This window comes from Diabrotica undecimpunctata, chromosome 4 (genome assembly GCF_040954645.1).
Source record: "Diabrotica undecimpunctata isolate CICGRU chromosome 4, icDiaUnde3, whole genome shotgun sequence".
Lineage (NCBI taxonomy): Eukaryota > Metazoa > Arthropoda > Insecta > Coleoptera > Chrysomelidae > Diabrotica > Diabrotica undecimpunctata.
In genome coordinates this window covers 101,836,153-101,980,331 of record NC_092806.1, presented here as the reverse complement: position 1 = coordinate 101,980,331, position 144,179 = coordinate 101,836,153, and the positions used below count along the sequence as shown (strand labels likewise).

The following is a 144,179-nucleotide window of genomic DNA, read 5'->3' as shown; positions in this document are numbered from 1 at the left end:
GGCCGGAGTATACCGAATACCATGCACATGTGGAATGGTATATGTGGGAACCACAAAAAGACACACCAACACCAGGATAAATGAACATAAAAGCCATTGTCGTTTAGGACATATCGACAAATCTGCCGTTGCCGAACACGCTTTGGGAAGCGGAGAACATCGAATACTATTTGAAGAAACACAGATGCTGGACAAAACTTCACAGTACTACCCACGGTTATATCGGGAAGCGGTGGAAATATACAAGCACCCAAACAATTTCAATAGGATAGAAGAAGGACTAAAAATCAACAAAACATGGATACCAGTATTAAAATCCACAAACGCCCTTCCCGCCAAACACGGAGATAGAAAAGCTACTATAAACAACGACACGCCCCCTCAAGCCGAAACCAGTGGAGGGGAGGCGAGTGGGAATTATAAATATTGCCTCCGTAGTACAACGCGTCGTCAGTTTCTGCTTACAAGCGAAGCATCAACATCTCCAGAAGATGCCAACCCCTAGTGTTGGCGAAACGTCGAGAACAAATCTCAACAGAAGACAACGGCCCAACAGCCCGAATAAACAGTTTAATAAGTTAGACGATGGCCGTGAAAGCCTAACGCAAAGTATGAACATGATGATAACTACTCAATATTACACCTACTACAAAAATTTGATGTACACAATGGTTTTTGCATATATGTTTTTCACACTTATTACATCTAAGTGATTGTTTATTTTCATTACGTGGGTAAATATAACATCTCCCACGTTTAGTAGCTCTTTGCCTTGCCTGGTTTTGGTCATCTAACGAGATGTGGCCAACTCGACGAAAAAGTCCTCTCAATTCTCTGGGAATATTTACCCTAACAGCACGCCGAACTAAGTGATTGTGTATTAGCTGTTTACCTAAATCAATCAAGAATTTTTGCCGTGTTAACCCAGATTCTGGATAAGCAGCGTTATATAAAACGTGTCCATTGACACCAGCAACATCCAGGATCCCAAACCAAATAGCTTGTGGCCATCTTCTAGTACGCCGTCCTACTTTGTAGTTGACACCAGTTTGATCCAGTACATCTAACCCAACTTTGGTAATGTTGTAAAAGTCTATAATATCCGGTAGTTTCTTAGCTGTTTCCAATAATTTGTTGTTATGATCGAGATCGGACACTAGACAATCGGATCGGTTGTTTTTCGGTACATAGGACACCAGGGTCACGTCTTTAGTAAATCCAAAAATAGATGAATAAACCGGACGTTGATTATTTGGTAAAAACTCCGTTGGCAAATTCCTTTTATTTTTCCTCATAGTACCAACGTAAGTAAGTTTACAGCGGCGTAGCTCTTCAACAAATTCTAGTGAAGAAAACCAGTTGTCACCAGTTACATTGCGATTGGAATTTACTATTGGTGCAGTGAGCGAAAGAACATTTAGTGTTGGTATGGATAGCTTTTTTGGATTAGGTATTGCATCTTGTTTTCCAGTATAAACAAAGGCATTGATTAGATAATGAGTACGGGCGTTACACAGGAACATTATTTTGAGTCCGTATTTTTCAGGCTTACTCTTTATATACATTCTAAATTTACATTTTCCACGGAAACCGACGAGCATTTCATTCACTGTTACGTATTCTCTACACGAATAATTAGTTTGACAGTTATTTACAAAATGGTGAAATATTTTAGAACTTGCTGCGAGCTTGTCTCCATTTACAATACGCTGGTCTCTAGTTTGCGGATCGTCAAATCTCAAAGATGTCAGTAAAAAACTAAACTTTTTTGCTGTCATTACGGAATGGAATATATCACGACCAGTACCATCAGTTGCAAAGAGGGAATTTATATTTTCATTGTTTGATTTGAACACGCCTGATAAATATAGAAGACCAAAAAATGCTAACATTTTAATTTTGTCAGCGTGGTTTATTGTACTGCATCCTAAAGCGTTATCTCCATAATTTGTTTGCAAACTGGTTATTTTTTCGTTGGTTCTCTCAATAATCTGGTCAATTATTTTATCATCAACTAACATTTGGAATGCTTCAGCAGGAGTCATAGGTTTGTTTATTCGTGCTGGTCCAGCAAGTCCTGGTACATGTGACACGACATTTGTTGCACAAGTTCGGCTCGACGCAGGAGCTTGTTTTGACCATTTTTTTTTCTATTTCTCCCTTAATAGTAACTTTGCTGTTCGTTATCAGTACTGTAATCCTCACTACTCGATTTGGTACCTAAGATTTGACCGTTATTATTCCCAATGTCACTTTGATCACCAGCTTCAGAGTCAGTATCATGCTCACTAACAATTGTCTCTGTATCAGATATGTCGAACTCGCTGTCACCAATCTGTTCAGCTATGTCTTTTAATTCCCGTTTTGTTAAGGGTATCGTTCTGACACATAAATTAGCCATAATTATTTAAAACTAAATCACTGACAATTGGCCTTTTTAAGGTATGGCGGGGTCAATTTTGACCCTATCGACGTCTACACTCAACAAAGTACAAAGTGAACTGCAGTGACTACGTTCAAGTAATGTACTTAACGCTACAGAGGAATAGCTGGATGGTGGCGTTGCTAGGTGTTCTCCTTCTTTTGGAATTTTAATAACTATTTTTTTGGGGTCTAAAATGACCCCGCCATGCCAGTTAGGGGTTAAGTCTGTCTTCGAAAAAAAAAAAAAAAAAGAAAACGGTAAAACTTTGTTCCTGTCATCACGCTGGTCCTAATCTCCTACATCACATGGCGATCCTGCCACTCCATAACCACAATTAATAGTAGTGGCCAAAAGAACTGTAAACAGAAATAAAATATTTAAATAAAGGATCAGGAAGCCACAATCCCATACTCCTAAAAATACGCATATGAAAAGAGCACCCAACAACAAGAAAACAAATTGGGTAATTTCCAAAAGATTAGTAAGCGAGTAGTTCCAAGAGTAAGTTCCAAGATCTAGAGAAAAAAAATGTTTATTAAAAATGTGAAATAAGTTCTAAGAAACAGTACCACTAAAGAGGAGTACACAATACATACGGGAAGGTTTAGATATATCAACCAGAAAAAATCTAAGAAAAATTATAAGGAAAATAAATAAAGCCAAAAAGAGAGCCAGAAAAACAAGAGATCAGGACAATAAAAACAGTAAAAATCGACTAAATTGACAAGTCAAACAGGCACTAATGAAACAAAGGAACAAAAAATGAGACGAATATGTAACGAAAAATAATCTAAAGGCTGTAAATAATATTAAGGACTGATAGAAAACCTATCCCACCACTATATGAAAAAAAACAACATCCTCTACTCCGTATTAAACAGGGAGAGGATATAAGGTGGACTTTTGAGAAAGAGGGCACACTTAACTATCAATAACAAGAAAACACTGACTTTATCATGAAAGTCGAAGGACCATAAGTAGAAATGTCCTAAAGTCACAAGGAATTATTTAATTCTACAACCCCAAGACATAAGTGAGCTCATAAGAAAAAGATCACCAAGAAAAGTTTGTGGACTGCTCATGGTGACTGTTGTAGTCCCCTAAGTATATTGACTAGTGAGGATGTGTGTGAATGACTTGAGCTTGTCAGGATATAGCTGGTGGTTTGTAGGTGTTAGTAATGGTGATGCTTCCAATTTTTACAACAACATTGTGAATTTTATTATTAGTACACGTGAAAACAAGGACGGCGTTTTCTATGTTTTGTTTAACGTACGTTGCTGTCACTTATGATTGATGGTACGTAGCACCCGGTAGTTCGAAGCCAAGATTTTTTTCCTTTTTAGCGGTTGTTCTTTCGTTTTTCAGTGTGTTTCTTTGGAGCGAGAAGGTCAATGTCGTTATTTTTTGATAAGTACTGGCTTTGATACCGCCAGCATTTTGATAAGTAATGGCTCTTTGAATAGCATATGCTTTCTATATTTAAGTGACAAACTCAAATTATAGGTCCGAGTATTCTAGTCGTTGGGTCCTGAGAAGAAGCCATTTGTATTATATTACACACACAATGCAGAAGTAAGTGAGAGATATGGACTTCACGAAATATTACGGAAACACAATTTATGATGATCACTAAGAAGGAGTAGCAGCTTGGACGAATCAGGGTGAACGAATAGAAAATTAAGTCACAATTCATTGAAATTTAAATTTACATTGTAAGATTTGATTTCCACTTTAAAAATCGTTTTCAAAACGACTATTTAAACATTTTGTCGAAAGTGCATAACCGCCAAAGTTAAGATTGTGTCTTCTCAAAAAATTAAAGGTTTATGTGTTGATAAGCGTTCGTGTATTGTGTTTGTGTATTGCATGTGTATTGTGTATTTGTTGAAGATTATGTATCTCGGTGTTTCTCAGTTCGCTATTGTTGGTTTATTCTTGTTGTGGACTTCTTCTTTTAGGATCAGCAACCGAAGCCTGCTACATTTTTTTGAGAGTTTAATACACTTTTTCTTTATTGTTTAAAATAAGTGCTGTTTCTGTGATTTTTTCCTTTTTCATGTCGACAATAAAGACAGTACAATGAAAAAACGCATCAGTAGACATAAAAAAAATAGACACGAAACAGAAAAAACAAAGAAACAGCATTTATCCTACTAAATGAAGAAAAAGGTGTAGCAAACCCATTACTAAAAGAAGAAGTTGACAACAAAGATATACCAACAATAGCGTTCTAAGAAACCCTGAGACACATCATTTTTAATTATACACAATACACATGCAACACACAAACACAATACAAGAACGCTCACCCAAACACAAATATTTAACTATTACTATTGACGTGGTGCCCACATGACCCCCGACTAAATTCAAATTACGCCCATTTTTTATTTTTATTGATATAGGTTTGTGACTCCAGCTATCTTTGAGTTACAGTAATATCGATGGTTTAACTTATTCCTAAGTTCTTCAGTAGTGTGATATTGAGTTTTTAACCATCTAAAGTTTGAAAGGGATGATTTTGGCGCCATGTCAGTATTTGTGAAAATTTTACGAAAATGGTAGGTCCATCCAAAACAGTATACTATGGTGATAAAAACTATGTACAATCTCTGTTAGTATGGTATGATGATGTAGAAATTGAGGTTAGCGATATGGAAGAATCATATGGCCATTTAAATAATATTGACAGTGACTTCTATATTAGAAGATGATAGTGAAGGAGATAGTGGTGACTTCTCTGACAAATCCGATTTTAAAAGTAATGAAATTATGGCAAAAATAAATTTAAGTGTTTGCCAAAACCTTTTGGACATAGAACGAGAATAGATAAAATTAAACATAATTTCGCGTTTACCAAGACTTTGTGGTGATATCATGCAGTTGGGCAAAAGGTGTCTAATTAATATTAACGCTCTTGTTGAAATTCTTATACTTACTAATCAAAAGTTATCTAACTTAAAGGATTTTTAAGCATATTATACTACAGCTCTGTTATTAGTGCGATATCAAACAACATACGACATGCAAAATTTGTGAAGTTGCTCGTCAAACAACTCGACATTTAAATAAAAGAAATATCAACCAAGGACTTCCAAGTAAATTACCAATGAACATAAGTAGAATACTGAGAAAACCGATGATTAATGAAAACGTGCGTCCTGATGAGACCGATGCACGTGTACGAGTCATTCGTCTCGTACACGTGCAAATATGCGGTTTAGTTTAAGAGTCTGTTTTGTTTATTTCCATCTTCAAAAGTAGTTGTGTATTTTAAAATATTATACTGGAAAGAAAAACAGAGACTGTAAATTCTGACAGCAGTGATGGGATCTAAGAAGAGAAAAAGAAGTAGTGGAAGGTTATGTGATGTTATGAAGCAATTGAGGTTACGTTTATACGAAATAGGGCCAGATTGTAAGTGCTCCTGGTACAAATGCTTTCAACAGATTGGACTTTAGGAAAGAAATACCATTATTAAGCAATTTAATAGAATGTTGAGCAGAGACAAGCAGAACAGTTATTTGGCTGGTTTTGTATCCACGACTTAAATAAAAAACTGCAAACCACGAAAAAATGAAAGTAATGCCAAGTTTCGCGATAAAGCATATTTTTAAAAAGTAAGAAATCAGCGTCCGGTTGATAACCATAGTAACTATATTGAAGTGCCAGTTTGCATGAGAGCTTTTGTTTCATTACATGGCATTACTAGACGTCATCTACAAATGATTCAGGAGTCTCTAAAGGAAACTGGTAAGGTACCTACAAATATGAGGGGTAAATATAAACATGTACATTGTGCAAAGCAATCGATCTCATTTGCTGCTGTAAAAGATTACATTAACTCCTTTAAGGGCGGACAGAGAAAAAAATCTACAGTGTTGTACTTACCAGACAGTCTAACAATAAGAAAAATGTATATGTATAACATAAGGCTTTATCTCTTCCAGATATTTTATATGAGTTTTATCGCAAAATTTTTACTTACTTTACTTTACTTACTTTAATAATAACTATCGCAACATTAAATTTGAATATTCACGCAGCGATACCTGCAGTAGTTGCGATAAATATACTGCTGAGAAAACAGCACTATTGGAAAATGAAAATGATACAAAAATTCTTCAAGAACTAAGAAAGAAGGAAATAGAAAATGAATTGTTTTTGGGAAAGGCCAAAGTGTTTTATAATTGAAAAAAAGAAGCAAGAAAAATAAGTGTGAAGAGTAAAGAGTTCGAATCAATAGTGGTGGATTTCCAAAAAAACCTTCCTATACCAAACATTACAACCAACAACTTGTATTATAGAAGACAACTTACCTTATATTCTTTTAATATTCACGTGCTGTCTACTGGCGATTCCTACTTTTATTGTCACCCCGAAAATATCGCAGCTAAGGGATCAGAGGAACTTAATTTCGTTTTTGCATAATTTTATATTTTTGCAGTTAGACTCCAGTGTAAGGAATTTACTTATATTCTGCGACTCTTGTAGAGGTCAAAATAAAAACGATAACCTTATTAAATTTATTTATTACGTAGTTATTTCCACAAGACGACTTGACAAAATTAAAGTGATTTTTCCAATAACAAGTCATTCATATTTGAAGTGTGACAGGAATATGGGACTCATTAACCAGCGGATCAAAGCTGAAGTTGTTGAAGATTGGTAAGACGAATTTAAGGGAGCACGAACAAAACCTAGCCCATTTAAAGGCATAGAAGTAGATCGGTCCCTAATTCGCCAATGGACTGAGTTTCTTTCATACAGTTTTAAAACAAAATGCCCATTTGCTATCAGACCTATTCAAGAAATAGTTTGTAAAGCCATTCATCCCCAATATATTTTATTTAGAACAAGCTACAATGGACCTTTCAAAACCTATGTGATTCGTACCAACACTATTCTACCAACTGATGGTATGGCAGGAACCCAAGAATTTTTTTTAGCCAACAGAAGTTATACATGTAATAAATTCTTATTTATGCCCACTTTTCTTCATTATTTTGTCTTTTAGATTTGTTGCCAATTAATTTGGAAAAGTGAAAGGACTTACAACACCTTAAAGAGTTTTGTGGTAATGCTGCCAAACATTTTTTCGGTAGCCTCGCTCACAACACAACGAAATAAAGAACAAGAGTTAGTCTTGTAAAGAAAAAATAGGTGCAAAAAAATGTACTAAAAAAATACTATAAAAAAGACAATTATTGCCATGTTTAATACTAGTTACATAATGTTATTTTTGACTTGCATTGTTTTGGTTATTGCTTTAATGACATAAACCGTTTTTGTCATTCTTTTTTGTGTATTTTGAATCAAATCATCAAAATTAAAAACAAATGAAAAAACATAACAGTCTAAGAATATTTTTATCGTTTTCGCCGATAACTTATAATACCCATTGAAAAACAGTTTCACTTAAAATTTATACACACACACACACACACGCAGTGATCAACCCTGCCCCTAGGAACATGTGTATACCAATGTAGGAATGGGATCCACATGTCCGAAGATCAAACCGGTCACACCTCACTAGTCGAAGTGGTACCTATCTGACCCCCAGGCTTTTCCACCACCCCTCCTCATCGTGTGACTTACGTGAGGAGGCTTATGATCTGAAATTTACTTAAGATGCCCTGGGTAATAGGACATCCTCGGTTTTTAGTGAATGTGGTTATGCCACCTAACTGTAGGGGTAGCCACATCTAGGCTTTTCTCCCTATTTACTTTACTGACTCAATTGATTTTACTCTAGCTTTACGTCGGGACTTGAGTCCCTAAAAAAAAGAAAAAGGAGCATGTGTTCCGACCATAGAGCCATCAGCCTGAGCTGATGACTCTATGTCCGGAAAAGAGTGTGTGCTCGGTCACTCAGCCGCCGATTTGGCAAAATAAATTTTGTTCTCCTCGCCGGCTGAGCACCCGAGAGGGGTCCGGCCACCAAGCCCATGCATGCCGCACATGACCTCAGTGCTCGGATTTCGCGAGTAGATCTTTCATTTCGATCTGCCTTAAGGGCCTAGTCCGCGGAGCGGTATATAGAAGGCCTGGCGGGCCCCTTCTATATTTGCTATATAAGGTAAATTTACGTTAAACGGTTTAATGAAAAGTATGAATGTATCAATATGAATTTACGTTATTTAATCAGAAAACACTTTTTTTTTTTTGTTTTTTTTTTTGTTTTTTTTTTTGTGTTTTTTTTTTTTTGTGGACTTCCTTGTGGCGTCGGGACTATAAAATGCCTGGGCAACAATTCTTTCCTTTTTTCCTTAATCCTATTTGTGTGCGTGTATTGGGGTGTGCATTCCCAAGTGTATAATGCTCTCACACACCCCGGTGTATATTGGACTTATAATTACCTAAAAACCTAAAAACCTAAAAACCTAAAAAAGAAAAGCGTACCCTCTCGCCAGAGTTTTTTTTTTGGTGTGTTTTCTGATTGACTGCATTTCTTTGTTCGTTCTTCTTGCAACTATCTCATTCTTTATTTATTCGTTCGGGTTCTCCCTATATCGAGCTATCTGTTGTTTTGGTCTTTTGTGTACCGTCCTTGTGTTTTCATTGTAGTTAGTCAGCTCTCTTAACATTCTGCTGGGGTGGTTTCTTAGTCCGTTAAAAATTTCATATGCTCTCTCGTCTAGCGTGCGTAGGATTCTTGTTTGTCCTGAGTCTCTATATACATATCTCAAGGGTACGTACCTTGGTATCTTAAGGGCATCTCTGACTATTTGATTTTGAGTAGTCTGTATCTTTTTCCTGTTTGTTTTACAGGTGTGTCCCCACGCAGCGGATGCATATGTTAGGACTGGCAGGATAATACTATTCGCAACCCTGATTTTGGTTTTAAATCGTAGTTTACTTTTCCTTCCAATAAGTGTTGAGAGCTGACTTTTCAACGCTTTGGCTTTGCGTATTTGCTGATTGATGTGCTCAGTGAACGTTAGCTTCTTATCTAGATGTACCCCTAGGTATTTAGCCTGGTTGGTCCAGTCTACTGGGGTGTTTTCGATTGTAATTTCGCGATTTGGTACACTTCTTCTGTGACTAAACATTACAGCCTGTGTTTTATCTGGATTTAGGGCTATTTTCCATTTTATGCACCATCTTTGGAATCTGTTTAGTGCTCTTTGCAGATGATTAGCTGCATGATCCGGGTTTCTCCAGCTAACAGCTATTGCTGTGTCGTCAGCGTAAAGACTCAATAGAGAGCCTGGCTCTTTTGGCGTGTCGGCCGTATAGATGGTGTACAGGTACGGCGACAGCACCGCTCCCTGAGGCACACCCGCCTCCAGGGTCCCGACTTCGGATAGGGTTGCCCCTATTCGAACTCTGAACCTTCTGTTGGCAAGATATGACGCAAGGAGGCATGTCATCGCCTCACTGTAACCAAATTCATTCATTTTATAGATGAGTCCATGGTGCCAGACTCTGTCGAAGGCTTTGCTGACGTCCAAAAAAGCTGTAGCTGTGTACATTTTTTCATTAAATCCTTTGGTGATGAATTCTGTAAGTCGTAGTACCTGTAATTCACAGGAGTGTTCGCTTCTGAACCCGAATTGAGCCTCTGGTATGGTTCCTAGCATTTGTGATTCTTCATTGAGTCTTTTTAGTATAACTCTTTCCGCTATCTTGCTTATAGATGATAATAAGCTGATAGGTCTGTAATTTTGCGGAAATGTGCCGTTTTTACCAGGTTTTGCAATCATTATTACGTGTGCCTCTTTCCACCTATCTGGGAAATATCGTAGTTTTAGCATGTTGTTTATTATGTTAGTGATATAAACAATAGCTTTTGTTGGTAGATTTTTCAGCGCCCTATTTGTGATGTTGTCGGGTCCTGGGGCTTTTTTGGCATTTGTCATTTTTATAAGTTCCTTTATTTCTTCGGGAGATGTATGTGTAATACCTATTCTGCCCTTTTTCCTTCTAAGTCTTCTCGCTGTTCTTTCTACCTCTTCTTCAAAGTCTATGTCATCGTCGGGGTCTTCGTTGTTTCTACACGCCCTTTCTAGTTCGTCCTTCATGACTTCGGCTTTGTCGATTTCCGTATGGACAATCCCGTTTACTCCGTGTAGGGGAGGTATGGGTTTCTTGTCCTTTCGAAGGATTTTAGATAACTTCCAGAAGGCGGATTTGTTAGGATTTAGCTCATCGATATAGGAGTCCCAGCTTTCATTTCTATGATTTTGAAGTTGTTTTTTCACTTCCCTGTCTAGCTCATTTGCAATCCTTTTGTCTTCTACCATTCTTGTGCGGTAGGCTCTTCTTCTTTTCCGGTTTTTCTCTTTGATTAGGTTTTGAAGTTCTATACTTATATCCCTGAATCTTCCTTTTTGTCTTGTGATTGTTTCGGTTTTGGAGCTGGCATCGATAGCATTGTTTATTGCTTGTTCTAGTTTTATTACACTGTCTTCTAGTTCTGTAATATTATTAATTGTTGGGATGTTACCGATGTTCTCGCTCACAATTCTTCTAAAGTTTGGCCAACTTGTTTTCTTTCTGTTGTGGGGCTGCAAATAGTTCAATTCTGTTGCGCCCAGGGTCAGGACGATTAGGTTATGTGTCGAATCGCCTTCATTTAGAGAGTGTATCTCGTATTGTTGACCCACGTTGTGTAGGATTGCAATGTCGAGATACGTAGGGAGTTCTCCGTGGAAACATGTCGGTTCTGTTGGTCCGATGACATATGTGTTCGGTCTGTTCTCGAGATGGTTGCAGAGATATCTTCCGTTTCGGTTGGTCGTCCTGTCAAACCAATTGGGAGATCTAGCATTTAGGTCTCCAATAATTATAGTTGGCTCTTCTGAGTTCAGTATTAGGCTCAAATCTTCGTTGAAAATCGGATCATGTGGTCTAACGTAAGCTGACACTATTTTTAGTGTTTCGTTGTTGGCCTTAAGTCGAATAATTGTGGCTTCCATTGTCACCAGTCCGTCTGGTGTTGGGATGTGCTCGTGTTCGAGTCCCCTTTTGACTAATATAGCTGTTCCTCCTGATAATGCTCTATGATCCGTTCTATAGATATCGTAGCCTGGAAATTTTGTTTTTTTCCTTTCCACTAGTTTGGTTTCTTGAAGAGCTACGATATCGAGCTCTAATCTGTTTATTATTTCATCCAGAAGGTTGATCTTTTTGAATATTCCGCCGGAATTCCATGACCCAATGCGTAGATCTTCGTTTTGGTTTGCTAACATTTTCGGACGGCTTCTCCAAATGCAGTCATCATTTTTGTTGCTTTGTCCATCATGGACATCATTTCCATCATTTTGTTATTATACTCTGTATGGAAGTTTGCGATGAGGGTAGCTGCGTCCTGTACCGACACTTCTTGTGGTTGTGCTGGAGATTCTGAGGTGGTTTCAGAGGATTTTTTCGCTGCCTGTGCGTAGCTGACTCCTTTGTTGATTGGAGCGCTGTTTATGGGTCTTCCTACCGGTCTTGTTGGGGCAGGTGTTTTCTTTTTGGGGGCCTTAGAGCATCCTCTATAATTTGCTGTGTGCGCTTCACCACAGTTTGCACATTTGGGGTCGGTTTCCCGGCTTTTCTCACAGTCGTTACTGATGTGGTTTTCTCCGCATTTTACACATCTGGATCCGCAATGGCAAGCCTTTGAGCTGTGATAGAACCCTTGACAGTTATAACACTGTAGGGTGTCTTTTGTGATTTTGAATTCATCCTCCACATAGATTCGCATGTAGCATATATCAGATATTTTTTTAATTTTTGCAACGTCTTCCTCTTTGAGGGTGACGATGAAATGTGGCAGTACTTTTTTATCAGCTTTTTTGGAGATCATATTGATCACCCTTGTTGCTTCTATTCCTTTATTGTATAGTTCGTCTTTAATTGCTACTGTGCTAGTAGTAGCAGATAGCCCTTTTATAATGACTCTTTTTAGTTTATCGCTATCTATGGGATATGCGATGAATTCTATTTTTGGACTGTGTTCTTCTAGGATGTGTACCATTCCTAGGTAATCTTTTCTGGTTTTTGTGTTAATAACAATCGATCTGCCTGATCGTGCAAACTTATTGACTGATATTATGCCTTGGTTGGCTGCTCTCTGCAGGATTTTTTGGTGTTCTCCTACAGTTTTTAGGATTATCGCCGGTGGTTTCGGCTCTTTTACTATAGGCTCCTCGCTTGTTTGCGGTGAGTCTTTTGGTACGTCGTTTTCTTTTTCAACTTGGCTATTTTTGCTCAAGTTATTTTGGGCAGTTTTCTTTTTCTGGCTTCTTTCATGAGCCTCTTTCGCAGCCTTGTTAAATTCGATTTCTTTCCGCTGATTTATTATCTGCGTCTGCTTTTCGGCGACGCTTATTTTTGTTTTCACACTACTGTCTGATTTCTCAGTAGTGGTGCCTGTCTTTTTTCCTTTTTTGTTTTGGACTTGTGTCCAACCTGCAGGTTCTTTGGTTGTTATGATTCTTTCCGGCTCTTTAGGCTTGCCTTTGCTACCGGATGGCTTTACGGGGGGAGGTGAACCGATTCCTAGTTCCACTAGCTTTACAACGTCATTATCGAGGGAGGCTTTCCACGGGTCGATTTCCATTATTGACTCTTCTTTCTCCTTGGCTGCTGTTAATGCCATTATATGTTGTACAAGTTTTTGTATCTCCTTGTCCTTTTCTTTGTTTTCGTTTCTCAGCTCAGTCATCTGAGCGAGAAGGTTTTGGATTTGTTTATTTGCCTTTTCCTCGCGGATACGGCTTTCTTCTTTAAGGGATTTGATCTGTTCCGTCAGTACATTGACCGACCTTAAAAGCTCATTGGCTTTTTCCCTTTCCGCCATCTCTCTGGCCTTTTTCTTTACTTCTTCGTCTTCCGAAGAGTCTTCTTTGGGCCTTAGCCTTTTCATTTTCTTGCCGATTTCGGGCTCGGCTTCATTTTTGGAGACGTTGTCCACGGCGGGTTGTGTCTCTACTACAGTTGGGGGTGGGGCTTCGCGCGATTCTGCAGCTGGGCTCGGCTCTTCGTCGATGGCGTCCATCGTATTGATATCGTCATCGGTGTCGATTTCGCTTTTTTCTTCCTCCGACTCGGGCAGATAGGAGTCATCGTCAGATATTACGATTTCTATGTCGTCGATCGCGGGATTAGTCGATTTAATAAATTTATTATATAGCTCGATCGAGCTGTCAACAGAGGGGTTTGATGATTCGGCTAAATCATTCTCTTCTTCTTCTTGTGTTGTCACCTGCGTGACAACACTTTCTGGGGGGGGAATATCACTCATATTGCCGTAAGGCAGTGAACAAATAGTTCATAAGATATAAGAAAATTCTACTTAGACGACTCTGTTTTTTTTCCACCGACTGACCGCTGTCAGTACGGCTTACTGGGTGCCGTCCCAGGTACCTCGCGGTAGTTCACTCCCTGTATTCACAGTGAGGGATCCTCTTCCTGTTTCTCACACCTCAGGAGCAGGGGCCGTTTCTGTCCGACCTTGTCAAATGTCAAGGCCTTACAGTGTCATCCCTGACGACACACTGAGGTGATCCCGAATTCTTCGCAAACGCGAAGCTATTATAGCCTCCGCGAGGAGCCTATAAAAACAGCTCCTCGACGGTTTAACTAGTAACAACCTCGCATCCGCTTTTCGCTAATATGTAGAACAAGTGCCTATGCCACACTCGGTGTCTTACCCACCGGGAGCTGAAAAGCTCCGTTGACAATAGGTCAGTCGCCCCCACCTAAGCACGCTTCTCTCTCACGTCCGTACTGTCCGGCTGCTCGAGTCGAACTGTTAAAATTTATAGTGGACCATTTTAAAATTAGTTTTTGAACTTTAAAATTACCTTTTATACAAAATTAAATAAAATTAACCTTCATCGCTTTTGCCGTCTAGTCTTTATTACCTTACAGATATCAAAATTTCTTATTTCTTAAAATATACTATCGTTCGGTAATTTTCAGTACTCCCAAGAGAAACAACATCCAACGACTGAAATTTTTCGTAATAAACGCATTTGTGTAACGTTTGTCGCAAACACAAAATAAACATATTACCGTCTTTTAGTCTCTAATCAAGCGTCTCTCAAAGGAATCCTTCTATACAGAACATCTTATCAACAATAGAATCAACAGAAAACACAATTGCTAGGCAAGGCGGCTCACAATGATCGTTGAATGGATGTTGTTTATACAATTCAGGCCGTAGTGAATAAATGTAGTGGGAGATAGGAAAGAACAATACCGGTATTATGAAGGAACATGGGCGCCGCTGTTCGCTAGTTCCTAAATTGCTTCCACATTTCAAGTTGGCAAGCAGACGAAGAAAATATATCTTTCTGTCTGCGTCATTTACAAAAATCCAAAAATTTAAATTATTTAATTATCCATTTATAACTTTTTCGTTATTCAAATAACCTTTTATAGAATTTAGTTGCCAAATTATGAAAAATATCATTTTATTCATTTTAGTAAAATACCTTAATAAATAAATTGTTAGATTTTCTTTTGTATCTTTGCGACATAGGAAATTTTAAAATTCAGTGTTCAATGTCGTAATTTAATAGCAGCGTATTAGGTTATTAAGACAAATGTTTAGGTTATATTTATAGGTCAAAGAATATCTGCAATAAGTGGATCAGCTTTTATACTAGTTTAAACCCATCGAGTTAGAATCTATGGAGAGGGCATCACGTGATTAAAACCGTCCTCACTTCGACCATATTGTTAAGATTGTTTTGATACTTTTGACAGATCGTATATGTTTGTTTACGTTTGTTGTTTTTCGAATATTTTTAGTTTTATAATACTTATAGAAACTGTAATAATATATTGTGATAGTGCATAATAACGGTTTCTTGTTCTCAACGTATTTGCGGTAGCAGAAGCAATGTTAATAAAAAATCTGCATGAATAACGTCCTACAGGTTAGTATACAAATATGTAAACAAAGTAATGGCCCGTACTTCAGAGAATAAATAATTAATAGCATTTGACTGTATTAATTTATCTTTATGTATAATATGTCGTGTTTTTAGTTTTTTCCGCGGGATAAATAAATCATAGTTTATTAAAAATGTATTGCACTTTTTTAGATTATGATTAAATCTTCTGAATAACTAGTCATATTTTTTAGTAGTTTTAATATTATTGAGTCCGGCCATGATTCCACCACCATATTGGTATCATCGTTAGCCACGAATACCTACGCCGTTTTTAATACACATGTTAATATTCTCATAGCTTCTCTATAGATTCTAACTCGATGTTTAACTCTCATCATTTTGTCTTAACTCTTCAACATTGTTGACTTCCTACGGCTATTAATTTTTCATAATATGCGATACATACAGAGCTAAAATACTTCTATTTTCTTTACATTGTCCTTTTTTAGTGTCCATCATTTTATACTGTAGTACACCAATGACAAAATATTGTATCATATAAGCCGTATTTTCAGTACTAAATTGAATCACTTATTTGAGAAACCCCATAAGTCATAATTTTACATCGTTTTTTCACTAAAATGAACTTTTAAACTGCAAATACACATTTTTGTAAAGAAACGCCTTCAGTCAGTGTATTCGTAACCTATTTACAGCGGTGTGATTTGCCGATGTATTAGAGAAACACCATAAGTCCATGATTAAAGGCGTCTGTCCTATGCACCGCGCATGTCGTCGATACGGATAATGCAATAATGCCAATAATTTGCATTCAAGTTTAATCTTGTTTTGTGAATACAAGTAGATAAATAAATGTGTAGTGTAAATAGAAAAAACGTTCCTGCAGTTCCTTCTCCATCCTCCAAAGATTGCAAAGTTCATAATTTGTTAATTTTCTACTAAAAAGTTTTCATTGAAAACAAGTTTTTGTTGACTGATCAAATTAAATTTGTTAATACCTATGTACTTAATTTTTAGGTGCAGGAGAAAGTGCTTTTCATTGATAAGTAACGATGAAAAAATTCAGATTTTCCAACGATTTAGGGACCTGACTACAAAAAATGAGCAAGATTGTTACTTACAAAGCCTAATTTCCGCAACTGAAGTTAAGCAACGACGTAGAAGAAAAGGATTTGGTGAGTCTTCAAAACCTAATAGAAGTGGTAGCTATGTATACTCCATATCAACACCTAATAGAAAAATTACCGTTTGTAAATTAGCCTTCTGTTTTATCCACGGAGTAACAATTGATCGAGTGAGGCGACTTGTATTAAATACAATAGAAGAAATTTTCTTCTAAGTACAGGAAAATCACCATTCGACAAACGAGGAAAAAATACCCCAGGCAATGCAATTTCTGGTAATATTACAGATGCTATTCGTGAACATATTAAATCATATTGTAACGATACGATCGTTAATAGTCTAACACTTCGAACGTTAGCAAAATCTTTCAAATAATGAAACCGAATCCCTACATAGCTACTAATTCGCCGCCGTAAAAGTAGGCAATTTATAATACAATTTTATATATCGATTTAAAATAGAATCGATTTCCTTGTCATTAAAGGGACAACGAATACTGGCCAGTGGCCATGTTCATTTTCGAACAGAACTTCAAGAAGGAATGAGTTAAATTATCACGGCAGGCAGGACTTAGGAGATGGAATAATTTTTAAGTTATTTATGGGTTTTTGGAAATGTGAAATTTGAGTTTGAAGAAGTATTTAGTTTATGTATCGTGTTATTTAGAAAGTTACGTTGTTTTATGGGAAAATCACTCCGAGGTTCTGGTAAGTACTTTCAATACACGTACATCTTCCATTTAAACTTGCCAGTTTTCAATCATTTAAATCTTCTCACCTTATTAGACCTATCCAAAAATCATTCTTATTTTTTATATACATATATAAGTAAATTCCAGTATGTAAATATTAAATATTTCAGTCAAGGTCACTTAATGACCAATATATTCCAGTTTTTGTCATGTGAACAAAAACTATAAGTATATGAAGTCAGAATAAAAAGTTTTTTTTTCTGTTATTTTATAGCCTGCCGTCTCCAATCATTGAACCTATCTTGGTATTTCTTTTGGGAGAAGAATATTTTTATTTTTGGATTTGGGAAGAATTTATGTTGGGAAGAACTTGTCTATTTGTCTAGAATAGCTTGATTTTCTGGTTGGTCTACCGTCCGTGGCAGATAAAAAGAACATAGGCTAATCCATCCTAAAGCCCATCCACTACCTAGACCCTGGACAGCGGATTAGGGAACTGCCTTTCCAGCAAAAGGGTTACTAAGGACATTTACTTGCTAGTTAAAGCTGTTAATAATTCAAATTTAAATTTTTTTATATTACATATTATATCCTCGGATACTTAGGCCTTCAGCCTAAGTGGGCTACGAAACAGATTTGTGCACAATTCCTGGTTAGTACCCTCAACTATTTGAATCCTCTCAATTGCTTTAATTTTGTTATTCCTTATTTACTTTAAATTTATCTATTTATTAATATTTTATATTACACTCAATAGGTTGTCAGGATATATTATCCAATTTTATGGTAGTTTGTATATACCCTCCTATATCAAATTGATGTATGTATTGTTCTAGTGTCTTAACTGACTAGGCTCAGATTTTTAAAAACTGCCCTTTTTATAACTTGTATAAGCATTTAATTATTTTTTTAATATTTTAATTACTATTTACTCCAAGTGAGTTATCCTAAACAGTAATCCCAGATCATTTTATCTCATTGTTAGAGAACTGAGTAAACCAAATTTTGTATATAATTATATTTTGGGTCATATTTTTGGGTAACTGTTTTTTTTTTGTAAATATATATTTTGGGGATATATTTTAATAATTGGTTAGTGTATATAAGTATAAGGGTTGGGATAGTACCTACATAAGATTGGAATAAAGTGTATAAAGCATTTCTGATTTTTATTTGTTTCCTACCATCTTTTATTGTTCAGTTAATATATAACTACATATACCCCAAACTGGTGTGATATTTAAAATTCACCCTGGCGCCCATCTCAAGATCATCTTAGGATCGATCTAACTACCTTAGGTTACTACAGGTAAGCAAACGTGCCAACCTCCTCTCTGAGCACTACTCTCATTCTCTTGAGCTAAGCCTATTCCATTGTAGTACTTCAAGTAAATTTTATATTTTCTTTTGTATTGGTTACATTCCCTTTATTTAACCTTATTAAAATAATAATTAATTAATTTTAAATTTTATTCAACCATAAATCTTACATAATTTCTAATATTGGCTTCACCATCTCTGGCTTTTCCCTTTTAATGTGCAATAATTAGCTCTCCTTTTTTTATCGGTAACAATATCCCACAAAGTTAGCTCATTATACTATCAAGGAAAAGTAATATTTAAATGAGAATCTAGATATAACCCTTATGTACAAAATGTTTACCAAAAAATTTCCAAAATATGTCACTGTTAAGTATTCATATTACAGAAAAGTTTTTAAAGAAGACTTTGAATTATCATTTGGAAGACCTTAGGTAGACATATGTTGTGTGTGTGAGGGGCTTGCAATGAAAATAAATAGTACGCATCTAAACGATAATGCAAAGAGAGTTGCAGCCGCCGAGAAAATGGTTCATCTACGTCGAGCTAAGAAATTTTCAACTCAAATGAAATTGATTAAAGAAATGGACGAGTCCAACGAGGAAATTGGGGTTATTTCTATGGATTTTATGCAGAATCTTTAATTGCCACAAATTCCGGTGCAAGAAGTTTTCTATCTTCGCCAGGTAACAGTGAACGTTTTTTGTATTCACAATAATAAAACAGGAAAAGCGACGTTTTTCTTGTATCATGAGGGTAACGGTACGAAGAGGCCGAATGAAGTTTGCTCATTTCTCATGAGATATTTTAAAGAAAACATGCCGTTAGTGAAATATCTTCATGTTTTTTCTGACGGGTGTGGGACGCAAAATAAAAACCACACTGTGTTAAGGTTTTTTTCCGCTTTAATTTCGCTAGAAAAATTTAAGACTATTCACCATTATTTTCCTTTTAGGGGTCATTCCCTCCTACCCTGTGATAGGGATTTTGAGGTGATTAAAAAAAAATTAGAAAAGTAGACCGTATATACACCATCGAAGAATATGGACAACTGATAAAAACTTCATGTAGAAATAACCGCTTTAGTGTGGTATTGGTCAATGCTAAAGACGTAATTGATTACAAAAGTTGGTGGCCAAAGTACTACAAAAAAAACATGTTATCTGCGGAATCCAGTGGCAAAAACATTTCAAGGAATCAGAAGGTTCTTCTAAAAATAAGCCAATTCATGCATTTTCACCACTCCTACGAGAACGCAAACTTGGTTGTAGCACACCCTTTTATTAACGGATTAACCAATCACACCTTCAGGCTTAACAGTAATAAAAAAAATACACTAATATTGCCTGAAGCATTGGCATATCCCAGTGGAAACATTCGGATCAATTATAAGAAGATTGTTGATATAAAAAAACTACAAAGTTATATACCGGATGTAGAAAATATAAAGGATTATTATAATGAATAGTTCAACTGGCCCACAACCACCAATAATATACGCGAAGAAGAAGATGAATGATCACACATTTCGTTTTTTTTTTTAATTGTAATAATATTTTTGTACTTTTTAATATAAACTACAGTGCTATGTGTATTTTTTTTTTATTTATATTCCTTATAAAGTTTAGTTTTAGGTGACGCTGAACAATTTATTTGAGAAACCCCATAAGTCAACCAACTTTGAGTTTAATAGAGCTTATTCTCAATCTTTTTTTCAAAAAATATTGGATAGAAAACGTCAGCAATCAGTATATAAATGGAATAAGGTCAGAATTTAACATGTAGAAATCTTCGTGTTTTCCTCACACAGTTTTTTTTTGTTTTTCCGAAAGTTTTAGTTTTGGGACTTATGGGGTTTCTCAAATAAGTGAATCAATTATAATCTCGACTACAAAATAATTATTGGTTTTCATATTAACACACTTACTCACTACTTTTTCAATTCGGATGTGTATTTAAGAGTACTATCAACTTTGTCATTAAAAACAGTACCCACGGAAATAATTTTAGTTTCTCACTCTTTTATTTATTTGTTTATGTAGAAGTATGTAGGTATATATTTTCGAGATTTAGGTCACAAATAATATTAACCTTGCAGGGTTAATGTGAGGAGTATTAGTCCGCTTGTTGAATTTTTTGTCGATTTCTGACGATTATTTACGATCTTGGCCGTGGCGTGCTCGCTAGCTTCAGCCAAGAACGCTTCAGTTGCGTATATTAAATTGCGGAGCGTAAATGAGGGGTGTAAAATCAAAAGCGGCAATCTCCACTTTTTCTTGTTTTGAGTTAGGGACGCCGTCTGTTGCGTTTTTTTATTACCTGTTAGGAAAAACTATTTGTAAGAACCAAAAGCGGTCTTATCTTTATACAAATCGCAGTGAAAAATTCGTGTTGGGATCAAAAGTGGCAATCTCCATAGCTGAGTACCTACCAAACACGACAATCTCCGCTTCGGCCAATAAGAACCACGTAGCGCTCGCACGTGATCAACACATAGTTAGATTTGCCGTAATATCGTGTTCGTGATATTATAGTTTGTTTTAGTTTTGGGAGACGTTACATTGTTTTTGTGCTTTGCCTAAACTATATTGTGTCTAAGAAATTAGTTTTACATACAAAAAAAGTATTAATTTTTTATCATGGAAGTTAATGCATCTCCTGTCACACCAACAAAGGCACGGAAGCGGGTAAGACAACCTGAAAAATGGAAGAAAAATGTTGCAAAACGTCTAAGGTGAGTACTTTTGTGAATGTTATGATTCCATTTAAAACCGGTTGTAAATTTTGTTTTTTTTTTCATTTTTCTTAAAAATTTGTTAAGTTTTGAACCCACTTCAGTACATATGTTCATAACTATTTTTTGTTGTAGATATTCTGCGAAGAATATGCCAGAATACCCAACATGTGGGTACAATTCAAAAACATATAAGTGCTGCTTGCTGAAAATGAACGATATACAGAAATTTCATAGCCTATTCTATGAGACCAAAGATAAAGCGACTCAAGATGCCCGAAATACTACACTGTGAATCGTACTGTCCGGCGTCGGCCGAAAAATGAAAAGCATTCTCCAAGAAGCACCAGGTAAAATCTTTCATTAGCAATTTTTTATACAAGGAGAAAATTCCAGTGTGCCAATCAGCTTTTTTGAACGTGCTAGGAATAACAAAACATAGGCTTTTCTACTTGACAAAACGATTTACTGAAACAGGCCAAATACCGATTGAACGCAGAGGTGGTGATCGAAAATCTGCGAAATATCAGGACAAGCTGGAAGGGGTGCAAAAGTTTATAAACCAATTAAAATGTACTGAATCCCATTATTGCTGTTCAGTAACGAAAAGAATGTACCTTCCATCTGAACTCAGCGTCTCTAAATTGTATTCAATGTACACTGCTCAGACAATTCCATCTGAGACTGTAAAGAGATCGTATTTTCGCTATATATTTAACAAAAAATACAATTTGAGCTTTAAAACCCCAAGAGCAGACGTTTGTTCAAAGTGTTTAGAGCTAAGTGAACGCATTAAATACGAGAAAAATGAGCAATCTAAAATTAAACTCATGACTGAAAAACGGCTCTACAAACTTCGAGCCAAAGCATTTTTCCAATTTCTTCAAGAAAACAGAGAAGATCTAGTTACTTTGTCGTTTGACTGTCAAAAAAATTTGGTCCTCTCCAAAGTTCCTGATCAGAGTGCTTATTATTCAAGGCAGCTTTATTTTTATAACTTTACTGTTGTTGAAGGTTCTTCAAAGTCTCCACTTTTAAGGAAAATGTATTTTCATACTGTTGGACTGAGGACATGTTTGGCAAAGGATCAAATGAAATTGAAAAGAATTTACGAAAAAGAGAAGTAATAACGGCACCTGACGAATACAAGGAAATTATTTCCGAATCTTCTACTATCGTTGATATGAAGCAAAGCTGTGTTTACGATTGGAAGGCTGCTATTCAGGAGGTTCCTTAACTAGTGGGAGCATGGGGTTTTCAATTTAAGAACTGTAAAAGGTACATTTTAAAACGATGTAGGACAGGAAATGATTTAATACGAGGTGAACTTCATTACAAAAATGATTTTGGAACTTTTGTCAGTATTGCACGAAAAGGAAAACAGATTGGCATGATCAATCCAGAAAACGTTATCTCCGATGCTCACAAAGTAAATAATTTAAAACTGCGTGATGTGCGAAATCTTTTGACCAAACATTTTGGTTTAGACTGAACCCAACTTGATCAGCTTAACTATTATAAAGAGCTTTTTCAACGTTATGAACAAGAAGGAAACGAGAACCTGGAGAATCCTGTTTCAGAGTTAGAGTCTGTCGAACCTGTGAATATATACCTGAACTTCCGGATATTTTAGTTTAAGTGATATGCATATAAATTACTTTTACATATTGTATTATTTTTCAATATCAAAATATATTTTTATTATCTAACTCGCACAATGACGTTTTATTAGTTTCAAAACTGGCAATATCCTTATAGATCATTTTCATATCCGTCAATCTCCAAGCATTGCAAACAAAAACGGCAATCTCCAAACTAAAATATTAAAAAAAAAGGAAAATAAATAATTTTTTAAGCGCCTATTTGTGTACATCCGACCACAAACCAAATTTTATATGATTCATCATCAGTTTTATTATTTTAATTTAAGTTTGTTAGTTTCTACAGTTTTTCGCGGTTTCCCAAAATTATGGAAATGGGAGATTGCCGACTTTGATTTTACACCCCTCAAATCTGCATGTTATACAGGGTGTAACAATTTTTCAGGTAAGATTTAATTTTAAAATATTTTATTTCTAGGGTAAATAAAAAATAATTATGTGATTTATAATTGTGAGTATTATACTGGTTATGTATTCTGTAAATTTGATTAACATACACTTAATTTTTAACTAATTTTTTAAAGATGAGTTTTAAAAAGCAACAAGATTATATTGGAAAGCTTTATGCACAATTTCGCTCTGATCCTAACCCAGAATTTAAACCTGATAATAACGATTCTAGTTTGGAAGGAGATTTCAAAGAGATACAGGACCACGACACCAACATAAAAGAAGAAATTAAGAAGCCAATCTCAGCAGCTTTGGATGTTCCAGGAAGAGTACCCCATTTCATTGGTAAGGATGGAAAACTAAATGGAAGAAGAATGCCGAAAACCACGGGATACGAATTCACAGTGAAAATATAATAAAGGTAACAATTTCTGAAATAACTGAAGAAATATGGCATATACCTAAGCATGTTTCATAGATTATAGAAAAACTTCTAGAGACTAGCTTAGAAGTAGCACCAGCAAAATCAGACAAAAAATTAAAACTAAGTGCCATATCTTTAGACAAGTTACAAAAACGGAGAAGCCTACTACAAGAAAATAAAAAAATACAACTAAATACAAAACTCTTAATACAGAAATAATAAGACATATAAAAAAAGATCTCAAACGACATCAAGAAGAAAGAATCGACAAGATTATAGAAGAAAACAGAAACTTAAGATCTATTAAGTCCCACCTAGGAAGAAATAAAATCATAGAGATGGAAAATACACAAGGTGTAATAGAAAAAAACAGAACTCAAATATCTAAGATAACAAGAGAATATTATAGTGACCTATACAGCTCTAAAAACAGTCCACCTGATACAACTCAACAAAACCTGAAAAAGAAAATAATGAATGTAAATTCTGAAATATTACCCCCCATAACCGGAGAAGAAATGGAAAAAAGCAACTAGAGATATGAAAAGAAATAATGTTTCGGGAGACGAATAATTTTTAATTAAAATGTTAAAAGAAGGAGAGGAAAAGATAAAAGACTACATAAAGATACTTTTTAATAAATGTTTGTTTAAAGAACAAATACCGCAAGAGTGGAACAATGCAAATACAATTCTGATCACAGGTGATCTGATTCAAGGTGATCACAACTAGACTAAACAACAAATTTGATGCATACCAACCAGTTGAACAGGCAGGAATTATAAAGGGGTACAGGACAACCGACCACCTTCACACCCTTGACAGCATAAAACTATGGTCAGTGAAAGAAGCGCTAGTTATTTGTCGAATAGATTCACGGTACAGAATGTTAATTCACTATATATATATATATATATATATATATATATATATATATATATATATATATATATATATATATATATATATATTGTTATGATGTGTTGTTTGTTTGAATGATGAGCAATGAGTATTTTTAATAATATAGGGTTTTTATCGCGGTTCTCAAAGAATTAGTTTGTAAGTACTTTTTTAAATTATCTTTATTATAACTATTATGAAACACACATATATATATCTAACCTAGCCAATGTAAATTTAAAATAAACTATCTTTAAATTGATATTCTTATAAAACTAATTAAATTCTATAGACAATGTAAAATTTAAACAAACTATCTTCAAAATTGAAACTGTTATGACACTAACTAAATTATATTAACAAAATTTTTTACCTTTCTTTCACTGAATGCCTAAATGAACTGTTTTCCACTATATAGATTCTAATCACCACTGAATATCTTCGTACTTCGGTTATCCTTATTTTTGTGAAATTACTTTTTCCAATTATCAGCTTCTACCAATTTAAGATATATTTTTCTTCACCAGCATTTATAAACCACCAAGCAAACCAGCAAAACAGCATTTATATTTATTCTTCTTCTCAATATACCAATATCCAATTATTATAAGTTGATTTATACTAATCTCCAATCATAATATAATTTCAATTTCTTCCAATATTCTTCTAATATACTTTTTTAATCTTCAATAATTATTTGTGTATAATTATAAATGTGCATAATTTTTAATCTTCATTTAACTCACTATATTAAACAATTGGACTATTTGTAACTGATTGACTGTCTTGAAAATTCTGAACAATTGACTTCACTAACTAATTGAGTCTATCTTCTACTAACTTTCATAATAAACTGGCCATCTTGAATCCAAATCACGGGTATTTATATCTTTTCAATCTTCCAGAACCATCTGGTAAGAAATCATGTTCGATTTAGTTCTATTTCTTCTATATGGATGTTCTCGAAAAAAGTATCTATTCGATCCACCGACATAATCATTATTCCAGAATGTTCCAACATAAACAAAGGTCAAATTCTGCATTCTGGAGAATTCGTTAATGTTCTATTGATAATTTTGTTGACATTTAGGCTTTTCAGATCAGAATATACACTTAAATCATTAAATATATATAAATTAAACATTTTAAACTAACATTATTATTATAACCCCACTTTATATTCGTAATTTATTAATTCCTGTCTGTCAATTTAAAGAGTATTTTTGGTTGCCTAGTCACATGGCTCACTTAAATATATCTACAAAATCATAATTACTAAAATACAACTTTTTACAATTATTATATGCTAATTTCTTAAAAATGCCCTCACATAAATATATTTTTATAAAATTCTCTAGTATATAACTTATTAAAATAACCAAATATCTAATATTATTTAATGTGTAACTATTAAATTTATTTATAATCACTATTTTTCTTTCTCCTATATCATATCAATACCCCAAAATAATATTTAAAATAAATAATTTACTTATTATTTTTTTAAATATTAATTTTCTCATACCTTATTAAATTTAATAATTCAATTTTTTTTTTATTTAAAATGTGTTAAATACATCCCTGTTCGCTGTCTATGTCAAACTGTCATGTCAAATAAAGCAGTGGATGGCTACAGAGAAAATAAACATATAATCTAATCATCTATTATTGTGTTATGTTTATTTATAGACAAAATCTAGGAATTATTTCCTTTCAACAGGCTTCCATCCATATGAATTGGTAAGTTTTACATTTTATTATATTAGAAAGACATTTACACAATCAATTCTGTATCTAAACCCAAAATTATGATTTTTAGGGCACAAACAATTTTCATATGTATAAAATCATCAAGTATGATGTCAAATTGATTCACAACAATAAAATCTACCATCTATTTAACAAATCAAGTCTATTGAATAAAATGGATATATCAGTGAATTGTTAGTGTTTTTATATTTGTGTTAAAGGTATAGAAAACATTATTCATTCTCTTCATGATATTGAAAAATGTCGTTGATATGAAACATGCCTCTTAGTCTGTTCTCTGCATCTATTAACACATAACTATTTAGTACATTCTGATTTTCAATTCTGTATGGACCTTCAAACATTGGTTGTAATTTCTTACAACGGTTTTCTTTAACATTACTTTTTCTAAGTGAACGAATTAATACTAGGTCTCCTTTTTGAAATGTGAGTGGTTTTTTTATATTTCGATTTTGTCTTCTGATATATTTTTCAGCTTTCCTCCTAATTCGGTTATTCACTTTCTGCATTACTTGTTCTAACATATCCTGATTATATTCACTAATCCACTTTCTGTTTCCTATATGGCCAAACATTAAATATTCTGGTACTTCCTCTGTATTCAAATTATGTGTATTATTTAAAAAATATTCTACTTGTGGTATATGTTGCTGCCAAGTTTCATGTTGATTTTGGCACAGTATCCTTAAATATTTTATAACTTCTTTAATATATCTTTCTGCAGGATTTGCCTGAGGATGTCTGATACTTGTAAAATGAATGTTGATTCCCTTTTTCTCACAAAATGCCCGAAATTTTTGGTTGTTAAAATATGTAGCATTATCTATTATGCAATTTCTAAATGGTCATATTTCTTCGAAAAATTGATTAATATATAATTTTAATGTTTTAACATTTGTTCTGGAGCAGGGATATAGTTTAATAAATGTTGTATATAAATCAACTATCACTAGTATATGCTTTTTTCCTGTTGGACTGAGAACTAAATTTGAAATAAAATCCATGGAAACTGTATTTAGTTTTTCATATACAACATTAGATTTATATGTGTTCTGGTTTTTGAAATTCTTTTCTTTGTTTAGTTGACATATTGGGCATTGGGTAGTAATTTCTTTTGTTATACTTATGTCATTCTTTGCAAAATAATTGTCCCTAAATAGCATCCATAGCTTTCTTGAACCAATATGCATATAATTGTTATGTAAATTTTTCAATATTTTCTTTGCTAAAGTTCTAGTTATTACATATACTTCTATGCCATTTATTATTTTATAATAAACTCCATCTTTCTTAAGGACTTTTTGTTTTTCACTCAAATTGATCTGATCTCTTATAATTTCTTCTTTAGAATATAATCCAGTACTTTCTATTTATTGATTTAATCCAATTTTTATTGTTCGCTGCCCTTTTTGTGGTGTATTTTCTAACCTTGATAAAGCATCTGCCACTATATTGGATTTTCCAGAAATGTATTTGATTTCAAAGCAGTATTCACTAAGTATTAGACTCCACCGATGTATTCTACTGTTTCCATATTTGTTATTTAATATAGACGTTAAAGCTTGGTGATCTGTTTCTATTGTAAATTCATTACCCAACAAATAAAATCTTAATTTTGTGACACAGTGTATTATACTTGCTAGTTCTAATTCTGAAACTGAGTAACCCTTTTCATGTGGCTTTGTGATTCTTGAAATGAATTGTATTGGGTATTCGACCCCATCATGTATTTGTAATAATACCCCTTATAGTCTCTCTATTGATGCATCTGTTCTTAATATGAATGGCTGTGTGTAGTCAGGATAGTATATTTTCAAATTTGACAGAAAAATGTTTTTAATCTCTTGGAATGCTAGTTCTCTTCTCTGATCCCATCTCCATTTTACACCTTTTCTCAGTAGTTCAAGTAATGGAATTTCTTTTATACTTAGATCTGGTATCATCCTTTTATAATAATTAATTATTCCAATGAATCCTCTTAAAGTTCTTAAATTGTGTGGTGTTTTATATTCCTGAATGACTTGTGTCCGTTCTGGATCCATTTCGATTCCCTTAGTGTTAAGTTTATAACCTAGATATATTACTTCTTTTTGAAAAAATGTACATTTTTCTTGATTTATTTTTAGTCCAACTTTGTCTACTCTATTTATTATAATTTTTAGGTGTTTCTCATGATCTTCAGCCGTTTTAGAAAAAATTAATATATCATCAATGTAGTGAATTACAAAATGTTCATATTGATCCAAAATATCATGAAGACATCTACATAGAGCACTGCAAGATGATTGAAGTCCAAATGGTACTACTTTGAATTGATATACTACTCCATCTATCTGAAATCCTGTATACTGTCTACTTTTTCTTTCTAGAGGTATTAACCAAAAGCTATGCTGTAAATCAATTTTAGTGAAAAATGACATTCCTGTAATTCTTCCTAGTATTCCATCTATACTCATTGGTGCTTCAAATTGCTTTTCAGTGATCTTGTTAATATTCCTTGCATCCAAACATAACCTGATTTCACCTGATCTTTTACGTACTACTACTATAGGATTTATAAAACGTGTGTCTGCCTTCTCAATGATTCCATCTTCTAACATATTATTAATTGTTTTGTTTACTTCTTCTCTGTATTTATATGGTATTGGGTATGATTTTGTTTTAAAATCTTTTTCTTCTTTAACTTTTATACTATGGATATAATTTTGTGCAATTCTATTTTCTTTATTGACAAGTCCCTTGTGTTGCTGCAATATGGAAACGACTATTGATTTATATTCTTCAGGGCAATTTAAAACTTTCATCATATCTTCTTCTTTACAAATAACATTATTCTTCATTATGTACTCATTATTCCTTGCTTCCAATTTTACGCACTCCACCTCGTAGGCATCCATCTGCTTAAAATTTCCATTCCTTTAAATATTCACTACAATAATTATTCTTTACATTCTTTTGGGACATATCCCTATCATCAAAATACATTTCTTCTTCATAAACATCATTATTTTCTTTTAATAATATCCTATCAACTCTTATTTTTTCTTCCACCTCATCTTTCTGCATAAATTTATTTATTTGCCCTTCCAAAGTTACCATTTTTTCTTCAAAATCTATCTTTACTTTCTTCTTTTCCAATTCATCATTTCCCATTAATATATCAACACATAAATCCTTGACAATAAATCCTTGCATATTAATTTCTTTTGGCTAGTTTATCAATTTCACCCAACTTCTCATTATTTGCACCAATAATTTTATTTTTTGGAATCTTTATTATATCTGATAGTTTTAATGTATTAAAAATAAAATTCTCCGAGACTAAAGTACTTTCTGAACCAGTATCTATCATAATTTTAATCATTTTATTTTTGGCCAAAGCATTTATATAAATTAAATTAATAGATTCAATAATTTTCTCTTCATCTAAAGAAATAAATTCAGAAGGTTTTTCATAGTAGCAATGGCCTAACTTGTAATTCAGAAAGTTTACTGCACAAAATTTTGATTATTAGAATTGTCAGATTGTATCTGACTACTTGGATCTGATGTCCTATGTCTTTCCCTACTATGACTTCTACTCACATTTTCTTGCCTTGTACTACTTCGCTCCCTGTCTTCGCAGCTTCTATTCCTTCGAACACAATTTACCTGTCTGTTATAGTTAGTTCGCTCTGTATTTCTTCTATTGTTAAAATCTTGTCTATTATTATTAGTACTGTTATTAAAATGTTGTCTATTATAATTAGTATTATTATTAAAATTTTGTCTATTATAACTAGTATTGTTATTAAAGTTCTGTCTATTTTGATTACTGTTATTATTATTAAAATTTTGTAAACTATCACCATACCTAGTATTATTGTTATATGATTGTCTATATTGTTGATTATCATTTTTATTATATTGAAAGGTATTATTGTTTTTTTTTGTTGTTATTATTATTACTTATTCTTTGAATAAAACTAAGAAAATTATCTATTGTTTGAATATTTTGTACAGTTACTGTTTGCACAACATCAGCATCAAAATGTCTAGATACATTTAAGACTGTTTCATCCTCTCTAAGTGGTGGTTCTAAATATTTTGCAACTGTTATCAGTTTCAATGCATAATCTACCATATTTGATTTTAAATTGTGATTATACTTTCCAAAATATAGAATTTCTCTAAACTTGGCTTGCTCTAGTTCACCCCAATAATAATTTAAAAATTTATTTTTAAATGTTTGAAAATTATCTAAATCATTTTCAATACTAGCAAACCAAGTTGCTGCATTGTCATTTAATGTCATTCTAATATAATCTTTAATATCATTAATATTATTCAAAAATCTTAATTTATGTTTTAAACTATTTATGTATACTCTAGGATGCAAATTTTTTATATTACCAGAGAATTTAATCCCAGTCTCATTTGTTAAATTTAAGTAAGGTCTCCCTATGTCTCTCATTTGTGAAATATCATCTATTCTCTGTTCCACATTTCTTATTTGATTATTATTTATTTGGATATTTTGTTGTATATCGTCTAATTTTTCTTCTGTATTTCTCCTGTCTTCGTTAATTTTTACTTCTAAGTTACATTTCTGCAACTCTATTTTCTGTTCTATATCTATCTTATTATCTTGAATAATCCTCTTTACTTCTGTCCTCTCATTTTCTATCCTTTTCTTGTAGTCATTCCGTATATTTTTTATTTCATTTGCTACTTTTTTCTCTGCAGCTTAAAGTTTTTTATCCATTTGTTTTTCTATTTGTTTTACAATTTTATTATTATTATCTTCTATTTTCTTTTCTAATTTTCTATAATTCTCTTCTAATTTCTGTTCCATTTTTTTCATGTCTTCTTTGACTTCTTTTGAATTCTCTTCCAATTTTTTTATGTCTTCTTTGATTTCTTTTAAATTCTCTTCCATTTTTTTTGTATTCTCTTCCATTTTTTTTTGTATTCTCTTCCATTGTCTTGTTCATCTGCATCATTAATGACATCAAAGCTGCCATATTGACATTTTCCTCTCTTTCTGGATTCATTTCTGCAGTATCTTGTGGAACTTGAACTAAACTCTCCTCTTGTATAGGTTGTGTTTCTACTTCCACATCTTCTTCATTCTTTTTGCTTCTTGTACCTTTCTTTCCTTGAGACATTTTGAGACTTTACTTGTTCAAATATAATTAAAAATAAAATCTATAATTTTTGCTTTCTAATGAAAATTAATTTAATTATGTGAGAGCACTTATCTTCCCAAACTAATTCTTTTAAATAGCGAGCCACCGCGTTGGGTGCCAAATTGTTATGATGTGTTGTTTGTTTGAATGATGAGCAATGAGTATTTTTAATAATATAGGGTTTTTATCGCGGTTCTCAAAGAATTAGTTTGTAAGTACTTTTTTAAATTATCTTTATTATAACTATTATGAAACACACACATATATATATATATATATATATATATATATATATATATATATATATATATATATATATATATATATATATATATATATCTAACCTAGCCAATGTAAATTTAAAATAAACTATCTTTAAATTCATATTCTTATAAAACTAATTAAATTCTATAGACAATGTAAAATTTAAACAAACTATCTTCAAAATTGAAACTGTTATGACACTAACTAAATTATATTAACAAAATTTTGTACCTTTCTTTCACTAAATGCCTAAATGAACTGTTTTCCACTATATAGATTCTAATCACCACTGAATGTCTTCGTACTTCGGTTATCCTTGTTTTTGTGAAATTACTTCTTCCAATTATCAGCTTCTACCAATTTAAGATATATTTTTCTTCACCAGCATTTATAAACCACCAAGCAAACCAGCAAAACAGCATTTATATTTATTCTTCTTTTCAATATACCAATATCCAATTATTATAAGTTGATTTATACTAATCTCCAATCATAATATAATTTTAATTTCTTCCAATATTCTTCTAATATACTTTTTTAATCTTCAATAATTATTTGTGTATAATTATAAATGTGCATAATTTTTAATCTTCATTTAACTCACTATATTAAACAATTGGACTATTTGTAACTGATTGACTGTCTTGAAAATTCTGAACAATTGACTTCACTAACTAAATGAGTCTATCTTCTACTAACTTTCATAATAAACTGGCCATCTTGAATCCAAATCACGGGTATTTATATCTTTTCAATCTTCCAGAACCATCTGGTAAGAAATCATGTTCGATTTAGTTCTATTTCTTCTATATGGATGTTCTCGAAAAAAGTATCTATTCGATCCACCGACATAATCATTATTCCAGAATGTTCCAACATAAACATAGGTCAAATTCTGCATTCTGGAGAATTCGTTAATGTTCTATTGATAATTTTGTTGACATTTAGGCTTTTCAGATCAGAATATACACTTAAATCATTAAATATATATAAATTAAACATTTTAAACTAACATTATTATTATAACCCCACTTTATATTCGTAATTTATTAATTCCTGTCTGTCAATTTAAAGAGTATTTTTGGTTGCCTAGTCACATGGCTCACTTAAATATATCTACAAAATCATAATTACTAAAATACAACTTTTTACAATTATTATATGCTAATTTCTTAAAAATGCCCTCACATAAATATATTTTTATAAAATTCTCTAGTACATAACTTATTAAAATAACCAAATATCTAATATTATCTAATGTGTAACTTATAAATTAATTTCTAATCACTATTTTTCTTTCTCCTATATCATATCAATATATATATATATATATATATATATATATATATATATATATATATATATATATATATATATATATATATATATATATATATATATATATATATATATATATATATATATATATATATATATATATATCTCAAAACGCCACTATGAGAATTCAGCTAGAGATTTGCAAACTCCATTAATTAAAATTTGTAGAGGTGTCAGACAAGGGGATACAATCACACCCAAACTATTTACTCTGACATTGGAAGATATTTTTAAATCTATAGACTGGGAGAATAAAGGGATTTGTGTAAACGGTAAACATTTAAATCATCTAAGATTCGCCGATGATGTACACCTGATAGCAACAATTATGAAACAACTACGAGTAATGATATCAGACCTAGAGAAAACATCTCTTGAGAAAGGCTAAAAATAAATCCAAAGAAAGCTAAAATAATGACGAATACAGAAGACAGATCAGTAATTACCATAGGTGGAACAAACATAGAACACGTCCAAGAATATATTTACTTAGGACAAGCTATCAGAGCAGAGAAAAGTAACCAGACTAAAAAAATAACCAGAAGAATAAGAATGGGGTGAGCTGCATTCAGAAAACTTTCATATACTATCAAAAACCAAAAAATATCTTTAAAATATATATAATTATATATCTTTTATTTTAAATATACTTTTTTAGTAATGAAAATACGTAAACAGAACCTTTAATATACCTGTAACCTTTGATTTATGGGATAAACCCATCTTCTGAGCAATACCGTCGATATATTTATTTGAAATTTTGTACACTTATTTTACCCGTTTATGTCCTTATTATCCATATATGAGTTGTCACCGATATGATAAACTCACTTACTTTTCACAAAGAGACTCTATATTAAGTACGGTGATTACTATACATATCTGATTCGAAATATCGTCGAAAAGTAACAGTATGTAAAATTTAAATTTTTAATGAAAAGTTAAAGATTAGCCATTTATTATGGAGTTCAAAAGAGAAGCCTTTACGAAAATTTAAGTACTAATAAGACCACCGCAATCTGACGTACCCTGGGTAATGAACAGAAAATTAATCGGCTAATCACCCGTTCAATATGATTTTTGTCAAATCGGCTCTTTTTAGGACCAACTATTCTAATTATGTCTATAAATATTAAGGGTGCTTAGCACAAATGTGACGTATTTCTAGTGCAGGAAACATATAGAGGGCCAAACCTAGGGTATTTGGTATTAATATGATTCCTGAAAAACACATAATAAATGTAAAAGTGCTATCTCTGCTGGCAAATAAGTAAAGAAAAACTTAAATGAGAGAGGACAAAACCAGTCAGTTGAGAGAACCTTTCAACTATGTTGAGCTTGGATCCACTATCTACCTATATAATGAACAATATTACGGTTACTGACTGAAGATCTGAGCACAAAGCTTATAAAATTTGTACCAAAAACACAACAATTGATATCCAAAGTCTGCAGACAAGCAAAGCAAAGACAAAGTTGTTACCTTGCTTAAACCTGCAAAAACTCCAACGACCACAAAAGCTATCGGTCAATATATTTATTTTGTCAGCTATATAAAATACTTCTGCACATAATCCTTAATATAATTTTACCGATAAGTTTTTTGTGATTAACGTTTTAGACTTACTTCGTCAATTTTGGGCTATCCAACAATAATTGCAGAATGTCATAAGTGAAGAATATCAATTTGCTATCCGGATTTAATCCATAAATTAAATAATGGGATGCTATAAAATAATGATATTAGCGAAAAAAAAAACGGTCTAATAGTCAGTAATAGAGCATATAAATGTCCTTTAACATACAAAAGAGATGACGTAGAGAAGGGCATAACGTAACAATAAACCCATATAATTTTAAAGGATTGAAACGTTTTAGATATCGTAGATAACTTTGTAACATAAGAAATAGAAGGGACTATTCAGGTAGCTAACTGATGTATACATAACTCTTATAATAGTTTTAAATTCAGAAGTCTAATACGACTCTCTTAAATCAGGATATATAAAACAGTGATTCAACCAGTGCTAATGTGTGGATATGTGACGAGAACGCTGACAAAACAATGTACGTGAAACTCAGGTATTAATTAGATCAGGATTGCTAGAAAAGCCATCAGAAGTATTTTCCGACTTACAAAGGTCCGCGTACTAACCATTAACGAACGGAAATAATGCCAAGGTCAAACACGTATATAAAGACAGCAACGTCGTACAAGAAGCTAAATCTCAATGCTAAAGTTGCGCTGGCTATATCCAAAGGCTTTATAATAACTGCATTGCCAAGTTAAATTGGGAGGATGCCCCAAGAGAAAAAATGTCCTTAGGACTTCCACAAATGAAGGGGGAAGGTAACATGAGGTCAGATTTAGGAATCATAAGACTATCTACCGACCCATCATATTTATCAACACATGCCTGTTCAACTACCTGCTATCCTACCTATAGTCAATACTTATCTGTTGGGGACTATCAAATCAATTACATGTAATCAAACAAACCAGAATAAAAAAAGTTATCCCAGGAAAGGCACTTCAGAAATATTGACATAAATTTTTAAAACGTTATTTACGTGGCTTATTAAAATTTAAATTTTTAATGAAAAGTAAAAGATTAGCTATTTGTTATGGGGTTCAAAGAAGAACCTTCACGATGTTAATTTTTTGAGATATGATTGGATGTTTTCTCTTCATTGCATACTGAGACGCCCAAGTGGCATTCTTCTGTGCTAACTTCCTTCCATACCAGTTTTACAAGTTTGACATCTTGGCGTCTATGCATGTGTCCGATCTACCTTAAGCAATTTATTTTCCTAAACAATATCGTTATAAGAGCTTTCTTTATTCAGTATGTGTTCTTCTTCTATACGGATTTGTAGCAATATGATAATGAGGTTAAAACAATTTTCCTATTATTTTCCTTTCAAATATTCGTAGTTCTTCTTTATCTGTTTTAGTCATTGTCCATGATTCGCATCTATGTATTAAAATAGGTAAAAAGTTTAAATTATGATCTGTATTTCTTTAGTGGCATTATTATTAACCGTGATTATTTATCTAAAATATTTAAAGTGTTCCATATTAATGAAATTGTAGTTGTTAACTTTAATATTTTATCAAGATTTATTAAATTGGTCTCTTCTGTTGATTCGCTTGTATTTGGTTTTCATTTCGTTGATTTTAAGTAAAACGTTTTTCGTGCTCTCTTCACTTTATTGAAGATTTTTGCGGACGGGAGAGTTTCTTATGAGATCTATATCATTAGCACATGCTAGGAGTGCTTTGTACGTTGGCCCGTTAGTAGATTACATCTTAAATAGGCCTCATTTCTATTTTAGTAAGATGTTCATTAATTTTTTGGCTATTTGAATCGAGAATTTATATTTTATTCAACTGTTTTATAACTCAGTGTTTCTTGGTGCATATTTTCATCTTTGGTTTTTTGTTTCCCGTATCATGAGTATAAGGATTTTGCTGGATATCCACATAGGGAACCCGGTGGTATGTACATGATATTTCCATAACCAACAATCGAAAATTTGTCTTATTCTAAAGTCATGATGATTTTACTAGGAAATATAGTGTTATTTAATAATGTGTTTAATTAAACACATATACCAAAACGCAATAGCCAGTGTTAGAGTGGGTGATCGTCAAACCCAGAAATTCCCGATACAACGTGGAGTACGCCAGAGGGACACCATATCACCGAAACTGTTCACTACGCTTTTGGAATATATATGTAAAAGGGCAAAACTGACCGACAAGGGCATAAATATAAACGGAGAAAAGCTTAGCCATTTAAGGTTTGCAGATGATATTGTACTAATAGCTGATAGGATAGATGAGGCCAAAGAGCTTTTAAATCAGCTCTACCTTTCCTCGCTAGAAGGGGGATTGAAAATAAATATATCTAAAACCCAGATGATGATAAATCTTGTAGTCAGCGAAGATATATGCGTAGGAACAAGATCCATAGACCAGGTAATGGCCTATAAATACCTAGGTCATGAGATTCGCATAGGAAAAGATAACCAAACCGTTGAGCTTCTCCGTCATATAAGACTGACTTGGGCAGCCTTCGGCAAGCTGAACCATATTTTTAAATCGTCTGATATACCAATATGCCTTAAAAGAAAAACGTTTAATCAGTGTGTTTTGCCAGTGTTAACTTACGGTGCGGAAACGTTGACCATGACAAGGAGAACAGTTTAAAAGATCCGTGTGTGTCAAAGGGCGATGGAGCGTGCTATGTTGGGCATTTCACTACGAGACAAGATCCCAAATCGCCAGCTACGACAAAGAACCGGAGTGGCTGATGCAGTAGAGAGAGTAGCAACACTGAAATGGAACTGGGCAGGTCACGTGGCTCGAATGACAGATAATAGATGGACAAGCGGATACTGGAATGGAGACCAAGAGATGATGACTACCGAAGCAGAGGTCGTCCACCAACACGTTGGACTGACGATCTAAAACGTTGTCATAGGAATTGGATGCAAGAGGCACAAGATCGAAATAGATGGAAAATTATGAGGGAGATCTATGTCCAGCAGTGGATAAGCGAAGATTAAATGATGTTAATAATAATAAAGTTCAAGCAACAATTCTTATATAAATTAACTTGGTAATGATATTTCTGCTCCCCGATACCTGGTGCAGTCCCGAAAGCAATAACATTGCTAGACTCATGCTTCCTATTATCCAACAACTAGCCAGTCCAGGACTATACGCCTTATTTTGGTACTGATATTGCTGCCCCTCATAAGTGAACAGAATATGCAAGGAAGGTTTTGGCAATTTATTAATTTTGTGTGTTAGAATAATATTTCTTCGAGAAAGTGAAGAATATCTATTTGCTATCTGGATTTAATCCATAAATTAAATATTAGAATGCTATAAAATAATGCTATTAGCAGCAAAAAACGGTCTAATAGTCACTAATAAAAAAATCAAATAAATGTTCTTTAACATCCAGAAGAGAGGATGTAGAGTGGGGCATAACGTAACGCCATACGATAAAGCCATATCATTTTGAAAGATTGCAGCGTTTTAGATATCGTAGATAACGTTGTCACATAAGAAATAAAAGGGAATATTCAGGTAGCTAATTGATGTATATATAACCCTTATAACACTTTTAAATCCAGAAGTCTAATACGAATCTCTAAAAGCAGGATATATAAAACAGTGATTAAACCAGTGCTAATGTGTGGATATGTGACAAGAATGTATTAATTAGATCAGGAATCAGGATTGCTAGAAAAGCCATCAGAGGTATTTTCCGACTTACAAAGGTCGGAGTACTAACCAATACGAACAGAACTAATGCCAATGTCAAACACATATATAAAGATAGCAATGTCATACAAGAAACTCAATCTCAACTCCAACGTTCAGCTAGCTATATCCAAAGGCTCTCTCAATAACTGCATTACCAAGTTAAATTGGGAGAATGCCACGAGACGATGTCTACAAATGAAGGGTGGAGGTAACATATGATCAGATTTAGGAATAATGAGACTACCTACCGACCCATCATATTTATCAACACTTGCTATTCTACCTACAATCAATACTTCTCTGTTGGAAGCTATCAAATCAATTACTTGTAATCAAACGAACTAGGCTTAAAAAAATTATCCCAGGAAAGGCACCTCAGAAATATTGACAAATTTTTAAAACGTCATTTACGTGGCTGAGTTTACAATAGAAATGAGGAGACAAAAAGAAGAAAAGGCAATAGAATGTTGCTGTGTTTTGACTATGCGATGACGATGATCTTTATATAACATAGAGGGAGATAGAGAGAAGAATGTCTATGTTTAATCTAGAAACCGCTGGTTTTCTCCCTTTCGAATTGGGTATGTATATGTATTACCATAGATAATAAAAGCAAGAGGACTATAATTATGAAACTTTATCTAAAAAGTAAAATCAATAAACAAATTATATATACAAAAGGATTATATAAGTAAATCCCTAATATTTACACAGACTGCTTTACAAAAAGTGAACGGATGAGCATAAAAACACAACTGTTTTAAAAACATAATATTATTAGACGAATTGTGGATTCATTTCACGCAAACTAAACCGGATTAGTTAACATACTACAAAATAAATCAGAAGACTATGCTAAAATATGATACGGCAAAAAAAAGGCAATGACTTTTACAGCTGATTGTCGTATACATATCAATATAACGCAATTATGACGATTTGTCTACAGCATATGAATATTGTCTCGTAATTTTATATGGACGGCGTAATTCATCACTTGACCAAGTGCCAAAATATGATTTTGAGATATTTGACTTTAAAGTTTTCACTCTATTAAAATTCACTATATGTTACAATTGTCGTAATTTTTTGTTTTCGAATACAGATTTTCATGTTTCTTATAAGTGCGAAATAGTAACTTGTCCAATATTAAAGAAAAACAAAAAAAAAAGTCTTTTGGTCGACTTACGATTTTCGCCACATTGTGTAATTGTGTTATACATCAGTAGACCACGCGACATGGAGGTCGTTTGGTCTAGTGATGAGTAACTAAAATATCACTTTTAGTGAATTATTGGTAGGCCACAAGCTATTATTTCTTTTTGGGTATGACAAAAATAGTCGTTGTTTTTGAATATTTTATATTACTTAAGAAATTAATCAAAAATATAAAATCTTTTAATGTCGTCTTCTATTGTATTGTTTCTGAAAAGAGAGCAATACAAAGGTTTTACATCATTTGGTATTAGGTGCGTTAAAGATTGTCGTTAAGCTTGGGCACAAAAAGTGGCTTGCCTGTGGGCCAAAGAGGAATCAAGTGGTTACTTACGGATTGCATTGCAACAGGCCGTCCTTTTTAAAAATCCTTGTAAAGATTTACTTCAACTTCACTAGTGTTAAGTTTTCATAAAAATAATGAGTGGTATATCCTTTCTTATTTAAATTTCTCTTGTTTTAAACCAGCCTTACTGTTTTCTATGTCTGACTTACGGTTTGTAATCATAGTTTCTAACTTCTTTGGTCCAACGAATTCTTCTTTTTTCATTCTGTGAACTACTAGTGGTTTCTTTTTATGGGATTTTTTTATCACGTTTATTTAATCATCAACGATATATAAACGTTGTTGAAATTTTAGGGCATTTTCAAAATCTCCAAAATCACTACCATTGGGTAAAAGCTATGACTAGGAAGAAAATAGCGTAATGTAATTTTTTCAATGGTAGGATGAGTTTCCAAAATCGTTTTCAGAATGAAAACTATTTTGATTTTGCGGTTTTGGCCGCCACAAGAGTCTGACCAAAAAATTACATGTCTCGCAGAAGTAACATTTTCTTCAATATGTTTCTTAAGACAAATGCCTACGTCCTGGGCTCCCCGACCAGCTTCACCTTCTATCCAGATATAACAATGACCTTTGTTATCCTTGGCGCTATGGATACCAAGATTGTAAATACATAATTGACGCTTATAATATACAATATTTATTAGAATTATCGGAAGGGGAAGAGTTTTTCTTTAAAACAAAACAAAAGGTTTCCACTTCTGGTTGATAGTTGCTTATCTTCTAAGTGTTCGATATCTGCGCAACTTTTAATTTCTAATTCGAAACAATCACATCTACTACAAGTAACTTTTTTCAACTTTTTTCTTTGGAGATTAAATCGTGTTAAAAACATTTTTTTGTAAAACGAAAATTTAACAAGGTCATTGTCTGCTTCTTTAATATACAATTCATACATTTTACTTAGTGTTATGTCTTTTGTTAGGTATTCTCTTTCTGTGTTAGCTCTTCTGTAATGTGACTATTATAGAAAAATTTAAGCAATAACTGCCTCACTACTGCCTCAACAAGTTGCCAACGTCACCATTGTTAACAACGTTTATGTACATATGTTGCCAAATATTTGATTTACAATCATTAAAACGCTCGCAAGAGGCGCTTGGTCTACTGATGCAAAACTAATACACAAAAATTAGTCGCTTGCTCTAGTTATGCAAAATTCAAATTCCAAAATAAAAAAAAGGCACTTAATCTTTTTAAATATATCTGGTTATCCATTACTAACAGGTTAATGGGATTTATTACGTAGATAGTTTATGCTTTTTTCCACCTTCTTCTTTAAGTTCCATCTTCTATCGAAGGTTGGAAATCGCCATGGCTATACGGACTCTGTTGACTGCCGCTCTAAAAAGTTCTGCACTACTGCTTTCAAACCATTCCCTTAGGTTTTTAAACCAGGATATTTTTCGTCTGTAACTATTCTAATTATGTGTATAAATATTAAGAGTATATCTAGAGATAAAGATACTCCACTTTACATATGCGCTTAACAAAATGCAGGAAGCACATAGATGGCCAATCCTATGGTATTTGGTATTAAGCTGATCGCTGAAAATTACATATTAAATGCAGGCAAAGAAGCAAAGAAAAACTTATAATGAAAGAAAACAAAACCAGTCAGCTGAGAGAACCTTTCAACGATGTTGAGCTTGGATCCGCTATCCACGTATATAATGAACAATATTACGGCTCCTGGCTGAGGATCTGAGTACAAAACTAACTCTTCAATTTGAACCAAAAATACAACAATGGCTAATATCCAAAGTCTTTAGACAAGCAAAGCAAAGACAAAGTTGTTGCCTTGCTTAAACCTGGCAAACACTCCAACGACCACAAAAGCTATCGGCCAATATATCTATTTATTTTGTCAGCTATACAAAATACTCTGCACATGATCCTTAATATAAATCGATAATATAAGAAAAACTCAAATTAAAAAAAAGTGGCTATATATGACAGGTTAAATCATATACGTCACAAATACTAAATCTTGCCCAACACAGCAAAGAGAAGTACGAAAAATATCAGGTATGAGGAGTGGTATTTGTTAATCTTAATGCCACTTACGACACCTTAAATTATAGGGTATTTCTCCAAAATCTATGTAATATCCCCTGAGGTAATAAAATCACTTGTATTATCCGCGTATGCCTACACAACACAAAATTTTTCGTATCACTTAATGATAAGAATAGCAGATGGAGAACGTAGAATAACTGTCTCTTTGGGGTCCTGTAATGGCACCTACTCTGTATAACATTTACACAACTCATACCAGTAAATACTAGGACTTTTATTATGTAGACGATACATTATCTATTGTTGCACAGCCAAAAACTTTTGTTGGTGAAGTGGAGAAAAATCTAAATCATACCTTAAATACAACAAAAATAAATTATAACTCAATTTTAAGCCAAACCCCGAAAAAAGTCAGGTGTGCTCCTTCAATGTCCCTAACAGAGACACTTTCACAAATCTGAATATATACCTGAACCAATAGTGTCATGAAATCCTTAAACTCTGGACTCGCTATAAATAGCTTGAAGATAGTTTCTATCACACTTTGTCATTCACAGTACTTTTTTTAAAATCAAATGCCAAACTAGAACCAGAAAATAATATTCTCTGCAAACTTGTCAGCTAAAAATGTGAAGCACATCCTTCCACCCTTAAAACGTAGACGCTTGAACTCTATGCTTCTGCTGCCTAATATACCTTGATAGTATAAGTAACACCAACACATACTTAACACGTAGATTTAGTTATAAATTAGTCAGCCAAATTCAGCAAATATTAAGACTCACATCCATACATAAGCTCTACAATATCGTAGCTATTAATCCATCTAATATCCGAAGATAAGTAGCTAGAGAGCAAAAGAAACAAAGTCCAGATTTGTAACATCCACTCCACGAATATCAGCCCATTTTATGACTAAAATCAAGAAAAAAATGGCTATATCAACAAATCTGCAAGATATACGAACAAAAATAAGCTGCTCCTCGCCATCTGATCCCTCGAAAGGAACTTCCTTATGGTAGTTATCTTTCTTAAATCTGCCAGGAGGACTCTGGCCTGCAAACACCGGTTAACTTGTGTGCATGTGGGGTGGTACAAGACTTATTACACTTTCTTAGTAAACTTTACCATTCGAATCGCTCTTTTCTGAAGGTACAAAGTTTATTTATGTGAACTGAACATGTAAAGTACAGTCAGTAAGCTATTACTTATAAAGATCATTGCAAATTTGACACTAACTCCACTTATATTGATTACATATTACCCCTAAATAGGAGATAAAACATTCAGAAATATGTAATATTGGTGAAGTTGTATAATTCGTGTTAGATAAATTAATCAGTCTTCCCTTTTTTGTGCACTACTACCCATTTTAACAAAAAATATCTATTTTAGCAAATAAATATTTATTTTGAGATAACCTTCTATCCAGAATTATATGTAGTACACAGATAAAAAAATAAAATAATAAAATAGAAGAAATAAAATAATAAAAAGCTGTATATAAGATATCATGAAACAATGGATGAAATAAAAGAAGTTCTTATTAACCGGATTCTTAAATAAAACGTATAAAGACATACTCACGTTAACAAAATATATTAGATAATTTTCGCATATGAAAAAACACATCCAACTTGGTAATGAAATCCTTTTGTATCTATAAATCTATTTTTAGAAAAGCACGTACCTACCAAAAACAGGTATTTGGTAGTACACATATCTGTTACATACTGTAATGCGTATGAATGATAACAAAAGTAAGGAGTCCATATGAACCGTTTAGAATATCCGCTGGAAATAAACGGCTTAATCCCATAGTTGCCAAACTATCAGAGCTTACTTAAACCTATATACTTATGGTTCCAATATACACGGAAAAAGATCTGAACGACCCCTATAATATATACACGTGAACTAAGCGATATACATTCATGATACAGGGGTAATTAGGGGCTCCACAAAATTTTTAAAAATTATGAAACTATACATGTTGACGAATCAACAGAGCCAATATTATGGAATGGTCAAGTGAGCTCCGTATATCGGTGGCCACTTGACCATGGAGCTCACTTGAACCTGAATTTTAACATGGGCGGAGTCCACTTTATGCCGTAGATATATATATATATATATATATATATATATATATATATATATATATATATATATATATATATATATATATATATATACATATATACATATACATATATATATATATATATATATATATATATTTATATGTATATATATATATATATATATATATATATATATATGCCCTGGAAGCATCAGTTGGAACGAATGGCATTTTTAAAATCACAAACAATAAATAAGCACTTAAATTTCAACTTAAACAATATTCGCTCACAATGATATAAAATTACAATTTTAATTGTTAATTTTAAGTACAAATTGTTCAAAAACTGTTATTACAACGGAAACAGATTTGCTACAATATCGTACAACGACTATATGTCAAAAATCCTACGATGACTTCGAAATTTAGGAAACAAACTGTCACAGGTGTAATGTAAACAAAACAATAATAAAGGTTGTTGAGTTAATTTTGCTGGTGAGTTGAACCGTCTATTAATGAAAAACATGGCTAGTTGTTAAACTACCTAACTTTTGGATTATCTAACATAAGCGAATGAATCAAAAAACAAAATGATGAAAAACCATGAGGCTATAGTTAGGTTTTAATTACAATATTTTATAAATGCTAGAATATTCCACAGGGTGATGCAAACTTCAAGAAAAAAACACAGTTTAATTCGTACACCCGGTATACAATTAAATATTACCTGTTTAGCAACCATATTATTATAGCAATATTTTCAAGTTATAAGGTGGCCGGATAATTTTGGCCCAGAGTGTATAATATAAATATATATTATTATGTTTTTATTTTTTTTACTTGATTAATTGAGCAAATTAAAAACAACTTAATTGTTCTTAGGGTGAAAAATCTCCTTATAGTAACCTATGTTGTGTCGGTCCAAAGATTTCCTAGTTGTCCTTTATCAGGATAGAGAAAAAAGGATAATAATAACAATAGTATGTTACGAAAAATTGGTATTCTTTATTTTATTTACAAAAGAATAAAACAATTATCAAATTTTGCCGTTATCTTATCAATCAGCGTAAATGAATACAATAAAATTTACACAAAAAGAATATTTTAGGTTTTCTTCCAGACAAAACCAATATAAAGCCAATTTCAATGAATATCTTTAAAACTTTTTATTTATCTAATTTTTCAATATTTACTTTATTGCATAAACAAAACTTTAAAACATTTTACAAATAAAGTCTACTCAAGAGTTAAAATAGTAATGACAATGGTTCAACAAGCTTCATTCACAGTTACAAAATTTTCAATTCTGAACAGAAAATCACTGACCTTTTCTTTGTAGATTGTATTTGGACAATACCCAGAATCGTCCACGTTTTACAGCAATGTGATCTGCCACTATTGGCCTCGACTTTCCTTTTTTCGTATCTGCAATCCTCCTGCGGCGACTGTACGAAACACCTGAGTCAATTCTCCAACAATTAACACTTGAAATTTAATTTTCGAAAACACTCAGCTACTTCTTAATGACACAAGGATCTCTTTCTGTCAACTTGGTGCCACCAAACTATTTCCTTCGTATTCCATAAACTTCCCACTCTAGATCCAAGGATATCGTTTCATCGACTTGTAATCTCCTTCCACAATTCTGCTAACTTCCTTTCACAATGCCGGTATCCAAACTCACGAACATACCCTCTATCGATACGCGACCTTTTCTTTCGATGATCAAAAAAATAACTGCCACTTTTTCCCCTACATCGACTATCAATTCTCCCATTAAAAAAAAACTGTCCAATCAAAACGCTTTATGTTTTGTTTACAATCATTAGGAAAAAACCCCATTCCTGTTTCTAGAGAAACTAAAATTTTTGCTTATAAACTGGCTTCCCCTTTGGTTACAAATAAATAATTCATTTCACAATAATTAATTAATAACAATATATATTCTATCCTATTAGGATAGATCCTTATTATCCCTTAATCCTAGGTCATATACAAACAGTGAAAAGATTATAATGAGTATGGGATTTCTAATTCTATATAAAAAGATTTTACCTGCGAGTTTATAAAAATCAGTTGTTGAAAGGCAAAGCTTTCTGTTAATCTTACATAAATTTTGTTTACCAGGATGTCTTGAAAATTTATTTAATCTATTTATTAATTTTTATTTTTTTCTTTGGCTGAGAAAAAGAAGTATGACAAAATCCCCGTCTTTGCATCTGATAAAAATTAACATAATAGAAAATACATATCTTGCATTAATATCTTGCTGCACTTAACTTGGCTGCACCGTACTGAAGACGACCAATAGTCAGAAATACGTATATACGATTGCCTTCCATCGTTTACACATATTTTTATTATATATCTTTTTTCCTTTGTTGCGAGCTATGCCAATATCTTTTACCTTTATTTGACCATCAACTCGCATTAACCTTTTTCTTGTTGTTTGAAACGTTCTAAACGTTTGGCATTCCTTTTCTCAGGTAGCTTAGCTTCCTCCGTGGATGTGTTGGTTGTTGCTTTGGAAACCTTAGAGCCTTCTAACATTATTGCCACAAATTGGTCGCATTGCTCCTGTAGTCATCCTTTCCCAAGGTAATATGCTCCTTTTCTAAATTGGCTGCACCGTACTGAAGACGACCAATAGTCAGAAATACGTATATACGGTTGCCTTCCATCTTAAACACATATTTTATTATAGTTTTTTTTCCTTTGTTGCGAGCTATGCTGATATCTTTTGTACCATTCTCTATCGTTTAGGCCTCTCTTACTCATGGCTTCGTCGACTTCGTTCTTCCAGGGCCTTCGGGGTCGTCTTCTTTTCCTCCTTCCTATGGGGCTGCATTCAGTTATTCGCTTTATCCATCTGCTGTCGCTAGGTCTTCTTATATGTCGATACCACTTTAGTGTTTTTTGTTCTATATGTTAGTTATGTCTTTTTCTATTGATGTTCTTTGCTTTATTTCGTCTTTACTTCTCCTATCCATTCTTGTAATTCTGAAGCATCTTCGCAGACATTCTTTCCTTGTTGCTACTATCTAACTGATCTTTTTATTACTTATAATCCAATTTTCAGCCCCATATGTCATAATATGTTTTATAAATAAATCTGTATTTTTGTCCTCATGTTTAGGTGTCTATCCCATCATACTGAGTTAAGTTCTCGGATTGCTGTTCTTGTTTGTCCTAATCTTTGCTTAATTTCTATCTCTGTTGTTGTCTTTTTCGTGATTATAAACCCCAAGTATTTAAATTTTTCTTTTCCTTTTATTGTTACGTTGTCGTCAATCTTGAGATCTTCTATGTCTTCTTCACTTTTTCGCGAGATTAATGTCTAGGCCAGCCTTGGTATATTCTTCTTGTAGTTTCCTCGGCATGTAACTGAGGTCTTCTTGGTCTTGTACAATCACTACTTGATCATCTGCAAAGTTTAAGGTATATAGGTATTTGTTTCGTTTTAATAATAATAGTCTCCCATTTTATACCGCTTCGCGGCTTTGGGAGTATAGCAGGATAGTCTGCTATATCTAGGGCCTACGGTATACAAGGAAGGTAACATGGCCAGTGCTACGCTTCAACCGCCTATTATTACCCCAAGGTAATGGTTTTACCCAAGGTACTCATTTTATTCAGGCTGAGTCGACCTGGGGCCTATAGACATATTTAAAATGGTCCAGTTGTCCTTGCCGGCGGTAGGATTCGAACTCCGGACTATCGGCATGCGAGGCAAGCATCCTACCGCTTGCGCTACGCAGGTCCCTTTGTTTCGTTTTAATGGACACTTTATTTTCTTTATACAGAGCTTTTGTAACTTCTATCAGATCTATCTATATTTCTAATTTGTACATTGCCTCCCATAATTCTGACCTTACTACAGAGACACACGCTTTTCTCAGGTCCACAAATGCTAAATCTGACCTTACTACAGAGACACACGCTTTTCTCAGGTCCACAAATGCTAAATCTATATCTCTATTTTTTGCTTTTTGCTTTTCCAACAGTTGTTCCAGTGTGTATATGTGGTCTATGCATGATCTTCCTGCCGTGAAGCCTATTTTATCCTACCCGATTTTGCCTTTTATCGCTTGCTCTATCTTTTCTCGCAGTATCTTCCCATATAATCTTCCTATTGATGATATTATGCTTATTCCTTCTTTTTGGTTTCTGTTACTAACATGTCGATGTTGCTTTCTCTAAACTCCTTGATCACTTCCATGGCCTTTTTGTTCCATCCTTGCACATATAAATGTTCATATATGTTGCACATATTTCCACCTGAAAATGTGTTTCCGTATTTGACTTCTTCATCTTGCGATTTTCATTCATATGTTGCACATATTTCCACCTGGTAATGTGTTTCCGTATTTGACTTCTTCATCTTGCGATTTTCATTCTTCTTACCTTTACCTTTTTCTGTGTGTTAGGTTGCTAATTTCTAACGCTGCCACCCACGTTTGCAGGACCTTGTCTTCAGCCGCTTATTCTGGATCAGACGCTGTTGGTTCTTCCGTCCTGTCGACCATTGTGACTTTTCCAGCCATCCTCTGCTTTTGAGACGGTTGATCGGTTTTCAACTGTACCCTAGACAGAGACCCTCACAGGGTGCTATCAGCCGGGTCAACTAAACCCTTGTTTTTTTTAGAGGTGTCACTCCTCTGTTTCTCCTCTTTATCCGGGCTTGGGACCGGCTGCATCGATCACAGAGCTACTCAATTCATCCCATACCAATACAGGCACAGTTTGAATAAAATAAATATAGCTTTTATAAAATTTGATGTTTCATTGCTATTAAAAAACCCTTAAAAACTATTTTACTTCAAATGATAACAATTTACAATTTTAGTTCAATTGGTAATTCCTAAAGTGGCCAATCACTGTACCCGTTACCCTGTGTATCATAATACAAAATCATATAATTATTATTTATTTTGTTTATTTATTATAATATATTATCTTATGTTAGTGTTCTTGTAGCCATGGTCATAGTTGAAGTATTTTTTGTAAATTTAAAAAATACTTATTTTAAATAATAATATATTTATATAATTCGATATAGATATAATATAAAAATGATCAAAGTTATCAAAGGTTACTATTTGTGTAGATTTAAACAAAATAGCACAAGACTAATATAAATTCAAATTCATACATATTTTCGGTGTAATTAAGTACATAAATTACTGCAATATAATGAAATTTTGTATTATTTCAATTCTATTGTGCGTCGGTAAGTTAAAATTTATATTTATTTATTTTTTTAATTTTTTGTTTATTGTTTACATCGAATAATTAATATAACCACAGATATAATGATCCATTTTATCTATATTTTTTTTTTACAAAAGGTAAAACATCATCATCGTCATTAATATTGTCTGTATTGGTTTTACTAATTATTATGAGTAGTTATCTATAGTCTTCTTCTTAAAGTGCCTATCCGTTCCGGATGTTGGCGATCATCACGGCTATCTTTACTTTGTTTATTGCAGCGCGGAACAGTTCAGTGGTAGTCGTGTTATACCACTTTCGTAAATTTTGAAGCCAGGAAATGCGTCTTCTTCCCGGTCCTCTCTTACCATCTACTTTCCCTTGGAGAATCAGCTGGAGAAGGCCGTTACGTTTTTAATTTCTCATTACATGTCCTAGGTCATGACGGTCATTTTGACGGTCATGAGAATTTCAAATTCTTTCCTCATTGTACGCAGGACCTCCACATTAGTAACTCTGTCAACCCAGGATATAACACCACATTTCGAAAGCTTTGAGTCGATTCATAGATGCAACAGTCAGTGTCCATGCTTCCATTCCGTAGAGCAGAACTGTGAATATGTAGCAGTTCAATAGACGGCATTTTGTTTTTAATGATATGTCTCGACTGTTGAAGATGGTTCTCATTCTAACGAATGCTGCTTTTGCTTTTATTATTCGCTGTTTAATTTCTGTTGAGTGGTCCCATTGGCTATTTAAATTGGTGCCTAGATATGTATATTGCTTGAATCTTTCGATATTCTGTTGGTTGATTGTAAGTTGAGCGTTTAGTATTGGTTTTTTACTAATTGTCATAAATTTGGTTTTCTTTATGTTAAGAGCTAGTCTGCTATCTATCTATATCTATAGAGCTATCTGTTGCTGACTTCTGTTATGCGATTTGTTAATATCTGTAAGTCATTCAGATTATCGGCAAAAACTATAGTGTCATCTGCATATCCAATGTTATTCAACCATTCACCGTTTATTAGTATTCCTTTCGCACAACCGTCTAAAGCTTCCTTAAATACCCATTCAGAATAAATATTGAACAACAATGGAGACAAAATACAGCCCTGTCGTACTCCACGTTCTATTGCAATTTTATCAGTTAACTGGTCTTCTATTTTGATTTTGGCCGTTTGATTGTAGTAAATGTTTCTGATAATTCTAAGATCTTTGTTGTCAATTCCAATTTCTTGCATTAGAGTCATTAATTTGTCATATTTTACTCTGTCAAATGTCTTCTGGTAATCTATAAAGCATACGTATATGTCACAATTCACATCCCTGTATCTCTGAAATAGCACCTGTACAGCAAAAAGGGCCTCCCATGTTCCCAGAGCATCACGAAATCCGAATTGTGTTCTTGTTAGTTGTTCCTCACATTTTGTATATATTCTTTTGTGGATGACCTTTAGAAATGTTTAAGTAAATGGCTCATAAGGCTTATAATTCTATAGTCTTCGTACTTTCTCGCATTGGGTTTTTTTGGAAGATTTATAAAAGTTGATACTAACCACTCTTGGGGAACCACGCCCGTATCATATATACTGTTAAATATATTTGTCAACCATTTTATGCCATCATAGTTCATAGGTTTTAAGAATTCTGAGTGAAAATTATCAGGGCCTACTGCTTTACCATTTTTGCTGCTTTTGATGGCATATTTTACTTCTTCGACTGTAAATGGTGGTCCAGATTCGCAATTGGTGTTTGTTGTAATACCAGTGTTACTTCGTATATCTTCAAAAGTTTTTTCCACGTATTTAATTAAAATTTCTCTTTTATGCTCATTTCCAGTACTATGTTTCCCTAAATATCTGTCAGTGTTCAGTGTTCTTGTGTTTATATAAGCCTGCCGCTTCTTTAATCTTTTTATGGAGGTTAAATGAATCATGTTTTTGTTGTAATGACTCTATCTCTGTACACTTCGAGCTAAACCAATTTTCTTTTGCTATTTTAATAGCCCTTTTTATTTCGTTATTTATGTTGTTGTAGTAATTCTTATTATCTTTAGCGTTTCTTCTGCCTTGCATCATACATAGAATCTCCTCCGTCATCCATTCCATTTTATTTGTTCTTTCAGGTTTTAAGTATTTCTCTGTTATTTCTTGACTTACTTTGTGCAAATTTTCTAGTTCTACATCTGTGTTATCTGTTTCTGTACGGGCCCATGGTTTTTCTGTACGAGCCCACGTTTTTTCTTTTAGGCGTTTTTAAACCTTTTTCTTTACTGTTTTATTTTTCAGTTGGTTAATATCGTACTTCATAATTTTTGGTCTTTGAACTTTCTTTAAACTAAGTTTCATTTTGGCGATAAGTGGATTGTGGTCCGAATTTATGTCGGATCCCGGGTACGCTTTAACAGATGTTATAGAGTTTCTAAATCGTTTGTTAATAAGAATATAGTCTATTTGATTTCGTACTGTCTGATCTGGAGTATCCTGGGGAGATTTCCACGTATATAGTTGTCTTGGAGGAAGATCATAAAAGGTGTTTGTCACTACGAGCTGTTCTTCAGTTGCAAATTCAATCAAACGGTCTCCGCGTTCATTACGTTCCCCTAGACCAAAGGATCCCACTAAATTTCCACTTTGTCCTTTGCCAACTTTAGCATTAAAGTCTCCCATTATTAGTATTATTTCGTTTTTCCGAATCCTTTTGACAATATTAGTAAGGTCATTGTAAAATTCTTCTATGATTTCTTCTGGGGCGTCCGCTGTAGGAGCGTATACTTGAATAATGTTTGTTTTTATGGGAGTTGTGTTAAACTAAACTAAGAGCATCCTTTCTGATACAGGTACAAAGTGACTCACACAGTTGGCGATTTTATTATTCATAATTAGGCCCACTCCATTTATATGTTCGTTCTTAAGATTTCCTGAGTAAAATATTTTGTGGTCTTTGATAACTCGGTATCCCGTATCTGCCCAGCGCATTTCCCTTATTCCCATAATATTAATCGAGAGTCTTTCCATTTTTTGAATGGCATTATAGATTTTTCCCGCCTCGTACATTGTTCTAACGTTCCATGTACCTATCTTTATGGCTGTTCGCAATACTCTTAGAGATCCATCATCTAGAATGTAGTTTGGTTCGTGAGGATTTCTCTTGATAACGACCTGGAAGGCCTCACGGTTTGAGCTAGATTTACCTTCCCTGTCGGATCTTGAATTCCGATTTTCATGATCAGTAGTCGAAATCTTAAAGTTTTTTATCACCATGATAATTGTATTAGAGATACTTACAAGAAGTCTTTAATGCAGTGATTTCTCCTTGCCTTCTGCATCCTTATGCCGTTCACTAAAAGTCTTAGTTCCTCCGCCTTCGAAGCCGATTTCTCAAATTTCAGGACAAAAGAGTGCCCGAAGATCGCAGTATCACAGCCGCTTAACTCATAATGTGAGTGTCGCCTGTGAGTATCTGGAATTAAGCCTACAGGATTTTTACTTCCCATAGCCTTAATCCAGTAATGACATTACTGCTGTCTAATGTCATATCCTCAGATGATACGCGGGTACTTATTTGGCAATGCCTTATTCGTACCTGTCCTGCATATCTGCAGGAACTTTCCCTATCAGCCATATGGGATGTGCCGTGTCGAGGTTGAGGATATCCCATGCCCAGTCTGTCTTCCGTGAAGTACAGAAGAGCCCCTACTCAGTTTGGAGCTCCTCCTCCACGAAATCGGAGACCGGCCACGGTATCTATACTATTATTTCTATAATATTTTTCTATGTTGGGCCATATAAATTAATATCTATTCTATTTACTGTCTAAACGTCTTTAAACGGATATTTTTTAGTCTTGTTCACCTGTCCCTTCCAAGATCTTGTTACTTTTCGTATTTACTAAATATCATTTTGTCGTTGAGATTTCCAGTTTCCCTTTCATGTTCCATATTACTTTCGTTTTTCTATCTTCCACTTTTCTCACTGTCTAATCATATATGAATAAAAATAACATCGAAGACAATTAAACCTTCCATTATGTTCCATTTTTGTGGAATATTTTAATCAGGCTGATACTTTTTTTGTTTATTTTATAGATATTTAATATTTTCCAAATACTTTTCGAGTCTACTCTATCGAACACATTGTCAAAGTCCACAAAGCTGATGTATGTTTTCTTTTCGTATTCGGTCGTCTTTTCCAAGAAACTTTTCAGGATATATCTTATATGGTCCACAGGTGAACAGTTTTGCGTGAATCCTGCTTGGATATCTTTTAATTTCTTATCAAATTTTTGGTTATATTTTTTCAATAACAATTTTGTAAAAAGCTTTAAGACTCTAGTAATAACAATGTTATTAACTATAATAATGCTATAATATTATAACCAATAATGTTATAATATTGTAATGTAATAGTGTTAGTGGCCTTTAAATATTGCATTTCTGAATATCTCTTTTGTTAGTCAGTTTAAGCGTTATTCCTTAAGTCTAGTCTGTGAAATTTGTTTTTTGACCCATAGTTCTTTAATTTGTCCTATGTTTTAACTCGTCGGGAGATTTTCTCTACTTCAGTGTTTGTTCTAAATAATTTTTAATATTTCGTTTTAATACTACATCATTATCGCAAATTGAGTAACAGGTAAAATTACCCTGAAATGTCTGTCTTTAATCCAACTCTATTAAAAATAAATCAGGACTACACAGTAAACCCAGATACTCATACTTTTAAAATTTATCATTATCTTACTAGTTAAAACTCCATCATCATTCACATATTTTTCAATGACGACTCTATCTTTATTAAGCGCCTACTTAAAAATCTCTTGAAGAAATCTATCATATATCCAAAAGGTGAAGGAATACCATATAAGCTTTGTTTATTAGTAGGATTTTTAGTAAATGTCCTGTGTTGTTAATAGTTATTAGGTAGTTAAAATCATAAAATATCGCAAAATTAAAATTTGCAAAATGACAATAAATATTTATGTTTGGAGGCAGCACATATTTCCATATAAATTTATAATTATTTCTGAGTTAGGGACACTAAGAAACTAAAAACAAGAATATAATAAATTTAAGTTTCTCGAATATTTCTTCTAGAATCCAAGCGTAAGCTAAGTCCTACTCTCACTGACATAAACGTATAAAGGACAATGAAGGTGAATACACATATGAAATACGGTAAGCAATACTACCGGTTTTCAGTCGATTCAGCTCAATCAATGGGTTACTTGTCATTTGTTCTAAACGGCAACGACAAGTATTGAAACGAACGAACCATTAAACTTATTGGGTCGTTTTCAGAGTCGGTCACTGATTGATTCGGTCCTTTTAAAATGAACGATTGACACAACACTAATTCGCACATTTAATTTTTATTTATGTAATGCTTCTCTTTCTCTGTGTAATGTGAAATTTTAGTTGGAGACCGCCCAGCATGAGTCTTTATGTGTTCTATTAAATTTTCAGAGTAAGTATTCCCTGAAATATTTTTTCCACGCCTATCTAGTGGCGCTTTACCTTTAACAAAAAGCTTAGAAATGCTTCGAATTTACAGAAATTTATAAATGTTACAGAAAAACACAGGAAGAACTGCAAGCCCAAATCAAGGAACTGCAGAAAATAATTAAAGAAAAAGACGCCGACAACAGACGTCTCACAGACAAAATAATGGCCCTTCTTGAAATAAAAGGAAAAAACGAAAAGGACGAAACCTCGAAGAAAATAGAAAAACCTAAAAAGACGGAGATTCCGGCGAAAAAAACGGAATCCAAATCAAATAAAGAAATAAAACAATTAACTAAGGAACATGAAAAGAAAAAAACGGAAGAAAAACAGAAAACTGAAACTAAAAAAGTAAACAACTACGAATCGGGAACAAATAACGAAATGGACACTACCAATCCTGATGAATAACAGAAACATGCGGTCCAAGAAAATGACTGGCAATCACCCAAGTGTAAAAGACCTAGGACACATGTCAGCGCAGCTGAACATCAAACCGAAATAATCAAGAGAAGAAAAGAAAAATAAATGGACACCAACATCAAACAAATCCAGAAGAAAAGACAAGAAAAAGAAAAAAGGATGCAGCCTAGCACCAGTAAAGTAAACAACCTAGAAAACGAATCAACGGAGAAGATTACAAAACTTGCGCCCAAACCACCGGCCATAATTTTGAAGTCTGTAAACGAACATCAGCGCGTCTTTCAAAAAGCCGCAGAAAAGAAAATATCATCAGTAAATAAGTTCGCCCGATCGGGAAGAACGATCGTAATACAAACCAAAACTAGAGAAGACTACTTAGGAATGGTCAAGATTTTGGAAACTCACGAACCAAAAGTACACTTCGTTGCCTACCCAATAGATGGCGACAGAAAGAAAAGGGTTATAGTCAGAGGGCTAGCCGCCACTACTGACCCAAAAACTATACAGGAGGAATTACAAAGACAAGGCATTGAAGCAACAAGAGTGATAAATGTCATCTCTAAGAAGGAAGATAAAAAGCCACTTCCAATGTTCTTGGTCACAATCCGTGAGGAAGATGACCAAGAAATTAAAACCTTAACGAATATCTGCTACATGAAAATACATGTAGAAGACGAGATAAAGAACAATAGAGAAACCATGCAGTGCTACAACTGCCAGGGATACTACCACAGCTCCAAAGCGTGTCACTGTGGAGCAAAGTGTGTCAAATGCGGATAAAGTCACATCAGCAGCGTGTGTGATATGGAAGGTGAATTCACCCCAAAATGCGCAAACTGCAACGGTGAACACACGGCAAACTACCGTGGATGCACCAAAGCACGGAAAAGAAGATTGCCAACCAGGACACAACAAAAAAGCAGACTCATAAATAGTAAATCCACTAACAACGGAGTCAGCTATGCGCAAGCCACGAAGAATCAAAAAGAAAACGAAACAACAACCGCAGTAACAGAAGCAGCAGCACTCATTGCAAACTTCAATAATGACATAAACGCCAAAATGGCACACTTCTCCACAATGTTGGAGCAGTTAACACAAGTGATGACTGTGATAAGTTCCTTCGGTAAGCAATATTAGCACACCAATCAAGAGATCTACGCATTGGGTCTTGGAACTCAGGTGGAGTATACACAAAAATAAATCTTCTGGACGAAATCGCAAATCGATTAGAATTAGATATCATAGCGCTACAAGAAACCAAACTGGTGGAGAGGAAGAAAACTAAATTCCCAGGCTATGATATCTACAGGACAGATCACCGAGCGAACTCGGGAGGAACTGCCATTATGGTCAAAAAAGGAATAGAACACCAAAACATACCTACACCAGATTGTTTGGTCACAATGGAAGCCACGATAGTACGACTAATCGCTTGAAACAAGACACTAAAAATCGTCTCAACATACGTTAGACCTAATGAACCGATCCTAGACGAGGACCTCAACAAAATCCTGGATTCAGAAGAACCCACGATAATCATAGGAGACTTAAATGCGAGATCACCGAACTGGTACGACAGAAGAACAAATCCGAATGGCAGACGGCTCTGTACCTATCTTGAGACGAAGAACAATACTTATGCAGTTGGTCCAACAGACCCAACATGCTACAACGGTGTAGCAGAACCAACTCATCTTGATATTGCAATCCTACACAACGTGGGTCAACAATATGAAATACACTCATTAAATGAAGGCGATTCCACTCATAATCTAATCGTCCTGACCCTAGGCGCTATAGATATCAATCATCTGCAGCCCCACAAGAAAAGCACAGTAAGCTGGCCTAACTATAGAAGAATAGTGAGCGAGAACATCGGTGCGATACCCACTATAAACAACATCGCTGAACTAGAGGATAGTGTGGTAAAATTAGAAAACACAATCAAAAAAGCCATCGATGCCAGCTCAAAAGAAATTGTAGTTAACACAATAAGCGAAAGATTCAGGGACATTAGTACCGAACTAAAGGACCTGATCAAAGAGAAAAACAGAAAAAGACGTAGAGCCTACCGAACAAGAAACCAAGAAGACAAGAGGATTGCAAACGAGCTAGATAGAGAAGTCAAGAGGCAACTGCAAAATCACAGAAATGAAAGCTGGGATAACTATATTCAAGAGCTAAATCCGAATAAATCCGGTTTCTGGAAACTGTCAAAAGTCCTAAGAAAAGATAAAAAACCGATTCCACCACTACACGGAGAAAATGTAATCGTCTACACAGAAGATGACAAAGCCGAAGTACTAAAAGACGAACTTGAAAAGGCATGTCCAAACAACGAACACTCTTACGAAGACATCGACTTTACCATCCAAGTCGAAAACTACGCTGGGAGACTAAAAAAGAGAAAGGGAAGAATAGGACTAGTCCACACGTCCCCCGAAGAAATCAAAAATCTGATAAAAATGACAAATGCGAAAAAAGCACCAGGACCGGATAACATTACCAACAAGGCCCTCAAGATTCTACCGACGAAAGCAGTAGTATACATCACCAATATCGTGAATGGCATACTAAAACTGCGATACTTCCCGGACAGATGGAAGGAAGCCCATGTAATGATGATTGCAAAACCGGGAAAAGACGGCACTTTTCAACAAAACTACAGACCGATAAGCTTACTCTCATCATAAGTAAAATCGCAGAGAGAATCATTTTAAAAAGACTCAATGACACTCTGTGTCTGTCGGACACTCCGACAGACCCCAGAACACTGGTTAGTCTGTACGCGGACGATACAGCCATAGCAGCCAGTAGCAGAGATCCAAACCTGGCTGCAAACCACCTGCAAACTGCTCTGAATCGATTCCAAAGATGGTGTATAAAGTGGAAAATTGCACTAAATCCCGACAAGACACAAGCCGTTATGTACAAACACAGGAAAAAGAGACCAGACAGGGAGATAACGGTAGGAAACACCCCTGTAGAATGGACGAACGAGGCTAAATACGTCGGAGTCATACTGGACAGTAAACCTAACTTTACAAACCATGTCAAACAAACTGTCTACAAAGCAAAAGCACTAAGAAGTCAACTCTCACCGCTAATAGGCAGAAAGAGCAAACTTCGCTTTAAAACAAAAATAAGAGTAGCTTACAGCATAATACTACCCTTCTTAACTTATGCATCTGCCGCCTGGGGACACACATGCAAATCGAACAAAAAGAAAATCCAAACAACACAAAATTGGATAATAAGAGAAGCTCTGAACCTACCAAGCTACGTACCGCTAAGATACCTCTACAGCGACTCAGGAGAGAAAAGAATATTAAGAATCATGGACGAAAGAGCCCATAAGATCGTTAATGAAGCCAGAAACCATCCAAATACAAAATTAAGAGAGTTGACTAACCACGACATAAACCACAGACTGGTACATAAACGGCCAATGCAACAGCTCATAGGATATAGGAATTAAGAAACATGAAGAAATGAGATAGTCACAGAGTAAACTGAAAGAAATAGGTAGACAGTGAGCAACAAAAAAATTCTAGTTTTTTAAGTACAATATACACCGAGGTGTGTGCAGGCGCTATACACCCGGGAATGCACACCTCAATACACCCACACATAGTAGATAGATTAGAATTAACTTAGATATAGGTATATACACGGAGTGTGTGAGAGCGTTATACACTTGGGAATGCACACTCCATAGTTAGGCTAGTATAGGTAGATAGTTAAAACAATAAAATGCTCACTGGCTAATAAAACCACGCCACTAAAAATAAAAAATTAAAAAACGCATCTTTCTTAACACCATCGTTAATAACGGGGAAAAATCTTACGAACTAACAACGACGGAAGTTCCAACAGGTATAGCCAAAGCCAACAGGCATAGGCCCTTCAGGCATAATAAATCGCGAACTCCAAGCATTGAGACCATGTGCGGCAAACATGAGCTTGATGGCCGGCCCATCTTATCGGGCGCCCAGCCGACGAGGAGAACAAAATCCGTTTTGTCAAATCGTCGGCTGAGCGAACGAGCACACACAGAACACTTCTGATCAGAGAGCCGCTAGTCACGACTGGGGACTCTCTGATCAGAACACACGAAATTTTTTAGGGACTCCAGACAATTAAAAAGAAACAGTAAAGTAAATAGGGAAAAAAGCCGACATTTAGGCTACCCCTACAGTAAGGTGGCATAACCACAACTATTAAAAACGGAAGGTACTTCATTACCCAAAGTACCTTAGTAAATTCTAAGATCATAAGCCTCCTCACGTTATTAACACGATGAGGAGGGGTGGAGGAAAAGCCTGGGGGTCAGATAGGTACCATCTCGACTAGCGAGGTGTGACCGGTTTGATCTTCGAGCATGTGGATAACTCTCTTATATTGGTATACACATGCTCCTAGGGGTAGGGTTGATCACCTCGTGTGTTAATGTGTGTGTGTGCGAGCCAGAATTTAATTCCAAACTTATCGGGTTTATTCGCCATGTACTGGGTAAAGCGGCATCTTGCCTTCGTGAAAACAAGCTGTTCGTCGTTAGTATTAGTTCGTAATTATATTTTTGCCAGGTGTATAACATAATATACAATTCTCTATAAATGGGTTTCATATTCCCAACGCAAGTGCAAATTTATCTGTTGATAATCGCTCAGACCTGGTATTTCTCATATCAAAACGGATAAAACTCATTATTTGTGTAAATTTGTTTCTAGACATCGTCTCTTGAAAAAATTTTGGACCCCATGTACCAGACCACAGCATCTTTATGCTAACATTTCGTGCCATATAAGCTCCCCTAGCATACAGTAAGGATATAAATGCTTCGATTTCTTCAATAGAAATTTGCCAATTTTCATCTTTGAGTTTTCTTCTACCTTGAGCAATAGTACATGATTTTATGTTACGGAGTATGCATTCATCAATCAACAGCCGCCATGCACTAGCTGCAGAATCTCTTATAATGCTTCTCTTAGCATAAGGGGTTGGTCCAGCAGCTTCCTTTAGAACATTTTGACTGGTACGCCTTCCTAAAATGAACGAGATAAATTAGTATGCAGGTATATACTCATTTATTTATTTAAATAAATAAATAGCACCGTAATAAATAAAGAATGAAACAACCAAGAAATAAGAGCGCACATCGGAAAAGCTAGATCCACCTTCAACCAGATGGGGGCCTTCTTCAAGAGCCATAACCTCTCCCTTGGTATAAAAGTAATGATGCTGCGATGCTACGTCTTCTCTGTTCTTTTTTATGGTGTTGAATAGTTGACCTTGACGAAGATATATGCAGAAAATTAAAAGCATTCGAGCTGTGACTAAATCGGAGAACACTTCAAATCCCGTGGACCACTATAAAATCTCGAAAGTTACAATATTTCGAAAACATTGTGCGAAATGAATCTAGATGCGCCCTTCTACAAGCCATTCTGCAAGGAAAAATATTTGGAAAACGGGGTCCAGGAAGAATAAGAAGGAAGAAGAACATCCTGCAGATAAGGTAAATATTGCCATGATTATCGCCAATATTCGTGACATCAAAAAGAATATGCTCAAAAATATTATACATCTAAGTGAATACATAAATAGAAGCTACTAATATAATATAGTTGCTTACCTGGTGTACTAGCATTGTTGTCAAGTAACTCCCATCCTATGGTATCTATGGAAGAGTTCTCTAAATTGCTTCTGCGAATTCCTCTGACCCGGTTGGTAATCATTTCTGAAGACATATTGAAGTCTGCATTCGAAGTTGAAGCAGAAGTACTGGGCATCACCTGAATCTCAACTTCACCTTTAGAATCACTGCCCGATGAATGTCCTTGATCAACTGTATTAGGCACATACTCGTCAACTTCATTATCGGATACATCTTCATCAGATAACTCTGCTACAGATTCATCTTCTGACAAATTCTGTAGATACTCTAATACCTCCTGCTGAGTCCAATATCGGAGATATGATAACAGCAGAAATAATAAAAATCACAATGTAAAATTAATCAAAATACAGATTGAACTTGTAATTGCAAAGAGTATACTCAAACTACATAATAACGTAACATAAAATAAGTAAAAACTTCCCAGAAAAGTAGAACAAAAATTAGACTACCTCGTCATTAGGACCGCATTTTTCTAGGTAGACATCAACATAAATATATTCAAAATGTAATTATACTAAGTACCTGTAAAAGAGAAATTATAATCGTCAAGTAAATAATAAAGTCCCAAATCATAATTTTTGTAAAATAAATATGAATGAGTAATACTCTAGACTAATGAGGGTCGAAAATAGAAAGCAGTCAAAATGACTGCTATATGGTGGAGGCTGGTGAAAAACTGGTTTATAAAGAAATGTCAATATTGCTAAAAATTGACTTATGTTGTTTCTAAAAAGACCGATTCATATGTCTATTTGTTAATTTTTAAAATTCCTGTTAGATTTTTTAAAAACCGTATATGGGCTGAAATTTTTGCTATTAATAAAACAGTCTCATTTTTTAAAGCCGGAAATGATTTTTTTAGTTTGAATAAAAATCAGTTGAGTAGATGGTAGTAATGTAACGTTTGACCAACATATGGGACACATCGAACTTACTCTTCAAAAGCTATCACGTATAGAAATTTCCATTAAAATTCACAACTTACCCTGTATATTATTAAACAATGAGATTAGACACTTTTAGTCATTTGTTATTCCCCTTAGGGGTCTCCATACGATGTATGAGTATATAGAGTCCGTCATGACTCACCATGTATATATTCATTTGTAATTTAGACAAACAATAATAACGCAGAAGTTTTAACATTTAATGTAATAGTTGAACAAGTATATACTCTTCTACGACCCTGGTAGAAGACAGATCTGCTAAAGCGACACAACCCTGCCTTAAGCAAGCCTTGACTTTCTCTACAGTCCCCTACCAAGGAGAAGTCATGTCCTAACCAAAAATTTCCATCAAATTCGTACATATCCATTACACATCCTAACCCACTACCAATACGCACTGGCCCGTGCGGTAGTGAAACGGCTAAACCCCCCTCCTCTATTTATGTATGCAAAATTCAGGAAACGAACGGCCCTCAGTGCCCGGCGACTCCACTACCTTAGACCAAGGTAGCGGTCGGAAGAAAGACGGAGTAGAGGGTGCTAAGAATCCCCGGGTTAAACTAGGCTATCATAGACGACAACCTATGCATATTGCTTCATATAATGTGAGAACAATGTCATCAGAGTCTAAATTGTTAGAAATGGAGGAAGAGCTAAAATCAATTAAGTGGGACGTAATGAGTCTCAGCTAAGTCAGAAGAAGAGGAGAAGAACAATATACTCTTAAATCTGGCCACTTATTCCATTTCAAGGGAGAAGACAATTCATCAAATGGTGGGGTTGGATTTATCGTACACAAACGACATGTACCAAACATATTAAAAATAGAAAGTGTAAGCTCGAGAGTTATCACTCTAATCTTAAAGTTAAATTCGAGATATAAATTAAAATTGATACAAGTGTATTCACCAACGATACGCCACACAGATGAAGAGATTGAAATGTCCCTTGAAGATATTAGAACAGCCCTGAAAAGTACTAAGACGTTTTATACTCTGATAACAGGAGATTTTAATGCTAAGCTGGGAAATAAAGAAGACCAAAGTGAAACCGCACTAGCAAACTACGGCTATGGAAAAAGAAATGAAAGAGAGACCATGCTTGTAGATTTTTTACACCAAGAAAATCTTTTTTCTATGAACTCATTCTTTCAAAAAAAGCCCCAACGAAAGTGGACGTGGAAAAGTCCAGACGGTTTTACAAAGAACGAAATAGATTTTATCATTGCTAATAAAAAAGAAATTGTACAAGATGTATCTGTTTTAAATAGATTTACAACTGGAAGCGATCACAGATTGATTCGAGCAAAAATTCTGTTCAATTTAAAGAATGAACGAACAAAAATGATAATCAGACAATCGTAAATGGACTCCGCCCGAAAATACAGACCACTTTCGTGACATCATTGACCATAACCTTCAACAAATCAACGACGAAAAACAGGTCGAAGTTTTAAACGTAAGTATCGTAAAAGCCCTTAAAGAAGCGGAGAAGTTGTGCTGTCCTAAAATGAAGAAAAAACATGAGAAAATAAGTCTCAACACTAAAAATCTGATCGAAGAAAGAAGGAGGCTAAAGGACAGGTATAACACAAACTACACAGAATTTAGTCAACTCAGTAAAACAATAAACAAAGAAATCCGAAAAGACATACGGCAACATAACATAAGAGAGGTGACAAGGGTGATAGAGAAAAATAGAAGTCTGAAAGTTCTAAGACACAACATGTCCACAGGAAAAAAGAACATACATAAGTTAAGAAATAAATAAAACGACATTGTGACTGATAAGGAAGAAATAGTGAAAACAGTGGAAGACTTCTACAGACAACTCTATGAAACAAGTGAATCCGATGAAAGACGCCCCTTACCAACAAGTGAATCCGATGAAAGACGCCCCTTACCAAAGATAGAGAATCAAGGCTCAGAATTAATGCCGAACATAACTGTTGACGAAATTAAAAATGCACTTCGGGTGATGAAGACCAATAAATCCCCAGGTGAAGACAGGGTAATGACCGAAAGCCTAAAACTATCAAGACATAAGCTCTTACTGACACTTAGATATCAGCGACCTTAGAAACTTCCGCCCCATTAGCTTGTTGTCACAAGTATATAAGCTATTTACAAGAGTTGTTATTAACAGGCTAGGAAGTAAGTTGGATTTCTATCAGACAAGAGAGCAAGCAGGTTTTAGAGCAGGATATGGCACGAATGATCATTTACAAGTAATTGAGAACTTAATAGAAAAGAGTGTTGAATATAACAAGCCATTAGTCATAATATTTGTTGACTACGAAAAAGCTTTCGACACAATAAGTCATCAAAAGATGTTAAAAGTCATCAAAAGATGTTAAAAGCCGTAACAGAGTGCCATATAGATCATCGCTATATAAACATGATAAAATACATCTATCAAAATGGGACAGCAAGTGTGAAACTGACAGATAAAAAGACCAACGTATTTAAAATAAACCGGTGAGTGCGACAGGGAGACACAATTTCGCCAAAATTGTTTACAACATTATTAGAGCATATGTTTAAAAACGCAAATCTGAGTGAAAAAGGAATTAATGTCAATGGAGAAATGCTTAGTCATTTGAGGTTTGCTGACGATATTGTCCTTTTTGCTGACAGAATCGATGATGCAGTATCGCAACTGGAGAAACTATACAAGTAGGATTAAAAATCAACCACACAAAAACACAAATAATGCAAATCTTGTGTTAAGCGAAAAAATTTCAGTAAATGGCATGCATATTGAAGAAACCGCCTCATATAAGTACTTAGGACATGAGATACGCATAGGAAGAGATAATCAAACGTGCGAACTAAGTCGCCGCATAGGACTCATTTGGGTGGTATTCGACAAGCTAAGCTATGTTCTTAAATCAGAACTGCCTATGTGTCTTAAAAGAAAAGTCTTTAATCAGTGCGTGTTGCCAGTACTTACATATGGTGCAGAGACATTAACACTAACCAAGAAAGTAAGAAATAAAATTTGTGTTACCCAAAGAGCCATGGAACGATCGATGTTAGGCATTTCTCGTAGGTATCGGATCACGAACAAGGAAATAAGACGGAGAACAGGAGTGACAGATGCCATAGAAAGAATTATGACCCTTAAGTGGAACTGGGCGAGGCACATAGCTAGAATGTCGGATAACAGATAGACACAGAGAATAATACAGTAGAGACCGAGACAAGAAGCACATCGAAGTAGAGGTCGTCAACCAACAAGATGGTCTGATGACATAAAACGGATCGACAAAAATTGGATGCAAACAGCACAAAACAGAAATACATGGAAAAGACTGAGGGAGACCTATATCCAGCAGTGGATAGATCCGGGTTAAATGATGATGATGATGTAATAGTTGAAACAATAATCAAGTCGAATTTTTTTAAGACAGTATATCATTTATAACTACAATAAAATTATCCTCGTTTTACATGCATTAGTTTTAAGTCGATTCATTAAAACTGACTGAATTTACTCATCTAAGCTGTTCTGGAAAAGATACGATGAGTCGCCTAACTAAATTTTGAAAAAACAAATATACTCTTAAATATGAGAATGCTAAATGCCCTTGTATTCTTAATATTTCTGTATATCGGGTTAAAGACTTGGACTATTTACGGACGCGAGCACCTAAAAATTGACGCCATTATTGGCAGCCACATTTAGGAAGTGAAAGAAAATAGCCAAAATACAATCTTCTTCTTCTAATGGCGCTACAACCCAGTCTTGGCCTGCTTAACAATGTTCTTCCATTCTGCCCTGTCGGATACTTTCCTTCGCCACTACCTGATGTTTTTGGTTTTAAAATCCCCCTCTTCGTCGTCTATACATCTTTTATGGGGCTTTTATATTGTTCTGTTTTCTTGGAGCTTCCATCTGGGACAATTTTTTGTTTGTCTTGCTACATTAGAGGTACTACACAGTTGATCACAAACATCTACTCCTGCTTTTGTACAATTGTAAAAAGTTATCAATTCTGGCTTCAAAAAATCGTTTGTAGTTTTACGTATTTTATCATCGTGATACATGCTTAAAACCAAAGTGAAATTTTTAAATATTTTCTTTTGTTATTTCCTCCGTAAAACCAAAACTTCTACTACCTACTTGTCTTTTTTGATGTGGCATAAATTCTTAGGAAATTAATTTTTTATTTTTTCTAAGTGTACCTATCATTGTCAGCTTACATATATTCGGTAAACAGAAAAGTACACTAGTATACCAATTGTAATTTGTAACGTTAAGGTTTGAATACTTCATTGGTTCAACAAATCGCTTTACAATATATGATGGTGAGTTACTGATTCTGTATGAACTTTCATATATTTTAAATGTTTGTAAATAGAAAGGTATGGCATCAACCATCGCAAATACTTTAAGTGGCATAAAAAGAAATAAAACTTTATGAAAAAATGTTTACAATCCCTCTGACAGCACCAAGTTTATATGTTTGTTTCCTACTTCGCGTGTTATTAAACCATCATATCTTAGACATCTAATAATAAATAAGAACTTTTAGGACGACATGATGAGGGGAAACATTTCACAACCTGTACCATCTTTTTCCCAGATTTCTTCAAAATTTAAATGAGCAGATTTTAGTACCCCACTGAGAAATAAAACCCCTATAAACGCACGCAACTCTTCAACCATTACATTCTTTGCATCTTCCTCCCTTGAAAAATTTTTACGTATATGAGCAATATATTCATTTATAATCTTGAAAAGCAATTCAAATATACGGTCACCAAAAAATAAAGAAAACGTCTCCAAAGGTGTTGATGTAGTTCTCGCTTCCCCTCTCGGTATTCTTAAAACAGAAATTATGTAACGTTTTCTTATTCTTATATTCAAAGGTGCATACGTTTTTCGCCATTTTAGAGTTTTGTCCTTTGTGTAAAAATAATTAATTGATTGTTCCTTAACATCTGTTACTGTTCCTTCCAGTCTTGTTCCGAGTCAGTAACATGGTCACTATATTCATCATTTTACTCATTGTTGGTGTCAGGAGTTTCATCTGAAGTTGCTTTATCTCTGTTATTCCACAAAATGTCGGCAGTTTGATGTTATTCTTTTTTGGTTAGTATTCTGCCAGCCATTCTAAAAATAATTATCATTTTTATAATACGATATCATGGACGTATAAACATAGATGGACCCAGCAATAAGATACCTTAAACACACACTGTTTTGAAGCTTCGATATTCCTGGACAAGAGGGTAAAGGGGAGTAAAACGGGTATCGATAGACTGTGATACTTCCTCAATGAGCATAAGGGTGCTTGAATTTTTACTCGCGGGGATAATTATTCAGACGTTGATAATTGGAAGTAGTAATAATGTATAAAAACACGTTTTTATAGAAAAAATAAAATACAATTTTATTTGCTTTAAAATTAATACAATAAAATATAGTTGAGCTCAAGTTAATTTTTTAATAGGTATCAAATAATCCTACGATAAAAAAACAATTAAAAAATATACATTTGTCAACTTTAAGTACATACCTATATTTATTGATAATGTGTTAAAACATATTTTTTCAAATTGTGACAAATTTGTTTTAATACAATATGAATAGATTCCTCGTAGTAAGGGTTTCTGCTACAAAATTATTTATTGATCATTCCAATGCTCTTGCTGGCATTTGACATAAAATTATTTGCAAATATACCTACTTATTAAAAAGTAGGCGTGAAAATGTATAAATTATTGGAAAGCTATTTACCGAACAGAAATATTAACGTAAAAATGGTAAATAGAAATAATAGAAGATGTTGGTATAGAAATAAATTTCTATTGATTGCGAAATAAAACAGTCTTAGTAAGAACGCTTCTTATGCGCACGGTGTTAGCATCTAAAGTAGTCCTCGTTTCTTGATGAATTCCAATTTTAAAATATTTCTCAAGAACCAATTTTAAAAGTTGCATAGAGTGACCATCGATTGCATCTTCATCATACATATGGTCACCAAAATGCTCATAGATTGATTTTGCGACATTTTTTATGGTTTTATTAATCAAAATATTCATAAGGTTTTTAACTCGTCTGTTGTAGATATTTATAGTTTTATTAAAAAATCTGAAATATTTTTCAGCTTCCTTACAAGTTTAAATAACCAAAAAGGATGCTTTTGAAAGGTTTTTATACTGTTTTCTCTGTTGAAGTTTAGAGTAAGTTTCATCATTAATCAATATTATTTGGAAACCTACATAGAAAAATAAATGAGTTTTATTCATTTCACTAATTTATTGTTAATTCATGAGAAATATTAAATTAAAAAGCTACTAAACAGATCTTTTTAATCAGATGATGTCTACTTACAATTTAAAAATATCTATACTAATTTCATGAACTAATATCTTGTTCAATACATTAATTGATATGAATAAACCCAATGGTACGCCTATGAAAGACATATTTTAAAATGTAAACACACAGGCCTCCTCAGTTCGTCATCTTAAATAATGTAAACAAACAGTACACACTACGTACAAATTAAATGAGACATTGGGATGTAAACATTTCGTTTTTTTTTGCAAATGCAAAAATGTAGCACCATTATTATAATTTATTTATTTCACTATTTACAAATATCACTTAAAATACAGCCAAAATATCGAAAAACAACTTTTCCTCATCTTGGATAAAAAGTAAATAAACATGGGTAAAAAGTAAATAAACATGGACATGACATGGAACAGCATTTGAAGTTTGACATAGAGCCATAAGACAGAGAAATGTAAACACCGTTGCCATTAATAAATAGGTTTCAGTGCTTCTACATATAAAATAATTGGTTGATATCTGTTATACGCTATTATTAAATGATATGCACACTATGAGCACAGTTGATGTTTTAATTACAATTAAATATATTAATATAAGTAATAAATTATTATTTTGGTATGATAGCACCTGTAGAGTATAAAATAAATATAGTAATATTTTCAGCGATACGTGAATAAGATATTTTAATAAAAAAATTTGACAACATTTGAACGTGCTGAGAATGTGACCTAGTCAAATAATTTTGGCTTCACATTTTTATGTAAATAACTGAGTCCATCTGTGTTTATACGTCCATGTACGATATTCACGGGTGTACGCAGCAATATATCCCTTGATAAATATTATGCGACCACCACTGTCCATTTTATAATTATTATTATTCATACAATGATATTAGTCTACATAAAAAGACTTCAGGAATATTTTAAATCAACTTTATTGGATAATTATGACTGGAAAACTAATACAAAATTGTTACACAATTAGTCGCGTGGAGTCAAAAAACTATAAATACGCTTTCAAAGTACAGAATATTCAACTAAAATTGGTACTGTTGTTAAAAACCGTAAGACATCGTCTAGCTAGCAAGATAGAGCGAAGGAGGTAGTCGCATATTTGCGCAATTGACAGTTAGACTGACGATACCGTATCGGAGGATCTCACGCACACACACACACACACACACACCGATCAACTCCAGGATCCTTTTTTGTTTTGGGTCTCTATATACGTATCTTAAAGGTACGTATTTAGGTATGTTCAAGGCGTCTCCGATTAGCTGATTTTGCAGATTATTTGCAGATTGGTGGCTGAATATCCGGGTCTCTGCTACTGGCTGCTATAGCTGTGTCGTCAACATACAGGCTCAGTAGTGATATGGGTTCAGTCGGTGTTTCTGCAGTATATATGGTATACAAATAAGGCGACAACATTGCTCCCTGCGATACACCCTCCTCCAAGGTAGGTTCCGACTACGGATAGGGAAAGGCAGCTCCTCGGCAGTTTAATTAAAATCAACTTCTCATCCGCTCTTCACTTTAATATTTACAAGTCACCAAGGTTCGCGCGGCGTCTCCGCCCCTTAGTACTATTAGGACTACTAAGCCTTGTATGCTGGCTCCTACTAAAACACACGCTACTCTGTTCGACCTCCGCTTTCGAACCCTGCATGCTTCGATCACAATGACCCCCCCCCACCTGACTAATAAAGGCTTAAATAAAAAAAATTTAATTAATATTTACTTCTTTTATACAGCATAAATGCAATATCTTATATTTATTGTTTTTTTTTGTTTTAGCACTCTCAGTTAATGCAGAATATGCATTGGAGAAAAGAAGTGGTAAGTGATTTTTATTAACTTATATATTTAATTCTAATGTAGCTTAACCGTTAACCGTTAAAATATTTGTGTTGGTAATAGAAAATAATTACCCCTTTTATTTTCCAGAAATTATTTATATAGGTAATAATTGACAAGGCGAAAAGCTCGGGTTCGTTCGGAAAAATATTCCCATGAGCTTTTTTGCGTAATCATTTTTATAAGATACCTTATAATAAGGTTCAAAGGTCGCTCAGGAAAAAATTTTTTTTAAAGAAATTGCAACAATCAATTTTTTCGGACCGGACAATTTTTTTTATGTTTCGGATCATTTTGAACAAAATAAGTCTGTTGTAGTTTTTGGTGTAAACTTGATCGCTTTCGAGTTTTAAATAATTTAAAACTGAAAAAACTGCAAAATTGCAATTTTTAAGGCTAAGAAATACAAGTAAAGAACATTAGTTTTAATTTAACTCTTATTTAAAACTAACTTATTTTGTTATGAATGATCAAAAAAATTAAAAAAAGTTGTCTGGGTCGAACAAATTGATTGTTATAATTTGTTAACTCTTTAACCTTATTTAAAGGTATCTCATGAAAATGATTATCATTAAAATCTTGAGGGAATATTTTTTCTTTGATTGAACCTGAGCTTTTCGCCTTGTCTATCTTATGAGAAATAAACCCAGTGAAAATAAAAAAGTGTTTAATGTTACAGAAGTATCAAATTTAATTTACTTTTTTGTTCTTTAGCCCATTACAGACTTATAAGAGATATAGCTATTGCAAAGAGACATCGATTTCTTGTAAATTCCCGCCTAGATATAGTAGAAAATTGCAGACGAAATGGAATGACAACACAAACCCAAACTAAACTTGAGGTAAAGATGAAATTATTTTATACATTAGTGAAAGTAATCGGTGGTATTATATTCAAAGATGAAATTTTATACAAGGTGTAAATTTTACCAATTAGCGTATGTCAAAATCTAAAAAGTAATAAAAAAATAAGTTGTATATGTATGTAAAAATATGTATTTTTGTTGTACCGATATATCGAAAAAATACGTATTTAGAGCAGTCCTTGGAATAAGTATTCCTACTTTTGAATAATTAGTTACTGCAATACAATAGATTTGGAATAAATGTAAATAAAAAAATTTCATAACCTATATTAAATAACACCTATCCTAATCCAAGACAGAATATAAATTTATGTATAGAGGACTAGGCTTTAAAAATAGAAATAGAGCAAAAAGCATTGGATATTTGATAGCAACAGAGTTGCTATCAACAAGTCCTCGTAGACACTTCGTCTCAGGACCAGCAAATTCATGTGGAGTCATACGTCGCCAAATTATCATATCCACTGGTATCTTTAACATCGTAAAATATAATACCAAATAATGTAAACCAAATTGTAACAGATAAATTTTAACGGATTTTTACCCTGAAATTTAGTGGCTTAAAACATGTATACCTAGACACTGATGGTGGAACATGGTTTTCGAAAACGTTTTGTCTTCATGACATAGCCCGTTTGGGTTTTTAATTTATATACCTTTTATAAAGGATTTTTACTTAAGTTTTTTTATTTTTAAAAACTTTATTGCAGCTTCACCTCGTAGTGGACCCAGCTCGGCTGTTTAGACTTCTTGCACTAAGTATACCCATTAGGACTTTCATACTTTGATCAACATTACTGTTTTATTCTTCAACAATTTACAAAACTAGCTTGCTCAGGTTTAATTGATTTATAGTTGGCGTTAATTACACTCTCCATATCTCTGCGTAATTTAGATATACCATCTCCACAGTTGTATATTTCAACATCTCCCACTGTTGGTCAGTTGGTCTTGAGTAGCGCTTTTACATATTAGTTTTATAATTCTCCCATTGACTGGGGGTTTAACTGAACTACTTGAATTATACCCCATTTATATACTTCTTTTAATTTTGTTTTTAATTTTTAGTATTTTAATTTCATAGTAAGATTTCTTCTCTTTTTTACAGTATTGATAGTGCTTGGTAGACCATTTTATCGTAGTCAACCACCCACTGTCTAACAGTCTAAAAGTCCTAACTATTTGCTGTTTGTCCTAACAGTCTAAAACTTTAATCACAAAAAAAACTTTTATTATCATTCACTTCGAGTCTTTTATCGAAGTTAATCAACTTCTTCATTAAAAAAAAAACGATTTTTAGCTTATTTCAGATGCCCCTGATGATGCTTTAGATGGCGAAAGTACTTGGGCAAGATTGAATTAAGAAAAGTGTGCTCGATATCTGCCTTTCATTTTATCAAAAACAAAAAATAAATGGTTTAGTTTTTTATACTAAATCATACATACAATAGATACATTTTATAATTAAACTGCTTAGGGATTAGGTATTAAAACGTTTTGAATTGATTTTATTGTTCAAATAAGTTATTAATTCACTACAAATATTCAATTACATCACTGGTTTTTTCATTTAAGTAACAAAAGAAATTAAAAGTTTTTAAAAGCATTCTAGATTATATGTTTTTCTTTAAAATGTATGATAAATAAATCAGCAGCTTTTAAACAATTGTTTTTTGGTGCAATCTTCAATGGAGGTTGGTGATGATTTTTTCTTTCACTATTAGTTAAAAGAAGTTATATCCCTCGTGCATAAAGTGAAAACATCATCAGCAATTTGGATTTACAACCCTAAGTGGGTCTCCTCAAGAAATTCTTCGCAGTCATCCATCGCCTTTCTTTGCCGAACACTTATTCCATATTCCTTATATCTTCATCAATGTTATTAAGGAACCTTCCTCTGGATCTTTCTCTTCTTCTCTGGCCAATGGTTCCACCAAGGAGCGTTTTTCTAGCTAGATCATTTTGTTTCATCCGCATTACAAACATCATACACCTTAGACGTTCTATTTTAATATATCTTATGATTCTAAAACCTGGTATATTCTGTAAAGTTCGAAGTTGTATCGTCTTCTTCGCACTCAATTGTTATTTATCTCTTGATAGATTTGTCTTAGTACTTTTCTTTGGAAACATCCTAACAAGCTCTCATTACTTTTTGTTAAAGTTTAGATCTTTGAACCATATGTTAGGATTTTGGCTTTGTATTTTTAGATAGAATAGAATAGAATATAATATTCTTTATTAATCCAATGAGACATCTTGTGATATAGGATAAGTCCTATAGTTACATAAAACATATTCAAAAAAATACAGATTAATATAAAAAAGATATGCAATATAGAGCGTCTCTGAACCCCGTCGGTCCTCATTACCTGTGGTCTCATATTAAGTCAAAATAATCATTTAGATTGTTAACGCATAACTGGATCAAGCATGATTTTAATTTATTTTGAATTTTTGAATATTATTTTCATTTCTCATATTAAGTGGCAAACAATTGTAAAATTTAAATCCTGCAAAATCCGCACTAGTTTTAAAAAGAGTTGTGGAGTGTTTACACACGCCTATCAACCTCCCGTGTCTTGTCGGGTAATTATAAAAGTCAGAGTTGAGGGTAAAATTTTGAAATTTAGTTTTGACGTGAATAATACACTTATAAATATATAAAGCATGTAAAGTCAACTGTCTGTGTTCAATAAAATATTTACGACATATTATCAATATTGAATATCAATCTAAGAATTCTCTTTTGAGTTATAAAAATTCAAGAAGAGTTGCTAGAGTTTCCTAATAAGACAACATTATAGGCCATAATATGAATAAACCAATGCATAGTACACACTTATCAATTAATTGGTATTAAATAGTGTTTTCAACTGAAGAATCGCATAGTAACCCTTATTCATTGTTTTGCAGACTTCAGTAACATTTTTATTCCATGTCATATTACTTTCTAGAATGCTATCAAGAAATAATGTTGTATCACTAAAAGGTATTTTCTCAGAACTAACTGGGATCTTGTAATCATGGGATGGTTTACAGCGAGAGTAGAACTGCATACAAATAGTTTTCTTTACATTTACCATTAAAAAGTTTCTTTCATACCAGGTTGTAAATTCCTTTGCTACCAAGTTCATTTTTGATATGAGTTCGACTTCAGTTGACGCGTCAACTGCATTGTTGAATCATCTGCGTATAGAACTGTATGATTTGCAGTTAAAAAATTTATCAAATCGTTGATATATAAAAAAAATATTAAGGGTCCCAATACGGAGCCTTGCGTTACACCTTGATCAAGATTCAAAACAGATGACTTCTTATTATCGACTTTTACTAGGAATTTACGATGTTGTAAGTATGACCTTAACCAGTTCAAGAAATGACCCCAAACACTAAGGGCTTCTAATTTATGCAGTATAATTTCAATGTTAATAGAATCAAAAGCCTTAGTTATGTCAAAAAAGAGAGCACCCACATACCTGTTTCGATCCAAAGCAATGTAAATATAATTAAAAAATTAAATAGAAGCACTCTCTGTAGATTTATTAGGAAGAAACATAGGCTGGTATTTATTTAAGATATCATATTAATTAAAAAAATTCAACACTTTATTGTAAATACACTTTTCGATAATATTAAAGAATACACTTATTACAGTGATAAGCCTGTAATTATCAACCAAACATGGATCTCCTTTTTTAAAAATTGGACTAACTACTCCCGTTTTGAGGTCACTTAAAACCTTGCCATCCTTAACAGATAGGTTGATGATGTGAGACAGAACAGAAGATATAATATATTTATAAAGAAATGTATTTATATATTTTGGTGGGGATTTGGTCAATACCTACTGAGCTGGTATAGTTTAAGGAAGATGTATAACATTCTCAATATGAAATGGTGAGACCTCAAAAAAAATGTGTTGTTAATTGTCATAGTTGTGAAATAGTTAAAGGTATAGTTGTTATTGAAACGTTTAAATAATGTGGGTTTGACTGATACAGTACAAAAATACTCAAAAATTCAATAAAAATAATCAATACTACTGTATTGATTATGTAAATAACTTTGATATGAGGCTTTTTTTGTATCCTTTACCTTACGGATACAGTTGGCCTTTTGTATTTTATAGTTAAACATTAAATCTGTAAAAACAAAAAATACTTTTCGTAAATTCCTACTACAAGGGTTGTCATTTTAGTTTTGCATATAGCCACAAAAAAATATATAGATTTAAAGTACTTTATTGCTTTTTAAAATAAGTCCCGCCTAGATTAATACACTTTGTATACGTTTAAACCAATTGGTAAAAGAGGTATTCCAGTCTTCAGTTGACAACTGCAAAATCTATGTTTTAAAGGCATCGATGGCTTCTGCTCGCGACTGGAATCGCTGCCCACACACTAAATTCTAGATATTTGGTAACGTAAAGAACTCAGTGGGACTTGGGTGGGGGATACATGCTGGATGTTTTATCAATTCAAAATTTTATAGCTCCAAAAACTATATTGTCTTTTGGACAGTGTGAACATTTGCATTTTCTTAATGAAGTTCCGCAATATCATCATAAGTGGCTCGACAATCCGTTGTGGATCTTGGCCTGCTCACAAAAAAGTCGCCACTCCTGTCGATTCCTGGCAACTTACCTCCATCTTCTAACCCCTAGAATCTGTAGGTCTTCTTTCACATCATCAATCCATCTCATTCGTGGCCGTCATCTGCTTCTTGTGCCCTCTGGTTTTGAAAATGTTAATCTCTTCGTGTATTCGTGATCTGACATCCTAGCAATATGTCCAGCCCATCTAAGTCTCTGCACTTTAACGAATTTCACAATATCCGGATCGGTGTATAACTGATACAGTTCAAAGTTGTATCTTCGACGCCATAGCCCATTTTCATTTACGGCCCCAAAAATCTTTCTAAGAATTTCTCTCTCAAAAATACCAAGAAGTCTTTTATCATTTTGAGATAAGATCCACGTTTCAGCCCCATATATCAAAACTGGTCTTATTAAGGTCCTGTATATATTAAGCTTTAGTGCACGTTTTATATTTTTATTTTTTAATTGTCTCTGGAGGCCGTGAACAGTTCTGTTTGCTATTGCTATGCGTCCTTTTATTTCGTCGCTTGTCGTGTTTGTTGCGTTTACTAGCGATCCAAGATATGTAAATTCTTTGACTTGCATTTTCTTGATGAAGTTCCGCAATAACTTCTGGTAAAAAAAACGGTTATATTCCACAATCAGAAGTAACCGCTCTTCGATCTTTTAAAGCAATTATTGCCACATGACTAGATTTTGTCACAAAAATTATTGCGACAATTTTCTTTGACCCAACCAACGTTGGGTTTTCATCATTAAATACCGACATAGTAAATTGGCGTTTATTTTTTGTTTCGTAGTAAATCTAAAATTCATCACCACTAGCAATACTATAAACGTTTTTGAGCTTCCTTGGTTTAACCGTTCCAATTTTTTTTGACATTAATTGATGCGAATGGCATTTTCCCCTTTTGTGAGAAAATTAGAGATCCAACAAGAAACCAACTTTGTAACATCCAGTTCTTCATGTCGGATCTTTTGCATCGATGTCGTTAAAATGCTCAAAGATGCCTCTATCTTTTGGTGTGTTACACTGCAGTTAGTTGATGTGTGACTGCTCTTTTGGGTGAATCTGGCCTGCATTCGTCGCCGAGACTGAAGCGACCACGTTAAAATTTGCAATAGCGCGGGAAATAGTTGACTGATGTGATGCTGTATTTCTATGGAAACCAATCCAACGAGTGATTGATATTTAACATTGTTGATAAGATCTCCGAAGATTGTAATACAATATTGGTTGAAAATTTTTTTCGACCGACGTGCTAATTTCAAAAAAATAGTGAATAGAGACGACTACTTGTATCATAATAAATCTTTTGATTTGAATAAAACATTTTTGTTGGAAAATGTTATTGGTGGCTCCCTCTAAATGGCTATATAAAAACTAAAAAAACCAACCTCGTATTGTAAACAACAAGTTAGGTTTAAATTTGAATTCGTGTGTGGTAGTGATAAAACTAAAAAGCGATTAAAGTTTTATTTGACAGTCAAATCGAATTTTTTTTGAATGGCTCTGTATTAAACTTTAATAATTATTTAAAATTAATTATATTTATTTATAATTACTTATTTTTAAGTGAATGTATTGTTATAAAATACAATATTTAATTGGTTCTTTTTAGAAAGCATTTGATGACGTCGAAGAATGTGTAGATAATATACCTATATATTCCGTATCAGAAGCTGAATTTACACGAAACATTAATGACTGTAGCAAAGAAGTGGTTCAACTTAGTAAAGCCTGCTTAAAGGAGAGTCAGAGATATTTTATAGACTTGCTTATAGCAATGCGAAATTCAGTAACATCCTTCCTCTATGCTAACAGAGATATTATAACATGTAAGTCAATATTTTGTTTGAAGTTTTGTTTCTAAATATTTTTAGTTTATTTTAGATATATAAATGTCGTGTCATGTGATAAATGAAACAAACATAGGTTTTCTTCTTTTTTTGATATTACTAGATTTTATTTACTAAACATTTAATAAATCTCCCTTTTGTAAATTTTCATTAAATAGTCTTTTGATATAAATTTGTGTTGCATAATAATTATGGTCCGAATAACTTATAGTTTAGATAAGCTCTAATAGATAAGTTACTTTTATGGGTTTACCAATCGCCTACCAAGAAATACTAAATAATTTAATACTAAATAATTGTTTTTATAGTAAAATGCTTTACTAATTTATTTGCCACCTTAGTCAGCTACGCTAATATAAGACTAAAGATAAGATAAGAAATGAAGAATTTTGTGATAGATCGTATCATGTACGTGGCAAACCCAACATCAAAAATTGTCGTAAGAAACAATCAGCTTAAAAAATATTAGTAGTCAAATAAAATAAGAAGTTACCACAAATGCTCTTACAAAGATCAATAATGCAATTTGCTTAGAGAAAGATTGGTTGATTGGAAAAATTCTTGATATATTGAACGAAATAAAAAAGCATCAAAAAATGATTAGATGAGAAAAATGCAAAGAGGTTTGGAACAAAGGTAAATCTCTAATATAAAACAAATACGATAAAAGTGTTTGGAGTCTATTGTTATAACAATATCAAAATACTTGAATGTTTTAAATCCAGTGAACCTGGGGAAACCTCGATATAGTGAAAATATGTTATCAATTCGTATGAGCTGAACTATCAGAACTATATTACAGTTACTACACAACAAGCTATAATATCAATGTTAAAAAGAAATATTAAGTTACCATTTTTTTTATTGCCGTATTGCTAGATTCCAGTAAGAGCCTAAGATGGTATCCATTGAATACTGGCAGGCAACGGTGACGGAAATTGTTTTAGATTTTTAGACATACTAACGTCACGGATCAAGACACCTTGGCATCTTTTGGACGAGAAGGATACTAGACCAGAAGACCCCAGGGTAGTGCCGAATTAACCGTGTTTCGCCTAAAACCTTTACTACCGTTTCAGAGAGCTGGTCTTGCCACTTAATAAAAAACTAAAATGAAAAGCGGAAAACTTACAAATAACCATACCTATTACGGTAAATCAGAAATGATATAATAAATGATAATAATTATAAATGTCAAATCCCTGATTCAATTTCCTTCTCTGTCCTGTCCTATCCTCCTTATCACCCCAGAAATCAGACAGTGTACTTCACTACATTCTTTCTCTCCTCACAACAATACGTTTACCATGTTTCTTCCTTTCATCCTTTCCATCTCATTTCCCCATCTCTGGCAGTTAAAAATGTAGGCACGAGCGTCCGGTACCCCACTAATAGTAAAGTCTGCCGAGGCAGATTTGCCTATTATATTTGTGAAGGTGCCAAAACTACCATGTCCGGTTAGAAACTGCATCAGGAATAGTCTAGTTTTCTGAACTTACATTCCCTCCACGACCTCAGATCGGGAATAAATTTCTTTGTCCACCTTGACTTTCCGCTACTATTACCTTTATGTGCCCGAAAATTTTTACTTGACAGACAGGAAAATCGGAAAATAACTTCCGTCAGACAATATGAAAAGTTATTTTTGCTGCTGTTAATAATAGTAATTGTATTTTTTTGACATATTCGAGTTGTATGCGTTGAATGATTTATATTTATTATCTTTATCTTATTGCCCCGTCTTCTTTCGAAGCTTGGAGATCCAAACGGCAATTCTAACTTTGGAAACTGCTAAACAAAAGATTTCTTTGTAAAATCGGTCAAACCATCTCCTCAGATCTTTCAGCCACGAGTTCTGACGTCTTTTAAATGATCTTTAGCTCTGCACCTTACCTTCAAATATGATTTGGAGTAATTCATATCTTTCGTCGCCCCTCAACACAAAACCCAAGTACTGTATTTTTCTCTCTATGATTATGCTCAGTAATTCTTTTTGTTTACTCATGCGCCGAAGTACATCACTGTTGATAACTTTTTGTACCTATGAAATTCTCAGCATTAGTCTGTATAATTATGTACATTTCAGAGCCATCTATTATTATTTTTTTGTTTTAGAATCTATTGTCCATATCTTACATCTGATTATTCGAATTCGGAGCACTAGACTAAGGTCTGATCTTTTAAAAAATGTTTTTATGTTGATGAGTGTTCTCTCGCTTATTTGATTCTTGATACGATTTCTTTTTTTTTTGGCTTACACTGGCTGTTAACATTTACTCTCAAATATTTTATGGAAATTACCTGTTCTATTATTTTTCTCTTGTTATACAAATTTACGTTTGTTGGTATCTTTGAAAATAGTAGAATTTTAGTTTTGGAACCATTTAGATGTAAACCGAACGTTTCGCTATGACTATCTACCGCATTTATTAAATTTTGTAGTTGTTGTGTGTTACTTGCTATTACTATGATATTATTATGATATTGATTTCACCTTAAACCTCATATATTTATCATTAGACAATTTTATTTTCGTATAGTCCTTATAACTTTTAAGATATTTAATTGCAACAATATGTTATCTGACGGAACTTTTTCGTTTTACGATTTTCTTGTCTAAGGGGTGAAAAATTTTAAAAAAATTAGAGGAAAGACGCCATAGCACCAGAAAAAGTCGCAGAGGGAAATCAAACTCGACTTAATAAACCAATAATAAAAGTTTGGAGAAAAAGTCTATTAATATCTTTTTTTGTCGATAGTCACTCTAACTATACGTATTTCTGTACTTTTCAAAAATCCATTTGCCACATTAATTATAAGAAATTGCTGGAATATGTGTTGGTAACATTTTACAGAATAATAAATATACACATGACGATTGTTCTGGTAATATCCTTAGGGATCTTTAATATAGTGGTTTTCCGTTGCCTACTATATCTCTTATTCCAGGGACAAGGGGGTGTTCTTATTAGACTAGAAGATACCAACAACATAAATGATTGCTGGGAACAAATGAAAACGACAATAACCACTGCATTTAGAGAAAATCTTCTAAGACGACCAACAGTTAAAAATGACTGCATGACACAAGACATCTTAGATATAATGGACATTCGGAGGCAGTATAAATCCATAAATAGAGAAAAATACAATGAAATAAATAAAGAAATCTGAAAAAGAATTAAAGTAGCAAAATACCGATGGCTAAAAGAATCCTGTTTAGAAATTGAGAAACTGGAGCAACAACACGACAGCTTCCATTTGCATAAAAAAACTAAAAGAATTAACAGGCAAAAGCAGAACTTATGGGCAAAATATATTACAAGACTCTCTTGGTAGAATTTTAAGTGATAATAAAGAGCGCTGTACCGAATGGGAAAATTACATAAAAGAATTATTTAACCATGACCAAAGAATCTATCAAGAAATAACATCTAACCGAGATACAGGCCCACCGATTCTAATCTCAGAAGTTCAGAAGGCTATCGACCAAGCGAAACGACCAAGGAAAGCTTCTGGTCCTGACGAAATATCTGCAGAATTGTTAAAACTATTAGATAATGAGAGTGTTGCGATTATCACATCCTTCTTTAATAAGATATACAACAGCGGCAAATTACCAGACAACTGGTTAGAATCGATATTTATAACTATTCCCAAGAAAAAGAATGCCAGACATATCTTGTCTGGCAACAGTTGACAGCACACATATCTAACGAACGCGTGCTAGAGACCGTGCACAAAGAGCGAGAATTGATCAACATCATCAAAATGAGAAAGGTCCAATACTTCGGTCATATAATGAGGGGACCTAAATATCGCTTACCCCGGTTAATCATTCAGGGCAAAATCGAAGGAAAACGTTGGGTCGAAAGAAAACAACTGTCCAACGGGGTTATAGACGACAACATTGGAAAATACATACTAAAACAAAGAAAGGTTATAATATTAATTATATACTAACACGAAAGAAGATTCATATTTATGTAATTTGTGATACAAACTAAATTTTAATTTAAATATCTTTTATGCCTATAGTCGTTAAAAACTTTATAATGTTGTTTAGATGATTATTGTTTCTAACAAGTTCGCCTATGTCGCTGGGAAGGTTAGGTTTACTTATCTTTTCCTGAAAAATTTGACATTTGCTTAAAATATATTTTGGTATGACACTGGTTGCAATATAGGGGATTGTCTCTTGTGATTCGGTAAAGATGTGTATGGCGGGTGTGACCAAGTTGGAGTCGAGTAAAGATGACTTTTTTTTCTTGGTAACAAAAAAACTTGATTTTGGAAAACATTGTTTTTAATTTGCTTACTGTGTCTTTAGAGGATCAAATTGGTTATATTTATTTTTTTGTCTTAACTCTGAAAAGGGATGCACATGATTTTTTAAACCATTTCCTCAGGTTTCTAAACTATGCTGTTCTTCTTTAAACAGACCTTTTTTCTACCCCCATCTTGCAACTTATTATTAAGGAAAGAATTTTGTTTTCTCTGGATAGCGCATGACATTGCCAAAAAATTTCAGTTTACGATTTTTTCTGTTCTGGTTACTTCCATACTTTTTCCTATTCCCATATCCAGCAAAACAACTTTACGGCAAACTCTATCTACCCAACATTCGCAAATTTTTCTTATACACATAGATTACAAAGGTTCTTCCACTTTTCTGGGAAGTGTATTTGTTACGGTCCAACTTTTAACACCATATAAACAGTAGAAAATACATAACATCTTAAAATCTAATTTCTATTTTTAAAGTCGTACTATTTCCACATAAGACTTCCTTTATTTTGAAAAATGCAGCATTGGCCTTCTCTACACCAATTCTAATTTCACTACTCATGTCACTGTTCTCATTTAGATTACAAACAAAGTAAATAATACTGTTTCCTTTAAGTTGTACTTCATAGGCTGTTACCACTTCCAGTTGTATTATTGTTTTATTAGTGATCACCACTTTTGTCTTTGTGGGGGTTAGCTTCAGTCTATATCAATCTCGTCCTATCAAGATATACGATGCTTTAGTAGCTATTTGCAGTTACTATTATGTCGTCCGTATACCTCAAATTTTCAATATTGACACCATTTATTTAAATGCCATCATATCCATACTTTATTTCATTTCAAACTAAATCAAACAAGAATAGATTTTAAAGATCTTAAATATTACTGGAGATAAAATAAAGTCCTGTCTTATTCTTCTTCATATTTGCATTTTTTATAATTATTCCGGCCAATCCATAGGTCTTTGTTACGAATACTTCCTTGCTAAAGGGGGGTTATCATTTTCGTACGTTCTACACAATCAAAGGCCTTTTTAAAGTCAATAAAACACTTCGGTCAATAAAATCGGACAACCGACATTTCTATACTATAACTGGAATACTAAATAGTGCCTCTATGGTTACATGATTATTACGGAATAAACTGTATCACAAGGTATTATTCTATTTTTGGTACCTCCTTAAAGCGCAAAATTCTAGGAAAAATTAAAATACGTTATTCAGCAAGCTGATGAGTTTCATACTCTTTGGTCTTAAGTTAAGAAGTAACAATTTTTACATCAGCGCAGAGCTTTTTAAGATCTTCTACTTCACTTTACGCTTTCGGTGCATACACTTTTTACTAAATTTATATTTCTTCATTTCGCGTTTAACTAAGTCAATATTGTAACGTAGATTGCATAAAAATTTATATTTAAGGCCAGTTCGCTCATTGTCGAAGAGAGGTGGGCGTGGTTCTTTCAACCATATAGGTAGATAGAAACTGTGTATTATTTTTCAAGTTCTCAAAAATTAGAATTTTTTGCTGGGCACCACCCCTGTTTATTCCCGAAGGGTGACGAGAAGAAAAAAAAATAAGAATTTAGAGAAAGTTTTACAACAAAACTATACTTTTATTTCTTTGTAATGAACAAAAAACATTATTAAAAGATCTTACGTTAAAAGTTACGTCATTCCAGAAAGATATTAAAATACCAACTTATGTTTACATTATTCGGTTACCATGAGAAGTGTTTATACAAAACTAATTTTAAAATCGTATAAGTAAACGAACGTTCTATATCATGATGTTAAACTAAGAATTTGTAGAAAAAAATAAATTAATGTATTATCCCAAATTTCTAAATTCGTTCACATTCAAAAAATATAGTTATTTATTAACTAAGAATATTTATCATAATTTTAGATAAAAATAAAACACTTCACTATTTTCTAAGTTCATAAATATTCCTCACTTGCTCAATAGAGAGTATAAATATGAAATTTCGTACAACCTGATTTATCCAACTGCTGGTGGATATGAAGAAAGGGATATGCTTTGTTTCTTTTCACCCTCTGATTATTTGATTGGATTAAAACATTTAGTAGGAGTCCGTTTATACCATAAAAAAATATTGGGCTAAGTTTAGAATACCATACTTTTATTACTTCGGGTCAAATAAACATATTCAACGATCTCTAGCCTCACAGATAAGGGTCTCTATAAGAGACCACAAAAACAGAAACAGGTCTTAAAGGTTTGGTGTTTTAAGAGATAAAAAAAAGACGCTATAAGTTTTCCGCTGAAAATTGAGACGAGTGACAAGTTAATGAACGTTCTCATCTAACGGATATATTTGGAATTACAGTGGAATTACAGTGATCAAAGATTTCAAAACAACACGAAGCAATACCAATAGATTATTTATGACTCAACTAAAGAAAAATGTTAACGAAGAAAGCAATCGCCGTCTCAGTCTCAAAATGCATAGGGTATTTCACCTATGACCAATATCATGAACAAAGCGGAATTAAACAAATCATATATACAAATTATTATTTGAGACAAAATGCTCTCATTCTATCGAAATAACATAATTAAGATATTATCATTTGAAATTTTATAAACGATATAAAGCAAAACATATTAGTGTTGTCACGAAGATACAAAACAAATAATTCACTGCGTAAATGTTAGGAGACCTAGGACTCACGCTAACATTACTATACAAACACAAATGTGTTTACAGATACACCATACAACACAATAACTATTCAATAAAACTTCTGAAAATTTTTAAAGCTGAATATATAAGGCACGGTCCTAGTAGCTAGTTTCAAGCAAAATCAAGTTTATTTTGTGCATTTTTAAAAAATGTATTAACCTTTTAGTGGTCGCTAGGATATTTTTTACACAATTTGTCGCTTGGCATACTTTGTACACCAGACAAAAATAAGGAGGTATATAAGTTAACACTCTACATTTCTTAAATACATAAAAATAAATAAACGCATACCTGGTTCATGTAAAAAATAAAATAAAGTAAAAAATACAAAAATAAAAAAGAATTCTTAGATGTACATAAGAAGATTAAAAAGGAAATTTATTTTAAGGAGTTTCTGTTTGATTTTCATGATGTTATCCTTCTTAGCAAATGTGTGTGATGACCACATACTCTTTATATGCTGGTTTACTGCATCTTTGGCACTTTATTGTGGTCACTTAATTTTTTTTCGACCGCACTAGGTACACCTTCCTCTTGTTGTTTTGGGTAGTTTTATAGTCTCGGTCTCGGTATATGAAGGTAAATAATTTTTGTTACCAACAGATAGGTTGGTAATACTTTTCTTCTGTTGCAAATGGGGTGTTATTAGATAAACCGCTAAATTATTTAAGAAATATCTGTGAATTAGAGCCTTATCGCAATTATTGGTGGTCAATAAAATATTTGAATTTATTCCTGCAATATTCATAAGCTGATAAAATACGACCAATACCGACATTTATCCATTGTTCATTTAGTGACTTACTATTCAACATGTATTGCAAACCACGTTTACGAAGTTCATGCACCTAAATAATTGCAATTTGCTTAGAACAATTTCGTTTAACCAATTGATCTGTTTAAAACTCTTAAAAAATAACAAAATAAGTTTATTATATATGCATAAAACCAAATCTTAGGACATTTAATATTCTTTTGCTGCTTTTTTTAAACCTATTTTCGACAAGTAACATCAATTGTCCATACAGCTCAGCGCTAGCATGTCCACTTGACCTGCCTTAGATTGTTGGTTCAAGTCCCATGCAAGGAAGTGTTTTTTATTGAATGATTATTAATAATTTGTAAAATAATTTAAAACATAGTTTGCATTAAAACTGGCTTATAAATTTATAAGCGAAGAATAGTAACGACTATTGGATAATAGTTAATTACAAAATTATATGATACAATATACTGCAATTATATAATAACTACAAAATTAATTTGTAAATTATTTTATATCAAAAATGGCTAATTCCTGATGGTCACGACTAGCGAATAATACCACAACTACAGAAATGGTATGGTGGCAGGGATGTGTTGGCATGACCGGCGCGGAGGGCAGGGGCGTGGTATGACGTCAGTGGTCAAAGGTCACAGTGCGATGAAGTGGCTTACTCTTTACTACTAACGTCTAGTTCGTTTTTGGACAGTACAATTGCTGCAAATTTGGTTGACTAGATTGATTTCCCCTTTAGTTTTATTGTAGAATAGTACTATGTCTGGTTTGCCCAACTACTCATCTAAGGAGTTTGGTTTACCAATTATCTGTGGTCAAGTTTCTTTTAAAATGTTTGAAGGGCTCGACCAATCTGAGTACAATATCTGTTGCAGTGTTTGATAGAATATATATTTGATAGTGAATATATCTTCCTTCGAGCTGCTTGCCACAGTAAATTTCTTAAATTTCTAAATTTGAAACATAAAAAATCTTTTAATCACACAGTGCAAATATTTTTATCTTATATTGGTTGGCTTGTTAGGCAAATATTGTACAAAACTACAACGACCATGGTATGGAACTAATATTTCGTCAATTGTAATACGTTCACCTTGGCAGAATTTTTTCCGATACTTGTCTGTGAATTTGTCTTTAATTTCTCGCACTGTTGCTAATTTAACTGTTTGATTGCGTTTTCACGACTTGTTTTGTCGTGTCGAACCTAAGTCCTTCAAGGAGAAACAGAAAAAGTTTATATCCCATTCTGTCGGAAAGGTTTGGATTTTTTTGCCATTAGTTGCTCACATGTCTTTAAAGTATGGCTTTAGAGTTTTTTTCCAAATGACTACGTATTTTGCTTAATTATTGAATAACACCAATGCAACCCACGATCATCAATTAATTTATAACTATAAACAAAAGTGTATTATGATAACAAGTTTGAATTTGATCTACTTTGTCGATAACGGTGTCGTTCAAACATATATTTTTAAATAGCATGAATCATTTTTCAATAATTGTGTGGATTTACCAAATACATTACTAAATAAATTTTTAAAGTGTGTATAAAGGAGAATAAAATTATTATGACACATGATGCTCCTTATTTTTCAAATAATATGTTCTTGTAAAGGCATAACTTTGATTATTGGGTAAACCTACATTATAAGATACGTCAAAAGAAATTTAAAAAAAAATTAACATATAATATGTTCACTGTTTAAATAAATATTCTGTACTCGTACTATTGCAATAAAATATTAAAACCAATAAACCATAACTTGTTGAGCGGTGCTGACTGAAACAACAAAGCAGTAACATGTTATGCATAATGGTAGTGTAAAATATATCGCCGCTTATCTGGTCCGCTAATAATAAAGTTACCAGCATTTAATTGCAAAGCGGTCTTCTTAGGTGGAAAATACTTTAGAAATATGTGTGGTTGGAGGATACAGGAGTAGCCTTGCCTATTTAACATCTGGATGTAAAGTTATGACGTTTTAAATAAAAATGGCGTACTTTGTATGCCCTTATCGACCACTTGAAAGTTAATAATTTCCAAAAACCTCATTTTTGAAGCCATTTTTAGAGTAACTGAGCAACAAATTAACAAAAATAACTTCACAAACTCTCATTTTAAAATATTTTCTATTTTTTTTTTCATTAAAATTGTGTCACTTTTCCATACAATTTACTATAATTTATCGGTCTTCACCTTTAATATTTAAAATCATACAACGATCTTACATTGTTGATAAATAAAAAATGACGTTTAGTTTTTTGCATATTTTGTTTATTACATATTGTTATCGCCAAATTTATCAATGACGGTTGTTGGGTACCTGGATTAAAGAATGTACCGGGAAAAACCTTAGTTTTTATACCAATTTAAGTATATTTAAAAAAACACTTTTTATTGCATGATTTATAAAAATTTCTATTTTTAGCTAATGAGGTAAAAGACTGTTACAAAACATTGGAGGCAAGTAGAGTCGGTAATACATATATGCAATGTCTTCAACAAGCTGCGGCAGGAGTAGACAGAGTCGAAATTCCTCATAGTAAGGCTGAAGCATGTCGGTAAGTTAGAATGTAAAATTACCAAAAATAAAAATTTAATAAAAACTAAAATACCGATGGGTGAGATCAGTATTTACCCCGGTTCTCGCAATTTATGCTTAATATCTTAAGTGACTATTTTTAAACACAATGAAGGTGTTTTTAATAAACCAAACACAATTTATTTATTCAATACACATGACACAAAATTATTATTTTGTTCTTCACGCATATCGCTTACTGGATGTAATAATGGCACATCTAATAAATTGGACTTTGTAGAAAATAAAAGTTTTGTAATTTAAAAATACTAGATTGAGATTTACATGAATATTTTTATGTCAGTTCTGTACATTTTAAAAAACTGACTTCATAAGTTTCTAGTATAGTGAATAAAAAACAAAAAACTAAGACTATAACCATAAAAGAAAAATACATTTTTGTATAATTAAATCACCCCTTTAAAATATCCACAAGGAAACTAAGTTCCTGTAGCTGGCTGTATACCATGTATTACAAAAAATTTAAGTAAGAATCTTTTAAAAAAGGTATATAAATTAAAGACATGAGTTGATAAAGGTGCTATGTCCATTTTTTTTTTAAATAACTTATTTGTATATTTGGTTACCTAAAGTAACCCTAAGTAAGTACCCTTTTTTATTAGATAAAGGTGCTATGTCCATATTTAAGGACATATCACCTTTATCCACTAGATAGTGGGAAAGTTTTATTTACATGGTAGGTGCCATGTGACATTTTAAGGTTATGTTTGTTGTTTATCATATCTTTCAACATGGGTTCGAGAAGTAAAAGAATGTTAGAATTAGTAAAAAAACAAGAAAATATGTGTTTCAAATAAAGGTAAGTCCGAATAGAGAATTTTTTTGTAGATAGAAACTGTATTTTGTACTTCTCTAGAGGTCAATACCAATGCGGTGATTTTGGAGCAGCCAAGCACTAGTGGACTTCAAAAGAAGGTCAACTCTAAAGCAGGTAAGCATATTAAAAAAATTTTTACTACCTTTATTAATTAATCATCCCTTTTTAATAACAATTTACCCCCTCTGCAATTTAATTTTTTATTTAAAAAAATATAGATATAATATACATCACTTGAGTTATTATTACATACATACCTACCTATGTACATAAATTAAATTTTTAGACTATACGGATAATTGTACTGATGAAAGTGTTACATCAGGCAGCGAATATTCCCCTTCCAGTGAAGAAGATTCAGAAGAGGATTCTGATAACTCAAATATTTCTTATTCGACGAGTCTCATAAACAAATATCCGGATGTTGATAGAGTCAAACGTAAAATGTTTTCTGATAATCAAGAAATTAAAAAGGTAAAGCTAAAAAAAGTTAAGATTAAGAAATAAAAATAGAAATTAGAAATAAGTATAAATTTAATAAATAACTAAGATATTTTTAAGGTTCCTACAAACGGCAGGGAAACCCCGGATAGGATTGACGAATTGCAGGAGGAAATACCTCGGGAAATACGTATAGAAGACCATAACCAGCAATTCCATGTTACTGCCTATGAAATAAGTAGAAGAGAAATTGTTAAACCAATTTTAAAAATAACTAAAAAAAAGAGTCCGGAAACCTGATAATTGGAAACGAAATAAAGCTGCAAGGTTAAGACAACAAGGTAAAGAATATATTTCTCAAAAGACTGGTAAAGTGATGGAAGAAAAAACAATTAAAAGAGATTTACTGTGTAAAGAAAAATGTAGACTAAACTGTACTGAGAAGTTTAGTATTGCAAGCAGAGAAGAAATTCAATACAAATTCCAAAAATATTTTAATTTTTAAAAGTGTTAAGATGCAGGAAGTTAATCGTCACCGCCCTCGTAAAAATATAAACACGAAAGCTTACAGCTTTAAATATTTTATTACGTGTGATAAAGAAAATACACTAGTGTGTAAAGATGCTTTCTGCTCTTTATACCGAATTGGACAAAAAAAAGTCTTTAAAGCTCAAAATGACTTAAAATCTGGCCAGGTAATGCCCTCACCACATAAGCAAGGGCATCACAAAAATCCACAAAAAATATCCAATGAAGTAATAAACTACATTGAAAATCATATCAAGCAGTTTCCTTCAGAAGAATCACATTATTCTAGGACTAAAAACTCACATAAAAAATACCTTTCCCCTTTACTAAATATTAACATTGTCAAACAAAAAAGCTCGAAACTAAATATTTCGTAAAGCTCTTTTTTACAGACATATATTTGAAACAAGGTTTAACTTATCTTTTATTGTACCAAAAAGTGATACTTGCAGTTTATGCGATGCTGGAGAGAACTCTTTAGAGCACTCAAATAATTTTCAACTTGCTTTTGCGCAGCAGAAAGTTGACCGCGAAGCAGTAAAAATTTAAGAAAAATGTTACATAACAATGGATCTTCAACAAACGATGCCTTTGCCAAAGCTATCAACGTCAAAATCTTTTTACTTAAGACAAATGTGGCTATACAACTTTGGAGTCCACTGTTTAACCAGTTCTGGTCATAAGTCCTATTTTTTTACATGGGCTGAGGATATTGCCAATAGGGGAAGTAATGAAATAGCAAGTTGTTTGCTACGATTTTGTCTGCTTCTTAAAGAAGAAAATCCCCAAATTGATCATTTAATAATTTGGTCAGATCAATGTGGGGGACAAAACAAAAACTTCTCCATTATTAACCTTTTTCAATACCTAATATTAAATAAAATATTTAAGATCATTGACTATAAATTTCCCGAAGTTGGTCACAGTTACCTTGACTCTGACAGAGACTTTGGAAGAATAGAAAAGGTTCTTAAAAAACATCAGAATATTTATATACCAGACCAATATCGGGAAATTATTAGATCTGCGAGTACCAAACAAACTGTATGCCTTAACATGGAACATTTTTTTTATTGCTTTGAAACTCTACCTGCAAAACTTCATTTAAACAAAAGACTCACTAATAGTCTTGACCAAAAAATAAATTTTCGAGATAAAGTGAAGTGGCTAAGAGTAAGTTGTTTTGGAAAATACTTTTACAAAACTAGTTTAGATCCGTTTACCTCATTTATGGAAGTTGACATACAAAAAAAAGAGAACTGATAGTACAAAATAATCAAGTTGTTTTACAAAAGTTACCTAAATGCGGTGGTTTGACTGCTGAAAAAATTTCAAATCTACAAGATCAACTTACGTTTATTCCAGCAGAGTATAAATGGTATTATGATATTGTTTTAGAAGAATGTTTGAAAAACCCTAAGAAAAAACGAAATTCATGTTAAATTTAAATGTTTCTGTGTCTTTGTTTATAAATTTTTAATGTATCTTACCTTGCTTTTGTTAATCTGCAATAAAAATTTAATTTCAAGATTATTTAATAGTTTTCTTTATTATTTTTTTAAAATTTAAATACAACATAGGTGACATAACACCTTTCTCTACTCAAGTTTATACCAACATCTGCACAAATTGTTGGTTGATTAAGGTGCTATGTCCATTAAAATTAAAATTACTAAAAAAGTTTAAATTCTAGAAAACCAAAAAATATTATATAACAAAGTACAAAACAATTCTAATCTAATAAGATATTGGTAATTTTTATAAAATTTATTAAAAAAAATATATAAGTGAAAACGCGTTTCCTTCAATTACTCAATATCTGAAAAAGTGGACATGGCACCTTTATCATCTCATGTCTTCAAATAAAAACGCAAACGGGCTATGTCATGAAGACAAAACATTTTTGGAAACCATGTTTCATCATCAGTGTCTAGGTGTACATGTTTTGACCCAGTAAATATCAGGGTAACAACCAGTTAAACTTGATCTGTTACAACTTGGTTTACATAATTTGGTATTATATTTTACGATGTTGAAGTTACCAGTGGATATGATAACATGGTGACGTATGACTTCACAACTCAGTTGCTATCATCAAGTCCTCGTAGACACTTCGTCTCAGGACCAGCAACTTCATGTGAAGTCATACGTCGCCATGTTATCATATCCACTGGTAACTTTAACATCGTAAAATATAATACCAAATAATGTAAACCAAATTGTAACAGATAAATTTTAACGGGTTTTTTCCTGATATTTAGTGGCTCAAAACATGTACACCTAGACACTGATGATGGAACATGGTTTCCGAAAACGTTTTGTCTTCATGACATAGCCCGTTTGGGTTTTTAATTTATATACCTTTTATAAAGGACTTAAATTCCTTTAAAATATGTTCTAAACTTATTTTAAACACACTGTTACAGCTTTTAAATGTGCCACAATACATTAAAATTATAGTTTGCAAAAAACTAAGGTAATAAAACAAACACAATATAAAAACAGTGCATTATTCTCCTGATTAAATAGGAAAAATCTTAACACAAACAAGGCAAAGTTTGTGGCGGTTGATTATTATTCTTCATAAGGTTTGAGGCTATTGTAAAAATGAGCCAGGCACGTTTTAATAGCATTTTGGGTCTTCATATTTTATTTTAGGTATCTCTAGAAGCGGTTTGTAAGCACATTCTAATTTTATGTTTCTATAATTCAGAGAGGTAGTGTTGTTTGTTCGCAGATTTTTTCTTGGTTTAATACTTACAGTTCTATATTCAGACAGATGGACGTCTTATAGTAAAATTGGTCCAAATTATCTCTTTCAACGTTAAACACGCATGATTCACTATACTTTACAGTATCATTTAAAGAGTCTTTGATAAAATTAAAGGAGGTTTGCAAAGTTAACTGGTTTATATAAAAAAAGTCATCGTTACTCATTTCCACTACTGTAAAAGGTTTTTCTGTTTTCCTTTCTGTTTGCACTAATATTACGAACTGTTTTGATGTTAAAATTGGCCTTGATCTAAGACTACTTTTTATATTTTTTTTTATGAGGTAGTGGATATTGTCTCCTTAATTTTGAGTATGTCGAGTAACCAGGTTCTTATGAGTAATTGATTTTATTTTACTGTAATTCTAATTCATAAAAGTAAGCTGCTAGTAAAAATTAGTTTTTCTGCTGTCCCGAACAATTATCTGAATAAAATACAATTTTCAAATTATTTCCCTTATATTCTTTGAATTTTCGTTGCATATATTTTAAGAGACACGACCCTATTTCATTAGGTCCACGTTTTCCCTGTCCTTTATGACACATAAAACAATAAACCGAGCCCTGCCATTTACTGGCCAGGTCGCAAACTGTAAAATTGTACATAGAAAATTTTGACTTTTAATAAAACGTGGACACATCAGCTTTTGAAAGCGGAAATGTAGCTTCTAAATCCAAACAGGTCACCTTATAAGATTCAGATATTTTATCCTTGTCCGCTTGCTTCTCTGCCCTGCTTATTTTTTTTTTTCGTGTTCCTTTAATATACGTTATATATATGTTATTCAGAATGTGCTCTTGTATAGTGACTTTTGATTTTCGGAATTGATTCAATATCACGAATTTGCTTTCTATGTCTTCCTCTTTGTGGCGTACAAAACCGAATCTATATAAAAAAAGTTACAAAATGTACCACATATAAATCTGAAGTATAGTCTGACGTATATCAGACAATAAACCACCAACTCACCAATAGGTTTACTATAGTGAAGTCGTTTTACCCTGTCGTATTTCGGATTAACGCCCGATTTCGGAAAAATAATTTATGACTCGAGTTACAGCCACTCTGTTATGCTTTCCCTTTTCTTCCTGCTTTGTGGTATCGAACCTCCTACTGGTCGGCTGTAGTACTTGAGGATTTCGAAAACAAGAATTCCGAATTTGCCAGACAATTTGTGGTTCTTGACGAAACATGGATTTTTGCGAAAGGAAATAATACCAAATCATCCTGGCAAGATCATTCTACCAAATGCTATTCGAGTCCTAGTGCGAGTAATGGCAAAAGATATATTATATTGCATGCAGACAATATGAAAGGTTTTATATCCAATGCTAGATTTATATTTTTTTCGACAAAAAAAACTGATGATTACCAAGGAAACATGGACGCCGATATTTTTGAACATTAGTTTAAGGAGACATTATTAAAAAATCTGGAAAATACGTCATTAATAGTCTTAGACAATGCTTCGTCTCACACCAGAGAGGAGGAAAAGTTTCCCACAAGCAGCTGGAAAAAAGAAGACTTAAGAAAGTGGCTGTCGGAGAAAAATATAGAACACTTACATCTAGTTTTATGAGCTGAATTATTAAATAAGTGCAAAGAACACATTACTGAGAAAAAATTTGTTGTTGACCAAATGACACTGAAATATAATCATGAGGTCCTAAGACTACCACTATATCACTGCCAGTACAATCCAACTGAATTGATGTGGGGCATCACTAAAAACTACTATGATAAACATGCATGTAAGACCACTGACAAAGCCAGCGTTTTACAACTCTGGCAAGATGCACTAAACCAAGTTAATGAGGAACAATGGCGGAAATGTATAAAGCATACTGAAAAAAAAAATTTAGAGTCATATGAAATAGAACAAGCTATTGATGAAGTAAGACCTTTAATTATTCGTAATGATAAAGATTTAGATGAATCGGAAGTCAGATAGTGATGATACCTGTCTATAGATTAAGACGTAGATAGCAAAATAACACAAAAGGGTACCAACCACCAAAAAAAAACAAAAAAAAATAAAACAAAAACCGCATGCAGGAGTGAGCCGGAAGCATGCCGCACGATGCTCTTAAATCCAAGCACCAAAAAAATTAGATTAGCAAGTAAGGTAGATTAAGGACATGACTGGACGAATGACTGCGTATTAGACGACGGATGAAAGGATTCGATGCTTGCTCGCTCTCGACTGTACTTGGTGCAGAAAAGGCAAAGCAAGTATCGGCATACACAACCATCATTAGATCACAGAACAATTGCTTTGACCGGTAGTGATAAGGCCAAATGGGCTAACCTACCTCGGTGGGTTTGGGAAGGTGTGTGTTGGGAAGTAGAAATAAGGCTTTGTTTTATATAGTGTTACGATAATAAATATCATGGCCTATAAAACTGTAAATATATTATGACTAATTATGTCTTTGTTCTAGTCATTTCGGCGTTTGTTTACCAGAAACCAATAGACCCGAATTATGATGAGTTATCCACGACTCAAGTGTTGAAAAACTAGTTTTAGCCGAAGACCGCCTTCGCCAAAATGGCCTTAGTAAACTGTGATTTAATTGTTACGGCAATTATGTTAGAGCCATAACAAATTTCGTTAAAAACTAATGCAAAATTGGCATCCGGTGGGTCTTTTCCAAGTATAACTTAGCTTCCATACCTACAATTAACTATCAAAACCTTATTTGTTTGAACTTAAAAAAATATATATATATATACATCGGTTTAGAACGTCTTTCGACGTTGTCCGATACCTAAACACCATCTTTTCCTATCTTCGCAGTCGTTTGTTGTTAAATTTCTTTCGCTCATGGACTTGTTTACGCCGTGTTGCCATTCTAATCTGGGTCTTCCTCTTTTCCGTCGACCTATCGGTTGCCATTCTATTACTTTTTTGGGGAGTCTTGATGCTGGCATCCGTTGAACATGCCCATGCCACCTTAATTGTTTCTTCTCTATATCTTGAGTTATATTTCCTTCTATTCCCGTACGTTGTTTTATTACATCATTTCTGATTCGGTCTCGTCTGGAAATACCTAAAGATCTTCTCATTGCATCCATCTCTACTGCTTCTATTCGCTTTTTGTTCTTTTCACTAATTCTCCATGTTTCAGCGCCATAAAGAAGAGTAGTTTTAATCATGGTCTCATATATATTAAATTTCCTTCCTTTCGTTATCTCTTTACTCCACAGTATACTATTGAGACATCCTAAGACTTTCTTTGCTTAAGTGATTCGTTTTTCTATTTTCCGTGTATCAGTTCCTGTATTGTCAAAGGCAACACCCAAGTAGTCATAGCTTTGACAGCAGGAAATATGTTGTCCGTTTTCGAGGTCTATGTTATCTGACTCGTTTCCAATACAAAGATATTTGGTTTTTGTTGTATTGACATTCATTCCCCAGTCGTTATATTCTTCTATCAGCTTTCTTAGCATGTACTGCATGTCTTAAAAAAATAACTTTGCAAAATTGTTTTATCTTAATAAATAAAAAATTATAGCAATATTAAACGTTAAAAATGGTACTAAAAAGTTGTGAACTAATCTGTTTATAAGAGATTTCAACAATATTAAGGTATAAACTTGGCTCATGAATCTGGCTAATCAAAGTTATAAAACAACTTACAGCCAACATTTTAAGGTTTGTTAAGGATAAATGTTTCTGTGTCAATTTTTAACAAAGATATGGAACTTTTAATAACGCGGTCTAACGCGGTCAGCTCGCGGTGACCGCGGACACGCATAAACTCAGCACTTAAGTTAATTTTCAGTATCTCTACAAAAAATTAATCAAATAATTTAACAAAAATTAAAAATTAAAATGTTTTTTTTTAATTTGTCTATAACTTTCAATAGCCAAACTGCCAATATTTACGGCTCATTTAAAAAATTTTTAAACAAGTTATTTCACCACTTTTTAATTAACGAAAATTTCAACTAAAAATTAGGTTTTAATATTTTTATTTATAAGTATAAAGTAACATACATCTTTAAATTTATATGTATTTTACGTATGTATTGGTTTTTATGCGTTGCGAGCCTCAGAGTGCGCCTCAGAGCCCGTTATTAAAAGTTTCATATCTTGGTCAAAAATTACCAAAAACACCCAAGCAAGAAAAGCAATTGCCCTTCTCAATAGTATCCTTTGGGATCAATCAATCTCTAATAATAACAAGCACAATATATATAACATAATCATTAAAAGTATAATTATCTACAGTAGTGAATTATGGCAAATAAAGAAAAGATACAAGAGAAAACTTGAGGCAACGGAAATGGATTTCTGGAGACATTCAGCTGGAAAATCTAGATTAGAAAGAGTAACGAACAACAGAATAAAAGAAATTATGAAAGTAAAATATACAATAGTAGACGATATTGAGACCCTGTGTACATGTGTATGTACATAGCTTTTATTGTTTTGTTAAATACCAACTACTCGCTTGTCTATACCGAAATAGCATTCAGTCACTCAAATATACATTTACGATTAACATTTTTAACTTCTGCTTCCATCTAGTGGTCAACAGGTAAAGTTGTCAGCGATTTTGTTGTAAAGTGTCAGCTGTTTAATTGGTAACTGATACTGCTAGTTTTATTTTTCGAGAAACTGTTATCTTTTGTGAAACGAAATCGATCCAACTTTTTAAGTGTGATTTATAAGGTAAGCAGCTTTTTATAAAGTACAAAACATTGCCATAAAAACAATAGTTTTGAAATAAACAAACAGTTTTTAGATGCACATGAGCATGTACAAGTGGTCTGAAAGCATATTTCTGATTGTACATCTGTATGTACATATGGTCTAAACTTGGGTTTTAACTGAGTATTGTTGATTGCAGATAACATGGATTACAAAAGAAAAAAATATGATTTCGACAACCCAAAACATCTCCAAGAGTTAACTGACCTGATAGAGGACGGTAACGCATCAGAAATAGACAATTTTGAAGTTCCCGGAGGAGAGAGTTCTGACGAGGAGGATGGAAGTCTGGATAACTGTAATAATAAATCTATTATAAGACCAAGGGTTGATGCTTTGACCAGACGTGATACTGAGACATTGGAAGAAGGAGATGGCAGCGAAAATGATAATGAGGAGTTAGAGAGAACTTATAATTCAGACGACGAGTATATACCAAATGAAGTTGCAGGTTACTCTTGTACAAAAAAAATTAGGAAGTAAAGTATGTTTCTCAGAAAAGGATTGTTCTAAAAAACCAAAACAAACAGAAATTAAAACGAAAAAGAGAACCGTAGAGTGGACTAAGGCATCGATAGAGACTCCTACATTTACATGGCATTCTACTTCCCCAAATACAAGTCTTACAGAGCCACTGTACCCAATTCAGTATTTTTCAAAGTATATTTCAAATGATTTGTTTAAAAATATAGCAACATTTACAAATGTATATGCCTTACAGAACGGAAAAAATTTTAGACCAACTAATGAGAGAGAAATTAATATTTTATTTGCACTTCATATAATGATTGGAAATTTAAACAAATTTCCCAAAATTAGGATGTACTGGGAAAGAAGCCTTGGTATTGGAATGTTCCTAGATAACATGTCTAGGGACAGATTTTTCCAGCTAAGAACATGTTTACATCTAGTGAACAATTTTTGGAAAGACCAGAAGGTGATACAGATAAATTTTATAAGGTTCGTCCTATCATCGACGCTGTCAGAAAGAGATGTTTACAGCTTGAACTTGAGGAAGTACTTAGTGTTGACGAGCAAATGATTCCTTACACAGGAAAACTTTCCGTAAAACAATATATGTAAAGGGGAAGCCCTGTCCTTGGGGAATAAAATTATTCGTCTTGTGCGAAAAAAGTGGTCAGGCTTTTGATTTTGTTTTTTATCAGGGTAAATCTACAGAACTGAATGCAGATAATAAAACAAAACATGGATTAGGGGCATCAATCGTTCTTCAACTAGCCGAAAGAATTTCCACCAGTGAAGGCCACAAATTATATTATGACAGTTATTTTTCATCCTATGAACTACTTGAAATATTATTGGCCAAAAAAATATATGCTGAAGGGACTATTCGAATAGATAGATTTTACAAACCTCCTGTGTTACCAGAAAATGAAATGCTGAAACTACCGAGAGGTTCCGTAGATGTCGTCAATAAAGAAAAAAATGTGGTGCTAGTCAAATGGTTAGATACAAAGACTGTGAAATTAGCCTCCAATTATGTTGGTGCAGGTAATTTAGACATAGTTAGAAGATGGGACAAAAATGGCTCTTGTTACGTAGATGTTAACCGACCTGAAATTGTCAAATATTATAATTATGGAATGGGCGGAGTTGATCTAATGGACCAGATGATTAATTATTATCGAATATTTATTAGATCGCGAAAGTGGACATTGCGTGTTCATATGCACATGATAGACTTCGCTCTCACCAACAGCTGACTGAAATACAGGAAGGACTGCGACAAATGTAATACAACCAATAAGGATCGAATGAAATTTCTAGACTTCAGAGTCAGAGTTGCCGAAAGCCTAATAAATATGGGCAATTCAGTAAGTAGAAAATGAGGAAGACCAGCATCTTCATCTCCTAAACCTTCTATTTCAACATTTAAAAGACAAGGAGAGACGAGACCATTTTTGGAAATACAAACGGACAATTTTGGTCACATACCGGAGTTTGATTCTAAGAAGGAGGCTACTAGGTGTAAAAACACAGATTGTAATGGACGTAGTTATGTGTTCTGTACAAAATGTAAAATACATATGTGTTTAATTAAGGCTAGAAACTGTTTTGCAGCTTTTCATGAACAATAAATATGTAATAATAATTACTTTGTAGTAAATATATTTTTAGTGTTGAGTTTGTATTTAAGACCATATGTACATACATATGTACAATAATTTTTTTTTTTAAACCGTACACAAGTTTTTTTCATTTTGTCTTACTAATTGAAGACTTTTGAAATATAAAAACACATAAGATTTTTTAAAAAAGTCAGGTCTCAAAGGGTTAAAGTAAGAGTTGTTGCGGATAATTAAAAATAAGAAGGGTTGTTTTTAGAAATTCATAAAAAATATTAAGTAATATAATAAAAAATAAACTGGTTTGGTAATTAAAAAATACCAATGACAATATAAAATGAATTGCAATAAATATTATTACACCACTTAATTGCTGATACGGAAATAAAACTAAAATAACAAGAAAGGCTATTTCAAAAGACAGGTTGACATCAACAGTTCACAAATCTAAACACCCAGATAAAAAAACCAAGAATTATGTACTTTTTAAGAAGATTAGGAAGTTAGTACAGGATATCAGCGAAGACAAAAAATATTTACAATACAAAATTCAGCGAAGATATATGCAAACATTTACAAAGCAAATAAAATAAATTGCCGTGGAACAAAATAAATTATGAAAATTATTTAAAAGGGAACTAAGTGAAAAACGCATAAAAACTTTAGATGAGACAGAATTTATAAAAAGATTATAAAGTTTAAATGAATTCGTTTAAAGTTAATAAAAAGTAAAGGAAAATATTGTTGTCGATTGGTATCTGATATCTCACGTTTTCCTGTCATTAATGTATAATTATTTTTACGTGGGCGTATCGTTGGTGTTTTTGAAAATTGTCATGTGAAGATATGGTATAATAGCTCAAAGGGGTCTTCCTTAGTGCCTAATTACCTAAGTGACCAGGATTTTCTTTGATTGCACAGGTTGGATATAGATCAAAATTGAACGTAGAATATTTTTGATAGGGTGTACACTTGAACGATATTTAGGATATATCTTGCGCTTATTTTTATGTTTAAGTAGACCACACTTGTTAAGATTTGGTGTATTGACACAACTCTGTTGGCTTCTCTTATTTTTTCTATCTTATTTGTTAAAATATAAGCAAAATTATTTCCAGGGGAAGGTTTAATAACTTTATTTTGTTTTTCAGGGTTGTGACTAAAGTTGCTAAATGTCTTCCAAAGATGTTTTCTGAAAAATGTGACACGTCCGACAACTTAAATAAATTCATAAAAGTTTACGAAGAAGCACTAGTTGGTCCATGCGCGGCTTAAAAACATTTTTTTTATTATACTAAACTAAATAAAAAAATTACTGAGTATCTATATTTGTGTTTCAAACTACCTGTATTATAATTTTAAATGATAATATAAAAATAAGGCGACGTTTCCATATTTATATCCGCTATAACCTAATCTCATGACATGAGCTTACAAATATGACAAATACAATCGATGCTGTAAATAGCAGAAATTACAATTAAAATATGACAATAATATGAGTAGGTACATATTTCATCTTATCAAATTTTAAAATTTAAAAATGAACTTCATGAAGAATTTAAACATATTCTTTTAAATGTGTTAACCTTAACTGATCTGGCAAGAAAAAAATACATATAAGGTATGGCTGGATCATATTTCACCTTTGGATTTTTTGTGTAAATAAACAAAAAATTAAGCAAATTATAATAAAAAAGTATTATATTATTGATTATAACACTGCATAAACCAAAAAATCCTATATCACTTACTGCTAGAAAGAAATATATGGGGTTGACTTAAAAAACCAAGTAAAAAATCTCAAAAAATAACGAAAAAACACACGTGTATTTTCAAAAAAAATAATTTCTTATTAAATAATGTTTAAATAAAGGATCAAAAACCAAATGAGAAATATTTAATTATATACAAAAAATTTAACAAACAAGTATGAACATGATGATAACTACTCAATATTACACCTACTACAAAAATTTGATGTACACAATGGTTTTTGCATATATGTTTTTCACACTTATTACATCTAAGTGATTGTTTATTTTCATTACGTGGGTAAATATAACATCTCCCACGTTTAGTAGCTCTTTGCCTTGCCTGGTTTTGGTCGTCTAACGAGATGTGGCCAACTCGACGAAAAAGTCCTCTCAATTCTCTGGGAATATTTACCCTAACAGCACGCCGAACTACGTGATTGTGTATTAGCTGTTTACCTAAATCAATCAAGAATTTTTGTTGTGTTAACCCAGATTCTGGATTAGCAGCGTTATATAAAACGTGTCCATTGACACCAGCAACATCCATGATCCCAAACCAAATAGCTTGTGGCCATCTTCTAGTACGCCGTCCTACTTTGTAGTTAGCACCAGTTTGATCCAGTACATCCAACCCAACTTTGGTAATGTTGTAAAAGTCTATAATATCCGGTAGTTTCTTAGCTGTTTCCAATAATTTGTTGTTATGATCGAGACCGGACACTAGACAATCGGATCGGTTGTTTTTCGGTACGTAGGACACAAGGGTCACGTCTTTAGTAAATCCAAAAATAGATGAATAAACCGGACATTGATTATTTGGTAAAAACTCCGTTGGCAAATCCCTTTTATTTTTCCTCATAGTACCAACGTAAGTAAGTTTACAGCGGCGTAGCTCTTCAACAAGTTCTAGTGAAGAAAACCAGTTGTCACCAGTTACATTGCGATTGGAATTTACTATTGGTGCAGTGAGCGAAAGAACATTTAGTGTTGGTATGGATAGCTTTTTTGGATTAGGTATTGCATCTTGTTTTCCGGTATAAACAAAGGCATGGCATTGATTAGATAATGAGTACGGGCGTTACACAGGCACATTATTTTGAGTCCGTATTTTTCAGGCTTATTCTTTATATACATTCTAAATTTACATTTTCCACGGAAACCGACGAGCATTTCATTCACTGTTACGTATTCTCTACACGAATAATTAGTTTAACAGTTATTTACAAAATGGTGAAATATTTTAGAACTTGCTGCCAGCTTGTCTCCATTTACAATACGCTGGTCTCTAGTTTGCGGATCGTCAAATCTCAAAGATGTCAGTAAAAAAACTAAACCTTTTTGCTGTCATTACGGAATGGAATATATCACGACCAGTACCATCAGTTGCAAAGAGAGAATTTATATTTTCATTGTTTGATTTGAACACGCCTGATAAATATAGAAGACCAAAAAATGCTAACATTTTAATTTTGTCAGCGTGGTTTATTGTACTGCATCCTAAAGCGTTATCTCCATAATTTGTTTGCAAACTGGTTATTTTTTCGTTGGTTCTCTCAATAATCTGGTCAATTATTTTATCATCAACTAACAGTTGAAATGCTTCAGCAGGAGTCATAGGTTTGTTTATTCGTGCTGGTCCAGCAAGTCCTGGTACATGTGACACGATATTTGTTGCACAAGTTCGGCTCGACGCAGGAGCTTGTTTTGACCATTTTTTTTCTATTTCTCCCTTAATAGTAACTTTGCTGTTCGTTATCAGTACTGTAATCCTCACTACTCGATTTGGTACCTAAGATTTGACCGTTATTATTCCCAATGTCACTTTGATCACCAGCTTCAGAGTCAGTATCATGCTCACTAACAATTGTCTCTGTATCAGATATGTCGAACTCGCTGTCACCAATCTGTTCAGCTATGTCTTTTATTTCCCGTTTTGTCAAGGGTATCGTTCTGACACATAAATTAGCCATAATTATTTAAAACTAAATCACTGACAATTGGCCTTTTTAAGGTATGGCGGGGTCAATTTTGACCCTATCGACGTCTACACTCAACAAAGTACAAAGTGAACTGCAGCGACTACGTTCAAGTAATGTACTTAACGCCACAGAGGAATAGCTGGATGGCGGCGTTGCCAGGTGTTCTCCTTCTTTTGGAATTTTAATAATTATTTTTTTAGGGTCTAAAATGACCCCGCCATGCCAGTTAGGGGTTAAGTCTGTCTTCGAAAAAAAAAAAAAGAAAACGGTAAAACTTTGTTCCTGTCATTACGCTGGTCCTAATCTCCTACATCACATGGCGATCCTGCCACTCCATAATCACAATTAATAGTAGTGGCCAAAAGAACTGTAAACAGAAATAAAATATTTAAATAAAGGATCAGGAAGCCACAATCCCATACTCCTAAAAATACGCATATGAAAAGAGCACCCAACAACAAGAAAACAAATTGGGTAATTTCCAAAAGATTAGTAAGCGAGTAGTTCCAAGAGTAAGTTCCAAGATCTAGAGAAAAAAAAATGTTTATTAAAAATGTGAAATAAGTTCTAAGAAACAGTACCACTAAAGAGGAGTACACAATACATACGGGAAGGTATGTACGTCATTACGCTGGTCCTAATCTCCTACATCACATGGCGATCCTGCCACTCCATAATCACAATTAATAGTAGTGGCCAAAAGAACTGTAAACAGAAATAAAATATTTAAATAAAGGATCAGGAAGCCACAATCCCATACTCCTAAAAATACGCATATGAAAAGAGCACCCAACAACAAGAAAACAAATTGGGTAATTTCCAAAAGATTAGTAAGCGAGTAGTTCCAAGAGTAAGTTCCAAGATCTAGAGAAAAAAAAATGTTTATTAAAAATGTGAAATAAGTTCTAAGAAACAGTACCACTAAAGAGGAGTACACAATACATACGGGAAGGTTTAGATATATCAACCAGAAAAAATCTAAGAAAAATTATAAGGAAAATAAATAAAGCCAAAAAGAGAGCCAGAAAAACAAGAGATCAGGACAATAAAAACAGTAAAAATCGACTAAATTGACAAGTCAAACAGGCACTAATAAAACAAAGGGACAAAAAATGAGACGAATATGTAACGAAAAATAATCTAAAGGCTGTAAATAATATTAAGGACTGATAGAAAACCTATTCCACCACTATATGAAAAAAAAACAACATCCTCTACTCCGTATTAAACAGGGAGAGGATATAAGGTGGACTTTTAAGAAAGAGGGCACACTTAACTATCAATAACAAGAAAACACTGACTTTATCATGAAAGTCGAAGGACCATAAGTAGAAATGTCCTAAAGTCACAACCCCAAGACATAAGTGAGCTCATAAGAAAAAGATCACCAAGAAAAGTTTGTGGACTGCTCATGGTGACTGTTGTAGTCCCCTACGTATATTGACTAGTGAGGATGTGTGTGAATGACTTGAGCTTGTCAGGATATAGCTGGTGGTTTGTAGGTGTTAGTAATGGTGATGCTTCCAATTTTTACAACAACATTGTGAATTTTATTATTAGTACACGTGAAAACAAGGACGGCGTTTACTATGTTTTGTTTAACGTACGTTGCTGTGACGTATGATCGATGGTATGTAGCACCCAGTAGTTCGAAGCTAAGATTTTTTTCCTTTTTAGCGGTTGTTCTTCCGTTTTGCAGTGTGTTTCCTATGAAGCGAGAAGGTCAATGTCGTTATTTTTTGCAACTTTGAGAAGTACTGGCTCTTTAAATAGCATTTGCTTTCTACATTTAAGTGACAAATTCAAATCATAGGTCCGAGTTTTCTAGTCGTTGGGTCCTGAGAAGAACCCATTTGTATTATGTTCCACACACAATGCAGAAGTAAGTGAGAGATATGGATTTCACGAAATATTAAGAAAACATAATTTATGATGATCACTAAGAAGGAGTAGCAACTTGGACGAATCAGGGTAAACGAATAGAAAATTAAATCACAATTCATTGCAATTTAAATTTACATTTTAAGATTTGATTTTCACTTTGAATATCGTTTTCAAAAAGACTATTTAAAAATTTTGTCGAAAGTGTATAACCGCCAAGTTAAGATTGTGTCTTCTCAAAAAATTAAAAGTTTATGTGTTGATAAGCGTTCGTGTATTGTGTTTGTGTTTTGCATGTGTATTGTGTATTTGTTGAAGATGATGTATCTCAGTGTTTCTCAGTTCGCTATTGTTGGTTTATTCTTGTTGTGGACTTCTTCTTTTAGGATCAGCAACCGAAGCCTGCTACATTTTTTGAGAGTTTAATACACTTTTTCTTTATTGATTAAAATAAGTGCTGCATCTGTGATTTTTTCCTTCTTCATGTCGACTGATCACATATATACCATCACATTTGTGACAATAAAGACTCAGTACAATGAAAAAACGCATCAGTAGACATAAAAAAATAGACACGAAACAGAGAAAAAACAAAGGAACAGCATTTATCCTACTAAATGAAGAAAAAGGTGTAGCAAACCCATTACTAGAATAAGAAGTTGACAACAAAGATATACCAACAATAGCGCTCTAAGAAACCCTGAGACACATCATTTTTAATTATACACAATACACATGCAACACCCAAACACAATACAAGAACGCTCACCCAAACACAAATATTTAACTATTACTATTGACGTGGTGCCCACATGACCCCCGACTAAATTCAAATTACGCCCATTGTTTATTTTTATTTATATAGGTTTGTGACTCCAGCTATCTTTAAGTTACAGTAATATCGATGGTTTAACTTATTCCTAAGTTCTTCAGTAGTGTGATATTGAGTTTTTAACTATCTAAAGTTTGAAAGGGATGATTTTGGCACCATGTTAGTATTTGTGAAAATTTTACGAAAATGGTAGGTCTATCCAAAACAGTATACTATGGTGATAATAACTATGTACAAACTCTGTTAGTATGGTATGATGATGTAGAAATTGAGGTTAGCGATATGGAAGAATCATATGGCCATTTAAATAATATTGACAGTGACTTCTATATTAGAAGATGATAGTGAAGGAGATAGTGGTGACTTCTCTGACAAATCCGATTCTAAAAGTAATGAAATTATGGCAAAAATAAATTCAAGTAGCCGTCAAAACCTTTTGGACATAAAACGAGAATAGATAAACATAAACGTAATTTCGCGTTTACCAAGACTTTGTGGTGATATCATGCAGTTGGGCAAATGTGCATCGCCGTTACAAATATGAAGGTGTCTAATTAATATAAACGCTATTGTTGAAATTCTGATACCTACTAATCGAAAATTATCTGACTTTAAGCATTTTTAGGCATATTATACTACAGCTATGTTATCAGTGCAATATCAAATAACATACGACATGCAAAATTTGTGAAGTTGCTCGCCAAACAACTCGACATTTGAATAGAAGAAATATCAGCCAAGGACTTCCAAGTAAATTGCCAATGAACATAAGTAGAATACTGATAAAACCGACGATTAATGAAAACGTGCGTCCTGATGAGACCCAAAAAGAAAAAAGATGTGGGCTCTGCGTACTAAAAAATGATAAAAAGACTAAGAATTTATGTAATGTTTAAAAGGTGTGAATATTTAATAACTGAAGCTTTGGAATTAGCTTTATGAGCTAATGTTTTTAAAGAATGTACAAAGTATCGTTTTATCTGAATTCCAATATTGCCAAAGTTTATTTTTTTTGTACAGGGGTTTAATTTGTTTGGATTATTTTGTTTTTTTTTTCTATGAATACTTTATTTACACTTCAAACAATAAAAAAATTACGATATGTCTAGTAAACCATTTTATTGTTATTAATATGTAATTTGTAATATATTTGATAACTAACAATTTAAATATATATCATATAATATAAGTTCATGTGAAACACTGCAAAAACGTTGCAAGTCTTTCTGCGCGGTCGCTATACGACGCATGGTTAAAAAGATTAGTCATTCGTCTCGTACACGTGCAAATATGCGGTTTAGTTTAGAGTCTGTTTTGTTTATTTCCATCTTCAAAAGTAGTTGTGTATTTTAAAATATTATACTGGAAAGAAAGACAGAGACTGTAAATTCTGACAGCAGTGATGGGATCTAAGAAGAGAAAAAGAAGTAGTGGAAGGTTATGTGATGTTATGAAGCAATTGAGGTTAAGTTTACACGAAATAGGGCCAGATTGTAAGTGCTCCTGGTACAAATGCTTTCAACAGATTGGACTTTTGGAAAGAAATACCATTATTAAGCAATTTAATAGAATGTTGAGCAGAGACAAGCAGAACAGTTATTTGGCTGGTTTTGTATCCACGACTTCAATAAAAAACTGCAAACCACGAAAAAATGAAAGTAATGCCAAGTTTCGCGATAAAGCATATTTTTAAAAAGTAAGAAATCAGCGTCCGGTTGATAACCATAGTAACTGTATTGAAGTGCCAGTTTGCATGAGAGCTTTTGTTTCATTACATGGCATTACTAGACGTCATCTACAAACGATTCAGGAGTCTCTAAAGAAAACTGGTAAGGCACCTACAGATATGAGGGGTAAATATAAACACGTACATTGTGCAAAGCCTTCGATCCCATTTGCTGCTGTAAAAGATCATATTAACTCCCGACATAAGGGCCGACAGAGTCACTACAGTAGAAAAAATCTACAGTGTTGTACTTACCAGACAGTCTAACAATAAGAAAAATGTATATGTATAACATAAGGCTTTATCTCTTCCAGATATTTTATATGAGTTTTATCGCAAAATTTTTAATAATAACTTCAACATTAAATTTGAATATCTACGCAGCGATACCTGCAGTAGTTGCGATAAATATACTGCTGAGAAAACAGCACTATTGGAAAATGAAAATGACACAAAAATTCTTTAAGAACTATGAAAGAAGGAAATAGAAAATGAATTGTTTTTGGGAAATGCCGAAGTGTTTTATAATCGAAAAAAAGAAGCAAGAAAAATAAGTATGAAAAGTAAAGAGTTCGAATCAATAGTGGTGGATTTCCAAAAAAACCTTCCTATACCAAACATTACAACCAACGACTTGTATTATAGAAGACAACTTACCTTATATTCTTTTAATATTCACGTGCTGTCTACTGGCGATTCCTACTTTTATTGTCACCCCGAAAATATCGCAGCTAAGGGATCAGAGGAACTTAATTTCGTTTTTGCATAATTTTATATTTTTGCAGTTAGACTCCAGTGTAAGGAATTTACTTATATTCTGCGACTCTTGTAGAGGTCAAAATAAAAACGATAACCTTATTAAATTTATTTATTACGTAGTTATTTCCACAAGACGACTTGACAAAATTAAAGTGATTTTTCCAATAACAAGTCATTCATATTTGAAGTGTGACAGGAATATGGGACTCATCAACCAGCGGATCAAAGCTGAAACTGTTGAAGATTGGTAAGACGAATTTAAGGGAGCACGAACAAAACCTAGCCCATTTAAAGGTATAGAAGTAGATCGGTCCCTAATTCGCAAATGGACTCAGTTTCTTTCATACAGTTTTAAAACAAAATGCCCATTTGCTATCAGACCTATTCAAGAAATAGTTTGTAAAGCCATTCATCCCCAATATATTTTATTTAGAACAAGCTACAATGGACCTTTCAAAACCTATGTGATTCGTACCAACACTATTCTACCAACTGATGGTATGGCAGGAACCCAAGAATTTTTTTTAGCCAACAGAAGTTATACATGTAACAAATTCTTATTTATACCCACTTTTCTTCATTATTTTGTCTTTTAGATTTGTTGCCAATTAATTTGGAAAAGTGAAAGGACTTACAACACCTTAAAGAGTTTTGTGGTAATGCTGCCAAACATTTTTTCGGTAGCCTCGCTCACAACACAACGAAATAAAGAACAAGAGTTAGTCTTGTAAAGAAAAAATAGGTGCAAAAAAATGTGCTAAAAAAATACTATAAAAAAGACAATTATTGCCATGTTTAATACTAGTTACATAATGTTATTTTTGACTTGCATTGTTTTGGTTATTGCTTTAATGACATAAACCGTTTTTGTCATTATTTTTTGTGTATTTTTAATCAAATCATCAAAATTAAAAACAAATAAAAAAACATAACAGTCTAAGAATATTTTTATCGTTTTCGCCGATAAATTATAATACACATTGAAAAACAGTTTCACTTAAAATTTATATTGGACCATTTTAAAATTATTTTTTGAACTTTAAAATTACCTTTTATACAAAATTAAATAAAATTAACCTTCATCGTTTTTGCCGTGTAGGCTTCAAATACAAATTAAAAGGAATCTGCTTAGCATTACTTGAGTAGTTAGGTTCCAGAAAGTATACGTTAGTAGTAGAAGGTTAAGCACATACAAATAATGCACATATAATCAGAAACACACATAATCAGAATGTTCATGTTCCATGGAGCATAAAATCCACCCTAACATCTTTCCAGCAACGCATGACCGTTGCCTATTACACCGAGGCTCAGCGTCAAGTAAGTCAACTTTTCATTTTTTGAGAAGACATAACATTACCCTTTCTCGGTTATATACTCTCAATAGAATTCTTAAATAGCTTTTTTGACAACAGTTACAATCAATTTTGGCTTGATCCCAAATAAATTCAATATTAAAAATAATTCAAGTACTTCGTTTTTTAATTTTTTCAATATTACATTAATTAACAGACGTTACATTCAAACGCACAAAGGATTTCGAGATATATCGTATCACTGCAACATGCTAAAAATATGTTATATTGTTATGTTTTATGAAAAAACCTTTAAAATAAAATATTATTTTAATTATGCTAAAAATACAACCTTTTGACCAGACTATGAAATACAATCTTTCTCTGGTAATAATAAAAAGTAAAGTATAGGGCTAAAAGCAGACATACTGAAAGAAGAACTGCGTGTTTCACTGTCTTTATTAACTAACATGTGCAAATAAGCAGATTACGGACGTTACAGATATCAAAATGGCAAATTCTCGCTTGTTATATTTCTTAAAATATACTATCGTTCGGTAATTTTCAGTACTCCCAAGAGAAACAACATCCAACGACTGAAATTTTTCGTAATAAACGCATTTGTGTAACGTTTGTCGCAAACACAAAATAAACATATTACCGTCTTTTAGTCTCTAATCAAGCGTCTCTCAAAGGAATCCTTCTCTACAGAACATCTTATCAACAATAGAATCAACAGAAAACACAATTGCTAGGCAAGGCGGCTCACAATGATCGTTGAATGGATGTTGTTTATACAATTCAGGCCGTAGTGAATAAATGTAGTTGGAGATAGGAAAGAACAATACCGGTATTATGAAGGAACATGGGCGTCGCTGTTCGCTAGTTCCTAAATTGCTTCCACATTTCAAGTTGGCAAGCAGACGAAGAAAATATATCTTTCTGTCTGCGTCATTTACAAAAATCCAAAAATTTAAATTATTTAATTATCCATTTATAACTTTTTCGTTATTCAAATAACCTTTTATAGAATTTAGTTGCCAAATTATGAAAAATATCATTTTATCCATTTTAGTAAAATATTGTAATAAATAAATTGTTAGATTTTCAAATCATGAATGTGTTGCTTGTGTGAGTCCATTTCAGATTTTCTTTTGTATCTTTGCGACATAGAAAATTTTAAAATTCAGTGTTTAATGTCGTAATTTAATAGCAGCGTATTAGGTTATTAAGACAAATGTTTAGGTTATATTTATAGGTCAAAAAATACCTGCAATGAGTGGATCAGCTATTATACTAGTTTAACCCCATCGAGTTAGAATCTATGGAGAGGGAATCACGTGATTAAAAACGTCCTCACCTCGGCCATATTGTTAAGATTGTTTTGATACTTTTGACAGATCGTATATGTTTGTTTACGTTTGTTGTTTTTCGAATATTTTTAGTTTTATAATACTTATAGAAACTGTAATAATATATTGTGATAGTGCATAATAACGGTTTCTTGTTCTCAACGTAGTTGCGGTAGCAGAAGCAATGTTAATATAAAATCTGCATGAATAACGTCCTACAGGTTAGTATACAAATATGTAAACAAAGTAATGGCCCGTACTTCAGAGAATAAATAACTAATAGTATTTGACTGTATTAATTTATCTTTATGTATAATATGTCGTGTTTTTAGTGTTTACCGCGGGATAAATTAATCATAGTTTATTAAAAATGTATTGCACTTTTTTAGATTATGATTAAATCTTCTGAATAACTAGTCATATTTTTTAAGTAGTTATAATATTATTGAGTCCGGCCATGATTCCACCACCATATTGGTATTATCGTTAGCCACGAATACCTACGCCGTTTTTAATACACATGTTAATATTCTCACAGCTTCTCTATAGATTCTAACTCGATGTTTAACTCTCATCATTTTGTCATAACTCTTTAACATTGTTGACTTCCTGCGGCTATTAATTTTTTATAATATGCGATACCTACAGAGCTAAAATACTTCTATTTTCTTTACATTATCCTTTTTTAGTGTCCATCATTTTATACTGTAGTACACCACTGACAAAATATTGTATCATATAAGCCGTATTTTCAGTACTAAATTGAATCACTTATTTTGTAACGAGTCCGTTACTTAAAGAACCATTTACCTTTTTGTCACTGAAATCCTTTAATTTAATTATAAATTAAATTCATTTTTGAAATATTCTTAAACCAAATATTTAAAACTCCAGTAAATTTTATTTTCGAAAGTTGGCATTAAATCCCGCCCACTGTCTAAGACTCTGAAAGTACATCGTCGTGACAGCCGTAGCACCGTCAGATCGCCACTTGTGGCTGGAATTTCGTCGAGTGAACATCGTTTGTTCAAGGCGGCTGTAGGTGCCATTTTCATAAATTGGGTTTAAGTTTATTTTTTATTTTTGTGGAAAAGCTGTTGTGTTGGAAGAAGCCATTTGTTATTTAGTTGTTTTTTTTTTGTGAAAGTACTTTAATTTTGGACCACCTCAGCCGGTAAGCTTAAAGTTATAAATAAATTATGTGTAAAAACATGTCATATCATCCGCCATTGTTAGTGAAATTCAAATCTATTTTAATCCTCTCTCGATATATATTCTTATCTATCTATCTATCTATTCTATCTTATATATGTCCCATTTCACTTATTTCATTAATACCTAAACATATTACAAGTATTAGATTTTATCATTATCTCAAACTTTATTTCTTTCCAAAGATGAAAACCAACAATTATCTATTTCAATTCCATACCGTTTAAACTGGCTAATATTTCTTTTTTTTCTATTCTATAATATATATAGACCATGCTTTCCGAAAACATATCTATTTAATATATCCTATAAAACATTGTCATACCATCCCAAGGTTATTTTTTACAGAAAAACAGTATAGTTTTTATTTCAATTTAAAGCAACTTGTTGACCTTTCTTGGTTTTTCTTTACTTTCTTGTATGAACAAAGGACTTGGAGTAACACAACTGTTTTTTTAGCCTACTTACGGATTTCAGTGCAAGTCAGGGAAGAATACTTATTTTTTTTATGGAGAATTTATTAAGACAAGGGGAAGAGGAATTTTAAGTTTATGGGTTTTATGAAGAAGAATTTAATGGACTTGGTTTAAAGTACCTCTTTTTTTTATATGAAATCCAGGTTTGGAGTAAATTTACCCACCTGCAACTAGTTCTTCACCAGAGGACCTTTCAGGGAAACCTACGGAAACCGGCAGGAAGAACTTAGTTTTATCTTTTTGTTTCTTGTTTAAATATCTTTAATAAAATTACGTCCTCTTCAAGGTTTTAACTTTTATATCATTAATAATAATTACATTTACTTTTCCTAAAACAATAGTCAGTACAATTTAATTAAATTATTTATTGTCTACCAAGGGATGAGATTTTGACTCTCCCTTGAATCTCTCTTCATCAGGTTATCGTGTGCACACATATCCGGAGAGTTTCATTTCATTTCATTTCAAACTTAAACATTTATTAAATGAAAACTAAACTATTATATTAGTGAGTAGTATTTTATATTTATATTATCTTATATTTTATTTTATATTATTTATACATAATTATTGAGTATAACCTCTGTCAAAATTTAACATTAATAGGTACGTTAGGGGGGAAATTGTTTATCATTATATTCTGGGATTTTACTGTAAATATAGATAAGTTAATTGTATATAAGAGGTGATGGGTCATATATAGGTGTTTAAAATAGTCTGTACATAAAAATTGGTATTTATTTAAGTTGGGTTAAAACAATTCAATATTTCAATTAGTACCTATCTTTCATATTTCAGCAATACAAGATATCTCGGAAGAAAACATTTAACTTCCTGGCGCCCAAACATTCAGTAGAGCAACTTTATCTTTCATCTGTTTATTTCTTGGTGGTTTTCTTGTCATTAGTTCTTATATCTTACATTCTCTGTAGGGCATGTAAATTGGCCGAATCCCTCTTTGAGTGTCGAGTGGTCATTCTCCTGCATAGTCGCTAGCCAGCATTAATTTTGTTATATTTTAAAATTCTTATATACCCTTTATTTATTTCTTTTACATAATTTATTTCTATCTAATCTCTTCCATCTTCTGTTATTCCACATATTAGTTCGTTGGTGTATAAAGGTACATTTTAGAGTTTACCCTATTTCTACACTGCACATTTTTGCTACACATTCCTCATTTTTGTTACATTTCACTCTTTCATCAATATTTGTTACAGTCAAATTTCTTGTTACATTACTCATTCTTGTTACAATTTGAGAAACCCCATAAGTCATAATTTTACATCGTTTTTTCACTAAAATGAACTTTTAAACTGTAAATAAACATTTTTGTAAAGAAACGCCTTCAGTTAGTGTATTCGTAACCTATTTACAGTGGTGTGATTTGGCGATGTATTAGAGAAACACCATAAGTCCATGACTAAAGGCGTTTCTCCTACGCACCGCGCATGTCGACGATACGGAAAATGAAATAATGCCAATAATTTGCAGTCAAGTTTAATCTTGTTTTATGAATACAGTAGATAAATAAATGTGTAGTGAATACGAATACAGTAGTAATAATATTGTGGATTACTTATTTCTATTATATCTTGACAAAAACATTTTAAAATGAGTGAAAGCGACAGTAATCATAACGGAAACGAATACATCAATTGGAAGGGGAAAAACGTTCCTGCAGTTCCTTCTCCATCCTCCAAAGATTGCAAGTAAGTTCATAATTTGTTAATTTTCTACTAAAAAGTTTTCATTGAAAACAAGTTTGTGTTGACTGATCAAATTAAATTTGTTAATATGTACTTAATTTTTAGCTGCAGGAGAAACTGCTTTTCATTGATAAGTAACGATGAAATAATTCAGCTTTTCCAACGATTTAGGGACCTGACTACAAAAAATGAGCAAGATTGTTACTTACAAAGCCTAATTTCCGCAACTGAAGTTAAGCAACGACGTAGAAGAAAAGGATTTGGTGAGTTTTCAAAACCTAATAGAAGTAGTAGCTATGTATACTCCATATCAACCCCTAATAGAAAAATTACCATTTGTAAATTAGCCTTCTGTTTTATTCACGGAGTAACAATTGATCGAGTGAAGTGACTTGTATTAAATACAATAGAAGAAATTTTCTTCTAAGTGCAGGAAAATCACCATTCGACAAACGATAAAGAAATACCCCAGGCAATGTAATTTCTGATATTATTACAGATGCTATTCGTGAAAATATTAAATTATATCCCACAAAAGTTAGCTCATTATACTATCAAGGAAAAGTATTATTTAAATGAGAAACTAGATATAACCCTTATGTACAAAATGTTTACAGAAAAATTTCCGGAATATGCTACTGTTAAGTATTCATATTACAGAAAAGTTTTTAAAGAAGACTTTGAATTATCATTTGGAAGACCTCAGGTAGACACATGTTGTGTGTGTGAGGGGCTTGCAATGAAAATAAATAGTACGCATTTAAACGATAATGCAAAGAGAGTTGCAGCCTCCGAGAAGTTAAAGAAATGGCCGAGTCCAACGAGGAAATTGGGGTTATTTCTATGGATTTTATGCAGAATGTTCAATTGCCACAAATTCCGGTGCAAGAAGTTTTCTATCTTCGCCAGGTAACAGTGAACGTTTTTTGTATTCACAATAATAAAACAGGAAAAGCGACGTTTTTATTGTATCATGAGGGTAACGGTACGAAGGGGCCGAATGAAGTTTGCTCATTTCTCATGAGATATTTTAAAGAAAACATGCCGTTAGTGAAATATCTTCATGTTTTCTCTGACGGGTGTGGGGCGCAAAATAAAAACCACACTGTGTTAAGGTTTTTTTCCGCTTTAATTTCGCTAGAAAAATTTAAGACTATTCACCATTATTTTCCTATTAGGGGTCATTCCCTCCTACCCTGTGATAGGGATTTTGCGGTGATTAAAAGAAAAATTAAAAAAGTAGACCGTATATACACCATCGAAGAATATGGACAACTGATAAAAACTTCATGTAGAAATAACCGCTTTAATGTGGTATTGGTCAATGCTGAAGACGTAATTGATTACAAAAGTTGGTGGCCAAAGTACTACAAAAAAACCATGTTATCTGCGGAATCCAGTGGCAAAAACGTTTCAAGGAATCAGAAGGTTCAACTAAAATAAGCCAATTCATGCATTTTCACCACTCCTACGAGAACGCAAACTTGGTTGTAGCACACCCTTTTATTAACGGATTAACCAATCACAACTTCAGGCTTAACAGTAATAAAAAAAAATACACTAATATTGCCTGAAGCATTGGCATATCCCAATGGAAACATTCCGATCAATTATAAGAAGATTGTTGATATAAAAAAACTACAAAGTTATATACCGGATGTAGAAAATATCCAGGATTATTATAATGAATAGTTCAACTGGCCCACAACGACCAATAATATACGTGAAGAAGAAGATGAAGGATCACACATTTCGTTTTTTTTTTAATTTCAATAATATTTTTGTACTTTTTAATATAAACTACAGTGCTATGTGTATTTTTTTTCATTTTAATTCCTTATAAAGTTTAGTTTTAGGTGACGCTGAACAATTTATGTGAGAAACCCCATAAGTCAACCAACTTTGAGTTTAATAGAGCTTATTCTCAATCTTTTTTTCAAATAATATTGGATAGAAAACGTCAGCAATCAGTATATAAATGTCAGAATTTAACATGTAGAAATCTTCGTGTTTTCCTAACACAGTTTTTTTTGTTTTTCCGAAAGTTTTAGATTTGGGACTTATGGGGTTTCTCAAATAAGTGATTCAATTATGACCTCGACTACAAAATAATTATTGGTTTTCATATTAACACACTTGCTCACTACTTTTTCAGTTCGGTTGCGTATTTAAGAGTACTATCAACTTTGTCATTAAAAACAGTACCCACGGAAATAATTTTAGTTTCTCACTCTTTTATTTATTTGTTTATGTAGAAGTATGTAGGTATATATTTTCGAGATTTAGGTCACAAATAATATTAACCTTTCAGGGTTAATGTGAGGACTATTAGTCCGCTTGTTGAATTTTTTGTCGATTTCTGACGATTATTTACGATCTTGGTCGTGACGTGCTCGCTAGCTTCAGGCAAGCACGCTTCAGTGGCGTATACTAAATTGCGGAGCGTAAATCTGCATGGTATACAGGGTGTAACAAATTTTCAGGTAAGATTTAATTTTAAAATATTTTATTTCTAGGGTAAATAAAAAATAATTATGTGATTTATAATTGTGAGTATTATACTGGTTATGTATTCTGTAAATTTGATTAACATACACTTAATTTTTAACTAATTTCTTAAAGATGAGTTTTAAAAAGCAACAAGATTATATTGGAAATCTTTATGCATAATTTCGCTCTGATTATAACCCAGAATTTAAACCTGATAATGACGATCCTAGTTTGGAAGGAGATTTCAAAGAGATACAGGACCACGACACCAACATAAAAGAAGAAATTGAGAAGCCAATCTCAGCAGCTTTAGATGTTCCAGAAAGAGTGCCCCATTTCATTGGTAAGGATGGAAAACTAAATGGAAGAAGAATGCCGAAAACCCCGGGATACGAATTCACAGTGAAAATATAATAAAGGTAACAATTTCTGAAATAACTGAAGAAATATGGCATATACCTAAGTATGTTTCATAGATTATAGGAAAACTTCTAAAGACTAGCTTAGAAATAGCACCAGCAAAATCAGACAAAAAATCAAAACTAAGTGCCATATCTTTAGACAAGTTACAAAAACGGAGTAGCCTACTACAAGAAAATAAAAGAAATACAACTGAATACAAAACCCTTAATACAGAAATAAGAAGACATATAAAACAAGATCTCAAACGACATCAGGAAAAATGAATCGAGAAGATTATAGAAAAAAACAGAAACTTAAGATCTATCAAGTCCCACCTAGGAATAAATCAGATGATAGAGATGGAAAATAAACAAGGTGTAATAGAAAAAAGCAGAACCCAAATATCTAAGATAACAAGGAAATATTATAGTGACCTATACAGCTCTAAAAGCAGTCCACCTGATACAACTCAACAAAACCTGAAAAAGAAAATAATTAATGTAAATTCTGAAATATTACCCCCCAAAACCGGAGAAGAAATAGAAAAAAAGCAACTAGACATATGAAAAGAAATAATGCTCCGGCAGACGATGAAATTCTAATTAAAATGTTAAAAGAAGGAGGGGAAAAGATAAAAGACTACCTAAAGATACTTTTCAAAAAATGTTTGTTTGAAGAACAAATACCGCAAGAGTGGAACAAGGCAAATACAATTCTGATATATAAGAAAGGAAATAGATCAAAATTGGCTAACTATAGACCAATATCTCTCTTGTCACAAATCTATAAAACTTTCACTAAGGTGATCACAACTAGACTAAACAACAAATTTGATGCATACCAACCAGTTGAACAGGCAGGACTTATAAAGGGGTACTAAATACTGAATTATTAAAAAAAATCTGATGAATCAAAATCAACTGCTGGCCTCTGCTATGAATGAATTGTCTTCCAAAATTAGTAACTCAGGACAAACTTTTAACTTACCAAAAAGACTTTTTGATTAAAATATTGGCCTTTTTTCGACAGACAACTAACTTCTCAAAAAATTTTCTGCAAAAGACTGAGATTTCCCCTCCTTATTATTTTTTATCTCCTACAAACAACACTAGGTGCTATTCTTCCCTACAAAACTCTTCCTACTAACATCTTTCCTACACTCCAGAAACAAACTTTTGAAAATCCCTCATTTCCAAGTAAAAATTTATTTTATTTCGAAATGCTACTTACTTATCTCTACAAAAATCTCATAATCTCAAAAGTATAATACCTACTCGAAGTCCAATATATTGTCCCGTACATACAATTTCCGGTTCACCGTTGCGCACACTGTAATGATTCAAAAATTCTGTGAGTCTTAGTTATTTCAGAATTCTTAATTTATTTTTAAATTTAATTTACTTTTGCATTTACTTTTGTTCAACCCAGTATGAGGCGTCATCTAATTATAATATTAGAAAAAATGATTTTTATAAACATCTTAAAATCTTATCAAACAACTTTAGTTCATTGGCAATAAAATAAACATAATATAAAAGTGTTATTCAATCCAAATTTTATAATTGCTTCTCTGTAATATCTGATTGTTTCTATGTGCTTAAAGAATTGCGTTTTGGTTTTGAAGTCAAATTGAGTTTTGTTTACAATAAATATTAGGATCTTATTTAGTCACTGCAAATACTAATGGTTTTAAAAAATACATTTTGTTGAATTTATCTAATTGGATGGAAGATGTCACACTACATAAATCTAACGTTATTTTTTTGACAGAACGCTGACCTGGAATAATCGCATTATTACTTTATACTAGACTTTTGTTTAAAGTGGTACCTACAGTGTGTTTTTATCTAAGTCCACCAGGTTAGTTTTTTAAAAGGTTTCCTTTTTTTCTAACCATTTTTAGTGTAAAAAACACTAACGCACTTCTAGCCCTGTCTACTTACAGAAGGAGAAAAGGTACTTTACATCTTTGTATATTTTCACTACATTACTTCCATTGGAATTCCGAATATACGAATTTTCAAAATTCCTATAATATTAGAATTTTGACTTATTTTGACTTTGGTTTTATAAATTTTTGAATTTATAATTTCTTGAAACGTTAGAAAAAGCTTACATGTTTGGGAAAGTATGTAGTATTTATTAATATTTTTACATTTTTTTACTTTCTTTTACTGTACTATAATATGTTCTAATTTAATGCTGTATTGTAATGACTTTGCTTTAAAATATATTGTTTACTGTTATTCAGTAAAATCTCATGGTTAAACTGGCTTAAACACATTTAGTTTATTCAAAAAATTTGACTTTCTTTTGTTATTTGGAAATTATGTAGCCATTCAAAAGTACATTACAATAGCGTTGATTTATAGGATGCACTTGTCCCATGAACCACCTAGCATTCAGAGGGTTTCTGACAATCTCAAGACACACACTTCATAACAAGACAGCGAAATGAAAACATCCAGATTATCCAGTTCTCTTTTGAGACTCGGGGCCGGCGTCGCGACGTGGTACCCACGCTAATCCACTGGCTACGAATACATCAACATTTCAAAAGGTAAGTCGATTCTTTGTACAGATAACAGTAATAGGTAAAGCTAGTTAATTCTCTTAATTTATTTACAATTGATAGTTGCTATTTTTTGCTAATGTATTTAAAGTCAAAATGTAACATTTTTTCTTCCATTATTATTTATAAATTCATTTAACTAGGGACCTCTAAGTTTTACACAAAACATAAACTCAAATAATATATTTCTAATAGTTTTAACCTAATGTGATTATTTCAACACCATGTTTAATAATGATTTTGATTTCTTAATTTTTGTTAACTGCGACTCTGAAAAAAATTGTGGTTGTTGTGTTAAACCATGTACCATGTACCACGTAGATTTTTCAGCCAGGAAATTCTTCGCCTTTCTGAACCTCATACTTTCTTATTTTTCCTTGTTTTCCTTATACTTTTCCTTGAATAAATAATTGCAGCAACTTATATCTTTCGCTGTTACTCATTATGTGACCGAGATATTCAATTTTGGGTGTTTTTAATGTAGTTAACAACTCTTTTCCGTTTTACATTCTTAATAAAACGTCCTGGTTAGTAAAGTGGTCTTCTTCTTCTCATTGCGCCGTCTCCTTTCGAAGGTTGGCGATCCAAATGGCAATTGTAGTTTTGGAAACTGCTGCGCGAAAGATCTCTGCGGATGAGCGGTCGAACCATCTCCTCAGGTCTTTCAGCCACGAGTTCTGGCGTCTTCCTACTGATCTTTTGCCCTGTACTTTTCCTTCCAGTATAACTTGAAGTAATTCATATCTTTCGCCTCTCAGCACATGTCCCAAGTATTGCATTTTCCTCTCTTTGATTATTCTTAGTAATTCTTTTTGTTTACACATGCGACGAAGTACCTCAACATTAGTAACTCTTTGTACCCATGGAATCCACAACATTCGTCTTTATATATACATCTCAAAGGCATCTATTCTTTTTTCTATTTCAAAGTCCATTGTCCAATTTTCACAGCCATACAGTAAGATAGAAAAAACGTAACATCTGATCATTCGGATTCTAAGCTGTAGACTAAGGTCTGATCTTGTAAAAAATGTTTTAATGCTCATGAATGTTTTCCTTGCTTAAGTAAAGTGGTCAGTATACAATATCTTCAGGATTGTACGATAAAGCCAGATTTCGAAAGCCTCAATTTTCTTACAAGTAGCCTCTGTGAGAGTCCACTACTCAAGTCCGTACAAAAGTATAGAAAAGATATAACATCGTAGTAACTTGATTTTTACAGGTACTGATAAATCGTGGCATTTGAATAGCTTAGACATTTTTTAAATGCAGATCTTGCTTTCTTTATAATAGATTTTATTTCTAGGAATTGGTTCCAATTTTTATTGACGTTCATACCAAGGTAGGTGTATAGTTTTAATCTTTCTATTGGTTAACCATTCACACTAATTCTTTTAGTTTGCTGTTCCTTCTTAGAGATCATCATATATTTTGTTTAGTTAATGTTTAGTATTACTTCTGTGATTCGATTCATCAACCTTTGGAGGGCTTCATAACTGTCACCGAACACCACGGTGTTATTCAAGTATCTGATGTTATTCATACATTCTCCGTTAATTTGAATTCCGACTTCAACATCTTCTACTGCTACTTGAAAGATTTCCTTAGAGTCTATGTTAAACAGGAATAGGATAGTCTAGGTTAAACAGGATATTATAAAATACTGTCGGGCTTCACATTTTATTTTATTATCATCGGATTCCCCTGCCTCTGTACGGATAGATGATATTTGATTCCAGTAAAGATTGCTAATAATTATTTGATCACAGGTGTTTATACCAATATTTGTTAATATCTCCATCAGCTGGTCCTATTTTACTGTATCAAATATCGCAATTTACATCTCTATATCGTTGTAATAACACTTATATATGTTAAAGAGAGCCTCTCTCGTACAAACTGCATTCCAAAAACCAAACTGTATACGGCCGATTTTTCTTAGCATAGTTGATAATATATCCTTTGATATATGATTTTTAAAAATAACTTTAACACAAAATTCCGAGATTTCAACCCTCAGCCGTAATTTTTTTTATATATATTTTAACTAACAATCTATATTTTGACTATTATTAATATATTTTTCATATGTTTAAAACCATATTTTTAAAAACTATTTTTTGTATGTACCACCAATGGTACACGCCGGCTGTAGTGAACATGCCTCAAGAAAAAACATCGTGTACCACCGGTGGACACAATGTGAAGTCGAGGGTGTTGTAGTATTTTGTTGCCTTTGTAACGGTTTTTTGCCTATTTATGTTACTGTTGAAGGTTATACATGTAACCTAAACATATACGCAGGTAAAAGTGGTTCAAATATACCTAGCAATAATTTTGGCCATTCCTTAAATATTTGCATGGGATTACTTGAGGGGCTTTTGTATGAAGAAAGGAAGGAAGGAAAAAAATAGACAAGGTAAAGACATTCTAAAACCACCTGAGATTATTGTTTATAATAAGGCAAAGAAAGTTGTGGACTTGTCCGATCAAAAATGTTTTCATATTATACCCCGTTAAGAAAAAGCATTAAGTAGTACAAGAAAGGGTTTTTCTCGAAATTTATCTTAGCACATGCATAGTAAATACGAGGGTTCTTTTTAATAATTATGGTAATAATGATAAAACAGGCAATACGTTATCTATTTGAGAAAAAATTATTGAAGGACTATTACAAAGTAAAATTACAGAAAGTCCTTGTGAACCAGATATTGTTCCAGTGAAAAAAACCAAAATTATCTTTGGTAAAGCTTAAGATACAAAAATATGAAGGTAGTGCTAGAGAAACAAGAAGACGCTGCTTTTCATGTTATAAGAAAATTCAGGATACACAACGATTAAAAGCAGTCCGAACAAAATCAAAAAGAGTGTATACATACTGCGATACATGTGAAAATAGACCAACTATGTGCCTTCCTTGCTTTAATAAATATCTCAAACCCACCTTGTTTTGTATAATGTTTAAAATTATCTCTTAAGTTTTGTACAATATCTATGTTACACTACGATATTTTAATCTTAATAAACCATTTTTACTGCCATTTTTTGGACTTTATTAGTGACCATATAAATTATGATGTGTCAAGACGACGTCAAACCTATTTATATATATATATATATATATATATATATATATATATATATATATATATATATATATATATATATATATATATATATATATATATATATATATATATATATATATATATATATATATATATATATATATATATATATATATGGTTATGATATGTAAAATCGAGAAAAATATTGGGTTGATTAAAATATTTCAAAGTTCAAAAACATTAAAATAATTCAGATAAGTAGGATAATAACCAACAAACAATTCGAAAAAGGAAAGTTTTTAAATTCTTGGATTACCTGTATTAAACAAAATGTAAGCTATGCATAAATTATTTCTTTGTTATACTTGAGTGACCCGCATAATTTTAAGTGAAATCCAAAGACAATTGAACCGGGTTTTCCAAATACATTAATGCAGTGATTAAAGACAATAGAAGATATTTTAGAAAGAGGTTTTTGTTAGTTTTTAAGAATTATAGAAAAATATTATATGTAAATAAGTTTTAGGAAATTTTATAATTATAGGTAAAAATTTGTTTGTTATCGAAATGAAAAAATGGGGAAATTGTGACGAGTTTTGATTGGCGGAGATTGAAAAAGGTGGGATAGGTATGTAGGAATGAAAGTTTAGCTAGATTTAGGAGAGAGAAAAGATAATCAGTTGGTTTTCCAAGTCTGTAAGACGAACAGTGATTGTTCTCTGGCGGTTCCGGAGAAGTAGCAAGCAGTAGTGTTGAATGTTAGTGAGTTTTTGTGGAGTTAGTGTATCTGACAGAAGCTGAAGCAGCAAAATATTGTAAGTCATATTTTTCTACTTATATTCCAAGAGTCACTGTTCAGGCCAACGAGAGATTCAGTTTATCGTAAAGAGAAGATATTCCAAGAGTCATTTTTTACTTGGGCCAACGAGAGATTCAGTTTATCGAGAGGAGAAAGGCTATCATAATTTGAATGATTTGTGCTTTTGAAGGAGATCATTAAGGACGATATACTTGCAACAATCTGTTGTAAGATTGCTGATTACATAGGGAGCGGTTGAGAGGAGATAATATAGTCTACAAGGAACAAGGATTTGGACCACTCATCATCAGAGAGAGATATTTTTGTTTTCTGCAGTTTTTTCTTTTATTGATAACACAATTTTACACTTAATTTAGAAACGATATAAATATTTTGATTAGGAGAGTTAGAATAGTTTGGGATTTTGAGATTTCAATTAATATTGTTTGTACCATTAATTTTGATTGTTCACGTACGTAGAACAAAATTTTGAGAATCATTATATTTGAGTGTGAATTATTTCATTATTTTTATTTCAATATATAGTGTTAGATCATATGTGTTTTTTATTATTCCGGTATTCTTTGGACCTTACCTTTCACATGTAATAGCATAGATATTGAAGCACGAATTTAACCCTGAGATAAAAGAATTAAAAATTGTGATAGAGTCATAATCATATCATTTAAATAATTTTAATTAATCAAAAAAGTAATTAGCTAATTATTGCTTGGCGCACCAAGACTTTAAATATCACAATAATATATATATATATATATATATATATATATATATATATATATATATATATTTAAAACTATACTTTAAGTGTGTACGCAATATAAACAAGATATAAATTAATTAACTATAAGGTTTTAGAGAGTTAAGAAATAGAAAGGTACCGTGTGGCCACAAGCGGCTGTATAAAAAGTAAGGCATATACCACCGGTAGTACACGTCATCGCGAACGTGTTAAGCTAGTGATCCAGAAATCATTGCAGGATATGGATTTTGTTTTCTTTGGTAGAGCAATAAACGTTGACTTCAGCCATGATCTTTAATGTGTTACTTCGTTTAAATATATGTCATTGAATATTTTTGTTAGTCGTTGAGTATCGTCGGTGTTAAATAGCTTTATGAGCTCAGCATATACATTGTTAGCTCCAGAGGCTTTGCCATCTTTTAGTTGTGATATTGCTTTTTTCACTTCATCTGATGTGATTGGTAAGTGGTCATTATATATTTATGTAGGACGGAGGTTGTTCAGACATATTATCCTCAAAAAGTTCTTGCATTTATTTGGCCCATATGCCCTGTGTTGGATTTTTGATGACCAGCTACTAGTTTTACATTTTTATGCGTATTAAATGTATAGTGTGTTTGTTCCAACAACTCTATCTCTCCCCATTTTTATTGGCGTTTCGTATTTTGGTTCTTATTTGTCTTTGAATATTTTTGTACATTATTTTGTTATTCTTTGATTTTATTCTTTCTTTCATAAGTTGCAGTATATTGTCATTCATTCAACTTTTCCTCTTCTTTTTATTTTCTATTAGATGTCCTTCTATGATATTGTTAAAAGTTTCACATATGTTCTAGAGTAATTCTTCTGGATCATATGTTTGCTCCATGTTATTTAGCTTTTTTAAAAGAATCCATGCGACTGTCTCCTTTGTTTCCCTTTCTTTTAGTCTTCGCATATCACATTTTTTGTTACTATTCTTTTTGTAGCCTATCTAAATCTAAACCTAAATTTACCAATAACAGGAATATGATCTGACGATACGTCAGCACCGGAATTAGGCATCCATTACGGAATCTCTTGTTCACCCTTTGTAATAAATTTGATTCCTTATTATGTTTCCTGGTTGATCTTACGAAGAGACCCAATTTTACAAACTTCTTGATGGTACTTTGAAGAACGTATTTAGTATTGCAATGTCTTCTTTCGCAACAAATAGTTTTAGTCTTTCTTCTCTATAATTTTTTTCCCTAGGCCAAAATGACCAATCAATTCACCGATTTTCTCTTTACCATTTTTCGTATTCAAGTTACCCATAATAATAGTTATATCTTCTTTTTTAATTTGTTTAAGTGAATTTAAACTCCGCCTTCGGTAAGTGCTGGGTAGATTGAGTAGCTCAGTAAATGCCAGTGCCGGTCCCAAGCCAGGATAAAGGAGGAGGGTTGAAGCGAGGCGCTAGCAACTCATTGCTTGTCAAAAGAAATAAATGCTAAAAATTTTGACCAAAAGCCACGGAATACAAACGATGGATCAAAATAAAGACGACTAATGCAACGGAAAAGGAAAATGATATTGGCTACATGGAATTTACAAGGACTTAGAACCAAACAAGCAGAAGTATTCAACAAGCAGAAGTATTCAAGGAATTAGCGGAAAGAAAAATAGATATATGTATTCTCACTGAGACCAAGAAAAGGGGAAAAGGAAATGAAGAGATAGGAGAATATATATATATATATATATATATATATATATATATATATATATATATATATATATATATATATATATATATATATATATATATATCTACAGTGTAGTGAGTAAAGATAACGGAGCTAAGAAAGGAGTCTCTATTGCCATTCGAAAAAATCTTAAAAACAATATTAAATCGTAGATCGAAGTAAATGAACAACTGCTAATACTGGAATTAAAAAAGAATGCAGATCCAGAAAGTAAAGACAATTTCTACAACAAGATGAATGAAATGCTTTCTGAAGTTAAAGAAAACTGTGAAATCTTTATACTAGGAGATTTAAACAGCAGAGTAGGGACAGAGTACGAAGGAACGACAGAGAAAAAAATAACAGAGTCATAGGAAGATATGGGGAATAAATAAACAATGAGAATGGAATGCGTCTTAAAAATTGTTGTGAAACAATGTCTCTCAAAATTATGAATGGCTTTTCTCAACATAAAGACATTAACAAATTTACATGGATACAACCTACTAGGAATCTGCACTCGATAATCGACTATATAATCCAACGTCAAACTTTCTAGCTGAAAACAGCTGACGTAAGGGTATACCGTGGATCAAAATGTGGATTCGTCTATCGTTTATTTATGGCCAATGTAATAGTTAATTATCGCAAAAACAATAACACTCAGGTACATAATATAGAAAGAAAAACCAATAAGTTGGTTAAACTTATACGAATGACTCTGGAGGGTTCCAAAGCTATGGTGAAAATAGATGGAGATATGACGCAGGCCTTTGATATTGAAAATGGAGTTAGACAAGGGGATGCCTTATCAACAACACTTTTTAATCTAACTTTAGAAGCTGTTGTTAGAAAACTGGATATAAACGGCTGTATTAATACAAGATCTATGCAAATATGCGCATATGCGGATGATGTTGCCATAATAAGCCGCAACAAAAGTGTATTAAGCGAAAAATTTATAGAACTGAAACGAGAAGCTGCTACGTTTGGTCTATATATAAATGAAAGCAAAACAAAATATATGGAGTGCACAAAATCGAATGAACATGAGAATCTGAAGGTAGACAACCATACCTACAAATATGCCTCCACTTTTCCCTACCTAGGCTCAATAATAAATGACAACAACAACATCAGTCAAGAAATACAAGCACGGATTCTTAGCGGTAATAAGTGCTTTTATGCATACAAAGACTTAATGAAAAGTAAGTTACTGAATCGTGAGTCTAAGCTGAGAATCTATAAAACAGTAATTAGACCAGTGGTCACATATGGATGTGAAACGTGGACCCTCTCAACCACTGATGAAAATCAACTGAGAATATTTGAGCGCAAAATACTAAGGAAGATATTTGGACCAACCCAATGCAGCGATGGTTCGTGGAGAATTAAAATGAATCACGAGCTGGATGAACTAATGCAGAGCGCAGATATTGTCAGATTTGTAAAGTCACAAAGACTAAACTGGCTTGGTCACCTAGAAAGAATGCCAGATAATCGAGCTGTAAAAGTAGTCCAGAGATGGAAGCCCCAAGGAAACAGAACAAGAGGAAGGCCCCGTAAAAGATGGATAGACGACGTAGAGAGGGATCTTAAAACCATGAACATCAGGCAGTGGCGAAGGAAAGTATCCGACAGGGCAGAATGGAAGAACATTGTTAAGCAGGCCAAGACTCACAAAGGGTTGTAGCGCCATTAGAAGAAGAAGAAGACATAATATAGAAAATGGGTAAGAAGTAACACCCCCAAAATATAACCTAAAAAGCTTAAAAGAAGATTCAATTAAATTTCTTTACAAATTACGACTGGCCAAAAAACTACAAAATGTGGATCAAGAAAATATATCAGCAAAAGAATTATACCAGCAATTTAAAAAATGCATTCATGAGGCTGCAGGTAAAGCTTTGGTGTATAAAGACAAACATGAAACAAAAAATCAATAATTGTGGTCGGAGAATATGCAAACGTTAGTAAACAAGAAGAAAACTGCTTATCAGAAATGGATGTCAAAGAGAAAGGAGGAAGATCACAATATATATAAAAAATTAAATCAAGATGTAAAAAGAGAAGTAGTGAAAAGTAAAAATGGTGGATAGGTATATGGGTGGAACAAGCATTGGGCAAGCGTGGAAGGTAATAAAGTCTCTCCAGAGGGAAGAAAATTAAAAATCTAACTTACAGTTAATAGATCTAAAACAGTGGAAACATCATTATAAAGTCTTACTGACAGAGGACAGATGTAAATTCCAAGAGATCAAATGGAAGAAATATCCAAACATAAACAAATAATTGAGAAAACAACCGGAGAGTTAAGCGATGCCCTCAAAAGATCGAAAAACGGTAAAGCAGCAGGACCTGGAAACATCCCAATTGAGTTGGTAAAGTATGGACCAAAAATATTACATGAGATGTTGGTTCAACTATTTAACTAATGCTTAAAAGGACCAAATATCCCTGATGATTGGAATGTTGGATACATCAGCTCAATATTCAAGAAAGACGATAAACGCAAATGCTCTAATTATGGGGGAATAACTATCATCAGCTCAGTGGGGAGGTTGTACGGTCGAATAATAAAAGAAAGAATAGAATCAGAATATGAAGACATAGAAGAACAAAATGGATTTCGTGCAGAAAGATGGTGCACTGATGGTATATTCGTTCTGCAGCACGCAATCGCAAAACGGAAGGCAAAGAACCTATCTACCCACCCATTGTTTGTAGATTTAGAGAAGGTATACGATACGGTACCTTTAAAAAAACTGTTTTAAACATTAACGAAAGTAGGTCTCAGTAGAGAGTATGTAAATGCTATCGCAAATATATACAAAAATGCAAGAAGTGTCGTTAAAGAAGGAAACTTTATATCTGAATTATTTCCAATAACAAAGGGGCTTAAACAAGGATGTTGTCTATCTCCGACTTTATTTAAAATATATCTTCAATCATCGCTAGAGCAGTGGAGAAAACAAGTATTCAGAATGGGAACAGACATAGGCGATGGTAAATGTCTAACAACTTCATTTTTCGCAGATGATTAGGTAGTCGTAGCGAATGATGAGGAAGACATGGACTACATGTTTATAAAACTTAAGAAAGAATATGAAAAATGGGGCCTTAATATGAATATGTCAAACACAGAGTATCTTAAAATAGGAGATGATGCAGAAGATCTAGAGTTAGAAATTAGAAACACAAAAACATGTAATGAATACAAATATCTCGGATCTATAATATCTAAAAAAGGCACTATCAACAGAGATATCGAAAACAGAACGCAGCAAGAAAAAAAAAGCGATAAACATTCTAAACTCTCTACTGTGGTCTAAAGATATTCGACAAGAAACGAAATTGACAATCTATCGAACCTTGGTATAGCCTATTATGACTTATGAGGCAGAAGTTTGGCAGATCACGAAAAAAGATAGAAAAAGAATAGAAGTAGTAGAAATGGATTTGAAATGAAGATATTAGAAGGACGACAAATACTGTATATTCCAGTGTAGACAGAGTTAAAACGAGACAACTAGTGTGGTATGGTCACGTGAAGCGAATGAATGAAGACAGATGACCAAAAAAATATTTAAATTACATACCACAACAAAGAAGAAGAAGGGGAAGGCCTTCAGTTGCTGGGAGGAAAATGTACGGCACATAACGAGAGATAGAGCCATCAAAGTAGAAGAATGGATGGACATAAAACGATGGCGAAGTGAATTTATCAACAACTCATATTCCTCTACCTCTTTTTCTGGTTTATCTCTGGTTAAAGCATATCTTTGTAAAACATTTAATTTGACTGGAGTAGTATTCAGTTGAATTATTATTAATCTTTCAGAAACAGGTTTAACATTTTATATAACAGGCATATTAATAAAATTAACTGTTTTGGCTGTGAATTGATCAAAATGTTTATTTTATATATGTTTACATTGACGTTTCGATTTTTTTAACTTTTCAAATCATTCTCAAAATACAAACTAAGCAAATTTTGTTTGTGTTACATGCTTATACAAAACAAAATTGTAATAATTTAATTTTATTAGACTCATTTATAATTATTCATTTTTAAGTAGTTAAAATAATAATATTAATATTTTTAGTTAAGTTCCTGGGATGACTTTATTGAGAGATATTTAATTACATAAAATTAACTTTGCGATAAGAATAGCAGAAGAAAAATCGTAGCATTTGATTTGTTTTTAAAGAGACAACCACATGCTAGGACGACAATATAGTTTTTCTTTTAGTTATATAATTATAACTAAACGACGACAATATAGTTTAGAATATTTTAAACTAAAATTATGGTTAATTCTCAGTAGTATGGTAAATGGTATTAGTAAAATATTATGAAATACTTTACAACACAACTAAATTTTATCTATTTTTAACCGACACCAAAGATGTTTTTAATATGTAAATTTAGTTGCTTTAATAAAGTCCTCGTAGACATACCGTCTCAGGACTTGCAACTTAATGTAGAGTCATATGTCGCCATAATACCAATCCAACGGTACCTTTACCATCCTATTTGTAAACACGACATAATGTAAACTAAACTTCACATATTAATTTTTAAAGGGTTTTTACCCTCATATTTAATGGCTACATTCATGTAATATATTGACACTGATGATGGAATACTTATTCCGAAAACGTTTTGTCTTTTTAAAACCCCGACGGGGTTTTTTATATACCTTTTTATAAAGGATTTTATTGGAAAATTTTTTATTATATGGTATACAGCCAACTACAGGAACTTAGTTTCGTTGTGGATAATATGTAAATGTTTTTATCCTTTAAAATTTATTTAAAAAATTTAATAAAACCTTGTTAGAAGTTCAGTTCAGTGCTTTTGTTCATTTAATCAAAAGATAATATGAATAGGATTTATAGGCACTACTGACGTATATGCCCTAATCATTAATTAACCTCTATGTAATTTTCAACTCGTATGTTTTATCTATCAATGAAACTGACGCATAGATAATTAGCAACTGAATCATGCTGGTCAGATAAAATCTTTACTAATTATTCACATATTGTAATATATAGTGCTTAGCGACTGAAAATGTAACAATAATGAACAAGCCGTTTGCATCTGTGCTCTGCATCATTTGAATTATTATGTTGAATAATCTCTATTCTCATCATTCTGTCGTTTCAGCTATAAAGACATCAGGATAAAACAATATTATTTGGCAGATAAAATATAGAAAATCTTCTACAAATACAGATTACAGTAAAATAGAGCATATATAATTTTAGAACTATTTTACTAGAAATGTTCAGGAATCTATATGTCTTTATAAGTCAATCAAAAAATATTGAATTTCTTTGGGGGAGAATAATTTTATTAGAGTTTATAAAATAATCAATTTAGTAGGTTTATATTATTAAAACATGATGTATTATTAATTACATAAGGCATACTACATTACTATATTACAGTCAATAATATGGACTCAATATAAACGTTAAGAAGACAAATCCTATGATACTTAGCAAGAAAAGGATAACAGAATGTCAACTCTACGTCAACCAATCCCCTGTAGAAAGAGAGACATACTACAACTACCTCTTCTTCTTCTCATTGCGCCGTCTCCTTTCGAAGGTTGGCGATTCAAATGGCAATTGTAGTTTTGGAAACTGTTGCGCGAAAGATCTCTGCGGATGAGCGGTCGAACCATCTCCTCAGGTCTTTCAGCCACGAGTTCTGGCGTCTTCCTACTGATCTTTTGCCCTGTACTTTTCCTTCCAGTATAACTTGAAGTAATTCATATCTTTCGCCTCTCAGCACATGACCCAAGTATTGCATTTTCCTCTCTTTGATTATTCTTAGTAATTATTTTTGTTTGCACATGCGACGAAGTACCTCAACATTAGTAACTCTTTGTACCCATGGAATCCTCAACATTCGTCTGTATATATACATCTCAAAGGCATCTATTCTTTTTTCTATTTCAGAGTCCATTGTCCAACTTTCACAGCCATACAGTAAGACAGAAAAAACGTAACATCTGATCATTCGGATTCTAAGCTGTAGACTAAGGACTGATCTTGTATCTCGACAACTACCTCGGCACTATAATAAATGAAGAATGGACCAACAACCAGGAGATTAGAGCACGCATCGGGAAAGCTAGATCCAACTTGAATCGGATGGGAGCCTTCTTCAAGAGTCACAACCTCTCTCTTGATACAAAAGTTAAAATGCTGCGATGCTATATCTTGTCCGTCCTTTTTTATGGTGTTCAATCGTGGACCTTGAACGAAGATATTATGTTGCAGAAAACTGGAAGCATTTGAGATGTGGCTATATCGGAGAATACTTAAGATCCCGTGGACTGACCGAGTTACAAATGAAGAGGTCCTCAGAAGAATGAATGAGAACCGAGAGGTACTGACCACCATCAAATCTCGAAAGTTACAAACATATTATGCGAAATGAATTCAGATATGCTCTCCTTTAAGCCATCCTGCAAGGAAAAATATTTGATAAGAGATCGTTCAGAAAGAAGAAGAACATCTTGGTTAAAGAACCTCAGAATCTGGTTCAATACAACATCTGTGCAGCATTTCCGCGCTGCTGCAGATAAGTTAAAGATTGCCATGATGATCGCCAACATTCGTAATGGATAGGCACATCAAGAAGAAGAGAAGACTGTATTTCGTTTTTCTGACAAATTTTCACGCTTGTACCGTTCGCGTCATAAAAAACTGGTAGATCTCTTGTAACCAAAAATCATGTTTTTTAAGTTGTGTACGTTGATCTTGTCACATGTGTCATTCTAATTTCTAGGGCACTGTTGCCAGTTCAACAAAAATATTATATAAAACCAGCTAAAAGCAGGGCTGTGCGACAGACCGCAAGTTTTGAGTATACTAAAAACTAAAACATCAAGCATTCTCTATCAGTCAGTCACATTTATTTAAACATGCATCCTAAAAAATTCTCGCATTACTATTGTAATTTTCCATAATCTCAATTAAGTACCCACACATTGATTTGTGTTTTATTATAATTTATGAAAATATTTCAATTCAAAAATAATGATAGATAATCAATCTAAACCTAACTTTAAATTATTATAATAAAACATTACAGTGAGATATTGGATTGTAACAGTCACAATTTGCATCCCATATAGCAAAGTCTGGCAATGAATTCAATCCTAAAACAAGATTTAAAGTCATACATCGCCAGAATAAATGCCTAAAATTAAACAATTTAGAAATACGTAAGTCTATAAATGGTCTTTACAAGATAATACTAAACTCACAAGTATCTCTTGAGTTTACACATGCATATACTCTTCTGATTACCTAATCTACTCAATAATCCACATAATAACATACTTATATTATCTGTCTTTTTCAATTCTAATTTCAAATTCAAATTTACTCTTCACCCTCTTAAATGCTAACTTCTTCTTAAATAGAATTTAACTATGATTTAACTTTAATTTAATTTCGTTGCTTCTACGAATCTAACAGAAGGATCCGATGTGGAGACTAAGTATATTCTAGAATATTACTGTAACATTTCATTAAGAATTAAGTATTCTTTGTCTTGAGGAATAAATTGTTCTAAATATTCACTTGAAGCAAGTTCTACAAGCAATACTCTATTGGAAAATTGAAACATGATGATAACTCAGAGCTATTTACAAATTGATAACCTAGTATGTTCACGTACTAGGTTATGATTTTGTATTGTGATGCATTTGTAAATTAGTAACATTATTTGGTTACTCATAAGGTAGTAAGGCAAAGTGTGAAAAATTATAATTCCATATATTACATTAAAATATTTATTCTTTCATTTTTAGTTACAACCTAAAACTAGATTCTACAATATAAAAAAATATATAAAATAAATAAAATATGAACTTCTTTTTAAATAACAGCTGTTACTTACGGCTAACAAAGTGATCCAGAACTGCTTTTTGAATTCTGGTATTAGTGACACAAGTTTTTTCATAATTGTTTGTTTTTTTTGAGTTCTTGATACCCCGTAGATGGTCGGTGCTCGTTGGCTCAGCGTTGATATTAAACTTTTTTGGTAGAAAATCTAATTCTTTATATTCGTCCTCAAGTAAAGAATTTTTAAAGAATAGATTTCTACTTCCTTCGACGAAATATACCTATACCACCGAATTTAATGTAAAATTTTTTAGCAGATCATCACCTTTTCGTGACTGTCTCCTTTTTGTCTTTCATTTATAAAAGTTATTCACTTCTAAAACTGTTACGTTAGGTCGAGATTAATGAACGATATCTTTAAAATCAGTAAAATCATATAAACGATTTTTTTTATTTCTTTTTTTCTCAATATGTGCATGTACACCATCTGCTAACATATGTGTATGTCCTTTTGTAAGATATTTAATAGTAATGCTCTTTGTGGGGAATAAAGGTGAATTCACAATTGTTGTAAATGCAGTGTACAGCATCAAATTTTTATTTTGTGCCGTACAGTTGTCGGCCCACAAGTAGAGGTGTTGTAAATCTCTTTCATGATTTCATACTGCACATATGGCATTAACTATGTCACTGGCAGTTCGGCTTGCTTGTGCCTCGTGCCACAAAACGCAAATTGAGTTTTCTTTGCTGTTTTTTTCTAAAGGTGCAAAAGTTAAATTAAAAGCTACTATCCTGCTAATAAAAATACTTTTTGTAATTCCATCGAGAAATACTTGATTTGATCCGAATTCGCGATCACAGAGTCCAGGCGGTACTTTTCTATTGCAGTGTCTGCTGTCAATCTACGTGCGTCGTGCTTATGTATAAACTGTTCTGATGAGACTTGTGGCGGTTGAAGATCTAATGGTGGAATAAAATCGGAATCTGCGATTGAGTCGTCATCGGAAAATATATCAGAAATATCTTTCTCGTCTTCTTGAATATCTTGTAAACCATCACACAGTAGTAAATGGGAAATTTTCTACCATTTCATGTAAGATGCGGATGCAACTTGGAATTTCATTTGTGTTTATATCAGGACGGTCAGCTTGTATATCAGTGCTTGTGCTGCATATATTTACATTAGTAGGCAATGTCCTGAAATAAACAAAATCGTCTAGTATAATAAGGCAAAAATATCCATCAACTATAAAGTGATGAGAGCATTAATAATTGGCAAAATAACGCAAGAGATGGAAAACATATTGTTGTGAGATAAAAAGAGATGAGCCTAGTGGAGATGTTAAATTTAGCGATAGTAACTTATATACATTAATTGACTGTTTCCCACCCATAGACCAATCCTAGATGATATCGAATGATCATCAGGCCTTAGAGCAGGTGACTTAAGTTCCATTATTTGATGTAGTTTGGGCTGAAATGTCCTGGAAACTGGTTGTGTAACATCATGTGGAGTTTTCATATGTTCCAATTTTCAAACTTTTATTCCCATTTCAGTGTCACAAAATGATTTCTATTCTTCTGTATGAATTTTTTTAGTAGAAATGTTTGTAGTAGTTTGTTTTTTAGGCATTAAACTGCCAAGCGATATTGACTTCGAACATAGTTTGCATCCAGCTTTGTTGCCACTTTTTTCAAAATAATCCCAAATTGGATTGTTTATTGACATTATTTAAAAACGTTTGTATTTACTAAAATTATATTAAAATAAAAATTACAGACTTACCAAAATTTATTTTTACAACACTAGAACAAACCTAAACTGATTTTGCAACGTAAATTATTTTAAAATTATAATATATATTTCACCGATAAATAAGCACTATTAGCAATGCTGCACCCACGAGAGATTAAACTGTTATGTAAAATATTTGCATTCATAGTCGATGGTTGATGTTTTGCCATTTAGGTATCTAGTCAAAACACCAGTAATCGTGAGTTTTAACAAATACAATAAAATTATTATTATCAGAATTTTACTACGTGAGAAATATTCAAATAAAGATCTTTGAGGCACCTTGGCCTATTGTTAAAATTTATATCCTACTTACTACCTGACCTAAAAGTTTTTAAAACGTTTTATTTAAAAGTTTTTAAAACGTTTTATTTAAGGGTATAAAATAGGGTGTAAATATTATTAAAATTATCAAAAACTCGCCGAAGCATATTGTTCAGAGATTATTTTATTTCTATAGCATAGTATACTGACCGAGCAGTTTATTATTCCACCTTCGGCGAAACCTTCGGCGTTGTTTTGGCCGAAACCGAATTTTGGTCGAAGGTGGCCAAAGCCGATGCCGAAGCCGATTAATCGGTCGGTCTCTAACTAAATGTACAATCACAATACTAAGTCTATGCAATCGCCACTTCCTTGAAAGAAGACTGTCACACCATCATTATGCAATACGGCGGGGTCATCGAGTAGAGGGCGGGAGACATGACCACATAACCTTCTAAACTGTGAGAGCAACATAAGATCATCCTTGCCTCAAATGATATTTTTTTAAATTGTGTTCGTAAATTAAATGTATGTGATGTCTTTAAAACATTCTTTTTTTTTAACAATTTACTTCCAATAACCAAATTTTGACAAAACCAAAAACAATTTAATCAAATTTATAGGCGGAGACAAAACTTCCCTATTAGCTACTTATGCTTGGTCACATATTCCCTAAAAATGATATCAAATATTTCCATTGTTAAATGAATGGATCCCTTGAGGATGTTGGTGATTCGCAAAATTCCAAATAAATAGAATTTAAATACATTTTCTATAACAATTAAAACACTATATTGTACAGTTTTCATCAGACTGATTCCTACCAATTGCATAAATGTCTCAATGTATTGGATAGTAAATCAATGCTTTCACCAAATCAATTTTTTACAATTTATCATTTAATTACCATTCTAAATATTACCAACTCTCTTACCTATTTAATTTAACTTATTGTTGTTCACTTAATTGTTTTAATCTGATTTTAATCTTTGTATTATGTGTTTATTCTTTATTTCATGTTATTATTTTTTTAGCTTTAGGTTTTTTAAAATTACAAGGACCTATGTGCTGAGGCCTGATGATGAGGCACATATTATAAGCCTCCGTTAAGTAAGAAACAGGTAGTCTACATATTCTACTATAATAAAAACTTTCCTAAAATTATAAATATTGACTTAAATTCTATACATTACTACCATTTCGTCAATGCAATGCCACCCTCACGAATGTGCAAAATTAGCGTTAGCAAATATCCAACTTTTAAAATTTAACTTAGTTGTTTCACATTTTGTTCACATTATTCTGTATTCCAAAGAATTTGAAATCAAAGATGTCATCAGACATTCTAAATCTGACTTCAAAAGGACGTGAATGTGTCCAAACATTTCTTATCATCTGACCCCATTATCTGGTGAATAAACTGGAACATATTTTGATTTCTGTTCGTTTTTCAAGTATAGTAAATCACACTTCATCTCGGTATGTGCTGTTTCAAAAAACTGTTAATCACTAGTTTTTAAGTTAGTGTGATCTGTAAGAAGTTTAAAGCTCATAACAGCAAAATGTGAATTTTTTTGTTTCCCGCCACTCCCGTCCGACATCTTTCGAACCTCAGTAATGTTTGGTTGATTGAAAATGTAATTGTAAATACACGTGAATATCTCGTTTGGCTCCCTATTTTCTTGGGTTTCGTCCAAAGGTATCAGATTCCGTCCTGATTCGGTAAGTTGTAGACAGTCAGGTGGTAAATAGCCAATTTTTGTAATTAAAATATTTATTCTGTTGGACTCTTTGGAGTCGTAAGCTCAACTTTGAGGTCAAAGTTAAACGGTGGTACCTCTGAATTATTCTTTGCAATTTCTTTGTCTTCGTCTCGAGCCTCACGAGCTAATTTTTTTCTTAGCATTTGTTTGTGATGAGGCTGTTCGTGGGTTTTTTTTTCTCCTCTGTCACATTTGTCTATTTTAAGCACTTTTTAACTGGTCCGTCCTTTTTGAATTTATGAAATTCCAAGTTATAAGTTCTTCACACTCGTCGATACCTTTCGAAAGAAACTGGATGAACATTTAATTCCGAGAATTTTTTTTTGTAATATTTATTTACGCTGCAACCACAAGGATTATTAGCGACCTAAAAAATATAATACAGGTAAAGTTAGAAAAAATTACAATAATTGATACAGTATTGAGACTTTGAGATAATTTATTGTGTTCTTTAATGTTCATGTTTTTCTCAAGGCTTACTTTATATTATTTGGGATATTGTGCTTTCCTCTTGCTGCTTCACATGTTTGCACCGAGTTAGTTTATGCTCCACGAATAGTACTACTTGACAATTCTCACACATTGGCGGCACAGTCCGCGCAAAGAGGCGTTTATGTGTCAAATCACTGTGTCCCAGCCGCAAACGCGCTATTCTCACTTGGTCATGTCTGTTCGCTGTGTGTTGGAGCCACGGTTTCCCTGATTGTTCGATTTTCTTGAGTTTACTTTGTGACGCACTACACTTATTCCGCCAAGCACTCAACACTTTATATTTTATTTCTGACTTGAAGTCACCAGAAGAAACCTCATTAATAAGAATGGAGTCCTGGATAAAGGATGCTAAGCGGGCTAGTTCATCTGCTTCTTCATTTCCTTGTATACCTGAATGTGATGGAACAAACATGAAGTCAACAGTGATCTTATTATTCTTTAGAGGAATTATTTACCAATGAGTCGGAATCTTCTTCCGACTATGAAGTTTTCACTGCAGAGAGTAAACGTATGTGTTTGACAAGTTTTCGTATTATTTTGGTGGTTTTGGTTTTCATTCTTTTGTCGATGTAGTATGGATGTAATTCCGTTAGGAACTTTACAAGTGTATGAGAGTCTTCTGAGTACAATTTTAATAGATGACTAGATCCACTACTTAATAGAAGCTTAACAATTGCTTTTCGCTTTCTACATATTCTCGAACTGGTTCTAGTAATGTTTTGAGATTTGGTATCTCACAAGTTTTTGTCATCAGTTTTGGTTTTTTTCCTGAACTGAAGCTTAAGTTTTGCAAGTTTTCTTCAGCAGGTGGCGTAATTGCATCTTCTAATGTTCTTTTTCCGATTGCTTTCTTCGAAGTTATCTGGGGTTCGTGAGAATTCATATGGGTATTTTTATTTGGAGTAAGTGTCGACTTGTTTCGGGTGAGGTTGATATATGTTTTTGGTTATTAGATGATGACTCAGGCGATGTAGGTGTTGCGATTGTAGTGTTAAATGAAGAAGTGGTCAAATGTTTAGATGTATTTTGAAGTGAGCATTGTTGAGTTTGGTTTATTGATACATTTAAAATTACTACTGTTTGTAATGTGGTTTGAGAAGACGTAGTAAGTGTGGAAGGAGTGGTATTTGAGATTGTGGGAGTATTTTGTAGATTATCTTGTTGAGTATAATTTATTCATGATTTATTTCTTATTTCTGTTTGCATTGCACTATTATTGTAAGGATGGTTAGAAGATGAAATATTTGGACAATTAGCTGCCTAGTGTACAGTTAATTTTCATTTGAAATATGTTTCGTTTTGGGCTATAAATATGCAGTATGATGTTCAATTCAATGATAAAAGATTCAGGCAGTACAAAGTTGTCTGGAAAAGGTGAAACGAAAATTTGTCTTCGGACAATAAGACTAAAGGCAGGATTGGTTGCTTCTATAAGTAGGTATGAAATGTCTGAAAGAAGATGTAAACCTAGTTTTAATAATTCGTCCATTATTAAGTTAGAAGGTATGCTTGGACATGCATTGGACAGAATTAAGCAGAATATATTTCCATTTACTATTATCTTCTTTGTTTCTGCTATGAATTTATCTACTAGGTTTTTAGATAATATATATAATATGCATATTCTACCGTTTGATATACGGGATGCGAAAATTATATTTTTTAATTCTATATGTTGACTCAATCCTTCAAGATAGTCATTAATTGTACAATTCTCTAGAGATTGTAGGGACCTGATTGATTGATTGATCTCAGTTGATCTCAAAATATACACCGCTACAAACACGAAAGTGTCACTTTCGCGATATGCACGTCGTAGTTTAACTTAATCATTACTTTGTCACAAACACGATTTGGTACATACGCGATGCACAATACATACGTCACCATCTTCTAGCCTTTATTCACATTCGAAGTCGTAGCGGGGTATAGGAATGACTGAAACATTATTAGTAGTTTACTTAGGTGAAAAACCAAAATTTTGCACATTTGTAGCATTGCACCGACGATTTATTTTATTTATATTTCGTGTATTTGACTCCAATATGTTCTATGCTGTAGACATATAGCAGTAGAAATAATCTATTCTCCAATACAGTCGAAAACGTATATTTGTCAGTTGACTGGTTTTGACTTCTGTCATTTCAGTTTTATTCAGTGGAGGTAGAATAATCATCATTAGTAGCTCGTCAACCCTTTCTGGTTCCTGGCTTGTTCTAGGATATTTCGCCATTCTGTTCTATTTCTTGCTCTGTTTGCTTTATTTAGTGGAGGTAGAATACTTTTTTTAATATCTTTCATCTACTTAAGCTGTATTTTCTTTACAGTATTTATTTATATTCTTAAATCTTTTTTAAGGTAAGTTAATAATTTCTATTGTCAATATTTCACCAATATCTAATGTCTTTTCCCAGAAAATTTTTATATTTTAACGTTAACCTGCACAACATGTGTTCCTTTCAAATTTTTTAATCGTCTATATGCATCTAGAATATTTAAATCATGCTTACTAATTTATTTTTTTGCAAACAATTATTTTTTCGATGGTAAGGAACTTTCCTGGGTCTCTTAATGTACCACACATATGGAACGACATCTGCAGTAGCATAGCATATATCATGCAGAACTCAATAGCTGCTTAAAACTACAGCGGATGTGATTCCGGCATCCCCATCAACTTACAGTCTACTTATTTAACTACAATTTATCTAACCAACATCAAAAGCCATCAACAAGTAAAACAGTTACCTGCATGAAGCCAATAGTCTCAATTAAAAAATTTTATGTAAAACTCTAGACAGGATTTGTTTTTATTTTATTAAAACTTTAATTTTATACATTTTTCTGTGCAATAAAAATATGATAACTTAGCCATGTGTTTTTGTAGTGTTTAAGCCAAATTTATTTTTCAAATTTACATTTATCTCCTTAGTACTCGTCGGGAATTTTTAAAAACCACTAGTCGCGCGAGGTCAAAACAACCGCTTCGTCTTTTACTACTTAGCTTGTGTTAATAAAAGTATTTGTAACCAGTTTAGGTAAAACACTGTTTTATTAAGATTTAATAAGTATAGTAACATATTACAAAATTACATAAAAAATGAACTGGACAGAACACTAAAAAAACTATTCTCTACTCTGACAAAAGCGGAAACTTAATCCGATATAAGTTCAGTTTGGCAGTATTCCCATACTGAATTTGTATGCTCTTTGCACAAAAACTTTTTACATTGATAGCAGTAAACAGTCCTTTTAGTAAACAGACGTTTTCCGATTTTTTTTTACGGTCGCAAAAGTAGGATCTACCATGTACTTCCATTCGCTGAATTATTGTCTATGTTAGGAATATTACATAATATAGCCTTAACACTTTCACTGCCGCTTGTGATTAGTGTGCCATCGCGAGGAGCCAACAAGTTTTTCGTACTTAATTACAAAGTAGACACTTTTTTTATGGTTATCTATATTTCGGAAGTATGAAACAATACTATAATAAAAAAAACAAAACTACTCCGATCACAGTCAGTGGCACTGACGGCCAGTTTTGGTGTGACGTCGGAATGTGGCCAGCCGACTCCGATCGGAGTAGTCACTTAAATACACTAGCGTAAACGTTTTTATTAAAAACATTATTTTAATTTTAATATTAAATTTTTATATTAAAATAAATACTAAACATCAAAAAATAAAATCATTTTACTTACAACGAAAAACACGACCACAGAAGAAAAGAAATCCAAAAGAATCAATAAACATGGAACTAATAATGAAATTTTTATAAACTACAAAGAATCATATTTATCAAAACAATGAGGACATGACCCCGGTTTGTCAATACATTTATTGCACTGGAATATAGTTTGTTTTCTGCCTTTTCCATCTTTAGTGCACTGACGACACTGCTTTCGTTTTCCCCTTAGTGTGTTCCCTTTGTCGTGAGTGAATTCAGTTATCTTCATAATAGAATGTTTTGTTCCTGCACGTCTAGGAGGCCTGGGAGCAACTAAAACTCCTGATTTATTGGGAAGAAGAGCATTTATGATAGAAATCCGAAAATCATACAATGTCATTTTTTGATTTCCAGAATTGATATTGTATAACTTTAAAGCATTTTGCGCAAACAGCTGTACGACGTGTATAAATAACTTTTTGTATCACCTAATGGTCTTTCTTTCACAAGGGTAATACGCAAGAAGCTGATCTTGGTGGCCAATGCCTGCCATATATTTGTTGTATTCAATTATTGACAATGGTTTTTGTTTTTCAACTCCTCTTCTGTTGGTAGTTATTTGAAGTTCATTGTCATATTGTGTTGTGATGTACATGACTTTCCGTTTGCCCTTCCATTTGCCTATATGCACACCTTGTCTGAATGCGAACACATTTTCTCCCACGTTAATTTTCTTTTTTGACAATTCTGGTGGATTTTCTTTTAGGTTGGACCTCAAGGTACCCGTACAATATGTTTTTCTATTGTTACGATAAATATACTGGCCTAACTTTTATGACTAATTATTCTGTTTTATTGTAGAAATTTCGGTGGAAGTCTAGATTCAAATTATGGTGAATTCTCCAACTTGATGTTCTCGACTATTCCAGTATATCAGGATTTCGTATATAAATACAACATTTTTATATGGAGAGTTAGTTAATACTCAAGACCCGCGCTCGCGAATTTGTACGTACGGATATAATAAATTATTGTCAGATAAGTTAATATAAATAAAGAAATAAATTAAATCCGTAAGTGTTATAAATATTGAACCTTTTAATAAATTCACAACAAATGGTGTCAGAACAGTGGAATACTTAAGATAAATTGCGAAAATAAATTACAAGTGAATATAAAATAAATTGTGAAAATGGCTACGATTTATGAGCTGACAGTGACTAATTTAAGAAGACATCTTGAAGACAGAGAATTATCTTCCACCGGAAAAAAAGGCTGAGTTAGTCCAACGACTAAAGAACGCTTTGCTAGAAGAAGGACTAGATCCAGAGACTTATATATTTGAAGACAAACATGATGCTGTCATCTCGTCGATTTCGAAATTGGAGAACAAAGTTTCTGACGATATTTCGAAAGTTTCTTCTGATGTAGCCAAAGTTTCCGGCGACATCGCATCATTGGAGAACAAAGTATCCGGCGACATCGCTTCTTTAGAAAGCAAAGTTTCTAACGAGATTTCTTCTCTGGAAAGCAAAGTCTCTGCTAACATCTCTTCGGAAATCTCTAAAGTCACTTCTGAGATGTCTGCCCTGGACGATAGAATATCTTCGTTAAAAAACCAAGTTGCTGCCGATATGTTGGCCTTCGAAGAAAAGATATGGAAAGAGATGGAAAAGAAGATGGAGGAAACCGGGACAGCAGAGAGAGGAAACAATCCAATTACAGTGGAGATAAAAGAAGACGAGACGAAATGTAAGTTGGAGACACGGCCGAAATTTGAAGGAAGTGGAGGTTCTATTCATGTTAAAGTCCCAACTTTCGACGGAAGATCATCATGGAACAACTACATGAAACAGTTCGAATCAGCCGCAAGAGCAAATGGATGGTCTGAAAAAGAAAAGGCGGTAAACCTGACTATCGCTCTTCGAGGAGATGCCTTAGATGTGCTTCAGACCATAGCAGTAGAGGAGACCGATGATTTCGAACAACTGAAGAAGAGGTTAAATATGCGATATGGCCACGAACATTTGGAGCATGTATATCAGTCGCAGCTTAAAAATCGTAGACAGAAGAAAGATGAGGCTCTTCAAGAATATGAGGTAGATATTGCCAGATTAGTACGATATGCTTATCCAACAGCTCCCGAAGACATGATGGAAAAATTGGCCGTTCAAACGTTTATTGATGGTCTTCGTGATCATGAAATGCAGAGAACACTACGATTAGCTCGTCACAAGACGCTGGTTGATGTCTTATCCGCCGCCCTCGAATACGAGTCAGCTACGCAGGCCTCTGGCGGGTACAGTAAAGTTAGGACTGTAAAAGAGGAAGGAGATGAAGATAAACTTGACCAGCTCTTTAATTTGATGAAAAGCATGACATGCAAGAAAAAGAAGACCATAAAATCAAGAAACTCACCATCAGGAAAACCAGAACGAGTCAACCCTAGGGAGGCAGCTTCGACCCGGAACTCTTCCAAAGACCCTCTTATACTAATAGCTTCTTTGAAATGTCGTGAAGATAGTGTATATGTA

At 32.9% G+C, this 144,179-nt stretch overlaps 2 protein-coding genes across 2 annotated transcripts; one reads left to right on the top strand and one right to left on the bottom strand.

Annotated features, from left to right (window-relative positions):
* The first annotated feature begins 49,107 nt into the window (after nucleotides 1-49,107).
* Nucleotides 49,108-100,337, top strand: LOC140438331 (uncharacterized). The gene is made up of 6 exons (XM_072528011.1): nucleotides 49,108-49,247; nucleotides 69,890-69,931; nucleotides 70,664-70,791; nucleotides 77,038-77,254; nucleotides 87,477-87,609; nucleotides 100,163-100,337. Exons 1-6 carry the CDS (start codon nucleotides 49,211-49,213, stop codon nucleotides 100,284-100,286), a joined length of 681 nt encoding a protein of 226 aa, XP_072384112.1. The 5' UTR covers nucleotides 49,108-49,210; the 3' UTR covers nucleotides 100,287-100,337.
* Nucleotides 100,338-100,442: 105 nt separating this feature from the next.
* Nucleotides 100,443-101,627, bottom strand: LOC140438851 (uncharacterized). Its single transcript, XM_072528494.1, has 2 exons — nucleotides 101,181-101,627; nucleotides 100,443-100,469 (listed from the first exon to the last, which is right to left on the bottom strand). Exons 1-2 carry the CDS (start codon nucleotides 101,625-101,627, stop codon nucleotides 100,443-100,445), a joined length of 474 nt encoding a protein of 157 aa, XP_072384595.1.
* Nucleotides 101,628-144,179: the final 42,552 nt, after the last annotated feature.

Bases quoted from the DNA above. Each gene is read 5' to 3' on its own strand.
- LOC140438331 (XM_072528011.1), top strand. From the start codon at position 49,211: ATGAAATTTTGTATTATTTCAATTCTATTGTGCGTCG. The intron at 69,932-70,663 runs GTAAGTGATTTT...TTTGTTCTTTAG, and splicing joins TGCATTGGAGAAAAGAAGTG to CCCATTACAGACTTATAAGA. The intron at 77,255-87,476 runs GTAAGTCAATAT...TTCTATTTTTAG, and splicing joins TAACAGAGATATTATAACAT to CTAATGAGGTAAAAGACTGT.
- LOC140438851 (XM_072528494.1), bottom strand. From the start codon at position 101,627: ATGAGGAAAAATAAAAGGGATTTGCCAACGGAGTTTTTACCAAATAAT. The intron at 100,470-101,180 runs GTAAATATTCCC...TGCTATTTACAG, and splicing joins TAGTTCGGCGTGCTGTTAGG to CATCGATTGTATTTGTCATA.